Raw genomic sequence first — 115410 nt, forward strand, 5'->3', positions numbered from 1 at the left:
GAGAGAGAGAGTGTGTGTGTGTGTGTGTGTGTGTGTGTGTGTGTGTGTGTGTGTGTGTGTGTGTGTGTGTGTTTAGGAACAGAGCAAGAAAATGGAACCTTTTCCTGAAGCTACTTGGTAATTTTCATCCATCTAGAGTGAGTGTGTGTTTGTGTGTGTGTGTGTGTGTGTGTGTGTGTGTGTGTGTGTGTGTGTTTAGGAACAGAGCAAGACAATGGAACCTTTTCCTGAAGCTACTTGGTAATTTTCATCCATCTTGGCCATGGTGGGGGAAAGGTAGTCTTAACAAATGGCCGTCACTCAGCTGGTCCTATCTGTGATCTATTTTACTTAGAAAGGGAGTCCAGCTGATAGCATCTTTGGAGACAGCTAGTGTTCTGTGACTGCTGTTGGGATCTCTTGTAATGTGGCCTGTTAGATCGTCTTCTCTAGTTCTGTGGCAAGAGCTTGAGTGATGCATTAAAGGCTGGACACAGTCAACTTGGCCTTGCCTAGTCTTGAGGCATGAGGCCTAGGATGGCGAGGAGATGTGAGAACCAAGCATTACTTTGCTAAGCTAGTGGCCACTTAAGGTCCTTCTAGCTGACAGTGATGTGGAGGAATCTGCCTGTGTCCCTAGGCTGGAACCTTCACCAGACCAGTGTCTTACCCGGTGACTAGGAGTGTAACGGAGTGTGAAAACTTCACTGATACACACAGGATGGAACCCAGGGCCCCAGACATGTCATGCTCTTACTGCTGAACCACATGCCAGGCCCTGTTGACTCATTTAAGTCACTAGAGGGGAAAAAAGCAGGGGCTGGAGAGATGGCTCAGCAGTTAAAAGCACTTGTTCCTGCAGGTTCAATCCCCAGTCCCAGCATGGTTGCTCACAACTCCCCATGACTCTTCTGTGCCCTCTTCTGACCTCTGAAGGCAGCTAACACTCACATGGTGTACAGACATGCATGCGAGCAAAATACATTACGTAAATCTAAAATAAAACTCCATGGAACCAGTATTAGTTTACTGGTTTGTTTGAATTTTAGATTTTGTTTTGTTGTGGTTTTTTCCGGTTTTTCAAGACATAGTTCTTTGTGTAGCTTTGGCTGTCCTGGACTTGCTTTGTAGACCAGACTGGCCCTCGAACTCACCGTAATCCACCTGCCTCTGCCTCCTGAGAGCTGGGATTAAAAGTATGTGCATAATTCCTGATACTGTTCTGGAACCACCAGGACTTTGCTTTGATGCTTTGAGACAGTCTCACTTTGAAACCCAAGATGCCCCCCGCAGCTGCCTCAACCCTTGGGTGCTGCAAATACATATGTGTGCCATTGAGCCACCATGAACATGTTTTCTTTTCCTTTTTTTTTTTTTTTGGTTAGGTTTGGTTTGGTTTTTGTTTTTGGGTTTTTTGGTTTTTTTGGTTTTGGTTTTTTTGTTTGTTTGTTTGTTTGTTTTTTGAGACAGGGTTTCTCTGTGTAGCCTTGGCTGTCCTGGACTCACTTTGCAGACCAGGCTGGCCTCTAACTCACAGCAATCCGCCTGCCTCTGCCTCCCAAGTGCTGGTTTGAACATGCTTTAAAAAGGAATGTTTTAAAGTCTGATGGGATGTCAGATAACTCAGCAGGTAAAGGCACTTGTCCCAAAACCTAAGAACCTAAGTTTGACCCCTAGAACCTACATGGAAGGATCAGAACCAACTACAAGTTGTCCTCTGACTTCGACATGTGCTATAACACACAATGTCTAAAAATAGCTCTGCTGTTGTGTTCATTATACCCTTAAAATCCCCCGCCACAGGCACACACACTCCCCCATTGCAAATAACTACCTACTCTTCAGCTCTCCGCTCTCCTCCCCACCCTCCCCTATTCTGAGTAAAATATAGTGCTGCATCTGCTCCAGGAGTTGTTAATCCTTTACACAGCCCAAGACCATCTCTGTGAGGAGAGACCTCTGGAGTATCTTTCCTAAGAATTGCACCTAGATCCTAAAGCTGTCCTGTGACCAAAGCCACCTAGGCTGCCTCAAAAAAAAAAAAAAACAAACAAACAAACAAAAACAAAAACCTAACTAAAAATAAGTAAAGTAGTGAGGCCCTTTGGTTTGGCCGTTCTCAGGCTGGCTTCCCCCACCCCACCCCCGCCACTTTGGAGTACCAGCCTGCAAGGTGCATAATGTCCCAGTCTACCTGGAAGTCCTTTCTCTATAGCAAGGACTGAAGTAACCAGTTCTACCTGGGGTCTAGTTTTTCCTGGTTTCCCTTCTCACTGTGGTACCATAGGGAGAAGTTGCATTAATCGTGCTCAAAAACATGTTAACCAGATCCCCCGTTTGTTGATGAGGTTTCACAGTAACCTGGTTTCACGATTCCCAGTTTGACTTGCAGATAAGGATCTTAGGTGAGCTGTATTCTTGCACATGGGTGCCATAACCAGGTTTGATTATGATATTATCATATCTGGTATTGAAGACGCTCAAACTCACTGGTGCCTAGAGGTTAGTTAGAATGTCATAAATGCTGTTTCTTGAATCTTCTACCTTATTCCTAAGAAATTTAGAGTGCAGTTATGATTAACATTAAACATTCCTGCTGGGCGTAGTGGCGCACACCTGTAATCCCAGCACTCCAGGAGGCAAAGGCCGGCAGATTTAAGTGAGTTCCAGGACGGCCCCAGCTATACAGAGAAAGACTGTCTCAAACAAAAAACAAAAACAGGATTTCTGGCCAATTGAATTTGCTAGCTTAAAATTTAAAGAGAAGGAGCCGGGCGTGGTGGCGCACGCCTTTAATCCCAGCACTCGGGAGGCAGAGGCAGGTGGATCGCTGTGAGTTCGAGGCCAGCCTGGTCTACAAAGCGAGTCCAGGACAGCCAGGGCTGCACAAAGAAACCCTGTCTCGAAAAACAAAACAAACACAAAAATTTAAAAAGAAGTCTGGCCTAGTTGGACATGCAACACTATGAGACCCTGTCTCAATACATACATACATACATACATACATACATACATACATACATACATACAAGATAAACACTTTGATGCTCTACTGCAGTGTGGCCATGTTAATTTTATTTAGTCATATTCACTTCTGTATCATAGGAGACTCCTCTGGCTCAGCCCAGATGAATACATCTTCTTTAGGTGATAATACTTATCTTTATCTTTCCCTTTCTCTTTCTCTCTCTCTCTCTCTTCCTGTCTTTCTTTTCTCCTTTTCTTCCTGTCTATGGATTTGTCAGTGCAGAAGATTGTATACAGCTTAAATTCCTTGTAGTTAAGCAGCTTTTATGGAGAGGGAGAAAAATATTACAAGAAGGTTTAGTAAGGTGGTAACCGTGTGTTACTTTGGACTCTTGGGAAGTTAAAGGCGTAGGAGTTAGGGCAGTTACAGGCTGACTGAGGCCTAGTGCCGAGGAACAGTCAGGTCTGTTGCAGACCATGGGAACAGGGTCATTTTGTCATGTTTCCATGTCGGTCACCCACTGGGGTCGTCTGCTTCCCTTTACATAGGCAGAAGTCGCCATCTTCACAGGGATTTTTCAGGATTTTTCTCACTTGGTTCTATCATAGAATTTCTGCTTATCCAAGTCTATAAATGCCATGGTAATCTGCCTCCTTGAAAGCTTTGTGATTGTGTGTCCTTGCCACATGATATGCCACTTAGCTGATCCTTTCTCTGCCAGAGCCTCTTTATCAGTTCCTCTAGTCCCAGCCTGTTGCTGGCCTCCTCCATATCATCCCCACCACTGGTATAGGACATGGCCCTCTGCCCCACAATTCACAAATCTGCACTTACTCGGTCACCTGTGATGTCAAAGTCACGGAAAAGGTCTCGGAGTTCCTGCTTTTTAATATTGAAGAGAAATCTGTACATTTCAAAGTTTTCTGCACCTATTTGCAACTCCCCATCCAAATCTAGCAGGTCAAAAACTGGCCGGGCATGGCGGTACATAAATTGATCTTCCAGATGGTTCTATTTTGAGAGAAATGTGTGAACATATTGGTACTACCCTGTAAGGGGTGTTACACCAAGGTTTGTATAGCCCACAAAACATTCCCTAGAGAGATCAGAGCAAAAGGGAAACTCCCAAACTTGGGGAAAGGGCTAAAGGTTCCGAGGGAACCTTCCATAAGGACCAGTTCCACTTACTCACAAGCTTAACTGCCACCATGCACTGACAATCCTGGGAACCATTGACCTTGGTACTTGAATAAGATCCCTTTGCTCAAGGAGCACAAGCTAATGTGTCATGAAAAGGGTGGAACACAGAAAATTCTCTGAGCCAAAGGACCAAGGACAGGAGTCAGCAGGGTACTTGGGATGGCTGGCGGTGCTTTGAAGCCCGATGGAGGACAGGCAGGCCAAGAAAGGTGGGCAGGGGCAACATTTTCCTTACAGGGAGAGGCAGTGTGGGAGGGCCAAAGGCAGGTGGCAGCTGCAGAGAGAAGTCAGGAAGGCACTGGAATGTCCGGGTTGATGGTCTATTTAGGAACCAAAAATGAATTTCCCCTTTACCTTGTAGCGATGTGTTCCACTGTGCTCACCATCACTGTCAGCTTTAACAAGAAGGAGGCAGCCCAACCCTCGCCCCTGCCCCAGGGCAACCCCGGTACTTGCCTCATGTGACAGCAGTATGCAAACCAACACATAGAACTGGTCAAAACCAATCTCTCCGATAGCCGCCCAGTCCAGCATGTCAAATATAATCTTGATCTGTGTGCCTTTCAGGTTAGTCACGTGTTGGAGGAAATGAAAGAACAGCACATCTAGGGGAGGAAAGGAGGACAAGACGGATTGTTTCAGAGCAGTCCTGATACACTGGATCAGGAGGCACGTAAGGATACAGTGGTGAGCCAGGCATGGTGGCGCACGCCTTTGATACCAGCACTCGGGAGGCAGAGGCAGGCGGATCGATGTAAGTTCGAGGCCAGCCTGGTCTACAAAGTGAGTCCAGGACAGCCAAGGCTACACAGAGAAAGCCTGTCTTGAAGGGGGGAAAATACAGTAGCATTGGAAGATGTACTGGGAAGGAAAATGGCAATACTGTTTCCGGCTTCATGCTTAACCTTTCACAACTCAAGCCTTTAGTTACCCTTGCTGTGGGAAAGCGTTATGGAAGCTGACTGACCCGCTGAGTTGCATGCCTGACTTTATGGTTCTGCTCAGTGCTTGGCTCCTGGCTCCAGGTATGATGACTTTGCACATGTCACCAATGACAGGCAAGGTGCTGATGAGTGACAGAGTGGTCTTTGATACAAGAAGGCAGGCTTTATTCTTTGTTAAAGATGTTAGCATGTGGTTTGGAGCAGTGGCTCTGCCAGGACAGACATTTGTCATGCAAGCCTGGATACCTGGGTTTGATTTCCAGGACACATGTAAAAAAGTGCAAGGAGACAATGGACTACCCAGTGCACACGTGTGCCCCCCCCCAACACGATGCACACACAGACACATAAAATAAAATTTTTAAAAATTTCCCATGATTCCTTTCATCAGAATGGGACATTTAAAAGTCACTGCTCTCATATGAGAAGAGTCCCTCTAGAATGTTCATGCTTATTCATAACAAAGGCTTCTGGCTGTGGGGGGCAGGGAGCCTTCCCTGTGTGCTAAGCACTTTTGGGTGTCAGGTCCCAGCAAACCCTGAGAACCTGACAAGGAAGGTGGTGGCACCCACTGCAAGCACATCAACTGCTTAGGGGGGTCTTGTCAAGCTACAGCTCCCAGCTCTGGTGTGACGTGGCTGATGCTGGACTGTGGGGTCTCAGTGGCAGAGTTGGGGTTCCCATGTGAGTCAACCTGGGAAGGCCATGCACGCATGACAGAGAAGCCACGTCTTTGTGCATTAGTTAACTCATTCAAGCAGACACAGCCAAGGAAAGTACTGCAACTTATAGAGCAGGAAGGTTCTTGTCATTCCACTCACCGGCCTTATAGCTGGGGCAAGATGGGAGCAGCACAGTGATGGGCTGTGACCTGAAACTGTAAGTCAGGCACACCTTTTTCTCTTTCCAGTTCAAAATTGAGTAAGTAAATAGTCTCTTGGCACTAGGAGTGAGTGGCAGACACATATGGGCACACATCTGCAGCCACATTTATTTCCATTTTTGCTATCATAATGCATCTCTGGTCGCTTTTCTGTTACCTTGTTTCAGAAGCAGAATTGAATTTTTTTGTTTTGTTTTTCGAGACAGGGTCTCTCTGTGTATCCTTGGCTGTCCTGGACACAGACACACACAGACATACACACACACACACAGACATACATGTATACACACACACAGACACATACAGACATACACACAGATACACACACACACACAGAGACACAGATGCACAAAGACATACACACACACAGATATACACACACATAGACACACAGACACACACACACACACTGATACAGATATACACAGACACACACACACACACACACACACACACACACCCCTGAGAGATGACTCAGCAGTTAAGAGCACTGGCTGCTCTGATCCAAGTTCAATTCCCAGCACCCACATGACTGCTCGCAGTTGTTTATAGCTTCGAGTCCAGGGGACACAATGCTCCTTTCTACCCTCCAAGGATACAAGGCACAAAAGTGGTATACAGACATGCATGCAGCCAAACATACACATAAAATATTTTTGAAAAAAAATTTTTTGTTTGTTTGTTTGGTTTCTTTTTGGGGGGGGTGCAGGGGTTTGGTTTTTCGAGACAAGAGGTCTCTGTGTCAGCCGTGGCTGTCCTGGACTTGCTTTGTAGACTAAGCTGGCCTCAAATTCACAGAGATCCACCTGCCTCTGCCTCCTGAGTGCTTTAAAGGTGTGTGCCATCATGCCTGGATTTGAAAATGTTTTAAGTGCAGGTGGGGGGGTGCGGGGGGTGGGGGGTGGAGAAGGCCAACCAGAAACTATCTCTGGGCTCCACTGAGTGTATAAAACGGGTCACTTATGTCATTTGGAATATCCCGCTGGAAGCAGGAAGCCAGAGCACAATGAGCCTACAGTCACATGTCAGTTTTGGCCTCATGGCCACTTCCAGTTCCTCCTGTGTACCCCACCAGGTGTGGACCCTCAGAGCATCTTACTGTACACTCGTAGAGATGGTAAGGTGCTCCTGGAGATGTGCCCTGGGGAACCCTGTAGCTATGGAATTGATGCTGTTTTGCAGCAAAATGACTCTGGTCACCCAAGTCCCCAAGGCCTGAAGTTGTTCTCTCAGGAAGCAAATCGTAAAGCTGTGCTGTCCTTCTTTCAGGTCACTGTCTCTACCCTTGGTAATCAGATAGCAGGCTTGGGCCTCCTGGGTATTGTGTCATTGGGGAATTATTTGGTTACTAGGGAGACAAGACTCTATGCCATAAATGTCCCAGGGAGACAGTGTGGCTTAGCTTTCTGAGGGACACCTTGGTGCCAGACACTGTCTTATCTGGGCAGGGGAAGACTGTATCACATGTTCTGCTGATCTGTATGCACACAGGACAGCGAGGCATGACACTGTGAGGAAAAGGTGTCATCAGTTCACTGTTTTGGTTTTATTCTTTGTAGCGCTGGAGCCTGCACCCATGCTAAATATGTTTACTACCGAGCTACAGCCCCTCCCTTGTTACTCTTTGTTTTTTAAGACTGAATGGAATCAAAAATCTTTACCGAAGGCCTGCCTGTGGCGGGGCACACCTTTAACCTCAGCATTCAGGAGGCAGAGACAGATGGATCTCTGTGTTCCAAAACTAAGCAAGGCTACACAGTAAGACCTATCTCAAAAAACAAAAAACAAAAAAATTATTTTTTTTACTCACTTTGTAGACCAGGCTGGCCTCCAACTCACAGTGATCTACCTGCCTCTGCCTCCCAAGCACTGGGATTAAAGGCGTGTACCACCACGCCGGCTTTGTATTTATTTTTTTAATTAAAAAAATTATTTTTGCAGTTGGGAGGCAGAAGCATGTGGATTGATATGAGTTCGAGGCCAGCCTGGTCTACAAAGTGAGTCCAGGACAGCCAAGGCTACACAGAGAAACCCTATCTCAAAAAACAAACAAACAAACAAAAAAACAACAACAACAAAACAAAACTGGTTCACCTATACTCTCGGAGACAGATACAGGCAGATCTCTGTGAGTTCGAGGCCAGCCTGGTCTACAAAGCCGAGTCCAGGACATCTAAGGCTACAAAGAGAGATCCTATCTGCGGGGTGGGGGCTGGGGGGGGGGGGGGGGGGTTGGGGGAGTGGAGGGGTGAGGAAGAAAAAAGAAAAAAAAAAACCCAAAAACCAAAAATAAAAATATTGTCCATCTACTCTGCAACTGAGTCCACCTGCCTCTGCCTCCTGAGCGCTGGGATTAAAGGCGTGCGCCACCACACCCAGCTTGGGCAATATTTTTGGTAACTCACAAGTACCATTAGACACAGACAAACCTGGTTAAAATCAGTGGGTCCCAAAGACCCAAAGACAAAACAAAACAAAATAACATGAAAGTGGGAAAGGACCCTGTTGGGAGGAAGAAGGATGACAGAGGAGGGGACGACATGACTCACAGTGGTGCGAGGTAGTGGGGGCAAGAACAGACACCACCGACGGTAGCCGAAGAAATTGAGTCTCAAGGAGGAGATGGCATGCTCATCGAAGCCCCAAGGAATTGTGGGTAGAGCCCAGCTCGCCCCAAGAGCCTGTACTTTCATCCCCTGCACTGAAGTGCCTTCAGTTTCAGCTCTATTGGCAGTTCCTCTCTAGGTTTCCCTGACAATATGAAGTAAATGTGAAAGAGAGTTTCCGGTTGGAGTTGGAGGCAAGGATGGGGCGGGGATTGGGGGGGCGAGGGCGGGGGAGGAGACAGGGACGATGACATTACGTGGCTGACCGACCATTCAAAGTGTTCCTGTGATGAGCATCCAGAAGGTGAAAGTACTCCATCAAGGCCTTCACGTTTCTCAAAGACAACAAGCAGTAGATTTTGTCCAGGTAAAGGTACCACAGAAAAGACCCGTGCCTCAGTTTCATGTTGGCCGCTTTCAGCCAGCCAGAGACTCTGGCAACCTGACACGAAATGGAGCCTTCTGCTTCAGAACTAGAATGTTGCACGGGGTTCCGTCATGACCTGGCAGACCTGGAGAGGACAATGAGAGCGTGGATGACGTGTCTTTTCACCGTTGACCAGTTTCGCTGTGGGTGCCTCCTGACTTCTCGTAGCTTTTTTTCTCCGCCCCTAAAGCAGCCGTTCTAATCACAGACTGCTTAGGCGAGAAGGGGTCATCTGAGCCGAGTGCCAAAGCGGTTCTGGGAGCCAACCTAGATGGTATATGCTCATTAGGAAGAAAAGTGGAAACACACATACACAAGTACAGAAAGATCCTCCAACAAGTATACTAATAGAAAGCCAAAGAGAAGGAATGTATGTCTATATAAATGTTTAAATTATATATATAAATTATATGTAAATATAACATATAAATTATATATAATTATATAAATATAAATACATATTCATATATATGTATATATATGTACACACACACACACACACACACACACACACACACACACACACACACTATCAACATCCTGGCCCACATGAAACTCTCATGTAGATCAGGCTGACCTTGAACTCACAGAGATATGCCTGCCTCTGTCTCCTTAATGCTGGAATTAAAGGTGTTCACCACCCATGCCCAGGTAAGGCTTTTTTTTTTTTTTTTTTTTTTTTTTTTTAGAGAGGGTTCTGTGTAGTTCTGGTTGTCCTGGAATTCATGTTGTAGACCAGGCTTGTCTCCAGAGATTCGTGTGCCTCTGTCTCCTGAGCCCTGGGACTTAAGGCGTGTGCAACGACACAGCTCAAGAAGGAAGTTTTCTTTTTTTGAGACAGGGTTTCTCTGTGTGGTCTTGGTTGTCCTGGACTCTCTTTGTACACCAGGCTGGTCTTGAATTTACAGAGATCCTCCTGTCTCTGCCCACCCCTAGTTCTGGGATTAAAGGTGTGTGCCACCATGCCAGGCTTCAAGAAGGAATTTATTTATTTATTTATTTTTGGTTTTTTGAGACAGGGTCTCTCTGTGTAGCCCTGCCTGTCCTGGACTCACTTTGTAGACCAGGCTGGCCTCGAACTCACAGCAATCCACCTGCCTCTGCCTCCCAAGTTCTGGGATTAAAGGCGTGCACCATCACCGCCCGGCCAAGAAGAGATTTTTTAAAAGGCCAAAGAACAGTGAGCCAGAAGTCAAAGCAGGAGGCTGGATTAACACAACCACCACTGTTTTCCTTCTGGTTTTTTTTTTTTTTTTTTTTTTTTTCATAATAGACTGTTCCAGGCGTGTCCAGAGGAGAACACGTTAGCAGGCTCAAGCTTGGAGCATCCGTCACTCAGGTCACCAGTGATCAGTTCAGACCAGTCCCTCCTCTTCTGTGTTCGTTCATCACAGTTCCTGGGTTATTTGGAACCAAGTCTCAGACCAAACAGTTATGGGCAAGTATTTGAGATATATTCTAAATAATGGGGGGGGGGGTCCTCAACTTTATCACACCTGTAGATTGTCAGTCCCCTTGAACACCCTAAATAATCAAGTCAGTGTTTCCCTAATGGTTTCTTGGAAGTCTGAAGAGTATGCTGGGCATGGTGGCACACACCCTTAGTCCCAGCACTCCAGAGGTAGAGGCAGACAGATCTCTGTAGGTTCAAGGCTGGACTGGTCTACAAACCAAGTTCCAGGACAGCCAGGGCTGTTTCACAGAGAAACCTTGTCTTTAAAAACAAGATTGGAGGCTGGAGAGATGGCTCAGAGATCAAGAGCACTACTGGCTGTTCTTTCAAAGGTCCTGAGGTCAATTCCCAGCAACCACATGGTGGTTCACAACCATCTATAATGAGATCTGGGCCCTCTTCTGACAGGAAGGCACACATCCAGGTGGGATACTGTATAAATAATAAATATATCTTTTTAAAAAATGTCAGGCATGGTGGTGCACGCCTTTAACCCAATACTCGAGAGGCAGAGGCAAGGGGATCGCTGTGGGTTCGAGGCCAGCCTGGTCTACAAAGCGAGTCTAGGACAGCCAAGGCTACACAGAGAAACCCTGTCTTGAAAAAAAAAAAAAAGAAAGAAAAGAAAAGAAAAGAAAGAAAACCAAAGAGAGGAGAGAGAGAGAGAGATCTGAAGAGCTATTTCAATCAGGATCCACCAGATCTACATTTATCATGTTTCGTAAATCCTTTCATTTTTCAAATTTGTATGCTTCTTTTTCTTACAATTTTGCTTCTGAACTCACAGAGATCTGCCTGCCTCTGCCTCCTGAGAGTGCTGGGATTAAAGGCATGTCCCACCACACCTGGCCCACAATTTGTGTTTTTAAATGTTATTGGTTATGGTGTGAATATGTATATACACAAGTGTGTGTGTGTGTGTGTGTGTGTGTGCCATGGCACTGGACTGCCTTCTCCAGCCCACAACACTCCTTTCATACTTGGTTATTTGTCTATATGCAAATATATATGTGCATGGATGTACATGTATATGTGATGGACACATACATGTGTCCATACACACAGTTCTATCTAATTTATAATTCATGGGAACCTCTGATGTTATGATTGGTTGGTCAAAAACCCAGGTGACACCCTGGACTTATGACTAGGGTGTTGGGGGGTGGCTGTCTTTCAAGACAGATCCCTTCACCTTGGGGTCTATGATAACTCCCAGTGTCAGAATTAAGCTGTCTTGTAGGACACCCCAGCAGTGTCAGCAGAGAGTCATTTGACGTGGAAAATTTTTCACAAAGTTAGTAAAATCAAAGGCAGATCAATAAGAGAACAGCACACATTTGTTTATTGCATTTTATTTGTTGGGCTTGTTTGTTTGTTTATTTTTGAGACTGTGTAGCCCAGAGATCCACCTGCCTCTGCTTCCTGAGTGCTGGGATTAAAGTTGTGTGCCATCCCTGCCCATCTTACTTGACATGTGGTTTTTTATTTTAATTAATTAATTAATTTCGGGTTTTTTGAGACAGGATTTCTCTGTGTAGCCTTGGCTGTCCTGGACTCACTTTGTAGACCAGCCTGGCCTCAAACTCACAGCAATCCACCTGCCTCTGCCTCCCAAGTGCTGGGATTAAAGACATGCGCTACCACTGCCCGGCTTGTTTTTTTATTGTTTATTTTAATTTTTTGAGACAGGGCCTTGCTGTGTCTCAGGATGCCTGGAGCTCACTGTGTAGCCCAGGCTTTGCTTTCTGGATGCTGGGATTACAAGCAGGGAAGCACCGTCATGACGGCTAGTTAGGTTGTATGTGAACGGGAGGGAGTACTCACAAGGGACTGTAGACACAAAGAAAGAGATGCATTTTTGCAACGTTTAGGCTTGGTGAAGAATGGAAACTCACTTGTAGGGAAGTGTGACTGCAGGTCAGAAAGGATTACCTGATGGCTTTAAGGGGCCAGTTCAGCTAATGCTCAGCATCTCTGTACCTCCATGTCCCTTCCATCAGGGACAGAGTGGGGACCCATTGGATGAAGCTGGACAAAGTAAGTGTTTTGCAGCCATATGTCCTGAACGTCCTGAGCGCCATCATTTCCATGAAAAGACTCTGACGCGAGCCGGGCGTGGTGGCGCACACCTTTGATCCCAGCACTCGGGAGGCAGACGCAGGCAGATAGCTGTGAGTTCGAGGCCAGCCTGGTCTACAAAGCAAGCCCCAGGCTAGTCAAGGCTACACAGAGAAACCCTGTTTCGAAAACCAAAACCAAAACAAACAAACAAAGACTCTGATGCACGTTTGCATCAACTTTATTCATAACAACGAAATGGATGGAGCCCCACAGCAACTGTCCCTCAGCACCGATGGACAATGTATTAATGGCTATAGGAGAATGCTAATAATGAAGATGAACGAGCCACGGACACAGGCAACATGACGAACCTCAGAAACAGGCTTCGTTAAAAGAGGCTAACCACAGGCCACTGCAGCTCCTGCCTGCCTGAGCACCTGCCTCACAGAGGCGAGGGTCTGGCTTTCATCTCCAGCACTGGAGAAGTCACATCTGAAAGGCATGGGAATGGAATTGCCTGAAGAGGCATCGCAAACATCCTCTACCCTGACTGTGCTGACTGTCAAACTCGTGAACTGTGACCCTCAATGAGCTCAATTGTTGTTCTTTTGAGACAGGCTGGTGTGGACGTTGATAGGCCAGGCTGTCCTTGAACTCAGAGATCCACCTGCCTCTGCCTCCCGAGTGCTAGGATCAAGGGCATGTGCCACCTTGCCTGGCCTAAGATGCTTTTCTTTGAATGTGCATGAGTGTTTTTCCCTGCATGTATGTCTATGCACTGCCTGCATGCAGTGCCTGGGAAGGTCAGAAGATTGTGTCATATTACATGGAAGTTGAGTAACATGACTGGGCACTGCCGTGTGTGTTAGGACTCAAGTCTGCCTCTTTTTTTTATTTTTTATTTTTAGAGACAGGTTTTCTCTTGTAATCCTGGCTGTCCTGGACTCACTTTGTAGACCAGGCTGGCCTCAAACTCACAGGGATCTGCCTGCCTCTGCCTCCCGAGTGCTGGGATTACAGATGTGCGTCACCATGCCCGGCCCTGAATCTCCTCTTAACCATTGAGGAGCCATCTCTCCAGCACCTTAAGTTGATTTCTTTGTTTGTTTTTGTTTTTTTGAGACAGGGTTTCTCTGTGTAGCCCTACCTGTCCTGAAACTCACCTTGTAGACCAGGCTGGCTTGAGCTCAGAGATTCGCCCGCTGGGATTAAAGGCATGCGCTGCCACCACCTGGCAAGTTGAATTGTTTTTTAATAAAAAAAAATTTAGCTCACCTGGGGGTGTAGTTCCCTCACAGAGCATGTTTCTTATGTACAAAGTCCTGTGTTCTATCCTCAGTGGCAGAGAAATTTGACACTCATGTGAGATAAAAGCAGTGGATCACATCAATCTTTTTTTTTTTTTTTTTTTTTTTGTTTTTTTTTTTTTTTTTGGTTTTTTGAGACAGAGTCTTTCTGTGTGGCCTTGGCTGTCCTGGACTCGCTTTGTAGACCAGGCTGGCCTCAAACTCACAGCGATCCACCTGCCTCTGCCTCCCGAGTGCTGAGATTATAGGTGTGCGTCACCACGCCTGGCTTTTTAAAAAAGATTTTATTTATTATGTATACAGTGTTTGAAAGCCAGAAGAGGGCATTGGATTACATTATAGATGGTTGTGAGCCACCTTGTGGTTGCTGGGAATTGAACTCAGGACCTTTGGAAGAACAGCAGAACAGTCAGTGCTCTTAACCTCTGAGCCATCTCTCCAGCCCTGATCACATCAATCTTATACATACTTGCTCAACAGGAGCCATCACGAGCAAAGTTAAGATATGGATGGAAGGTTGAGAGAAGGCATTTTTAATATCTAAGCCCAACAGGATAGTATTTTTAAAAATTCAGGTCTAGTGAGATGGCTCAGTAGGGCTTGGAGGCTTGGAGGCCCGAGTTAATCCCCAGGACCCCCTTGTGGGAGGAGAGAACCAGCCTCTGAAAGTTGTCCTCTGATTTCCAAAACACACACACACACGGATGCACACACAAAGCAGGAGGATTTCTGTGATTTTTGAGGCTAACCTCAAGTTATGAGACATCCAGGCCTACACAGAGACCCTGACTGAAACAGCACAACCCCCAAAACCCAACAACACAAAAATGGTAAAGGACAAATATTGGTGGATTTTTAAAATCTATTTTATTGGGCTATTTTTTGTTTGTTTTTTCTTTTAAAAAATCTTTTTATTTGTGTATTGTTATGTATACAGTGCTCTGCCTGCATGTACACCCACAGGCCAGAAGAGAGCACCAGATCACATTATAGATGGTTGTGAGCCACCATGTGGTTGCTGGTAATTGAACTCAGGACCTCTGGAAGAGCAGTTAGTACTCTTAACCTCTGAGCCATCTCTGCAGCCCTGTTCTTTCTTTTTCAAGACAAGGTTTCTCTGTATAATAGTCCTGGCTGTCTTGGACTCACTTTGTAGACAAGGCTTGCCTGAGCTCAAGAAGATCCACCTGCCCCTGCCTCCTGAGTGCTGGGATTGAAGGTGTGTGTCACCACGCCTGGCCTTTAGTGGGTTCTTATAGCTCAACCCCTCAACACTAGATAGGAGAGAAAGCAGGTTAGAGGGAAAAGGGGGGAGGGTTAGGCCACTGAAGGCTATTTCCTGCTGATTAGGGATATAGAGTTCCTTGAAGCAAGTCCAGTCTTTGTTGTCAGACTATCCAGCAAAACAGGACTAGCAAAGATGGCAGGATGACCCAGCAGCCACAGGGGGAGCAGCAACCACCACAGGCTCTCTTGGGGGGGTGGGGGGAAGTTCTCCCATTTATACCCTCTCCTGAGTCCCCAGAATTAAACTATTTGCAGCTGGCAAAGATCACACCCCTGCGAGTGCACAAGGCAAATCATAATCACCTGCTATGAAGCAGCCTTTTCTCCAACACCTGGTATTAAAACTAAAACATTAGGGCTGGAGAGATGGCTCAGAGGTTAAGAGCACTGCCTGCTCTTCCAAAGGTCCTGAGTTCAATTCCCAACACCCATATGGTGGCTCACAACAATTTATAATAAGATCTGATGCCCTCTTCTGGTGTGCAGGTGCATATGCAAACAGAACACTGTATACATAATAAATAAATAAATAAATCTTTAAAACTAAAACATTAAAAAAACTAAAAGCCGGGTATGGTGGCACACACCTTTGATCCCAGCACTCCAGAGGCAGAGGCAGGTAGATCACTGTGAGTTCGAGGCCAGCCTGGTCTACAAAGCGAGTCCAGGACAGCCAAGGCTACACAGAGAAACTCTGTCTCATAAAACAAACAAACAAAAAGCAAAAAAAAAATCTAAAACATACATAACTGGGTTTTTGTTGTTGTTGTTTGGGGTTTTTTGGGGGGTGGTTTGAGACAGGGCTTCTCTGTCTAGGCTTGGCTATCCTGCATTCACTTTGCAGACCAAGCTGGCTTCAAACTCACGGAGCTCTGCCTGCTTCTGCCTCCCTGAGAGCTGAGATTAAAGGCGTGCACCACCAAGCCTGGCCTCATAACTGGGGTTTTAGATAAACCAAAACTCTCACTACTGACAGGTTCTGATTCAAAGAAACAGAAAGGCTTTTAATAAAACAATCAAAACAGACTCTTTAATTGAAATACACACAGCTGGGCGTGGTGGCGCACACCTTTAATCCCAGCACTGGGGAGGCAGAGGCAGGTGGGTTGCTGTGAGTTCAAGGCCAGCCTGGTCTACAGAGTGAGTCCAGGACAGCCAAGGCTACACAGAGAGACCCTGTCTCGAAACACGCCCCCCCAAACTGATATGTATACATCAAAAGCACGATTTCTCAAACGTACTAATTTGTATTTTAAGTTGTTCCAGAGAGTGTGGTGGGGGAAGGGCACAACCCAGCAGCTGTCATCACTAGGCCAGTGTGAGGCCCTGTAGCTAGACAGATGAAGAAGGGAAGCTCACCTAACCTAAGTGTCGAAGTAGCTTTGGTTCTGTCGCACTCCTTTTATTGCAGTCTTTTGCTATATAATTTACACCTCCCCCCATCCCCCATCCCCGACACCTTAACAAAAACAAAAGTCACTCGTGATTTGGGACAAGTTTCCCAAATCACTTGTAGTACTGTCACTGTAGTTCTTTTTCCGGGCATTTTCATCACCCCAGTGAGATTCCTCTCGCTCCTTCCAGTTTCTCCCCGGGTCTGGAAGCAGGAGCCAACCCTTAACCGGCTCTCCACAGCGTTGCCTTTTCTGGACCGGTCAGATAAATGAAGTCATATTTCATGCGGTCTTTGGGTCTGGCTTCCTTCACGTACCGTGACATTTTTTTTTTTTAACGGACTTTTCTATTCTTACTTTGTTTTCTTCTGGGTCTCCCGGGAGTGGTCAGGGCATTCTGACCCTCTGTCCACCCAGTGTAGCTGCACAGACTTCCGCGGGACCCACTGAACCGAATGCCAGACTTATACTTTGGTTCGCTCACTGGCTGACTCAACGAGAACAGTTTTGCATTACATTTCCTTCTTTTAATTATAAAATTCCCTCCCACTCATTCAGTGGCGGGGACAGTCTTAACTGGGACAACCTTTGTTTGGGGAGTCCTTTGCACGGATCCCCGGGGGCATCACATTCACTCTACAGCTCGCTTTCCAAGTGGGAAACCGCACTTGACGCTTGCGTGGCTCCAGAAGTATTTTCGAAGAGTCTGGAGGAAAGGGAGCAACGATCTAAAGGCTTTCTCGAGACTCACTTGTTCAGGAGGGGAAGGTCATCCTCACAGGCCCTGCAGCTACATTTTGCACTGGAACCCAGGTTCTGATACCAAGGAAAGGCGTTTTGCAATCTGCAGGACGCCCGCAGCTAAGGTAGTGCAATGAAGGTCCCTCCGCCAGGATGGAGGAGACTGGTCCCCGAGACGCCTCCGCATTTATCTCTAACGGAGCGCGCGCGCTCTCCGCCCCCCCTCCGCCCATCAGCAAAAGAACTAGAAAGTTTAACTTAATAAAGAATATATCGGCTAACCTACAAGGAAGCCTAATAGGTCCTAAAGGGGCTCTTGTTTCTTGTTCAGTCTCGGCAGTTTGTGGCTGGCGGGAGCAGGTAAAGCCTGGATTGGGGGACGCGCAGCCGCGGGGCTCTGCCTTCTGCGTGCTGGGAGGCAGGTAGCAAGAGCCTGAGACCCCCATAGGAAGCGTGGGACCTCGTGAACCTTGGGGTGAGGAGCACAGAGAACCGGAGTGAGCCCCCGGGCGAGGGGCGCGGGCGTCCCACGCCGTAAACTGGCAAGCGAGGCCGCTGCGGGCGCATTCTGAGCGCTGATGTACCAGCTTGGCACCGATGACCGTTGCGAAGAGGGCAGCCGAACCCGGGAGGTTCGGGGTTCCGGGAGGCGCAGCGGGCCCACGGGCCGGTCACCCAAAGGACTACAGTCTCCAGAGTGCCCCGCGGCGCGGGCGGAGCCGCGAGCTCCCGCAGCCAATTGAGGGGTCTCCGGGCGCCGCGGAGCAGGTGGAGCCGGGACGGGCGCGCGCGCGGGTGCCGGGCGTCCTGCGGGCGGGTCCAGGAGGGGGCGGGGCGGGGCGGGCGGGTCGCGGTTCCGGCAGCTCCCGGCGGCCGCGGCAGCACTCGGCCGGCGCTGCGCTGCGGGGAGGGCGGCTCTGCGAAGCCGCGAGTCCTCCCGCCGGGCTCCGGACCCAGCATGGCTTTCGCCAATTTCCGCCGCATCTTGCGCTTATCAACCTTCGAAAAGAGAAAATCTCGTGAATATGAACACGTCCGTCGGGACCTGGATCCCAACGAGGTGTGGGAGATCGTGGGCGAGCTGGGGGACGGCGCTTTCGGCAAAGTGTACAAGGTGAGGGTATCGGTTGCTGCTTCTGCCGGGTCCTGGGAGTCCCTGACCCCCACATAGCTGCTTCTGAGAACTTCCTGTGTGCCCCGTACAGGACACAAAGGGACGTTTGTAGGACCTCGGCGTCCCAGGGGGCTACCAGAGGCACCCACGGGAACATGGTGATAGGGACACATCTTTTAAAGCGGGGCTACACCAGTGTTGTGGGAATATTTAGGCTCTGGGCTGTGCCTGGGAGAGTTGATGAGAGTTTGGGAGACCCCTGAAGATGAGCCTACGACAGGGACTCGGGGAAGGCAGAGGGAGTGAGCGAGGACAAGCTTGAGACAAGAGGGCTCAACGGAAGGCGAGCAAGGGTCCTGTGACTGCAGCTGCAGGGCACAGATTTGGCTTCTGGACGCCTGAGTCACCGGAGGCTCGCTGTCTGCAGTTACCTCTCCCCTGGAGGAAGACAGGGCAGAAGCTGTGCGGAGGAGTGGGTGGGGCAGAGATGATTCCTTATAGACACGTGTGCAGACGGACAGCTCCTGGGGTTTGGTCCTCAGAGCCAGTTCTGAGTGCCTGGGTTGTTGTTCAAGATACCTAACCTATACATCTTGACTCCACTCTTTCTCATTTCCTCTAGGAAAAAGTCTCCCCCCCCCCACACTCCATTATGGAGTCTTGTTGCTCAGGCTGGTCTCCCAACTTGGGATCCGTTTGCTCCCGTCTCTGGCATAGCTGACCGCTGCAACCTGGCATCCCCTACTTTTATTCGGAAATTCCTATAGTTTAGCTGCCATTAGCTGCCCTCCTAAGCTTTACGTCACTGTCCGTGGGGCTACAGCCTCATCCCAGAAGTGGGCTCCCTCAGAGAGGTGCTTTAGCACCACTGGGAAGCTTGCTAGAAACTGAGATGCTCGGCCGGGCTGGTGGAGCACACCTTCAATCCCAGTAGAGGCGGGCAGATCTCTGAGTTCAAAGCTAGCCTGGTCTACAGAGTGAGTTCCAGGACAGCCAGGGCTACACAGAGAAACTCTGTCTGGAGAAAACCAAACCAAACCAAACCGAAAGAAGCTAAGAGTCAGGCCCGACTTCAGATTACAATGCTCCTGAGACTTCCAGCAGGGGCAGTTTGGGCGTGAGTCAGACTGGTGGAGACCTTCTCTTTGGCTTGTACTTCCTGTTAGAGGGCCGAGGAACCCCCACTGGAGCAGAGTTCCCCGGTGAGAGAGTCAGGCAGAGGTCACCTGACATTCCACCTGAATGGATTTGCTGCCCTTTGGCTGAGGGGTTTGCCTGTATTTGAGGGCTACCAGGCCAGTCCACTCTTTCCTCTGTCCTCACGTCCTTGCTTGCCTGCTGCTTTCTCCTAGCGATGGTCCCCAGGCTCTCAGCTCTCTCTGATGCTGCACAGGTGTCCTGACCACTGTGAGGGCCACTAGTTTAGGTCAGCTCCCCGCCTGATGACCCATCTCTAATGCCCAGCTGTTTTTGTTGTTGTTGTTGTTGTTGTTGTTGTTGTTGTTGTTGTTGTTTTGGTGCATACCCTTGACTTGCTGTTTTGTTGCTTCTCCAAAGCATATAGAACCCCTTTGAAGAATGCCCCTAGTTCCCAAAGCTGGGAGATGGCTCCATGGCAAGACAAGGGAGTGGGAGACCAAGAGGGTCATGTGACATCTGGTGCTCCTGGACAGTTTGTCAGGGCTGGTGATGGATTGCAGAGACAAAGATGGTCCCGAGAGACTGTAAAGGAGCTGTAACACTCCTGTTGAGCAGTGCCGTGCCATGCCTTGCATGCAACGCGGGCGCTACTCACGCGTTTGTGGTGATGCTGACAGAGGCAGACCTGTGGTTCACATGTATAGGAATATAGCATGTAGGGTGACTTACAGCGCAGGATGCTCGATGAGGATAACAAGTGACTGTCACAGTTGCGGACCTAGTGTGTGATGTTATTTTAGAACACAATTGAGCGTGCTTTTTTTTTTTTAATTAAAATTTATTTACTGATTGATATGTATACAGCTCCCTACCCGCAGGCCAGAAGAGGGCATCAGATCACATTATAGATGGTTGTGAGCCACCATATGGTTGCTGGGAGTTGAACTCAGGACCTCTGGAGAAGTAGTCTGTGCTCTTAACCTCTGAGCAACCACTCCAGCCCACAATTGAGCGTTTTAAAGTTTTGTGTAAAGTGTCCAGCAAGGCTGGTAGGACCTCATCTGTCTCTAGTTTGCCCTGCCTCGTTTCATTTTGTGTTTAAGTATTTTCTGGGTTTTTTTTTGTTTGTGTTTGTTTGTTTTGTTTTTGTTTTTGAGGCAAGGTTTTTCTGTGTAGTCCTGGCTGTCTTAGAACTCACTTTTAGACCCGGCTGGCCTCAAACTCAGAGATTCACCTGCCTCTGTCTCCAAGTACTGGGATTAAAGGGGTGTGTACTACGTCTGGCAAGTTTATAGTGTTCGTTTTGTTTTGTGTGTGTGTGTATGTGTGTGTGTGTGTCCACAAGTGTGCAGGTACCCAGGCACATGGGTAGGAGAAAGATTGACACTGGGTTTCTTCCTGAATCACCCTCCACTGTATCTTTTGAGCCAGGGTCTCTGCTCAGCCTGGAGTTCACAGACTAAGCTGGCCAGCAAGCCCCAGGAAGTGTTTCTGCCTTTGTCTCCCCAGCCCTGGGATTACAGGCTTTGTACTGCCACACCTAGTCTCTTTATGTGAGGGTTGGGATCTGAACTCAGGCTCCTTTTTGTGAGGCAAGCCCTTATCAATGGGATCATCTTCTCAGTCCTTAATTTTGTGATGTTTTGTTCAACACAGGCCTAAAACTGTGGGTTATACCATGCGTATGTGGTGTATGCACAGACACACTGTGGAGCCCGGTGAAGGAAGCCATCTAGGATTGTGTAAATGCATGCTGTACCTCCCACAGTGACAAAATCACCTGCTGATGCCTTTGTCAGGATGTGTCCCCATTATTGAGTGACAGATCTGTGTTGCCACCATGGCCTTAGCATATGTCATGCCGTTCTAACTACAGTTCATGTATGTGGGACTATGCTAGTCCATAGGGTGAAAGGGACTAGAATCCACAATGCCAGGCTTTAGTTGAATACCTTTTCCTTCCTATCCAGCTCAGGAAGATATTCCCCATTCACAGTGCCCTGTCACTAGCCTGCCTGTCCTGAAGTCTGTGGCCCCTCCCAGAGAACTTACATAGTCCTCCTTTTTTTCCCCCTCTCTCTTAAACCTGAAATTAAGAGCCATGACCCCTCTTCACTTCCTGGATCTTTGACCTGGTCACTGAGGCAGAATGAGACAGAAATTCCCTCTTGGTTAAATGACTGGGCCCAGCTGTTGTCATTTGGCCATGGGTGGGGAAAGATGCCTGTTCCCACCCCTGCCCTCTGAAGAGCGGGGCTTCTTTCCACAGCCTCTGTGGTAGGGACCTTCTTGGGGCTCCCGTAGCCTGTGAAGTCTTGGAAGGCTCTTGTCCTCATGATGGTAGAGAGGGCTCGCATTGACCCATGGGAGTGGGTGTATCCACAGGCTCTGAGATGGGGGGGTGGGGTGGCGTGCTTTTCCCTCTGTTTGCTTGCTTTTGTTTTTGTTTTTGTTTTTTTTCCAAGACAGGGTTTCTTTGTGTAGCCCTGGCTGTCCTGGAATTCACTCTGCAGATCAGGTTGGCCTTGAACTCAGAGATCCGCCTGCCTCTGCCTGTGATTAAAGGCTCCCCTCCACTTTCTGATAAAGCTTTGTCCCCTTGAGAGAAGAGGGTTGATTTAGTCCAGCGTGAAGGCCATTCTCACCCCCTCCCTGTGTGATGCAAAGTCGCGGTTCTGAAAGAAATCATTTCTAGTTCATTACTCAAGGCTGATGGGTGACACGTTTTCAGAGTTCTTATCGAGAACAGTCATCTTCTCTAGGGTGATGTAGAGAGGAGAGGAAGTATTTAGTCTGTGTAGTGGAAAGCGCTGCCCTCAGCAGAACCTGCTGCAGAGGCGCTATGAGAAGCCATGGAGACTGGAACTGAAAAGGCCAGGCTAGTGTGAGCTAGTGTCGTCCTTCTGCAGATTGCTTTGGTTCTTTAAGTTTGTTTTGTTTTGTTTTCCTTTCTTTCTTTCTTTCTTTCTTTCTTTCTTTCTTTCTTTCTTTCTTTCTTTCTTTCTTTCTTGTTTGTTTTTTGAGACGGGGTCTCTCTGTGTAGCCTTGGCTGTCCTGGACTTGCTTTTTAGACCAGGCTAGCCTCGAACTCACAGCAATCCTCCTGCCTCTGCCTCCCCAGTGCTGATATTAAAGGCGTGCCCCACCATGCCTGGCTTGTTTTGTTTTTCAATACAGGGCCCCTCTGTGTTAACCCTGCCTGTCCTGGACTCATTGTGTAGACCAGGCTGCCCTGGAACTCACAGAGATCTGCCTGCTTCTGCCTCCCTGAGTGCTGGGATTACAGGCGTGCACTACCACGCCTGGCTGGTCTTTAAGTTTTTAAAGGTTAATTTGTATAAACCAAAATGGTAGGAGTAGGGGAAGTAAAAGAAAGAAACACAAAGTCACCCTGAGTCCCATGGATTCTTCAGTGCTGAGTCCAGAGCCTTGGACACACTAGACAAATATCCCACCACAGAAATTCAGTCTTGAAAAACCAAACCTGAGCTGGGCGTGGTGGCGCACACCTGTAATCCCAGCACTCAGGAGGCAGAGGCAGACGGATCACTGTGAGTTCGAGGCCAGCCTGGTCTACATAGTGAGCCCAGTATAGCCAAGGCTACACACAGAACCCCTGTCTGGGAAAAAAGAAGGAAGAAAAACTAAACCAACTAACAAACCAAATAATAAATAATCACAATGGACTAGTTCTTGTCCTGTCAGGGACTGGATGCTTTACATATTCTGTAATGTAAGACACACATCCTCAGAAGCACAGGCTGTGCGGGCTATCCTGGTGTGGGTAGGATCCCATAATGTGACAGTAAGCAGGGGATGTAGGATATGCCCCACACTGTGTTTGGGGGTGTCCTCATGCATTTTGCACTCCTTGGGCTTTTTTTTTTTTTTTCCTGGCACATAAGCTGAGTCAACTTTAGCATTGGGATAAATTTGCTCCCTGGCATGTCAATGGCCTTACAACAAAAATGGCACTTTGAAAGTTAGCATTTAGCTGGGTGTGGTGGCGCACTCCTTTAATCCCGGCACTCGGGAGGCAGAGGCAGGAGGATCTCTGAGTTCGAGGCCAGCCTGGTCTACAAAGCAAGTCAAGGACAGCCAGAGCTGTTACACAGAGAAACCCTGTCTCGGGGATTAAAAAAAGAATAAAAGTTAGCATCGCAGCAGAGCTGGTTAGGCCGATGAACAGCTTGTTTGGAGAATTCTTTCTATGTTTTAAGTGCAATTTTAGGCCAGACTCCCAGATAGGAATGCCTGAGTTACAGGCTTGAGGGTGATTTGAAAACACAATGAGATAAATTGATGGATGGTCCTTTGCTGCTTTCTCTTGCCAACAGCCAACCCCAGAGTCCTTGTGCATCCCCCAGAGAGTAAGGGGACTTTGGCAGCTGTGCCCAGACCTCAGGTGCCCTCAGCTCTGCAGGCTTTGGGAGCCAGGCCAACACTGCTGAAGGCCTGCACCCCTCCAGGCCACGCCTCCACCCCTCCAGGCCACGCTTCCACCTCTCTAGGCCAGGCCTTCCTTTCTTTCACCTCCCTGCTGCTTCTCAGAGTTGGAAAGCTGGGTTTCCGCATGGCTCCCCCGGGGCTGCCCAAGACCTCCTGTATCTTCCTCCTCCTCTTCCTCCTCCGCCCCTACTGGCCCCTTCTGCTCCTACTCCCGGAAAGAGATCTGCCCCTAGGCAGTAACCTTATTTCCTCTCAGCCTAGTATTTTTAAACTCAAGTCCAAGCTTTTGTGAGCCATTCCTCACACGTCATAAAGGCGCCCTGTGTCCCTAGAGGGCACCTGGCAAGGGTCTACTGCTTACAGACCTGCATTGCAGCTGGCTTTGGTCAGCCCCACCACACTGGATGTTTTCCAGCAGTCTCAGAGTAGGCCATGGTGGGTGTGGCTAGATGAGAGAAGGGTTAATGCTCAGCCAGCCCCCCATCTCTTGCGGTTACCCAGATGAGGAACAAATCCCCAGGACCATTTTCTGGGGCTACTCTAGGGCAGCTGCTACAGAGGCCAGTAGGATTTATGTTCCATAGTGACCTGCTTTGTTCCCCAAGCCCCTGTGGCTTCCTCTGAGCCTCAGCTGTGTCTGTGAGGAGACGTCCACAGTGCAATGGAGGCGTCATCCGCAGGGAGGACTAGCTTTACTCCTGGCCCCCTCCCAGGCAGTGCCAGGATAGGTTATGGTTGTTGACACTCTGGGTGCTGCTTATGAGAAAGTGTTGGCCTGCCACTACCACTTAGCTGAGGACAAGGCAGAAAGAATATGGCTCTTGTAGCTCAGCTGTGTCACCTGGGCTTCCTGCCTGAGCACTGTTGACATTGGTATCAGGGGTAGTCTTCCTTGTATCAACACAAAAACACAGTTCTCACCTCAGAGGGAATAAGTAATCCCTGGGACCAGACATGAATGCTGTGCCCAGAACACAGATCCTGGTCTCCCGCCCCCCCCCCCCATTCTCTGCTGCACTGTGGGAGTGGTCACATGAAATTTCACATTAGTCACAGAACAAAAGTCATTATCAGTGTATTGGTGGAGCCACAGGTTGGTGGGTCACAACAAAGCAGGGGACAGGGGGACTCTGCTCCAGGCTTCAGATGGTTTCTGGGGACATTCTTGGCTTTGGGGTTGATGAAATCTGGCAATCAGCTAGGGATACGTTTTAGGCCGGGCGTAGTATGGCACACCTTTAATCCCAGCACTCAGGAGGCAGAGGCAGGTGGATCTCTGTGAGTTCCAGGCCAGCCTGGTCTACAAGAGTCCAGGACAGATAGGGCTACATAAGAGAAACCCTGTCTCAAAAAAGAATACATTTTAAGGTTTTTGGTAGTTGCAGGCATGTAGGTTAGACACTGGGATGGCAGTGAACAGTTCTCAAAGGGACTGAAAATAGTCCAAGATTATTTGTCTGTCGTCTGCAACGTTTTAATTCTCCCCAACTCTCAAGTTTAGTCCTTTGGCCTTGCAGAACCTTGAGTGCCCCTCCCTTGTACTTCCCCACCCACTTCTTCCCTGGGAACTTCAGTTCGCATTTGTAGGCCTGCCTATGCCTTGTAGATGGCAGCACCCCCAGCTTGTGTCCACTCTCCTCTACATGTCAGTAAGCCCCCACCAAATTGTGTCCACCGAGACTATCCTGACCACTGCCCTGCGCTCCCTGGAAGGAAGTGGGAGGCCGAGCCCTCCAGTTAAATAGATGATGTGTACGGTTCAGCTGGCAGTAAAGTCTCCGACACCTGTACCTAAACAAGCTCAATTTTGTCATATAAAGCGGGACTAGTATTGACACAGCCTCCTGTCCACTCTCTCTCTCCAACATCTCTGGAAAACTTCTACTGCCTATGACACTGATGGTTGCTGTGTGAGTGGCCACAGTGCATCACTGGGGACACAAGACCAGAAAAAAAAGTCTGTACATGAAAAAAAAAAAAAAAAAAAAAAGGTTTTAGCCCAAGGTTGGATGGAAGCCACAAAAGTGAGGAGCTAGTTGCATCTGCCACCTCTGTGTATTCTAGAAGAAAAGATTTGAACCTTGACACCAGAGAGATAAGAATAAGAGTTCAAATCTTGGCTGCCTCACTTGGCAAAGGTATAATGGGAGAAATGAGTGGCTTGCCTCTTAGCCTCAGTTTCCCCGTGTGTCCGTGGATTTGATCAGATAGCTACCCTCAGAGCCATCATGAGGGCTAGCCTGCACCAATGGGCAGCAGGCGGGCAGCCTCCAGCAGTCACTGTGAGATGGGGGCTGCCTGTCAAGAGAGCTTCAACAGGGACCACAGAGCTGGAGCAAGCGGGAAGCTGCCAGAAGGAAGCTGGACAGAGGAGTGGTAGGCATGGAGACCCAGGTTGGTCACTGCCAGCTTTGGAGCTTGGTGGCCTGAGGGTGGGTTTGTGTGGTCTCCCTCAGGCTAAGCCTGATGCCACTTGACTTCAGCATTTGAAACCTGGAAACTGCTCATAGAAGACCAGTGTGTGGGAGTGGGATGGGGTGGGGGTGGGGTGTCTCCTCTGGGAGAATCTCATTGGCTGATAGCTTCTGGTTTGTGTTCCTGCTGGGCCACATCTGTAGGAGCAGGGGAGCCTGGCTGCTGTCCCCGGAAATGTCCCACAGACCACAGGAGCCGCACAGGGCTACTAGAAAGAGTGACTGTGTAACACAGTGGTCATTTTAGCCCCTGACAGACATCAGCAGAGAGATGTTTACATTTCTTCTGAAGTTTTTGGTCTGAAGCGTGTATCTGTGCAGACACACTTGATTTCTAGTACTCAGCACCATGGAGCTGGCCTAGCCCTGGGTCCTTACATCTCTGGTTCACTGTGCCTCTCTCTTCCTGACGGTCCGTGAGTTTGAGCATTTGAGTTGGGCATGGCTGGCTGCTGTCAGGGCAAGGTTGTGTCTGCTAGTCCCTTGGTCTACATAGCTATATGCTGCAGCTGTATAAATTGTAGACAAGTATGGCCGCAGTGTTGGAGGTTGGGAAGGCCAGGATCGAGGTTCTGATAACCTGGTTTCTCACTGTGTGTTTACATGGTAGAGCGGTGGGTGAGCCAGGGCCTTGAGTCTACTTTTCTTTTTTTTTCTTTTCTATCTTTTTTTTTTCTTTTCTTTTTTGAGACAGGGTTTCTCGTGTAGCCTTGGCTATCCTGGACTCACTTTGTAAACCAGGCTGGCCTCACTGGCAAGTCTACCTTTCTATCAAGACTCTGATGCCATTTACAAAGGCCTGTCCTTATAACCTAATTACTGAGTCAAAGGTCCCATCTTCTAATGCTGCCATCTTGGAGTTAGGATTTTCATATATGGATTTCTGGGGGAACACAGACATTCAGGTTACAGTAGGGACTGAGTCAAGGGAGCCTTGAGTGACAATCTAGGGAAGTTAAACATGGCAGTTTTGATCTCAGATAATGTTTTTTCTGTCACTAACCTCCAAATCAGCCTATATAATGTCAGAAAAGACCCCTCTGTGTGTGGGAGAAAGGGGACAAGGCCATGACCAGAGAGGGCAATGGCTTGCCTGAGGATGCAGCCAGGTCCCCTGTGCCCCAACTGTGTTAGCCCAGGAAGAGTGAAGATTGGGTCAGCCTGGTCACTGCGTGGAGACTGGAGCAGCCTCGTGGGGTGGCGGAATTCCCCCTAAAGTGTGGTTGGGGCATTAGGTCAGAGCCTAGGACTGGTAAATGGCTAGTGCAGGGACAGCAGTCTGCAAAGGAGATGATCTCGCTGAGGGAGAGGAGGAGAAAGGAGAGGAGAGACAGGCTGAGATGAGGATTTGGGGGGAGTACCTGGCTCCGCTCGACCTGGGCTGTGCGAGGCTGAGAAAATGGTTTTCCTCTGCCTGCTTTTCAGTCACTGCAAAGGCAGCGGTAATGCTGTCACTAGACAGGGTCCTTGAAGGATGAAATGCGACAGCCTGTGGTCACTCACCAGAGTCCAGGTCACTGAGAACACAAGCAAGTTTAACTCAGAGACTAGTTTCCTGACCACCTTTGTGTCTCAAGCCTTGCGGGTCTCCACCACTTTGTCTTCTCTTACTCTTCAGAAAGGCAGAGGATAGTCCCTCACTCCGTTCATGATAGGGGAGACGCCCAGACATGTCCAGTGACTTTTTCAGTGTCACACCGCCTTCCCGTAGCAGGACTGGGACTTAACCCCAGGTCTTTCTGGCCGGCCAGGGCCTTGCACCTTTCCCCTACAGAGAGCAGGAGGAAAGCCAGAGGTCATGCTAAGCCGAGAAGGTTGCTTCCCTGTGGTGTTTTCTCATGGCCTCGTGGGTTCTGTGTCTAGAGGCGTAACCATCTTTCTGCGCCTGCGTCAAGTCAAGTGGATGTTCACGGTGGCCTCCCCTACAAAGGAAGTGGTCATGGGCAGGACTGCAGAGGAAGTGGCTGGGGCCTCCGAGGGCAGAAGATGCAGAAGGTTCTTGTTACCCTCCTGGGCCCCAGTGGGTGGGTGGGGTGGCTGGGAGGCAGGACCTGTCATGGGGAGATACACCCCAGGGGCCTCCTGCCCTCCCTCCACAGGCACCTCCCACTTCTCTCTTTCTTCCCTTTTCGCTTCTGCTCCCCCCCTGTTGCGTTTTTTCTCCTTCCTTCCTCCATAGCTTAGTGATTCTTTTGTTTAAACTGTCATGGTTCATTTATCTGTTTGTTTGTTTGTTTCTCTGTTACACAGAGCCCTGGCTGTCCTGGACTCTCTTTGTAGACCAGGCTGGCCTCAAAGTCACAGAGATCTATCTGCCTGCCTCTGCCTCTGCCTCTGCCTCTGCCTGCCGAGTGCTGGGATTAAAGGCGTGCACCACCAACCATCTTGGTTCCTACCAGAGCACAAATAAAGGGGAGGTGGAGAGATGGGGGCAGCCCAGCACAGTGAAAACAACTGTTGTTGCTGTGGTGCTGAGCCTGGGCCTAGATTTGAGATGATTGTGGAGTCCTGGGGAGGAAACGGGTAAACTCCCTGAAGGTCCCTCGTTGCCTGCCCTCCTTTGTGCTGTGGCTGCTCTGGCTAGATGTCAGTGAAGGTTCCTAGGGTCAGCCAGTGTTTACTGAACTCTGTGGTATGAAGGTAAACACGATTTGCCCGAGATAAAGAAGGCCACCCTGGGGCTGGAGTGGGTGTGCATGAGGCCTAAGCCTCCATCCCCGGCCCAGCAAACAACCCAAACTAGAAGGCCACCAGAGCTTCTGTGGCTGCCCTACGGTGGGGAAGTCTAGGGTGGCTGAGGGCACCTGGATATCAGAGAGGTAGCTAGACTCTTCTGGAAGGAGGGGCCAGTGTCAGAGCTTGCTTGTTTCTATTTTCCTTTCTTGACTGGGGGGAGCCCAGGCCTACTCTTGGCCTTCTAAAGCGGATGCCACTGTCCAGGCTGATGTGTTTATGACACGGTGGCTCCTTTGCACCGGCATGTTGCCCTGTTTGTTCTTAGGAGTCTACCTACCTTTGCTCTGAGTCTTGAGTTTTTCTGAGGCGTTTCTCCTCCAGGGGACCCCCTTACCTTCTGAGACAACAGGAAATCCAAGGGGGCGGAGGCCATGGCTGGGTGTCGCTGTTAATGAGGTGCTTAGGGCCCTATGTGCAAGTATTGGCCTAGTCCACAGAGTCTGGTGGAGGTAGAGATGATGGTGGGAGGGTTTTGTGCTTCGAGGCCATTGGTGACGTGCATATGTGAACACTAGAGGACTTAACCTTAGAACGAGAGGGAAGGATGGTGGTTGCTTGTGCCTGGGAGCCAGGGTGTTCTCCTCAGGTAGAGAGAGGATGGCTAATGGGTCTAGAGAGAGGCTGGATAGGAGAACCGGCTGGTAATGCTTTGTGCGTGGGTGGGTCCGTGCATGCTGCGTGCACACATCACAATCTTGCTGCATTTGCTTGCCTGGTGCCGGGGAGTACAGGCAGCACCACAGTTGGCTATACATTTTAAAGTAGTCATAGGGGGTGTGTGTGGTTTTGTTTGTTTGTTTTTGTTTTTCTTTGGCAGGGTCTAACTTTATGATACTTGGCTGGCTTGGAACTCTCTATGTTTATCTGGCTGGCTTTGAACTCCCAGAGAGCCACCTGCTTCTGCCTCCTGGGTGTTGACTGTAAAGGTGTGTGCCTAGCTGGGCATGGTGATGCTTGCCTCTTAATCTCAGCACTTGGGGAGGCAGAGTCAGGCGGATCTTTGTGAGTTTGAGGCCAGCCTGGTCTACAAAGCAAATCCAGGACACCCAAGGCCACACAGAGAAACCTTGTCTCAAAAAACTAAAATACATACATACATACATACATACATACATACATACAAGCAAACTGTGTGCCACTACACCTAGCTCCATAGAGGACACTTGAATGTTGCTAACACACAGCCATGGTAAGTGGCTGAGGTGACTGACTTGCAGACTGCCGGATTGTCATATACTTCCCATGCAATGAGAAGTCTCACAGAACCCTATGAATACGTAAAATTATTGTGCCATAATTAAATGTAAAGAAATTAAAATGTAGAGAAATTAGAGTGCACCTTTTAATCCTTTTTTATTACCTGGGCTGGGCCTGTTCTAAGCACTATTCCCAGGGGCCTCAGTGGATGCTCTTGGACAAGAGCCGTCATGTCCTCAGTGTAGAATGGGAGAGAGTGAGGAACACAGGGGTCACTCCAATCTGCTGCAGTCACACAGCTGAGAGTGTCGGCATGGGACGGCTGTGCCGTGGAGGGATAAGAGAAGCAACTGTACAGGGTACAGATAACAGTGTCTCTGAGACTCTGTCATTTTTTTTTTAATTTTCTTTTTTGTGCCATTCTATTTTTAAGATTCTTTTTCATATACTTATGTTATTTTTAGAATAATAAAAACGACATGGAAAGTATTGTTGAGTAAACAAACAAACCCAGCAGTAGCCGGGTGATGGTGCACGCCTTTAATCCCAGCACTCAGGAGGCAGAGACAAGCGGATAGCTGTGAATTCGAGGCCAGCTTGGTCTACAAAGTAAGTCTAGGTCAGCCATGACTATACAGAGAAACCCTGTCTCAAAAACCCAAACCAAGCCAAACCAAAACACATCAGCATCATGCTGACTATAACTCTTAAGGGTCTGAGATAGGAAAATAAGGTGGCTCAAAGGACCCATGAGGTGAAGGGATTAGATGAGATGTTATTATAAAATACAGCACACTTCCCCCCCCCCCCCCCAAGTCCTTTCTTCAGGCAGGAGGCAACCTGGTAAAGATGGGAGCTTTGCTTCCCAGGAGGCAGAGCCCATGGCCACTTTCCCCTCCATTATCAGTTGATAACTCGGGGCTGGATTCCTCACTGTGTTTGAAACGCTGGGATCCAAAGGTTCCCACATGCCGGGCCAAGTTGGACCGGTTGGCTGGCTCCTCGGCCAAGGCCACGGCTTGGTATCTTTGAGGCCGATCCTGTTTGGGTTTGGTCCCGAGCCAAAAGGTCTTGGAGGCTTAGCATTTCCTGGCCATGCCAGGATGGCCCACCAGGCATCTCCCCCTGGGCGTGTAGAATGTACATCTGTGGGATTGTCACTCCTTTGCTTTTTGTGCCGCATAATCTCCGCTGTCCTCAAGTGTCACTTCTGAAACTTGGCTGGCCTGTTTGCCATCGAGTTAAAGCTTGGCAGGGCACTTGTGGATGGGGAAGTGGTTCTCTCTACTTGGCAGGTCTTGTTAACTGTGTATATCCTGGCCCGGCCAGAGGTTTTGGCTCCTCTCAGGCAAACAGGTGGCATCTTCCAAATCTAGACCAGGATGACTGGAGGGCCAGGAGGAGATGGAAAGTCTTGTTACTTCCCAGGTTTCTCGTAAGTGGACTATCTCATTGCTCTCTAGTGAGCACAGACACAGCCTTCCTCCCCCCCCCCCCTTCTATGTACTCATCACCTGTCTGCTTAACCATCCTCCTACCCACCTGTCTTAGTTCTAGACTATTAGAGTCTGTGGCCATCGTGGTGGGGAGCATGGCAGCAGGCAGGCAGGTAGGCACGATGCTGGAGCAATAGCTACGGCTTCCATCTGACCCACAAGCAGGAGGCAGAGATAGAGGGAGCTCAGTGGGAGTGATGTAGGCTTCTGAAACCTCGAAGCCCACCCCCAGTGACCCACCTCCTCCAATAAGGCCACGCCTCCTAAGCCTTCCCAAACAATTCTACCAACTCAGGGCCAGGCACTGAAACATACGAGCCTATGGGGTCCATTCCCACTTAAGCTCCCACACCCACTCGTTTATAGCCACCCTTCCACCTTCTCATCCACCCACCCATCCATCCTCTCTCACGTCTGTCTTCAAGGCTCCCTCCCTGTTCTCCCCACCCCATTCCTTGGCTGTTCTGTGCCAGGCTCTGTGGGGTGTAGGCTGAGAGGAATCAGACATGGGCTTGGCCTTCATAACTCACAGCCAACTCCGACCTGAGTTGCACATGACCGTAACACCAGCTGCCTACAGTGCAAATGCTAACAGAGGTTCAGGGACCAGAGTGCTGGCCGGAGAGCTCAGGCTGTACGTGGTCATCTTCAGGAAGCCACTCCAAGTGTTCGTGCCTGTAGGCAGTGGAGCAAGTGGGGGAAGGCTGGGGCCTAGTGCTGTTGGTCTGGAGACCCTGGAGATGGTTGGCTACTAAGGCAAAGACCTGGGCAGAGAGCCAGACCTGCTTGAGTTCAAGTCCTGACAGCTGCTTTCCAGCTCTGTGAGCCGGGACAGGTCTCTTTCTCTCTCTCTCTCTCTCTCTCTCTCTCTCTCTCTCTCTCTCTCTCTCTCTCTTTCTCTCTGGGTCTTCTTTTTATCTTCCATTTCTATTCTTGGGACTATGCTGGTCAAGGCCAGTGCTCAGCGCCCTGCTCCCAAGGTCCTGCTATAAGACTTATTATCCCGAGGCCACAAGGCTGCTACTCCCATTTGGTCTTTCTCCTGCCTCTTCCTGCCTGCTGGGCTTGCCAACCTTTGATCCCAACTCCTGCTACACACTAGCCTCTAGGTCTGCTGCCCCTGGTCCCCTTCCTGTGGGTATTAGTGTCTTTTCCTTGCATATACCCAGTTCTTCTGCGACCTGGTTCTCTCCATACTCCCTGAACCAAAACCCTCTTTTTTTCTTTTCTTTTCTTTTTTTTTTTTTTTTTCTTTTGGTTTTTGAGACAGGGTTTCTCTGTGTAGTCTTGGCTGTCCTGGACTCACTTTGTAGACCAGGCTAGCCTCAAACTCACAATGATCCGCCTGCCTCTGCCTCCCGAGTGCTGGGATTAAAGGCATCGTGTGCTACCACCGCCCAGCACTTATCACCATTCTGTACATCCTGTGTGTGACCCAGACCAAGACCCGCAGGTCCTAGGGGCCTGAACCCATGGCCAGCCTAACCATCAGCGTGCACAGACAGGAAAGTAGAAACCTTCAGCCTTGCCTGCCCCAGACTTCAGCCTTTACCCACACACGGACTTTCATGGACAGGTCAGCTGGAACCCTTTCCTCACGCCTGACCCTAGCCAGGTTGCCAGGAGACCTCAGCAACAGCTGTGTGTCTAGGGACTGCCTCTCAGGGTTTCTCTGTGTGTCCTGGAACTTGCTCATAAACCAGGCTAACCTCCAACTCACAGAGATCTTCCTGCCTCTGCCTTCTAAGTGCTGGGATTAAAGTTGTGCACCACCACCCACCACCCAGCCCCTTTTTCTATTTCTGGGGGAACAAAAGCTTTTCCAGAGTCTGGGGCATTGAAGATATTCTCTCACCTCTGAAAGGATCTTTTCCTCTCTCTCTCTCTCTCTCTCTCTCTCTCTCTCTCTCTCTCTCTCTCTCTCTCTCTCTCTCTCTCTCGGTTTTTTTTGAGACAAGGTCTCTCTGTGTAGCCTTGGCTGTCCTGGACTTGCTTTGTAGACCAGGCTGGCCTTGAACTCACAGCGATCCTCCTGCCTCTGCCTCCCGAGTGCTGGGATTAAAGGCGTGGGCCACCATGCCCAGCTCCAGAGGATGTTTTCTACTACAGAGGTTGGGAGTTAAAGCCTGAGTGTAGTCTCCACTGGAACGCTCCACCGCGGACACAAGGCTGCTTTGGATGTCTGCTGTGTTCAGCGCAGCAGCCACCTCTTGTTGGTCAGGAAGCATTTGCCACATGGCAGACGTCACCGAGGAACTCAGGTTTCACTTCATTTTGTGCCGATTCATCTATACCTCCCTAGGTAGCTTAGCAGCAGCCATCTGGGCAGCACAGCTCGGGCTGCCTGCCTCTGCCAGGTATAAGACCCTAGAAGGCCAGACCTGGGAACGATGTGCTTGCCTTCTGTCTGGGGGGACTCCTTTCCACTCCCTGCCTCTCACGGGACTCCTGTGCATAAGTGCCAGCTGGCATGGCATGGAAACCGCCCGTTCTCCGTGGCCTGTCCCCCGCTCATCTCAGTCTGTAGGCATGCACTCTTCCTAAGGACAGTTTCATTATCTTGCCTCATTAATATTGCGGCTTAGCTGGTTTCCCTCCTTGCTGGGTCGCTCACTTACGGTGTTAAAGGGTTGCTCATGCCCCATTAAAGCAATTTAATAGTTGTCTCACCACCAAGTATTTAGGCCGCTCCTGCCTCATTTCCGTTGTTATGGGCTACAAGTGTGACCCTGTACATTTCTTTTGTTGATTTTCTTGAATTATATCTTGGCTCTAAATTCCTAAAAAAAAGGAGGGACAATAGGCTTAAGAGGTATTTCAAACCTGTCTCATACAAAACAAAACAAAACAGAGCATTCTGGCCGGTGGTTACTTTTGGGAGACTGAAGCTGTTGGTTTTGTCTGTAAGGAGGACTTCTATTTTAGTAGATGGTCACTGGCCTCTGTCATTATTGCTTGGTTTGCTAATTTAATGAGTGTATAGCATTCTGTTTCAATTTTTTAGAGGGTTCTTTTGGCAAGATGGCCCTGTGGTTTCGGTTTGCCTGTGGTCGTACTCTCCACGACGGTCCCCGGGTCTCAGCTTATCTCCCCCGGTCATCTTGTCAGCGTCCCTCTGTGGTCCGGGTGGGAGTGGAAATGGCCCTCGTTACACATGTGACTGGTGCTAAAACTCTTCCATACATGCCCGCTGTCTGTGGGAACATCCCCCCAGATGAGAGACTCATTTCCTTTTAGGTAGCAAATGACGTGAGTCCCCCATGGGGAGTTTATTGTCTCCCATAACCCAGAAACGTAAGGGCAGCGCCACTGAGGGCAGCCGGCTCCAGTGCTGTGCAGTCCTCAGCGCTCCCTCTGTGGGCTCTTTTTCCCTGTTGTCTTCACTCTCAAGTGGACTCTAAAGAGGACACAAGATGGGCTATCCTGTATGAGAATACAGCTTACCTACCATGCATAAGACCTCCGTTTCAGTCTACAGCCCCACCAGACAGTAACAGCAGGTGCTGCAGGGCCAGGAATGTGACGTGGCTTGGTATACGCACTTGCTGTGCAGCCTTGAGGGCCAGAGTCAGGACCCACATCACATGCTGCTTATGTAAAAGTAGTCGCAGCCTGTGGAGTTGGAGCCAGGCGGACCCCTGGCACATACTGGCTAGATTGACTAGCCAAAACCATGAGCTCTGAGTGATGTAGCAAGGCTCCCAATGTCAACCTCAGACCTTCACATGCACGGAAACATGTGTCTGCACACATGGAAACACAGGCGCACACACCATACATGCTGCCCCCTAAAACAAGCTACCTTAGACACAATGCAAAACTAGGCATGTACTTCAGTGACAGAGCCCTTGCCCAGCGTGCATGAGCCTTAGGTCCGAGTCCCAGCATAGGAGAGGAAAGGTATGGGCTGTTTCCACAGCGCCCCACCCTCCCACTGCCAATTTAGCCAAAGCTGCTTTTCTGGTAAACTTTTAAAAATGTGCACACAAACACACACAAATCCCAGACAGACAAGAGACCATTCAGGGACAGTCTGCCCATCTTGGCTCACATGCCCATCCCTGACCCAGTAGCTGTGACAAGGCTTGGCTCTGACTGGTTGCTCCTGGATGTGCAACTGACCAGGGTGGGGGTCAGCCCTCTGGATCGTTGGACTGAGAGCGAGGCAGTTTCAAAGACAGTAGTTTTTCAGGAACAGTGGGAACAGGGTGCCCAGGACTCACTTTCAGGCGGCTGCAGAGGCTCCAGGGCCCTTGTCTTCTGCACCCCGCTCTCCTTTGTTCACTGTGCTCGGGCTTGGGTCTCTGCAGTCTTTGTCATGGACTCAGTTTCCCCCTCTGGAGAATGGGGATGAGGACTTAGAGTTCAGGAGCTGTGGCTGAAGGCCTGGCTGCATTCTGGGATGTTAGCCATTTCCTGGAAAGGGAGGGGACCAAGTGGTCAGCTGGCTGCCAAAGAAGGGGGAGGGTCTGGGGCCTGCCCTCTGATGGCTTTCATGCTACCAGGTCTCAGTAAAACCCCCCCCCCCAGCTCCTGAACTGGCTTGCTGCACCCCTAGGGTAGGGTAGGGCAGGGCCCGAGGCTGGGCTGAGAGGGTTGGCCCCACCTCCTGTAGGCTGGGCCCCAGGCTGTCACAACGGGAGGATTGTTCCCACAGAGTGTCTGGGCCAGAAAACACAAGTGGCCACTGTGTCTGCTCTCAGTGGGCTGTGCTCCAAGCTTAGAGACCGCCAGTGAGCGGCAGGGCAGGGGATCCCCCTCATCTCTGGCCTCACCTCAGAACTGGTGGGCATGGCTTTTAAAGCCTCGATGCTGTGTTTTATGAGACTCTGCCTGCTCACTTCTGGATGCACCTCATTTGCTCAGACCCTCACTTCTCTCTCCAGGCTCTCCCTATAGCACGGAGAGAGCTTGGGCATCGTGCCTCACCCTCCAGCTGTATAGAGGGAACCAGAGGCCCAGACAGGACTGATTGTGAAAGCATTTGGGTTCAAGGACTTTGAAACGCTAGGGACCTGCGTCCTGTTAGTTACAGCCATATGGCCCTGAGCCATGATTTCAACCCTTTGAACGTATGGCTTCTCTTTTGATGGAGCCGAGTCTCACTCTGTTGGCTAGGCTTAGCTTGAGCTCCAGGGCTCAAGTGATCCTACTGCCTCTGCCTCCCAAGCAGTTGGTACCACAGCCACCCCACCTGACCATCCAGTTTCTTATAGGTAAGACGGGCGGGTGGACGGGCGGACGGACGGACGGACGGGCGGACGGACGGACGGATGGGCGGACAGACAGACACAAGCAGCCCCTAGAATGCACAGCCTTCTCTTTGAACCCAAGATCCAAGCCAAGATCACGGTTCCGTCCTCCATCCTGCTGTCTGGGAACTACGTAGGCAGGTGGCCGGTGGCCGCGTCCCTGTCTGTGTGATACTCCTTGCCTGCACATGCCAAGGCCCCTTGCTGTGAGTGGTTGGTACTGGCTGTGCCTTTCATTCGTCTTTAGCACGTGGCTACTGAACGTTGGAAGTGATTTGATGCTCAGAGCACTCAGGCTTGTGACAGACCTGGCCTTCACACGCCTATCTGAATCCCAGCCTCCTCTGTTGACTGAGAGTGACATTTGCCTTCCAGGTCTGGGTGGCACTGGTGTACCGGCTAGTTTGTTTGTTTGTTTGTTTGTTTTTCCATCCTCTGTTGTGACATCCTCTGTTGCCTTTTGGGAACGGGTTGTTGCCTCAGCCAGGCTCTTAAGGAATTTGATTTTGGCACGGTCACTGCATGGCCCCTCCCTAATGGGTTCTGGCTTCTGAAATCTGAGTAAGGCAGTGGGCACCAAGTGAGCTGTCTCGGTGTTGACACTGGCTTCTTGCTGGAGGCCCAACCCTTCGGTCAGTGCTGCTTTTACAATGTAGGGCAAAGCAGGGTCTGTGCGCTCCCGGAAAACTGTCTTCGTTCCTCCACATTTACAGGAAAACATCTTTTTTTTTCTGGGGAACTCAGGAAAAGATGACATACAACCTTCTTCACCAGACCCTCAGCGCTGAAAGGTGGTGATGAGTAAGTGGCTTTTGCCTAGCTTACTGTGGCTAAGGAGGGGCCGTGGTCACCTGACCCTCGATCTGCCACCCCCAAAGGCCTCACCCTTCCTCTTGGCCGAGGTGGGGAGAGAGAGAGAGAGAGAGAGAGAGAGAGAGAGAGAGAGAGAGACAGACAGACAGACAGACAGACAGACAGACAGACACTGACTGACTGACTGACTGACTAGCTGTGTGTCTCATCATGGATTCTTTTGGCGGGGAGGGGTATTCCAGACAGGGTTTCTCTGTGTAGTCCTGGCTGTTCTAGAACTCACTTAGTGAGTCAGGCTGATCTCTCAACTCAGAAATCCTCCTGCCTCTGCCTCCCTAAGTGCTGGAATTACAGGCGTGTGCTACTGTGCCTGGCTTTTAAAGGATTTTTAAGGTATTCTGAACAAACATTCAAAATTGAGTTGAAAAGGACCCCCACCAACACACACACACACACACACACACCCTTCTGATTCTGGGCTCCTCATCTGAGTGCTGGAGGTCTCATGATCTCTAGTCTGAAAAGGACTTTGGTGGAAGGAGACTGGTCATCAGGAGTATGCAGCAGGCTTGGAAGCAAGCTTCCAGAGGTCCAGTCGCTCCCTGCTTTTTTTCTCTTGGGCCTTTCCCTGAGTCTCCTCCTCTGCATGTGGACTGATAACTGCCCTGCCCTGGAAGCTGGTTGAGATGGGAATTGAGTTAACACACCTAACAAGAAGCACAAGCCAAGGATGAACAAACTGTCCCCCCATAAACGTGGAGCTGTTGTAATTGCTACAGGGGACCCGGGGCTCTTAGCAGCGTAGACAGGGAGACCTGAGCTGACAACAGACAGGAACAGGCTGTTTGCATGCCCCACACCACTTCCTTCTCAAAGGCCCCCTCTCCGGCTGGTGCTTTCCTGGGCCACACCCATCCTAAGCTGCCACCTTCTCCCTCTCAGGAGGATAGGTGCCGCCTTTCCATCCAGACCTTGAATCGTGAGGCCAGGGAGAGCGGAGCTGTCTGAGTGTGTGGTCACCCTATGTGGGCCTTGGCCCGAGGCATAGCAAAAGCCATCTGGTTCTAGAGGCTTCTCGGTGCTTGGGAACTGTATGAACTTGTATAGTCTAGAACGGGGGTTCTCGAGACCCCTTTGGTGGTCAGCGACCCTCTCACAGGCGTTCGCCCAAGACTGTTGGGAAACATAACTATTTACACTGCTGTTTATACCACTAGCAAAATTACAGTTACGAAGTAGCCGCGGAACAGTTTTGTGATTGGAGGGGTCACCACACCATGAGGGGCTGTATTCAAGTGTCGCAGCGTTAGGGAGTTTGGAGGTGACTGATCTAGACAATGTAGAGAATCTGAGGAGGGGGGTGGCCCAGGTGCAAATCCAGGCCCGTCTCCTCTCTGGGGACACCACGCTGCTGCCGTCTGGGCTCTGGTTGTTAGTGACTGTGTGCTATCACCCAGGGGCTGAAGATGGTCAGAGTGGTTACGAGGCTTGGCACCCTCAGGGAGGCATAGGTGGGGTACGGGTGCTCACGGCCCTGGAGCATCCACTGACCCTGCGCTTGGTGACAAGCAGCTGCTGGCTTCTAGGGCCATGTCACTACAAGGTGTGTCCTCTGTCAGCACCGTGACCTCGCTTCTCATGAGTCCCAGGTCCCAGAAGCTGAAGCCTGTAGCAGCATCCTTAGCAGCTTGGGGGAGGTACCGAGGGAGTTGTGGGTCTTGTGTCCTGTTTCTGGGGCACCTTGTGAGGTGGAGTGGTGCCACCGCCTTCATCACTCACATGTTCATCTCTCTCTCTCTTTTTAGAATTTTGGCAAAATAGAGTTAATATCCCGTTTATCACACTAGCTTCTCCAAGGCCTTCAGTCCTTAAGTCCTCAAGCCACGGAGTCCTCACAGCTGTCCGTGTGCCAAGGTTTTGTTTTCTTATTTTATCTTCTTTTTGAGACACTGTCTCACTATGTAGTTGTGGCTGGCCTGAAGTCACCACATAGCCCGGGCCATTACTGGGAAGTGTCTGTGCCAGTGTCACTGTCCCTTTGCACATCTTCTTCTGTCTTCACACTTGTATGGGGCCTGGGGAGCCGCCTTCTGCTCAGCCTGCCTTGTAACCTTCTGTGTCTCCACTTTGCAGGCCAAAAACAAGGAGACCGGCGCCCTAGCAGCAGCCAAAGTCATCGAGACCAAGAGCGAGGAGGAGCTGGAAGATTACATCGTGGAGATTGAGATCCTGGCCACCTGCGACCACCCGTACATCGTGAAGCTCCTGGGGGCCTACTACTATGACGGGAAGCTATGGGTAAGAGCATAGCAGCATGCCCCCCCCCCCCCCGAGGCCCGCCAAGCTTGCTCAGCATCTGCTGTGTGGGTCAGGCCACAGCAAGGAGGTAAAGTCGGCTGCTCTGAGCCCTTGGCCTCCGCGTCCCACACTCGTGCCACTTCTCACACTCAGACGGAGACCACAGAAAAGTGTTTAGTATATGACCAAAGAAAGCTGGGCCTGTCCGTAACCATCTGTGAGCGGAGGGATGAGCTTCCCTTACTGAGAAATCTGAAGGAGTCCAGAGGGTGTTGATGCACAGAAAGTTTCCGATTTCTTACTGTCTCAGCAGGGGGACTTGGGGAGTCTCCCCTGGCGAGGCCTTTGGGTGTGGTAGGTCTGACATCCTCTCGAGCCTGAACACGGAACCCCATAAGGAATTCTTTCACCTTGAGGTGACTTGGACATGGAACACTCCAAGACTGATTAAATTTTGGATGAGCGCCCAGAAGCCTGGCCTGGACAGGGCAGGGCACCTGAGTGCGGATCTTGGTGTCATTTGCGAGACTCACAGATCTCCTACTTCTATGTCCTCGGCTCCCGCCAAGGGTCAGGGGACTTCATGGGCTTCATAGGATGAGGCTGCCCTGCAGAGCTGCCCCTGCCATCCACCTGCACTGTGTTTATACCTCTCAGTTGGCAAAACCAAGATGCCCTCGAATCTGCATCTTGCTAAACTTGTCTTCTGCCGAGTCCCTCTCTGTCTCTTGTGTGTGTGTGTGTGTGTGTGTGTGTGTGTTATGTTTCCAGTGGTGACGACTGAATTCAGGCCTTGTGTATAATGCTAGTGCAAGTGCTCTACCACTGAGCTGCATCCTCAACCCAATAATGCGCGCACACACACACACACACACACACACACACCTCAAAGTGACATGTATGCAAGAAATATCTCAGCCAGATGTAATGGTGCACACCTTGAAGGCAGAGGCAGGTGGATCTCTGTGAGTTCTTGGCTAGCCTGGTCTACAAAGTGAGTCCAGGACAGCCAAGGCTACCCAGAGAAACCCTGTCTTGAAAAACAAAACAAAACTAACTAACTAACTAAAATAAATAAATAAATGTCTCAAGTAGCTGGGCATGGTGGTGCACACCTTTAATCCTAGCACTCGGGGGGCAGAGGCAGGTGGATTACTGTGAGTTCGAGGCCAGCCTGGTCTACAAAGTGAGTCTAGGACAGCCAAGGCTACACAGAGAAACCCTGTCTCTAAAAATCAAAAAAACAAAACAAAACAAACCCCCCCCCCAAAAAAAAAAATCACAAGTAAATTTTGGGTGCATCTGGCAGTGTCAGAATCTTGCAGACATTTGGAGACATGGCTGAGGGACCTGAGGTGCCAAGCACTTCTGCCATTACGGGGGCTGTGTGAGCCCGTCTTGCCACCGCAGGTGGGAGGGGTGGTGTACATTCACCAGAAGGATGCTTTAGGCGTGGTACCCACTGCTGCGGTGGTTTGGTGTGTTTGGAGAATTTCCCATGTCTAGTTAAATCTCAGGACACCACCGAGCTTGCTACTGGCCAGTGATGGTTTGTCATTTTTCGTGCCCAGTGGGAAGTAGAGTCTTGGCTTTTAATGAGGGAACGCCTGACTTCCTGGTTCGAAATGAGGAAACCTGGTTCATTGGAGACAGAGATCCTGCTGTTTAGGAAAAGGGAAAGTTTACAAGGCTGTGACCTTTCACCTCACAGGCAAGAATGGAAGCCAGCAGGAGGAAAACAGTGGCCATGGGACAGGGGCTTGGCCCTTGCAGCACCCATTGCTATGAGATGCCTGAGGAGGGACTTCGTGACACAAGGCATTTGGTTGGCACAGATCTGGAGGTTTAGGGCCGTGGCGTGGTGTCAGGCTTGGCCGGGCTCTCTGGATGGGTTCAGGTCAGTTGGAATTGCAGAGGGTTTGGTTGCAGAAAATCACATGGTGGTGATTTTCTACGAGCCAGTGAGTGCCTCAGGTCCCAGAAAGGATGCTATTACTCATTGGTCCCTTCTGTAAGCATGGCTCTGCTGACTTCATGACCAGTCTCTACTCTTAAAGGTTCTATCTCTTGCTAACATCACTATAGTGGGGGCCAAGTTTCCAGTGCTTAACGTCTTGGGGTACACACATACAGGCCATGGCATAGCTCCTCCCCCTACCCAGGGCTCTGTGCCCTTTCACTTGCGGCTCTGTCCCATGTCACATCCCCCACCCCCCCCCCCCTAGTCATTTGTATCTTTTTGTTTTGTTTTGTTTTGTTTTGAGTCTTTCTTGGAGCAGCCACTTGGGCAGCAGTAGCAAAATAAAGCCCGCACAGTCAACTTCAGATTTTAGAGCCCTGTTCTGTCCCTTGTCACCTGGGACCCTGGAGGTGGGGCAGGATAAGGGAGAGTCACCAGGTGGCCTCCCTTTTCCAGAGGAGAGCCAGGCCTCTTGCTCAGAGCCCAAGGGTCAAGGCAGATGAAGCCAGACTGCATGCTTTCTCTGTCTTGGTTCATGGAGCCACTCTTTTTTTTTTTTTTTTTTTTTTTTTTTTTTCGAGGCAAGGTTTCTCTGTGTAGCTCTGGATGTCCTGGAACTAGCTCAATAGTCCAGGCTGGCCTCGAACTCACAGCCGTCCGCCTGCCTCTACCTCCCGAGTGCTGGGATTAAAGGCCTGTGCCACCACGCCTGGCTCCACGCAGCCACTTTTTGTGGTTGTGTTTCAGGGCATCATGGCTCTTCACACATTCAACAGACGATGCGGCAGCTGAGCCACAGGAGTCTCTTAATGTCCTGGAGCCGCTTTGAAACTGGCTTTCCAGGGCTGGCTGGTGCTTGCTGTGCACGCCTGATGACCCGAGTCCAGAACTTGCGGATGGATAGGAGAGAGTCACTCTCAAACTGTCCCCTGACCTCCATGCGTGCATTGTGGCACCTGCGCTCAGCTTGCACATGCGCGAGTGTGCGCGTGCACACACACACACACATACACACATTGTTATCATCATTGGAATGCTTGTTTTTAAGCAGTTAGAGAAAGAAGAAACAAGACTGATGTCACTGGGATAGTTATTGAAGAAAAATGGAAAAATGGGGAAAGCAAAAAATAAAAACTACTTGATTCTTTTTTTTTTTTTTTTTTGGCCAGAGAACTCACTGGTGATATTCAAAATGTATTTCCTAGATATTTTCATACATAGAGGTTTAAAATAAGTTAGAGTGCCATGCCTGCCTCTGTGTCTGTTCGCTTTTAGCTGCAACACTGTGGTGGTGTTGTCCTGTGTAAGGAGAGCCATGGCTTGCTCTGTGTCCAGAGAGGCCGCAACCTCCAGTGCAGGGGGCCGCCACCATGCAGCTCTGTGAAGGCCTCTTAGTGGTTTGGTTCTTGTTTGGGAGTTTCTTTGTGAGAATTTTTTACACTTTTCAATGTTTGTTTCCAAACTGGCATCACAGAGCAGCTTCTGATGTGCTCTGAATGTCCACTGGCTCATTCATCTGTCCACCATCTTCCTACCCACCTATCCACCATCACTACATCCGTCCCTCCCACACGTCACTGCACCTACCCCTCCCCACACCATCACTGCACCTGCCCCTCCCCCACACCATCACTGCACCTGCCCCCCCCACACCATCACTGCACCTGCCCCTCCCCCCACACCATCACTGCACCTGCCCCTCCCCTACACCATCACTGCATCCATCCATCACTCCCTTACCCATCCCTCCCCTATCCATTATCTCCAGGTTGGTGGGAACAGCAGGGCGGCAATTTTAGCAAACTGAGGAAATCTTTCCTACAGGCCTCAGATGCTGTCTGACAACATTCTTAGCTTTGGGTTCATGAAAACTGGGGACCTGTTATACATTCCAAAAGGATTTGTGCAGTAGTCACAGGATATTAGATCTCACACAACAGACACACGCACACACTCTCTCTCTCTCACACGGGTGGGGGAGGGATGACAATAAATGACTTTTTAAGAGGGTCAAGATAACCTAAGAGAATTTGACTCTGGAGCTGCGACATTCAACCCCTTCCCCACTCACCAGTGTTCCAGTCAGTCAGTTAGTCAGCTTTATAGAATGTTCAGTGTAGGTGAGAACTTCTTTTGAGAAGGTCAGTGCCTAGGGGCATTGCTGCTTTTGGTTTTTTGTTTTTGTTTTGTTTTTTGAGACAATGTCTCTCTGTGTAGCCTTGGTAGCCCTGGATTCACTTTGTAGGCCAGACTGGCCCCGAACTCACAAAGATCCACCTGCCTCTGCTTCCCTGAGTGCTGGGATTAAAGGCATGTGCCACCGTGCCCGGCTCATTGCTGCTTTTGGGCTGGGGCAGCCCCTGGGGAAAGATGCAACTGGTACAATAATTGGAGGCCATCTTGTGCAAGGCCTGGATGCCAAGGTGAAGATTTGGTACCTGATCTATAGAGGTCGGCAGCCTCAGCACTTGCTGGGACCCACGGTCATGAGTGATGGGGCCCCACCTGGCGCTCCCTGACTGTAGCTGGGGTGCTGCCAGCAGCCTGTAGTTTGAGAGCCTACTAGGTGAGTCATGGTGGTTTAAGTTTGAAAACATCTATTTTAGGCCTTGGCAGCCCAGTTGCAGTTTTGCTCAGGGGAAGTACATTGTGAGTTGTAGAACAAGGTCAAGCTTGAGGGCAAGAGGTAAGGCACTGGGTCGCCTCAAGAGCAGCTCAGAGTAGGACCAGCCAGAGGCCTGTGGGTGTGATGTGGAGCATGGACCAGCTTCAGGGGAAGGGGCATTTGAACTGTGTCTTGCAGGATGCATAGGAGTTGGAGCGAAGCAAGGTGGGAGAAGTGCAGGGACCTGCGTGTGTGGTTCTGAGATTGAAGGTTGGAGGCCACACTGGCTGTGGTGTCACTTCTGTGGGGTGGCTTGAGGCCCAGGCTTCCTGTGCGGTCTCAGGAGCCAGCTCTCCCATGTAGGTGTGTAACAGAACCAGTCAGGGCTGCTCCAGGATGGGCGTTGAGGAGCTGGCCTTTAGCCAAGCTCTTACATCCCGCACAGGCTGGAAGGACCTCTCTTCCAGGGCTGAGGCCTCTTCCTGCCATCCTACAAAGGGAGCAGTTTCTTCCAGAATTTACAGTCCTAGCAAAATCCCCCTGGAGGACCCTCATTTCCACTTCTGCTTTCAAATATTAGATGGTACAAGTGGTGGGGAAATCCCCCAGCTCCACCTGCCTTGGAGCGGAGGGCCACAGACCTCTGAGAGCTGTGGCTACTCTGTTCCCTGTGCCTTCGCCCGTTCTGATAGCTGTTGTGTGTGCTGGAGGTGGGACGGGGGAGTGTTTAGCCTAGTATAAGAGGTCATTTTGACATATGACCAATATTGAAGTTATTGCTGGGCTCAGTGGTGCACATCTTTGATCCCAGCACTCTGGAGGCAGAAGGCAGGTGGTTCTCTCTGAGTTCGAGACCAGCCTGGTCTACAGAGTGAATTCCAGGACAGACAGGGCTACACAGAGAAACCCTGTCTCAAACAAGCAAGCAAACAAAAAGCCATACATACATACATACATACACACACAGACATATATGTATATATGTGTGTGTATATGTTATTAGCAAGACATTTCTCTTTTTTTATTGTCTTCAAATTCTGTCCTTACAGCACATTTTTTTGGGTCATACGTCTGCCTTTATTGTAAACAGTAGGTGGGACACATGTAGCAATGGTAAAAAATTAATTTACAAAAGCAGGGACTTGGTGAGCTTCCTGGTGGGTACCCTTGGGGACTCACACATAGATGCCAACCCAGAGCAGAAGGAACAGGACTGCAAAGCCCATGAAGAGCAAGGCCACCAAGGAGACGAGCTCTTTGTAGATAACAAGTGTGTATGTGGTGGAAGTGACCTTGTAAACAAAGAACTAGGCAGTAAGGAACATGCGGATGGCCAGTAGCACCACAGGCAGGGCTGAGAAGACAGCTGGCTTCACCGGCCTGGTACACGGCCTCGAGCTCCATTTTGCTCCGCACAGGATAACCCACGGGGCCGCCACCGCCTTACAGCACATTTTTAAAAATTAAAAAAGTTTAACCCTTCATTGGAAACCCTCTATCTAGTCAGATATTACAAAATTCCCATAAGAGTCACATCCCCAAGTGCCCTTGCAAATCTTCCACATGTCCAGTAGCTGTGCTGAGTGGATTTGAACATTTAACTTCGCTGGAGTGGGTACAATGGCTGGTGGTCACTTTCCTCCCTGAGTGGCTACTGTATTGACAGACCCCTGGCTTCCCAGTTCATCTACCCTGGGCTGACCCCATGTAGCCTTGGCCTCATAATCATCCCCGCCCACCCCACCCCTAAATCAGATGGCAGTCTCTGCAGGACCAGGCCTGTCTTCCTACGTGCACCTGGGGGGTGGGGGCTGTGCTCTGGGATGCTTACCACACAGAGCCCCTGAGGAGGGAACAGTCTGGCTTCTAGCTAATCCCTATTCTGTTGTGTAAAAGTTCCCTCCACAGGTCAGCATTAGGAGCCACGCAGTGTCACTAACACAGGCTGGCAGGTCCCCAGTCTGTGAGTGGAAACACACTCTAAACACAGACTGTGTGGGAGGACTCACGCAATGGTCAGTGAGGGAGAGCAAATCTAGCAGGAAGTGCTGCTGATTGAGGTCTCTGCTGATGGGCTCAGGAGGGGCGGGAGAGGCTCTGACATTTAAACTGATACCAGAAGGCCAGGTGGAGGCAGACCTCTGCAGATTTAGTGGCAAAACTCAAGTAGCAGCAATAGGAAGTTCAAAGGCCCTGAGGCAGGAGCTGTGGAGGACCAGACAGAAGCTGCCTCAGCTGGAGTCTAGCAGACGGTGAAATGAGAGCTTGTTCTAGGGCCTGTGAATTCAGCAGTGATCCAGGTAGCCCTGTGGCAGGGAGAGCAGTGAGGATGTGTGTGTGTGTGTGTGTGTGTGTGTGTGTGTGTGTAGTGTAGTGTAGTGTAGTGTAGACCAGACCAGAGGTCAATAATGTGTATCTTCCTCAATCACTTTCAACCTTAATCTTGAGGTGACATTTTTCACCCCCACCAAACCTGGATTTCATTGTTTCCTCTGAGCTTCAGGAATCCACCCTCCTGCGCTGGAGTTACAGGCACTGCCTCCAGCTTTTTATTAGCTCTAAGATGGCCTCATGCTTGCAATTAGCCGTCTTCCCAATGTGAATACTTGGAACTTTAGAAAAAAAGATATCACACATTTTAGTGGGGTTTTTTGTTGTTTGTTGTTGGTTTTGGTTTTTGGTTTTTCGAGACAGAGTTATAGGCTGGCCTTGAACTCACAGAGATCTGCCTGCTTCTACCTCCCAAGTGCTGGGATTAAAGTGCGCCACCACTCCTGGCTGATATCTCACATTTTAGACATTAAATAAATACACTCATTTAGCTGGGCGTGGTGGCGCACACTTTTAATCTCAGTAGAAGCAAGGGGATCGCTGTGAGTTCCAGGCTAGCTTGGTCTACAAAGCTAGTCTAGGACAGCCAAGGCTACACAGAGAAACCCTGTCTCTAAAAAACAAAACAAAACAAAACCCAAAAAACAAACAAACAAACAAACAAACAAAAAAAGAAAGAAAGAAAGGAAAGAAAAGCAAGTGGATCTCTTGAGTTCAAGGACAGCCTGGTCTATAGAGAAACCCTGTTTTGAAAAACCAAAAAAAAAAAAAAAAAAAGCTTTCATGTCACCACCATAAGTGGAAAAACTGGGTTCATTGCCATAGAAATAAAACAAAAATGCTTGCTGTGGCCAATCCCTTTGCCCTTATGAAGCCTTGGTCTGGGTCCTGCCTCAACAGAGGTCCCCCGAGAGGGCAAGCAGACACTGAGGAAAGACAAAGTGAAGCCTCAGTGCAAGGTGACACTTCCGCTCTCCTGCCCGTGGGGCGGGGGGGGGGGGGGGGGGGGGGGGGGGGGGAGCAAGCCACACCAGGTCTGCAGGGCTTCTCTTGTTGGATGGGATGGTGAAGGATGAGAGTGACCTGCCCGTGTCGTTGCAGGCTGGACAGAGGGAGCCTGGGCATGCTATTTTCCCTCCCGCCTGGAGCCCACTTCTCATTGCTCACGGACCCTTTGTTTTCAGCTGTGGTATCTTCTCCTGATGAAGCTTCCTCAGACATGCACGTGGGAAGAGGACACTGGTTGTTGGAAGCCACCTACCCACTTCTTCCCCTTGTGGCCCCAGAGTGGGACCTAAGTGAAGCTGGGTAGTCTGCCCCATGGTTTCTTGCTCTCAGCTGTGGGACAATTGGAGGCAGTTTGGAGCAGACGAGCCTTGCTGGGCTGTCCTGACTATGGGAGGAGGTTGGCTCCTTCCGCCTGAGACACAGCATCCCAAGTTGTTACTAGATGTTGCCAAGGGTCCATGGATGGATGACCATGGGTGAGAGCCAACAGTCCCTCCACACAGCCTTTTGCTGCTGTGGTGGAAGGACACACCCTTTATGGAGCAAGGGTACATGCTGATAACCTCAGGCCACGAGGGCCACAGATACACTTTGCGTGGCGTCTGCCATCAGTTAGTGTGCTCCAATTCTGAGTGCAGGCCTGCACCAATTCTCTTAGGGTGGAACTGGGAGGAAACAAAACATTTTTCATCTTACGTTTTTCACCAAAGCTGAGGTGAATAAAGATGACCAAGGGGACACATTTCCAGAAGAGAGTGCCAGGAGCCATTTCCTCCCACGGGGCTTGTTCCTCAGGCCTGGATGCACTGGAAGCCTGGAGGCCTGCCTCAGGGAATCCCAAGTAGGCTGTGGCCAGCTCACGGGCTTTCTGGGCGATTTGGGGATGCGTATATGCATCTGCACACAGTGCCGAATCACAGTACAGGACTTTGAATGTTCTAAGCACAGAGTGATAGCTGTCTGAGCTGACTGAATACTGAATACACCCCCACCACAGTTCACAGCGCAGTCCAGTATGAATGAAAGAGCAGCTCCATGTGTCCCAAGGCATGCTGCGTTGGAGTCAAGAGGTCCAGAGGCTTCCTAGGTCCCCTACTCCCCACCCCGACCCTTAAGGGTTCTCCTTCCTTCTCGGTGACCTGGCAAGGAGTGACCTACCCCCAATCCCATCCCCTAACTCCTGGGCACCTGGGACTGCCCCTTTGAATCCACCCCGTCTACTGTTGAATGAGCCTGCCTCTTTTATTATTGTATTGTGTTTTTATTTGTTTTGTTTTCTGAGACAGGGTTTCTCTGTGTAGCCTTGGCTGTCCTGGACTCACTCTGTAGACCAGGCTGGCCTCGAACTCACAGCGATCTACCTGCCTCTGCTTCCTGAGTGCTAGGATTTAAGGCATGCGCCATCATACCTGGCACCCAGCTTTATTATTGTAATTCTTAGTTCTGGATCCCTGACCATCTGAATGGCCAGAGCAATCCTTCTTAGGAGTGTATTGTTCCTGGTGTGGGCTCTGAGGGCCTGCCCTTTCTGGGCTCCCTGACAATCACTAACTTCTATTCACCATTTGGGTCTCATTCTCCCTCGCTCCCTTCTTCCCTCCATCCCTCCCTCCCTCCTTCCTTCCTTCCCTCCCTCCTTCCCTGTCCCTCTCCTGAATGTGTTGTGCTCACACAGGCACCTCTGCTTTCTGAGGCAGGTGTATCTCCTTCTGCCAGCCCCATTTTACACCATGAGCCCCCCAGAAGTTCAGATGCGGTTTTGTGCCCCGAGGACTCAAATGCTAGGACTTGGACCCAAGGGTGACACCGTAAAAGATGAGAGAAGCTGAAGGGGCGGGGCCTAACAAAAGGCCCGTGGGTCCTTGTGAGCCTTGCCCTCACCCTTGCTCTCTAGAAGGACTATGCTGGCCTGGGGGTGTGTCGCTTCCTACGGAAAGGGAAAGGGTGAGCCTAGCTGTCCCACCTCCCTAAATTAGCATGCACTTTCCCAAGGCAGCACCTTATGCGAGAGCACCCAGATGTTTGTCTTGGCGCAAGGACTGTGGTTCTAACCCCAAGGGTCCCCCCATCTGGGCCTATCTACCTTCACTCCCCCTCCCCCAGGGCTCCTGCTGGCCCTGACAGGGACCCATAATTACAACCCCAGCCAGGAAGCCAGACTGGGGATACTGTGTCTGCTCTCCTGTGTTTTGGGGCTTCCTCTTTTGGCCGGCCATTCCCCTGCTGCCCTCTCTGGAGGACTCAGCAGAGTTGTCGCTAAGAGAACCTTTACCCTGTGGCCCTTGTGACCTCTGCCCCATTGTAAAACTTCCTATGTGGGTACGGCATTCTGGCATTCCATAGGCTAGTCTCCTGGCATTGACACCCCACCCCCAGCAGGCTGAGCCATGATTCATTCAGTGGCCATTCGTTCATACAGAGTCAGCTGCAGCATGCCCGGAAGTTTTAGGAGCTGGGAACACAGGCTCATAGCTGGGCCGGTCGCTGGGGGATGCCGCTGGAGTGTTACTAACTGCATCTGTATTTGGTACACTTACCAAACACCAGGCATCCAGACATAGGTGTCCTCTGTGTCACCCATTTGACTGTGACCTGGAGGTGGGGTTCCACAGTTACCCAAACTCGATGAGTGGCGTTGCAGTTTCTGAGAGGAGCTAGTGGCTGACTAGAATGTTCCACGTGAAGGCCCAGGGCATACCCTGGCCACGTAGGCGCTTTGGCTCCGGAAGACTGTGTGCTCCAGGAAGGACGGTAGCCCTGGGGATGTGGAAAGACTGCCCAACCCCTTGTTCACATAGTGCTCAGTCCCTGCATACCCCTCTCTGTCTCCCTGAGCTGGCAAGTGTGATCCGTTTGTACCCACTACCCCCATGTTCCCACCCCTCTCTGGTTCTAACCCAGCCTACCTCTCAGGGATCCGGGGCTAGGAAGCCTTCAGTCAATTACAGAGCTGAGAACGCCAGCTCTAAATGGTGGCCAGACAGACAGACTAAATCCTCACTGCAGAAAGGGGACTCCTTTGACCCTTCCTAGAGAGCCTGAGCCGAGCTCTGACATTTCCTGCACAGTGGCCAGGACTGCAGCTCAGGGGACTCTGAGCCTGAACCCCACCACCACCACCACCACTTCTGGGCTAGCCAGTCTGGGAGTGAGGCGTGCCTGCAGTTGAATCACCTCAGTTCCATCTGACCTTGGGGCCTCAGCAACATGGAGTAGGGGTGGCTGAGGTCAGCGTGACATCACAGAACTGCCACCCCCACCCCTGCGTGTATTCAGGAACCCAGGTTACTGCCTCTGACTCAGGCTCATTCCAAGGCTGCCAGGCCTGGGGGAAAGCTGCATTCCTAAGCCTGGCTTGCTGCAAGATGGTGGGTGGACCTGGCACGGAGGAACAAGGCTGGTCCTAGGAGGCCTAGTGGGTGTGGGCGCCCTACTCAATGGCCACATTGTTTGCCTGATACTCAGAGGTGGGGAGGTACAAGGACTCCACCTACAGGGACAGGCAGCTGACAACTATGCTGGGTTTATGTTGATCTTGCTTTTTTTTTTTTTTTTTTAAGGCTGCCTTTATGACTTCCTCCTTCATGCTTTGGTTTACTAACCAGGAGTTTCTGTCTTCTGTACTGTGTCAGAGAGCCTGGAGTCCCCCCAGCCCTTGACAGGGGACCAGCTGCAGCCACCAGCCTTGCTTCCTCAGGGAGAAAGGAATCTAAAGAGGAAAGGTGGCTTGTCCGTGGATGGTCGCAGGGTTCAGCTGTCCCTATGTCTTAGAGTCACCACCAGCTTGAGTTTATGCCTCACTCTTCATACCTTTGGGGTAGTCCGTTATCCTGCCGGACCTCTAGCGGTAAAGATGGCTGTTTGTGGCTTAAGGAATGCTAATAAAATGCTTAGCATAGCCCCAGGTCAGTGAGTCTGCCCTAATTTCTGGACATCTTAAAGCCATTCAACAAACACTTGTTAATTATGTACTACTAGTCCTCTGTGCCTATGGTTTCAATGCCATCTGTACTGAACACACAGAGACATCTTTCCTTGTCAGTGTTGCCTAAACTGAGACCGACCACTCACCCAGCATTCCCATTGAATCCCTGCGGCCACTCACCTAGAGTGTTGCAGCTGCGTGGGCAGATGTGTGGGCTCTGTGTAGACATGGTGCCATTCAGTAAAGGCTTCTAGCATCAGTAGATTTCTATCCGCTGGGACCTGGCCAGATCCCCACAGGCTGATAGGCAAGGCCCGGGCTCTGCAAATGGACGATACCAACCTTTCGCAAACACAGACTCTTGTTCTGTGAAAAACTGACTACAGTCACCCTGAGACCTAAAATGTTGATGCTACAAAGGTCATACAGATTTTGAGAACCTCGTTTTCCAGATGGGGAAACTGAGACCCAGGCAGGGAAAGGGCTAGGGTAGTCTGTAGTGGGACAGTGGCCTTTTGTAGGGCCACATTCAGACCCCCCCCCTTGCTGTGTTCAGGAGTTTTACATGTATTGGTCAGCTGAGCTCCTATTCCTGGCTGGTATATGGTAGTGGACTCAGGAAAGGCCAGGAGTAGAGTATTGAGGCCCATAGCTCTGCAGGTCAGCGGGGTGGTGGTGCACCTCTGGACTGTGTGTGACTCAGTTGTCTCTGGGGTATGGTTAGAGCTGTGGCAGTGCCTAGCAGGGCTCTCTGGGTGCTATAAAAGTTAATGTCTAAGCCCTGGGATGGCCAGGCCATTCTTATCTGGGCTGGGACATCCTGGCCCCTTATCTCTGAATGAGCAGCCTCCTTAGTCTGTGTGTGCAATGGAAGGGCCCAAGGGTTAGAGCCAAGAGGCCTAGGGTTCTGTTCCTCACTGACCCAGGGCCTGTGACTTGAACTTCCTGTGACTTCCTCCTTGAGGCCGAGGAAGGGGATGAACACTCACCAGATCTCTCACAGAAGCCACCTCACCCCATCCTGGTTCTGCCTCTGTCACTATTATTTGCATGACCTGCCTCTGAGATTCATCTAACCCTAGTCATACAGATGGCAGTCATCAGCACCTACCTACTGTGTGTCAGGTGTGTGTCCTGGCTCCCTGCTACAGTGAACACCACCCCCCAGCTGAGATGCCAGCGTCTGTCGCGGCATCTGATGAAGAGCGAGTGTGATGATCTACGCAGAGCATTTGCTTAGGGTATGTCATCAGAGAAGGACTCCAGCTGTGTTAGGTGTCATGGAAGGGGAAACTGAGGCTGGCCAGCTTAGCCAGCCTGGGACCTGGGATGGAGTGACACAGCATATGTGGAAGGCCTGTACACTTGGAACTTGCTGTGATTTAGTTGGCCAACTGCTTGGGGTGAGCATTGAGTTAGGGAAGGGAGTAACACAGAGATGTGGGAGCTTTCATTTCTGGCTCCCTCAGTCCTGCACAGTTACTGGGCATTTGTCACCTGCACAGCTCAGGAGAAGTTTGGCTCCTGGGCAGCAGAGAGGATGCTGTCTGGGAAGGCAGGCTCTTTTAGAGTGGCCTGTGGATGCTAAGATGTTCTTCCAGTGATGAGAGACTACCCAAGAATGTTCAGGATGGCCCCTCACGGCTGTTTCTGTTCTATCTTGTGCCTGAAACGGTGCCTGGTATAGGGCCCAAACCCCATGAATCTCCATTCACAAATGACAAAAGCAGTGGAGCCCAGAGGCCCCAGAGCCTGGCCCCTGGACAGCTGCTTAGCCTAACTAAGGGCAGCATGATCTGCCGTGGTCTCCACTTTCCTTGGCCTTCAGCCCGACAAGCAAGCCAGTGACACCAGGCTGCCGTCACAGCCTCCCATTAGGTGCCCTCAAGCAAGGTTGCCAAGGAAACTGGGATCACCCAGATACTGAAGATGGTGACCAGCCGTGCAGGGGACAAGCATCCAGCAAGGGCTTCCCTTGGTGGAACTGCCACCTGCATCCCTGCGTGGGGAGGCCGGCTTTTGTTTGGTTTGGTTGTTTTACTCTCTGGGCTTATGCATGTGTATTTGTGTTCTTGTGCACATGCTCATGAAGGTCAGAGGTCAACTACCCCACACCTGACTCACCCACCTTATTTATTTATTTGTTTGTATTTATTTATTTTTTGAGACAAGGTCTTTCCTGAACATGGAACTCACTGATTCTTCTAGACGGGCTAAACAGAAAGCCCCAGAGATCCTCCTGTCTCCATCTCCCCAGTGCTTGGCTTATAGACGATTGTCACAGCATCCCACTTTTTTTATGTGAGTGCTATGGATCTGAATGTTACACCTCATGCTTGCACAGTACGCACTTTCCTGATGGAGCCGTCTCTCCAGCCCTCCTTATTTTTTAAACTTTCCTTCCTTTCTTCCTTTTTTCCTTCCTTCCTCTTTTCCTTCCTTCCTTCCTTCCTTCCTTCCTTCCTTCCTTCCTTCCTTCCTTTGTTGGAGGGAGAGACATCAGAGACCTGCCCTCCTGACAAGATTGTAAGTGTAGAATACACTATTGTTGATTATGGCTACAGGATAGACAACAGGCTCCAGAGCTGACTGCAGCTTGGAGCCCATTGATTGGCAGCTGGATCCTCTCCTGGATCTGTGTTGTCAGTACTGGGTCCCTGGGTATACAGTATCTATCTTTCTGCTTCTGGCTTCTCTCCCTCAAGTGTCACATCCTCAGGGCTCATATTTGCCCTCTGCCACACTGCAGACTTTTTTCCTTTGGAAGCCAACAGTTCTGGTATCTGACATACTCCATATGTCATCTGTCACGGACATATAACTTGTGTCCACACTTTGCCTTTTATGAATTGGAATTCAGTGAGCTTGGGAGTGCTAACAGCTCTTTGGAACCCTGGTTCCAATCCTTTTGGATAAATGCCCAGATGTTGGATAAGTGAATTCTTTTTTTTTTCTCTCCAGACAGGGTTTCTCTGTGTAGCCTTCTCTTTATAGACCAGGCTGGCCTCGAACTCACGGTGATCCACTTGCCTCTGCCTCCCAAGTACTGAGATTAAAGGCGTACGCCACCACGCCCAGCTGGATAAGTGGATTCTGTGTTCCATTTTGTATTTCTTGAGAAGCCCCAGGATGGCCTTGAACACACAATCCTCCTGCCTCTGTCCACTGAATTCTGGCCACCATGCGATTCCATGCTGTGTTTTGTAGCAGCCTCGGCACTTCGTGTCCCCACTTGCAGTGGACCAAGGCGCCCTTTCTGTCCCCTCACAGCACCTGATGGCCTTGTCTTTGATAACTGCAGTCTGACAGGCCGGCTCTCCTGGTATTTATGACACACTTGCTTTTACACTTGTTTGTCTTCGGAGGCATGTCCATTCCTCCCCTGGCCAGTCTTGGTTGGGATGTTCGAGTTTCTTTTGCTGCTGGATTCTGGGAACTCAGTGTGTTGTGTGGGGAACGAGCCTATTAGGAAGTGCCGGTAATTGGCAGGTGTGTCCCTGGGCTACAGGCCACTCTGTGGCCTCTGCTCGACAGAAGCGTCTGCATTGAACAGGCCCATCTGCTGGTTTCTAGTCACAGTCAGTGCCTCTATAGCTGGTTGTCACGTCTATGAAGTCACTGCCAAGACCAGCTGGTTTCTCTCAGGCCCTTTACAGTTTCCGCTTATGTCCAACCATTCATCCAGTTTCCATTAATCTTTGTGTAAAGTGAGAGTCGGGCTTCTTTCTCTTCCCATGATTCTTCAGCATCCAAACCCCATTTGTTGAGAAGACTGGGCACCCCAACTCTGACGCCCTCGCTGAAGGACACTGAGCATCTGTGTGAAGGATCATTTCTGGGCTCTCGTTATTTTGTTCATCTTTCTGCTTTTTTTTTTTTTTTTTTTTTTTTTTTGGTGCCATTACCATACCGTAGCAATTTGTGTAGCTTTGTACTATGTTTTAAAGGTGTAAGACTTCCGGGTTCTCAACCTTTTAGCTGAGGCCGAGTTCAGTAAGTGCGAGACCTCTCTAGGTGTGGTCTCCATTTTCAAGGTCGTTTCGGCTGCTGAGGGCTCCTTGACAATCCCTGTGAACGTGATTGAGGCTGAGTTTTTTCTGTTTCTATAAAAGATATTATTAGGACTTGGTAAAGATTTATGAGCCTGTGATGGCAGTGAGTAGACAGTACTGGGTGGTGCTACGTTTTAACAAGGTTAGATTACAATCAGTGTGCTTGGGTGCCTTTCCATTTCTCTTGTGTCATCTTTCCTTTCTAGCAGCATTTCTATGGTTTTCACATGATTTTTATACCCCGCAACTTTGATTTTTTTTTTCAGCTGTGAGTTTTGCTAGCCTAAGGTAGTGTTCCCCTCCTGCTTGCTTCAGCCTTTGGCCTGCAGCACAGAGTGACTCTGGGTTGACATCTGTGATGAAGACGTGTTCTGCACTGCGCACATTGAATGTCTCTTAGAGTTGCCTAGCCTTACCAGAGCCTTTAGCACCTCAAGGAGTCACCCATGAGCTAGTGCCCTCTGCAGCATGTTGAGCCGATGCAGTACATGAGCACATTAGTGAGTGTTGGTTCCTCCTTGCACTCCTACAGTGACTCCTGCTTGGCTGAGGTCTGAGCCCACTAGATAATTCATAAGCCCTGACCCTGTGCAAATGCTGGGTAGATAGCTGTTACGATGTATTGAACCGTGATAAGAAAAATGACCGTCACAGACATGTTTATTCCTTATATTTTTCTTTTTCTTTCTTTTTTTTTTTTTTTTTAATTCCTTATATTTTTCAACCCAAAGGTTGGCCAGCTCCATGAATGCCAGCCAGTAGGTTAGAGGGCAAACTTTATTTGTTACTTTTAAAATTTTTTTATTTTAGGGGAGAGAGAGGGGAGGGGACTTTTATTTATTTATTTATTTATTTATTTATTTATTTAAACTAACTGAACCTCATGTAGTTGTGTGAAAGCCCAGAGGAACTGATAGTCTGTGCTCTTACATCCCTGAACTGACAAGCTGAAGGATAAATCCCTAAATTCCCAAAGGCCAGAAACCCAAGGGAGGCATGAGAACTCAGGCTAGAGCTAAGGAGACCAGCCCGGCTCTGAGCTTCGCAGCAGATAAACGAGAAGCACAGGAGTTGAGAGCTCCAAATTACAAAAGAGGAAGAAAACCAGGTTCCCAGCATGCACTAGCCCTCCCAGCGCTGGCCTCCGAAGGCTGAGTGTGTGTGGGACCTTGTGTCTGAGTGTTGCGCAATGGGTGTCACAGTTAAGGACGTGGGCCCTGCCTGGGCCTGGCCACTTCTCATCTGCCTCGTGATAACCCTGAGGGTGTGCCAATAGCTTGTGGTTCTGAGAAAACCCATGTTTATGGGCAGCCACGGTCCCGAGGTGCCACAGAAGTGTGGAGGGCAGTGTGACTTCCCTGCAGGGTCCTCCAGCCAGGGATTGCTGTGTTCCTGCTGATGTTGGAGGCAGAGCTCAGGGCCCTTCTGCAGGCAAGAAAGCAGACTGGGGAAGAGTACCAGTATCACAGTCTCTTACGTGGAATGTCAAAAGGAACTGATGATGCCTGTCAGAGAAGAGGGGCGAATGGCCCTGTTACTGTGCACAGCATGGCAGACCCCTTCAATCCTTGCAGTAAATCTACAAGTCGATAGTCGTCTGTGTTACAGAGACTGGCAGGTGGCTCTGGAATATTCTACCCATGGGTGGTGAGGAAGCCCCACAGAAGCTTCTGGGGGCGTTGGGAGTCAGCCTGACTGCTGGCAGACATGGCCCTGTTACTCATTTTTCTGGGTAAGAAGAAAGGACAGTGTCCGGGTTTTGCTTCCTATTGCTGCTATAAAAACACCCTGACGTAGCCACTTAGAGGAGAAAGGCTTACCTCAGCTCACAGTTCCAAGTTAGCCGTTGTTGTTGTGTGGAAGTTAAAGCAGCAGGGACTTGAAGCAGCTGGTCACGTGCACTCTTGGGCTCAGCTCGCCTTCTCCACTCCTCTATAGTGCAGGCAAGCCAACGGGATGGTGCTGCCTGAGGTGAGCTGGCTCTTTCAGCTCAGTTAACGCAGTCAAGACAGTCCTCCGAGAGCCACCTGATCGTCCCTCATGAGACCCTCTTCCCTTGTGATTCTCATGTGATTGTGTCAAGTGATAACTAAAACCAACCATCACATATAGCTTTCATGGAGTCTCAAAAACAAACAGCTAGGCTTGATGCCACCCGCCTTTAATCCCAGCACTCGGGAGGCAGAGACAGGCAGATCTTTGTAGGTGCACAGCCAGCCTGGTCTATGTAGTGAGTTCCAGGTCAGGCAGAGGTACGTGATGAGACCTTGTCTGAAAACAAATGGAGTAAGCTAGATCCCAGGTTCCATAGAGGAGTCTGGCAGCAGCTTATACTGGCTGATCCCCAGCCAGGGGCATCAACTCGGCCTTCCTGAGAGGGGTGGGGTGTGCCTTCCACCTGGCTCACTACGGTCCTTCATGATGACTAGGATTTGTTCTTTCTCACCCCTGTGCTCCATGGTTCGTGTCTTCCCAGTGATTGACAGGACCCTCCCCCCCCCCCCCCCCCCCCGGCCTCTTGTGGGCCTGGCAAGGATTACAGGCAGGTGCTGTGAGGTCCAACCTGCAGTTTTCTGATGCTTAGGAGGAGAGCGAGTGGGTGAGTGAGTGGGTGAGTGAGTAAATGGGTGAGTGAGTGGGTGGGCGAATAAGTGTGTGGGTGAGTGAGTGGGTGGGTGAGTGAGTATGTGGGTGGGTGTGTGAGTGGGTGAGTGAGTGTGTGGGTGGGTGAGGGAGGGAGTAAGCAGGTGAGTGAGTGAGTGGGTGGGTGAATAAGTATGTGGGTGGGTGAGTGGGTGGGTGGGTGAGTGAGTGGGTGGGTGAGTGAGTGGGTGGGTGGGTGGGTGAGTGAGTGTGTGGGTGAGTGAGTGAGTGTGTGGGTGGGTGAGTGAGTGGGTGGGTGAGAGAGTGTGTGGGTGGGTGAGTGAGTGGGTGGGTGAGTGAGTGGGTGGGTGAGTGAGTGAGTGGGTAGGTGGGTGAGTGAGTGGGTGGGTGGGTGAGAGAGTGTGTGGGTGGGTGAGTGGGTGGGTGAGTGAGTGGGTGGGTGAGTGAGTGAGTGGGTGGGTGGGTGAGAGTGTGTGGGTGGGTGAGTGTGTGGGTGGGTGGGTGGGTGAGGGAGTGTGTGGGTGAGTGAGTGGGTGGGTGGGTGAGTGAGTGTGTGGGTGGGTGAGGGAGTGAGTAAGCAGGTGGGTAAGTGAGTGAGTGAGTGAGTGAGTGCGTGGGTGAGTGAGAGAGAGATGGGTAAGTGATGGTGGTTTTTCTTCTCTGTATACTGGTTCTACAGATGACTACTTCCGGGTGGGGGCGGTTATTGTCAGATTAGAGAGAAGCCCTGGGGAAGCTGAGGACAGTTTGCTGTTGATAGAAGGGCAGGGTGACCTAGCTGTCTCAGAGCCACATCCTCCCTTCCTGTGGGCAGTGGTTTGCAAGCAGACAAGTACCCTTTTTCCATGGCAGCTTTCTTGTGGCATGTGGTGGGGCTGATGGGTCAAGACTGTCTGCTGCTCCTAACCTGGTACCTCTCATGTTGCCAGCCCAGATCACAGCCCACCTGGCAGCCTAGGACTGCAGTCTAGCCTTATTGGACCTTCTGTGGCCCCCTGCATCCCAACACGGTTCATCCCTCAGTACAGCCCAGTGATCGACCACGGCTGGGGTCAAGAACCTCAGTAGTCCCTTTTAGAGCTGAGCTGAGTCCAGATGGTTGAAGGGGCCATATGGAGATGCGGGCCTGGGTGTGGACCCGTTGTGGCTGTCTCCAGAGCCTTTTCTCATTCCATCCTTATCTTTACATTATCCAAAAGCTTCTAGAACAGTAGTTTTACAACCTGTGACTCATGACCTTTCGGGGGGTCAAATGGCCCTTCCATGAGAGTCACCTAAGACTGCTGGAAAACACGGTATTTACATTGCAGCTCATGGTAATAGCAAAATTACAGCTATGAAGTTGCAATGATTTTGTGGTTGGGAGGCACCACAACATGAGGAACAGAATTAAAAGGTTGCAGCATTAGGAAGGTTGAGAACCACTGCTCTAGAAGGTCAGACGGGGGACCCATCCTACAGTGCCTTCTACCCCTATGTGGTAGAGCTGGTGGGGCCACCTGGGTCATGGCTGGATGCGTCTTTCCTGTTGAAAGAGACCCAGCTTCTTTGTTACCCATGGTCTGTCTCTGTGCTAGGTTCCATCACAGGTACTGAAGCGGGAGCTGGAAGGTGACAAAGATGTGCTTAGAGTGCTCCCGGAGGATCAAGGATGAGAGTACTCCAGGAGGAGCAGGATGAGTGTTCCAGGAGGAGCAAATGAGAGTGCTCCACGAGGGAAAAGGATGAGTGCTCCAGGAGGATCAAGGATGAGAGTGCTCCAGGAGGAGCAAATGAGAGTGCTCCAGGAGGGAAAGGGATGAGAATGCTCCAGGAGGAGCTGGATGAGAGTGCTCCAGGACGAGCAGGATGAGAGTGGGCCAGGAAGAGATCGTCTGTGCATTGTTCTTTGGTCCCTTGTACTAGCTACTGCTGGTTTTCCTCAGGCCTACCACCTGTTAGGTGTGAGGTTAGGTCTGTGGGGTGGATGGATGCATGCATGGATGGGTGGGTGGATGGATGGACGGATGGACGGACGGACGGACGGACGGACGGACAGATGGACAGATGCCTAAGGGTTAAAAAGCCTGCTCTCCAGTCTAGGATCTGCCACCAATCTATATGGCCTTGCTGGGACACACTTCATTCTGGGCTTCTGCTATTCATTTTAATTGAGCCCTGCCCCCAGGCCCTGGTGTTCTGATGGCCTGAGTCAGCTGGGGCAGGGCTCTGGCAGGTGGCCTTGGCATAGGGTTCTGAGAGGCTGCAGCCACCTTGGCTTTGGTAAGGAGGTTCCCTGAGGCTCTTGGACTTAGAGCCTAGGGAGTTGAATGGGCATAGGAAGCAGGGTTGGCTCTGGGCTGGCTGGAGGGCCATGTGGGCCGTTAGACCTGGCTGTAGAAGCCATTGCTGAAGCTGCACGTTTGGTGGCAACTTGCTTTTTCTTTTCTTTCTTTCTTTTTTTTTTTTAATATTTAATTATTTATTATTATGTATAGAGTGTTCTTTCTGCATGTATACCTGTAGGCCAGAAGAGGGCATCAGATCACATTACAGATGTTTGTGAACCACTATGTGGTTGCTGGGAATTGAACTCAGGACCTTTGGAAGAGCAGGTGGCGCTCTTAACCACTGAGCCATCTCTCCAGCCCAACTTGCTTTTTCTTGGAAAGATAAAGTACCATGGCATTCTCCCTGGGTACCAGAGGCTCCTGTGAATGTGGGGAGCGGAGGACAGGTGGACATGTCCCCGCAGGAGGGGCAAGTGGGACAGACACTGGGGTGCATGGCTTGGCCAGGCTCATGGTGCTGCTTTCTTTCCTACAGATCATGATCGAGTTCTGCCCCGGGGGAGCTGTTGATGCCATCATGCTGGGTAAGTCTGTCTTAAGTCTCTGGGGACTCGGGACTTGCCCTGAGTCCTGCATCGTACTCCTTGCCAGCTCTGACTAGTCCCTCCCTCCCCCTCTGGCTTTCTTCCTCTCTCCTGGTATAGAGAGAAAGCTGACCCTGCCCATGACAAGCACTCACTGTGCTGTGGCTTGAGCGTGTCCCCCTAAGCCCATGTGTTCAACCCTCAGATTCACCCACAAAGTTTGGAGGTAGGGCTCTGGGAGGAAATTAGGGTAATATGAGTTGTCAGGCAGCCCCTATGGTGGCATTAGTGGCATGCTAGCACACTTGCTGTCTCACCATGTGGCGCAGCATGAGGACCTCAAAGGTGATGCCATGCTGTTGGGACTTCCAACCTACAAAACCACGTACCCTTTCTGTACCAGTTACCACAACAAAAGGCACCAAGATGCTCTGAGTCCTGCCACAGACGTCCTGTATCTCAGTGGGCTAAGCTGAATTCTAACACCTTGGATCTCTAAAGTGACCTTCAGCAAGTAGCCCCTTTGAGCCTTGGTGACCACATCTGTGCACTAGGGAGGACAGCTGTGTCAGCCCCAGGGTTGCATCGTGGGGCCAGGATTGGTCTCTATGCCAACGGGCTCCTGGCAGTGCTCCCACTGCTGTGCTAGAGACAGTGTAGTGCAGATCTGGCAAGAGCCTGGTGCTGGTGCTGTGGTAGAGTCAGGGTATCAACCAGGAAAGGGCCTGGTGCTGGCCCAGCGAGTGCTGCGCAGTTGACAAGAGTGCTTCTCTTTTCCAGAGCTGGATCGAGGCCTCACCGAGCCCCAGATTCAGGTTGTGTGCCGCCAGATGCTGGAGGCTCTTAACTTTCTGCACAGCAAGAGGATCATCCACCGCGACCTGAAAGCCGGCAATGTGCTTATGACCCTGGAGGGGGACATCCGGTTGGGTAAGAAGGGCTTGCGGGGTAAGCTGTATCTGACTGAAGGTGTCCTGGCTATGCCTCCTGGCTTTTGCAGCAGAAGGGGGTGGGGCCTAGGCCTGGTAGTGAGTATGGGGTCCTCACTCACACAGCTACCCCTGCACAAGGTACCATCAGTGTTTCTTCTGGCCTTGGACCACATGCCATTCTAGAGCCAGGACCAGGGGACATTTGGCAGCACAGAGACACGGGGTGAAGGCGTTGCTTGAACCTTGAGTGGAGGCCAGGGATGCTGGCCAGCATCGAGTGGAATACACATAGCTCATGATGCCAGACCCTGGCCCTAGCGTCCAGGTTGACAAACTCAAATGGGAGAGACCCCATATGTACACACCTTACCTGCTGAGCCATCTTGCTGCTTTCCCCCTGAATGGTTTCAATACACTGTTGGTTGAATCCACAGATACAACCGTGAGTGTGATAGAAGGTAAACCAAGTATCAGAATTATTATTATAATTTTTTTGCTTTTGCTTTTGTTTTTGTTTTTCAAGACAGGGTTTCCCTGTGTAGCCTTGGCTGTCCAGGACTCACTTTTGTGGACCAGGCTGGCCTTGAACTCACAGAGGTCCACCTGCCTCTGCCTCCCTGAGTGATGAGATTAAAGGCATGTGTCACTATACCCAGCTCAGAATTGATTTTTTTGGGGGGGTGGGGTTCAAGACAGGGTTTCTCTGGCTGTCCTGCTCTGTAGACCAGGCTGGCCTTGAACTCACAAAGATCTACCTGCCTCTGCCTCCCAAGTGCTGTAATTAAAGGTGCGCACCACATTTTCTTCCTTTTCTTTGTAAGATTGTAGCTAAATGCCACATGTGTGCCTGCTGCTTCCACTGTTGCCCATTGTCATTCTCCAGAGGTGTGGCTCTGAGCACCCCTGGCCCTTCATCTTCCCTTCTGCACCGTTAACTAATATGCCTGTAATTCCGCCATGTGATGGGTAGCACACGCTTACCATACAGTCGCCAGCACAGGAGGGGTCAGGGGAGAGAGCCTGGAGGTACCTCCGACTTCTTCTTTTGTTTTTTCGAGACAGGGTCTCTCTGTAGACCAGGCTGGCCTCGAACTCACAGTGATCCACCAGCCTCTGCCTCCCGAGTGCTGGGATTAAACGCGTGCACCACCACGCCCGGCACCTCCGACTTTATGTGGACATATCTACCATGTTGGTCCAGGGTGCCTGGCAACGCTTCTGTGTGCATCCTGGTGGCTGCTGGGTGCAGGTGGGTGGAGAGAGCTCATGCAGTAGGGAGTGGCACCCTGGTTCTGACTCATTTGATAGCATTCGGCTCCACTGCCCAGGAGTGTCCGATACTAGTTCCTTGCTCCATTCCCTACTCTCAGCCTTGTCCTTCCAGGATAGACGTGTCAGCCTTTTTACTTTCTCTAGTGGGGGTCTTGGTGTTTCAGGGATACATAAGCTGTGCCATAGAGCCCCCATGAGAACTGTGGGTGAGGGCAGAAAGGGCGCAGTCAGCGGAGGTGTGCTCTGCAGCATTTGGCAGAGGGCTCAGAGAGAACCCACAGCTATCAAGAATAGAGCCAGGGGCTCCCCCTGACTTGGGATTGTTTGAGGCTTCTCTCATTACCCCCATATCTTTGTACAACTCAGAGCTTCCTGGAAGAATTGCTTGTCTATTCTTTCTCCCTGGCAAGGGTGTGGGAGATGACATCTGCACACATACTGTGTGAGAGAATAGGTGAGCTGCAAAGTATGGCAGCCAGACTCCACAAGCCTGGTTCAAGTCCTGCCTCTGCCAGTTCCATTGTGTGGTCCAAAGATGAGTGTTAGTGGTTCAGACCCCAGCTCTTATCAGCAGCGAGGGTATAACAGTGGATCCTTCTGGAAGAGTTATGATGACTGAAGGGGTAAAATGACAGCAGTGTCATATTGGGCAGATGCTGGGCACCTGTTCCTGCCTTGTGATGAGTATTTGCCGCTGTCTCGGGTTTCCTGCCTCTGAGATTCCTCTGTTGTCAAGTCTGGCTTGGCTCCAGCTGCGCCATTCTGCACTGACAGTTGGATTGTGTTTGTTCAGAAAGAGAATCTGCAGCCTTAGGACGTTGGGATATTGTCAGGGTGTGGCCTCTGGAACGAAAGGATCTCTCTACGTTGTCCCATCAGAGTTGGGTCACCTACCCCTTTTGAGCCTGGCTTTCCACACTCAAAGTGCTGCCTCATGGACTGGGAGTGGGGGTGGGGGTCGCTTCATGCAGCATTTCGCCCTGTCGGCCCGCACAGCTGAGAGGGCCAGCAAACATGGTGGACTGCTATGAGATGAGTGGCCAGCAGGCTAAACCAGATCGGTACAGGAGCCAGGGGAGAGACGGCAAGAATTGTGTAGGGACCAGGCAAGGGGAGGGAAGCCAAAGCTTAGCCCCTGGGAGAGAGAGGTTTAGCATACCCCCAAGGTGAGAAGTCCTGGGAGGATCTGCGGCTACCACGTGAGACTTGTCCCTTGTTTGAGACCTGACATCCAGGCGCTCCTTGTGGGACATGAGGCAAATGCCACAACTTCCGTGGTCTTTCAAGGGCTGAGGTGCCAGTCAGCGGTCCAGCAGCTCAGACACCCAGCGCGAGCAAGTCCGCAGCAGTCATGTCTGCCGTTGCCATTGCTTAGTCGGTCCAGATACCTAGGGATCCTGACTCAAAGGCCCTTTGCCGTGCTGGAGGCCTGGCTAGTAGCTCAGCAGGGAGCCAGTCACCTGCTTCTCACCCCCATCTTCACTTCAACCTGGCACCCCTGACTGCTGCTCTAGCAGAATAGGTCTAGGGCATTATCCAAGACCCTCAGGAGATATCTGGAACCCCAGGTAGCAGCAAACCTTCTGAGGAGTAGGTTCCTTCCTATACACACACCCTACAGCAAAGTGTCATTTATGAATTAGGCAGTGGACGTCGGCAACAGTGAGGAATGACAACAGGGGTTATCTCAGGGTCATTGTACTAAAGGGTACATGAATGCAATCTGTCTTAGTTATGGTTGTCATTGCTCTGATGAAACACCAGGACCCAGGCAAACGGGGAAGGAAAGGGTTTATTTGGCTTAAACTTCCACGTCACTGTTCATCACAGAAGGAAGTCAGGACAGAAACTCAAACAGGGTAGGAACCTGGAGGCAGGAGCTGACGCAGAGGCCATGGAGGAGTGCTGCTGACTGGCTTGTTCCTCATGGCTTGATCAGCCCGCTTTATTATAGAACCCAGGACACCTGTGCAAGAATGGCCCCACCCACAATGGGCTGGGCCTGCCCCATTAATCACTAATTAGAAAATGCCCTACAAGCCAAGCATGGTGGCATACTCAGGATGGCAGAGACAGGCAGATTTCTGTGAGTTCGAGGCTAGCCTGGTCTATAAAGTGAGTCCAGCATACCCAAGGCTACACAGAGAAACTCTGTCTCCAAACAAACAAACAAAAAACAAAACAAAACAAAAAAAAAGAAGTTGCCCTACACTGAGGTCTTTTTTCCTCCCCCATAACTTTTTATTGATTCTTTGTGTCACATCAAGCACCTCAGTCCCACTCATCTCCTGTATCCGCCCTCCACCCCTGCAGCCTCCCCGCCCCCTGCACAAACAGGAATAAAGAAGACAAAACGCATGATAGAAAACATCGTGGAAACCAGTGCTTCCCACAGTACATCCCTCTGTCCACACGACTTCACCTGCAAATGTTCGTTGCAATGAGTCATGGTCTGGCTGGAGATCGCTGGCTTCTGTGACAGCATCAGTGTTGGGTCCTCACGGGGACTACTCCTGGTTATCCTGTTGTTGTCCTGTGTCATGGAGATCCTGCAGCTCTAGGACAGCAGGACCAGCCCTTCCACATTTCCCACCCCTTCACAGACAATGTAGATTCTGGGCTGAGCCAACCCAAAGCCGTGGGTCTGGGCTTGGTTGGTAGCTGAGCTGGTCAGCCCACGGGCTGTCTTTATTTGCACCACCAGGGCGAGCTCTCCAGCACTGCGCTTGCTAGGCCACCCAGTGCTGCCATCACCATCAGCAGAAGGCAGGGTCAGCTCTCCCTCTCTCATGCCCTTGGGGGCAGGCTCTCCTGACTGCTGAAGGGGGCAAGAGGCGAGCAGAGGGAAGGCATCCTCACTCTTGCACCCACTCCATCTGAGGGCAGATGTGGGGGGGCAGCTTTCCCTAGCTCACGCCCACTAGGCCTACTTACTTGGGCCTGCTCGCCTACACCACCACCCCATCCCCCGCCCCACTAGGGGTGGCTCTTCTGTGCTGTCCAGCTGAGGCGCAGGGCCAGCTCTCCTGAAGGCCACAGGTGGCGAGGGCAAGCGGGTGGAGGACATCACTCCCACACCCAGGCCCAGTGAGGTTTTACGGTGGCGTTTTTCTCAATGGAGGTTCCCTCCTTTCAGATAGCTCTAGCTTGTGTCAAGTTGCCATAAAACCAGCCAGCCTGACTCTTTCTCTATTTGTTTTTGTTTGTTTTTCAAGACAGGGTCTCTCTGTGTAGCCCTTGCTGTCCTGTACTCGCTTTGTAGACTAGGCTGGTCTTGAACTCACAGTGGTCCACCTGCCTCTATCTCCAGAGTGCTGGGATTAAAGATGTGCGCCACCATGCCTGGCCTCTCTTTCTTGACTCTTAAAGAGCTAGGTTGATAATGTTTTGCTGACAAACTAAAACCACAAAAAGCTGAGCTGCACTTAAGTGGGTACGGTGGCAGCTGCACTGTCGTGCCGCTGTTGAATACCTGGTAGCTTCTTCATCCTCCAAAGCCACTGGCTGCATTTTACAGAGGGGGATTTTGTGGCCTCTTTGGGGAACACATAAGCCCATCTCCTGTGTGTGAAGTCAGTGAGCGCTTATCTCCTGGAGCCAAAAAGAGAAAAAGAGGCAGCCAGGGGTATGCGGTTGGTCAGAGCCACACAGAGCCCTGCTAGGCCTTCCTGGCCTCCCTGCCTTTCTACATTTCCCACCAGCACCTACACAATAAACTAGACACTGTTGGAGGCCGTGGTGTCAGTAATGCTAGTGAAAGGCTCTGATTGGCCCAGCCTGGCACTCTGCCCCGCCTCCCCAAGGAGTGAGTGCTGTGATTGGCCCTGCTTGTAGTCAGTCTCTGGCATGGAGGGAGGGGCAGGGGGGCGCAATATGGAAGCCCTTCCTTTTAGTGTTCGTGTGGTGGGCAAGATGGCCTTTCCAGAAGAAGAGAGGACCCTGCCTGCCCCAGAAACAAATCATTGTTCTCAGCCAGTAAGACAATGTGGGAATGAGGGGGTGGAGAAGGAAGCAAGCTCAGGAGACTGCTTCTGTAATTGAGATTTGGGGTGATGTGGGGAGAAGAGAGGCCCAAAAAAAAAAAAAAAAAAAAAAAAGTCAGTAATGAGCTGATGCTGATAGGGAGCGTGTGAGCAAACAGGCTTGGTTAGGAGGCCATATATAGTTGCTCCCAAACAGACAGACATTACATAGAAAGCTTTGCCGTGGTGGAATAGTCCTGCTGGTTTCTTGTCTGGATAAAACGGGTGTGTAACAGGTGAGGAAACTGAGGCCTAGAGAAACAAAGCAGTGTGTCTGTGATCACATTAGCATCCTGTTACCTCCCTTCCTGGTACTGTCGCTGCAGTGACACCTCCCCGCCTCAGAGGGCAAATTCATCCTATAATTAGGAAAAGTGTCCTGCTAATGCATCTAGCTGGACCACTGACTGCTGCAACCTTATCCAGGATCCTGAGGAAGGGGATGTGGGAGCCCTGGGCCGACAGGAGCTTCCAATCTCCTTTTCCCACCTCTGATCCAGCAGGGCACAGCCTTTTCTGGGCCTGCTTCCCTGTGGTCCCATGAGGAGCCTGACTACTGCCATAGGGTTTTTGGATGGGACAGTTTTCACCATGCCCTGTGTCAGGAGCCCTCGGGCTATAGGTGACTGTGCCAGGTTGTTATGGGACCACCCCCACCCCCACCCCACACCTAATCCTCTCTGTACTTCCTGGCTTCTGAGGGGAAAGTGTTGGGTCTTGTGCCCGGGTTGATCACCTGGGGTCAAAGGAACAGAGCTTCTTGTGAATCTTCAAACATTTCAAGTTAACTGTTTTCCTGTGCACACATGAAATGGTTTTGTCCTCAAGAGAAGATATTTATACATGTATAAAAAAGTACTTCAAGTCTTTGGGACTAGTGGCTCTTGCCTTTAATCCCGATTAGAGTTAAAAGCTAGCCTGGTCTACATAGCAAATTACAGGCCAGCCGGGACCGTATAGTGAGGTCTCTAAGAAAGAGATGGGGACTGAGCTGGGGAGGTGGGGCACACTCATGGGGAGGTGGGGCACACTCATGGGGGCGGTGGGGCACACTCATGGGGAGGTGGGGTACACTCATGGGGGAGGTGGGGCACACTCGGGGAGGTGGGGCACACCTATGAGGGAGGTGGGGCACACTCGTGGGGGAGGTGGGGTACACTCGTGGGGGAGGTGGGGCACACTCATGGGGAGGTGGGGCGCACTCATGGGGAGGTAGGGCACACTCATGAGGAGGTGGGGCACACTCATGGGGAGGTGGGGCGCACTCATGGGGAGGTAGGGCACACTCATGAGGAGGTGGGGCACACTCATGGGGAGGTGGAGCACACTCATGGGAAGGTAGGGCACACTCATGATCCTCAAGGTATTCATCATGACACCTTCAGTAGTGAAGTCAGAAGTGACCCAAGTGTGAGTCAGGAAGTTAATACCTACGTATTTTTGTTCAGTTTATATTGGTGTGGATCTGGGACTCAAGCCCAGGGCATGCTAAGCTTAGCATGCTGGGCAGAGGGAAGCACTTTCGCTAACATCTCTTGCCCCTAGACTGTCTTTTTAAATATTTTTAACTGAAACACAAGAACTACACACACTTAGGGAGTGCCGGGTAACAGTGATCAGTGTGACTGTTGTGGCCATCACCTCGGCTGCCCACTGTTTCTTAAAGAACATTTAAAAGTGGTTTGATTTCTTCCTCCCCCCATCACCCCCCAGACAGGGTTTCTCTGTGTACCTTGACTGTCCTGGACTCACTCTGTAGAGCAGGCTGGCCTCGAACTCACAGAGATCTGCCTGCCTCTGCCTTCCGAGTGCTAGGATTACAGGCGTGCGCCACCAGCCCTGCTAATTGATTTGAGTCAGTTATTGTCAACTGTAATCCTTAAAACATTATCAGCTCCACTGTGTACCCATCTTCACACTTCCTCCCTCTGGCTTACCCCACCCCACCCTGCTTCCCTCTACGCACTATCCTCTCTCCCAGCTCCTCTTCACATACCCTCCTACTGGGAGATCCTCAGATAAGTGGGACCACGGTGACTTCATCTTTCTGTGCTTGACAGAATGCTGACATCTGCTTTTAAAAATCCAACAGTATCCGCCATTTCCCCATATCCTCAAGTGTTGCCCACAGGCATCGTTACTTCATGCACATGCAAGGCGGGTTACCGGTGACAACTCTGGACTGGATATTAAGTATGTCGCATCATGTTTCCAGCCAGCCATTTCAGGAGGAGCGTGCCGGCTCCAGGAGCCTCCTGTGGGGAGTTCCTGGGCCGTGGGGTCTCGAATAGCTCACACTACGTTGGCTCCTTTTTTCCTGCTCCCAGCATGTGCACCCCCAGCAGATTTTGAAGTCCCCCTTCACCACATCCTGTGTTTTACATAAGAGGAAACAGTAACACTGCTATTTTCTAAAGCGTGAAAACAGTGCACTCCGTCAAAAATGTCTTCAAGGATAAAACTGTGAAAAGAACAAGACTAAATAGGTGAAGGACCTCTGTGCTCTGCCCCCACCCAAACCCCTCATTTGTGAGTTTAGGCTCCGCTGAGTACACGTAGTATACAGATGCCATTCTTTAAATGCTTCTGGAATCATGCTCTGTGTGTTCTGTGTCTCAGAGCGTTACAGGTTAACTTCTGGTCGGGTATACCCAGACGCAGCCGCGTGTCTCCTTTAGGGCTACGTGCTATTACGTAGCCGAGGAGCCACATGACTTAACCAAGCTCCAGCCGTGAGTTCATTTGCTTTCAGTTTGTCAGTCTCCCGAATGATGCCTCCAGAAGCATCTGTCTGTTTTCTAAGTGTCTGTGGACAGCTATAGCCAGAACCAGGGTTGCTGCCCACAGCATACAGCGAGGCCGGGAAGGCGGCCTGCTGGCCCAGGCACCTGTTGCCTAGCCTGGTGACGTCAGATCTATCCACCTTACATGGTGGAAGGAGAGAATGGACTCCAGCAAGTTTGTCCTCTGACCTCTACATGCACACCATGACACCTGCCCTTCCCCATATAGAGGTCAAAATAATAAAATGTAATAAAGAATTGGGGCAGGAGAGAAGGCTCGGTGGCTAAGAACAAACACTGCTTTTCCGGAGGACCTAGTTCACACGGTGCCTCACAAACACCTGTAACTCCACTTCCGGGGGACCCTCTTCTCACTCCACAGGCACCAGGCATGCAGGGGTGCACATACATACGTGCAAGAAAACATACATGTGAAATAAAATTAGAAAGCCACACATCTAGTAGTCCCTGCTTATACATATGTGACACAATGCAAGGCCCACATGGGGGCTTGACCGTATGGGTGGCTCAGAATCCTCCACATAATATGTTTTTTCTATCCATACATGCCAGCGGCAAAGTTTAATTTATAAGGTAGACGTGTAAGAAATTAACAATAATATTTAGTGGCTAAATAGAACTATAATTATGTACTATAATGGATGCTATTTATAATATCTTACTTCTAAAAGTCCCATGTAATGGTCCCAGCCTGGGGTGGACAGCAGGTAACCAAAACCATGGAGAGCCAGGCCGTGGAGTGGGGGACAATGCTGCATGAGTAAAGACTTTTCAACAAAGTCTGTGTGCTCCCTTAGTTGTGACTATGTTCCCTTAGCAGTGACTGTGTTCCCTTAGCTGTGGCTGTGCTCCATTAGCTGAGAATGTGCTCCCTTAGTAGCTGAGGCTGTGCTCCCTTAGCTGAGGCTGTGCTCCTTTAGATGTGACTGTGCTCCCTTAGCTGTGACTGTGCTTCCTTAGCTGTGACTGTGCTTTCTTAGCTGTGACTGTGCTCCCTTAGCTGTGACTGCGCTCCCTTAGCAGTGACTGTGCTCCCTTAGCTGTGACTGTGCTCCCTTAGCAGTGACTGTGCTCCTTTAGCTGTGACTGTGCTCCCTTAGCAGTAACTGTCCTCCCTTAGCTGTGACTGCTCCTTTAGCTGTGACTGTGCTCCCTTAGCAGTGACTGTCCTCCCTTAGCAGTGACTGTCCTCCCTTAGCAGTGACTGTCCTCCCTTAGGTGTGACTGTGCTCCCTTAGGCGTGAGTGTGCTCCCTTAGCTGTGACTATGAGAATGTTCCCTCAACAAACTTGTTGGGTGTCTTGCTGCAGGAGTGTTGTCAGGGCTAGAGCTGTGCACCGGGCAAAATGCATCTCTATAGAAGTTCCAGTCTAGCATAGGGAGTCTCTTGCCCCTGCCGCCCTGTTTCTAACGTATTCTAAAATGGAGAAAGAGAATCATGCTTTTATGAAAGGAGGCTGCTCAAAATGCCTTTTGACTTAACTCAAGACAGCTGTCCACCTGCTCAGGGGACTCCCTCACGTACTCCAGCACAGGTCATATACACCCCAAACCATGGGTGCCCAGGGCTGAGGTCCTGGGCTGCTGGGAGGAGCCACCCCACCCTCCACACTGGGTCCCTTTTTGTGAAGAGGAAGGAATAACCTACCCTAAAAGTTGACGTGGTGCCTGCTTCCGGATGGCCCTGGGGCCAGCTTGTCGTTGTGGAGGTTGGTGGTTTCCCATTTCCCCTTCCCTCTTGAAGAAGGCGTGGCAAGGCCCAGCCAGGGACCTGGCATGGGAGTGGAATGGCCAACTTCTGGAAGCTTCACCGCAGGGTCTCAACCAGCGTCTCCCCAGGAGACAGGAATAGTGATTGATTGTGGGGAAACAGGATCACGGGTACCCAGGCTGACCCAGAGGGAAGGAAAGCCCAATCCCCATTCATACCAGGAACTCTTGAGGGACCACATTCCAAGCAGGCTGAAGGCTCCCCTATGTCTGAACCTCACCCTTAGCAGCTCTGGTCCTGCCCTGGGAAGTGACAGCCTACTGCAGAGGGTTGACTCTTGGGAACACACACCACACACACACGCACACACCCACACCCTGCTGTCTAGTCTGCACTACCTAGGACTACAGAGCTGCCTCATGGCCACACCCAGGAGAGCTTCGGATGATTCTCAGGGGAGACCTGCCCTCGGCAGTAACTGGGGGCTCCTCTATGGAGAACTCATGATGACCTGGCCTGGGAGTAGAGTCATTTTGTGAATGGGCCAGTTCAATCCTCAGGACAGCCCCTAGATGAGCCATTAGGAGTCGAGGGTTGGCATCCTAGTACCATGGGGGACGCAATACCTGGATATCACAGTACACAGAAAAACCCTGGCTTGGAAAACCGTGTGGGGGGTTAGAAAGAGAGAGTTTTGCTATGTGGACCAGCTAGCTGCGCACTCACAGAGCCCCGCCTGCCTCTGCTTCCCCAGTGGTGGGATTATAGGGGTGGGCCACTAACCCCTCCTGTGTCTGGCTTTTAAAAAAGGCTATTGTGATAGGGGCTAGCCAGTTCATACTCCCAGCTGGTGGCAAGGTGCCTGCCGCAGGAGTATGCTCACTTTAGTTTAGTTTAATTAATTAATTTATTTATTTATTTTTGGTTTTTCGAGACACAGGGTTTCTCTGTGTAGCCTTGACTGTCCTGCACTCGCTTTGTAGACCAGGCTGGCCTCGAACTCACAGCGATCCACCTGTCTCTGCCTCCCGAGTGCTGGGATTAAAGGCGTGCGCCACCACTGCCCACCTTAATTTTTAAAACTCTTGTTTGTTGGGTAGAAAAACACACGCCGCTGCATCCCTGGGCCCTCGCCTAGGGTGAGGGTGGCGAAGAATCTCTCAGCGATTTTATCTGGGGTTCCTGTCTTGCAGCTGATTTCGGTGTGTCTGCCAAGAATCTGAAAACTCTGCAGAAGCGAGATTCCTTCATAGGAACGCCTTACTGGTGAGTTGGAGTGGGTTGGCAGGCCCAGCACGCCACGGTTACCTCCGGGTGGATTGTGTGTGGGAGCCCCTGAGCCAGCCCTCTGGGTGTGGGTCCAGCAGTCAACTTCTGGGGACCCCTGTGCCTAGCAGAGTGGCTTCACTTCCTCATGCCTCATCCATAAACCGGGGTTACCATGGAAAGCACCCCATTAATAAACTGAAAAGGTACTTCAGTTCCTGGTTTGTTCGCACATGTACTGTGTTCTGGGTGCTGGGCTACGGGTCAGGGCAGGAAAACAATGTGTACTATTCACTCCCTGGCCTCGCAAGAAACCATCCTGGGCCTCTCTTGCCTGTTGTGTCTCATCCTTTTTCAAAAACTATAACTTAAAAACACCTATAAAAAGAAAGCTCTCTGGTAGAGGTGGGCACCTGAAGTCTTGCCTCTGGCCTCAGCGGGCACATGTGTGGAGCTGAGCACCCACCCACTCTCCCACATGTGCAGCCCCAAGCCCATAGCTCTCTTACTCAATTCCCCCTGATCGCTTTGTGTTCTGTTATTACAACTCGCCACGGTGTTCAGCCCCTTCCTTGCTGGCTTATTACTCTTAACTCTTTCTCTCCCACCCCACCCGTTATTCCTTTTTCTCCCCCTCCCATCCCCCTTTCTCTCTGTGCTGCCCTACTCTGTCTACCCCAACATCCCACCTCGTTTGTTTTTGCTGGAACCTTCCTCCTCTGCCCTCACCCACCTGCCCCTTCCCCAGGACTCTGTTCTGGATTGCTGCTGCCACCTTGTGGTAGGCTCCAGGAACTGCAGCGGGCCGTGGCAGGGGCTGTTGAAGACCCTTGAGGAAGACAATGGGATGCCAGTAATTCAAAGCACGGCTTCAAATGCCGCCAACCTCCAATGAGGTGCTGGTGGTGTTCCAGACCCTGAGGCTACAAGCAGCACTCACAGGGGCCCAATTCTTAGCCCTTATTGTTCCTTGGTTGGCTCAGGATGGCTCCTGAGGTGGTGCTCTGTGAGACCATGAAGGACGCCCCCTATGACTACAAAGCTGACATCTGGTCCCTGGGGATCACGCTGATCGAGATGGCGCAGATCGAGCCCCCACACCACGAGCTCAACCCCATGCGGGTCCTGCTCAAGATTGCCAAATCAGACCCTCCCACGCTGCTCACACCCTCCAAGTGGTAAGGAGAGAGAACTGCTGGGGAGCTGTAGAGGGTCTCAAGTCCAAGGACATGTGAGGGCGTGAGGCAGGCGCCCCTGGGGTATCCAGGGGAAGTGTCTGACTTTGGCACCGCAGACTCTAGAGTGGGGTACGGGGTGGAGCATCTCCGGGCCGTTCTGAACTGCCCGCCCCGACTTTGTATACTAGATATGAGAGCAAGGCCAGTTAGCCAGGATGAGATCCCATTGTGTCCCGGGACACAGAAACAGAGCCCCAACAGCCACATGGCTGTGGGCTGGGGCTGGGGACTTGGGTTCAGGATTCTGACACCTCCGTGTTCATTCCCTAGCCGGTCTGGGTTCCTCTTAGACTTCTGGGTCCGGATCGGGACAGTGATATACATGCTACAAAGGGTGTCTCCAAACACCCGATACGACCCACCCCTCACCCCTGCCCTCCCAGGTCTGCCGAGTTCCGAGACTTTCTGAAGGCAGCATTGGATAAGAACCCAGAAACCCGGCCCACGGCTACACAGCTGCTGGAGGTAAGTGGGGATTGTGGGGATCAAACGACACACAGTCAGGTGCTAAGCCCAGCTGTGTAGTACTGTGCTGGGGGGGAGTCTTGATGTGTCCAATGAATTATTAAACATGAAGGAGAGGCTAGGTGTGTGTGGTGGGCCACGCCTGTCAGTCAAGCACCGGGGAGGCAGAGGCAGGAGGATCATTGCAAGTTTAAGGCTTGGTCTACATAGCAAGTTCCAGGCTTACATAGAGAGACTTTGTCTCAAAGACAAACAAAGCAAAACAGAAGTGGGCCTACGTGCTAGGAGATTCAGACTTTCCTTTCTGTTTCCTTAATGTTTGAAACTTCTGTAAGTGCAGCCTTCCTCAAGGCCCACCTCCAGTGAGTTGTGTTTGTTTTGGGGGGATGGGGCTGCTGTCAGTGTCAGACCCAAAGGCTCCAAAGCCACTTGGGGCCAGTTGCTTCCTGCAAACAGCACCTCCTGTGCTTGGGCATCCGGCCCTCCTGACACTGTTGGGGCAGAGACCAGCTGTCCCATCCCACATGGCAGCCCGGATCCTTGGCCGGAGCCAGGAATTTCCACTTCCTAGCTGAAGCGGTGTCTGCCAGGAGATGCTCAGTATGCAGTGGGAGAGAGAGTGCAGGGCCTAGAGGAGAGCGACAGAGGGGAGGAGCCCTGCCTCAGTTTGCCCAGGCGCCCTCAGACCTGCTGTGCCTCCTCCAACACCTGTTTAGATGGAAGCAACACAGGGCGGCTCTTCCAGACCTGAGCACACTGGGCTCCAAGGAGAGTCCCTGACTGGAATGCCAGCAATGGTGCAGGTCTTGACTGTGGGCACCTCGGCCCTGTGTCTATTGCTTCTGGGGTGCTGTTGCTCTCCGTCATTTTGTATCTCTTGTGGCTAAGCCACTCCTGGGGACTGGTGGTGCAGTCCGCATTCATCTGCCCAGATGTACCTGGGCCAGTGTCCCGCAGCAGGTGCTAACCTAACCAGGGGTTGTGAGCAGTTGTCTCTGTGCCTCAGTTTCTCTCTTGGTCAGATGAATAGCCAGTAAGAGTGTGTACGTAACGCTCTTCATGTGAAAAACATTCTCGGCATGACCTGTTCCGCTTTCTCTTAACGGTTCCACAGCAGTTTTCCTAGGTGGGGAGGTAGCAGTGAGCTCAGGCCTTGTCACTCCTGTCACCCCACCCTGGCTGGCATCTGCCTTTGCTGCCCCTTCTCTCCCCACTGCTCACTCCCTGTCTTGTTTCCTTCACTCACTCCACCTCGTACAACCGATGAATGTGGTTAGTGCTGGGGCTCTCTGTGATGGCCAAAGCCAGCCTGTGGGGCCCCCTGGCTTCTAATCTCCAGCTCAATCCACCTCTGACCCTTGTCTCTGCAGCTCCTTGGATGCCCAGAGCCACTTCAGCCTTGCCACAGCCACGCAGAGCACTCAGACCCCTCCTCAGGCACACTCTGTAGTGGCTGCTCATCTCATCCCTTCTCTCTCTCTCTCTCTCTCTCTCTCCCTCTCCACCTGTCATGAGTACTAGTCCCTTTGCCTTCAGAACAGGTCCAAGGTGGACCATCTTCATGGGACCACTTTCTTTTCTTTCTTTCTTTCGTTTTTAAATATTTTTATTTAGTTTTAATTTGTGTGCATTGGTGTGGGGGTGTCAGATCTTGGAGTTACAGACAGTTGTGAGCTGCCATGTGAGTGCTGGGAATTGAACCCGGGTCCTTTGGAAGAGCAGGTAGTGCTCTTAACCACTGAGCCATCTCTCCAGCCCAATGGGACCACTTTCAAAGCTGCTGTGCCCTAGGTTTAGATGATGGCTTGTTTACTGGTTATTGTGCCAAACTTGAGTCTGTTCGCAGAGGAATTGTGTAAACAGCAGAGCCCCTCAATTAGCATGGCTGGTACTTGCCCTTCTTATCAGGTAAAGGCATCATAGAGGACGTGTTTATTTCATGTCATAGCCTCGGAAAGTCTTAGTCCATTACGATGGGCAAAGCCTGGCAGCTGGAGGGGGCTCTGGTTTTGTCTTGGGGTGTTATGGTGAAAGTTGTGGGACCTTTAGGGGTACAGTGTGGCCAGGATACTAGAGGTATCCCTTGCAAGGTCACACACACTCATTTATGGTGTCACTCTCTGACTCCTACTGCCATGCAAACAAGCTTCCTGTGTGCTGCCATGGCCCAGACCAGAGCCTCCTCCAGCACAAGGTCACACAGCTGCAAGTGACAGCTAGGGTCCTCATTCTAGTGACTTGGGTCTGAAATCTGTGTTCTTGACCGCTTCTGGGAAGCTGCTTCTAATGAGTGGAGGGAAGAAAAAAGGCCCAAAGGAGGGCTGGGAAGATGGCTCAGTGCTTAAAAGCTTGTCCAGAGGGCCCAAGGTCAATGACCAGCATCCACATGGCAGCTCGCAGCTGTCTGTAACTTGGGTTCCAGGGCATCTATTGCCCTCTCCTGGCCTCTACAGTCACTGTATATGCATAGAGCACAGACATGCAGGCAGGCGGAACACCTGTTACACATACATAAAAATAAAGGTTAAAAAAAAAAAAAGAAAGAAAGAAACAAGAGCCAGGCGTGGTAGTGTAAGTCTTTAATCCCAGCGATCGAGAGGCAGAGGTTGGCCTAATTGATGTGAGTTCGAGGCCAGCCTAGTCTACAAAGTGAGTCCAGGACAGCCAAGGCTACTCAGAGAAGCCTTGTCTCGAAAAACCAAAAATATAAATAAATAAATAAATAATAAATAATAAAAATAAAAGAAAGAAAAGAAAAGAAAAGGAAAAGAAGAAAGGAAGACAGAAACAAAGAGAAAGGGTGCAGCTTGGGGTAGGGGCAGGGTATACTTTTTATCTGAGCACGCCCCCTAGTGGTTTCTCAGTGCATAGAGAGAAAATAGGCTCACTTGGAAAGGGCATCTGTTTCAGTGGCAGCAAAAATCCTGGCCAAAGAGGGGTGCCAGTTGGCAAGCTCTGTGCTGCCTCCTCCGTGCTGGCAGCTGAGCTGGCTCTGAGCAGCCATCCCTCTTCCTGGAGGGCTAGACAGCGAGGCCAGCTCTGATGTGCCCTTCTGTAGGGTCATGAATGCCTGGTGCAGCATATGGAGTGTTTGCCCACCCTGCCAAGTTCCCGGGTCCAGGCCTCTGAGGGTCCCAGCATTTGAGTTAGAAAACCTTCTCTGTACCCCCACCTAGAGGCGGTGGACTGATGTAGCACAGGCCATATTGCCTGTTCCTTGTCTCTCAGAGCTTTGACACACATCAAGGCCTGGTCCTCCTGGCTGGGCTGCCCACATACCAGCCACCTGCCCAGGGCCCCTTGCAGGGAGCTGCCCTGCTTAACTGGCTCTCCGTGAAAGGCTGTCCCTCCCTCCCCTCCTCCTCCTAGGGGCCTTGAGCTCCAGGCAGGCTGAGCAGATGGTTCTCCTCAAGAGCTGCTAATTTGGTCAATATGTGGGGTGCCCAATGAAAGCCTCTACTCTGAGAAGCCCGGCCCGCACTGCTGGTTTCTGCCACTTCCTCGTTAGTTGTTGCAGAGCAGTGCCCTGGGGTGTCCTGCTCGGGTCATGTGTTGCTGAGCTCAGAGGCTCTGGCGACCTTGGCTCTTCTCATTCCTCAGAGAACTGTGCTCTGGCAGAAGAATGGCTAGGAGTGTGAAACGGCTGCACAGACTGTTCTGCTCCAGCTGTGGGGCTGGTGATGGCGGCTATGGTGGTTGTGATGGCAGGGATGATGGTGGCGGTGAAGATGATGCTGCTGATGGCACTGATGATGGTGATAATGGTGGTGATGGTGGTGATGATGACAATGGTGGCAGTAGTGGTGGTGATGGTGGTGATGGCAGTGATAGTGGTTATGATAATGGATTATAGTGGTGGCAGTGGCGGTAGTAATGGTAATAGTGGTAGTGGTGCTATTGGGAATGATGCCGTTTTGAACACTCACTATAACACCTAGAACAGCCAACCTGTTGTCCCCATTCCACAGATGAACAAACTAAGGCACAGAGAGGGTCTCTTGACTTGCCCAGGTTGGCAGTGGGAGCCGGGTTTTATCCCAGGTGACTTGGCTGTGTCCCTAGTCTGCACACTTAACCCTGCCCATCCCGGTGACGTGTTGGCTAGCTCTGTGCCTGCTCGGGACCTCTGGAAACATTCAGCAGCCAGAGTCACATGCTACTGAGTAAGAGCTTCTGAGCATGAACAGGGAATGGCTCCCCACTGCCCAGGGCTGTGCATGCTGCCCCGGCTCCCCGCAAGCCTCCTCTGCCTGACTACGAGACACAGCCTCTGATCTCCAGCACTTCCTCCACCTTCCAAGCCCAGGCCCAGCTCAGGGGCTCTGAAGGCTGTGCCTATGCCTAACACTCTGTGCCTGGCGTTTCCCCTAACTTTCCCCCACCACATCTCCTGGGTCCCAGCTGGAATGTAATTCCTCCCCTCTTAGAAAGGTCCCCCAAGGGCCCGGCATGGTGGCGCATGCCTCTAATCCCAGCACTCAGGAGGCAGAGGCAGGCAGATCGCTGTGAGTTTGAGGCCAGCCTGGTCTACAAAGTAAGTCCAGGACAGCCAAGGCTACACAGAGAAACCTTGTCTCAAAAAACTGAAGGAAAAAAAAAAAAAGGAACAGAACTGGATGGAACAAAGCAACTGAGGGCTAGCAGAGTAGAAGCATGGGTCAAAAAGAACATGAACAAACACAAATGGCACCGCCTCCAGCCCAAGGAAAAACATGGGCTGGACCCCGACTTTACAAGGCTCTTTCATGTGAATTGTCTCCTTCCATCTTCGTGGTTCCCCGTGGATTCCACATGACCATCTGTCTGTCTGTCCTTTGGAACTGGAGAGGCTGTGGTTCAGAGAGGAGGAGTGGCATGCTGAGGGTCACTCAGCCTGAGTCTTGGAGTTGGGGGCCACTCTCTTCCCTCTACCTGCAGGACTTTCTGACCTGCTGCAGGCTTTCTGAGTTCCGCTTCCAGCTTCAGGTTCACGTGTTGCCTTGGGACCCCCGCTGGTCCTCTCGGCTTGAAGATCAGATCCCGCTGCCACTCCCGTCCCACAACTGGCCCCAAACGGCTCTAACACGAGCGTGTCTTCTCCTCAGCATCCCTTTGTCAGTGGCGTCACCAGTAACAAGGCTCTTCGGGAATTGGTGGCCGAGGCAAAGGCCGAGGTGATGGAGGAGATCGAAGATGCCAGGGAGGATGCCAGGGAGGACGGAGAAGAGGAGGAGGCTGTGGATGCTGCTGCGGTAAGTCTGGGGGCTGAGGAGGGTGGGCCACAGCCGCCCTGGGAGAGAGTCTGGGCAAGGATTCGTTTCTGCTTCCTGGGGCCAACTGGCTGGGGGTCCCGAACACCGGCACCCAGGTGAGGCTAAGCAAATGCTGGTCAGATCCAGGTTCTCCAGGATGCAGGGACCTAGAGCTGTCCTAGGGCCCCTGGCCTGGCAGTTCAATCCAGGAGCTTCTGCTAGGGGATTGTTCACCCTAGAGGGACCCCGGTGCGTCAGGTCTGAGTTTTCATGGAGCGGAACCCCAGCTCCTTTTTTTTTTTTTTTTTTGAGACAAAGTATATGTCCTTGGCTGGCCTGGAACTCACTAGGTAGACTAGGCTGGCTTTGAACTCAGAGACCTGCCTACCTCTGCCTCCTGAGTGCTGGGATTACAGGTGTGCACCGCTGTACCTGGCTCTATTTATTTGTTTGGTTGGTTGGTTGGTTTGGTTTTTCAAGGCAGAGTTTCTCTGTGTAGCCTTGGCTGTCCTAGACTCACTTTGTAGACCAGGCTGGCCTTGAACTCACAGAGATCCACCTGCCTCTGCCTCCCAAGTGCCGGGATTAAAGGCGTGCACCCCCACACCCAGTGGCTCTGTTTATTTTTAATTTAAATTTTTAATTAGAATTAGGCTTCATTGTAAAAATTTAAAACAAAAATAAAAGCAAATCTGTTTTTGGTTCTCACTCAGATGGAGGAGGTCCCATAGCCTTCTTTCCACCTTCATGTAGGCGTTTATTTTCTATTCACAAGAAATGAGTGTTTGGGTTCATTATAGCAGTACTCCAGTGCTCTCTCCCCTTGACAAAAAACTAAAATACAAGGTGCGGCTGGCTGAATCCAGCCCCTGGGTGGGATTGCTTGGCACTTTATGTAATTTCTTAATGTGAGTAAGTTGCCATCTAGAACTCATCAGATACCATGTGAAAATTCAAATTACTGAGACGGGCATGTGGCTCAGTCAGTAGAGTGCTGGCCTGACATGCCTGCGGTCTTTCTCAGCACCACATAAAACTGGTATGTGGTGCACACCTGTGGGAAGATCAGAAGGTCATGGCCGTCCTCGGCTACACCGCAGGTTCGAGGCCAGCCTGAGTTACATGAGACCCTGTCTCAAAACAAACAAGCAAACAAACAAAAAATCAGAAAAATCAGATTGCCAGTGTGTGTTGAGAAATTAGGGGGCATGACCTGGCCTCAGGTGAGAAAGGAGGATTTCCCCATGCTGTGACAATTGGCTGGGCCTCTCTACAGCTGGCCGCAGCCTGTTTGCCTCACAGGATAGGAGCAGTGATTAGGTGAAATTGCAACTATGAGAGTCCTCACCCTGCCAGTAGCTTGTTTAAGAGAGGCTGTGGGGGAGTGGTGGAGACTAGGCTCTGTGACCCCTGTCCCGCTCTGCTGACCTGTCACCAGTGCGCCCTAACTACTGCCTTGGAACCCCAGCAGCTCAGCCTTGACTCTCTCCTAGCCCCTGGTCGACCACACTCAGGAATCTGCCGACGCATCTCAGCCAAGCCTCAACTCCAACAAGCTTCTCCAGGCTCCCTCTGCCCCGCTGCCTCCCAGCCAGCCTCAGGAGCCTGTGAATGGGCCTTGTAGCCAACCCTCAGAGGATGGAGCCCTCCAAACCACCAGCCCCACAGACGTGGTGCCCACGAGTGACAATGACTTAAAGGTGCCTGTTCCTCTCCGGAAGTCCCGGCCACTGTCCATGGATGCCAGAATTCAGGTGGCCGAAGAGAAACAAGTCACCGACGAAGCTGAGAGCCCTGGTCCTGCAGCTAGTAAGTCCCCAAAGGCAAACCACAGCCGGCCTAACAGCAGCGCCCTGGAGACCTTGGGTGGGGAGAAGATGGCCAACGGTGGCCTGGAGCTCCCCAGCTCTGTAGCTCCGTGCCATTCTAAGAGGGCTTCGGACTGCAGCAACCTGTCTACCTCGGAAAGCGGGGACTATGGCACCTCCCTGTCTGCTGACCTGTCACTGAACAAAGAAACGGGCTCACTGTCTCTCAAGGTAAGGTCACCTGTCACCCTGAGGGTTAGAGCACGCATGTTGGCCAGTGTGCCATGCTCCTGTTTCCATTCTCAGAAGCTGCTTAACATTGTGTTGATTTGTGTATTTATTTGTGAGAGGTGTTAGGGGTGAACACAGATCCTGGTGAATGGTAAGCACTATATAGACACACACACACACACACACACACACACACACACACACACACACACACAGATAGATGTACACACATTCCACACACACAACATCACCCTCACACCCCTCACACACACCCCAGTCTCTTACTTCTTATTTTTAATGGCTCATGAGTTTGGCTCTTTAAGATTTTTTTGTTAGCTGAGCATGGTGGCGCATGCCTTTAATCCCAGCCCTCAAGAGGTAGAGGCAAGCAGATTGCTGTGAGTCCTTTAGGCTTCTCGTCCTCTGCCAGCTAGGAGGGGTGACCCCCTTCCTTGTCTGCCCCCAGCAGTTCTGCGATACTGCTTAACTTACTGTTGGCCACCTGAACCCCCCAAACAGGTCGATTTAGGAGATCAGACGGAGGGGGTGACTGCATTTCTCTGTTGTCTTCCAAGATTTACTCAGTGTAAAACACACAGTAGAAACTCACATATCTGCTAAGAGCAGGGTGGTGAAGGTGGAAGCTGCCAAGAGCCCCACAGTAGCTGCTGGAGGAGAAAGCAACTTGGCCTAGGGCGGGGCGTGGTGGCGCACGGCTTTAATCCCAGCACTCGGGAGGCAGAGGCAGCCCGGCCAGGCAGTAGTGTCCATGGCAGCTTCTCATTTCCTCAGAACTGACACAAAGTCTCATCGACTGTGGCAGGGGCTTTTATGTAGAAGCACCATCTTATTTAGAACAGGGTCTTCTACTTCTTCCTAAAAAAGCACAAAGTGAGGCCAGAGACGTTCAATGGTACAGTGCTTGCCTTACGTGCACATGGCCCTGGACTCAGTCCCCAGCACCATTAAAGGAGAAAAAAAAAAAAAAAAGCACCAAGTGCCCAGAGCCCAATCGAGGCATGCCAGGCAGAAGCATGCAGAGCCAGGAACCACCTCTTAGCCACCCTGGCATGCCCACTCTCTTGAAGGGGCTGGAAGACCTTCAAGTCACGTTGGAGAATGAGGTTCTAGTAGGAAGGGCCTTTGGAGCGTGTAGAAAGTTCAGAGGAAGTGAGCAGAACAGAGGCCGTCAGAAAACCACTGCAGGCCCTTCCCTAAGACCTCATGTGAGTCAGAACCAAGCACTTCCCAGGACCTCTATATGCCATTGCCATCACCTTAGGCCGAGATGGTACCCCCCCCCCCCTAAGCAGCCCATGTAGACTGTGCAACTATTCAGAGAGAGGTGAGCGAGAGGAGTGGTCCCACGCAGCTCCAGACAAGCACAGCTGCCTAAGGACTTCAGCTATGTCAGCAGAGGCCACCAAATGCCGTAGGGATTGCGGTCTGCAATCATGACTGGCAGACGTAAGTCCCATGCCACAAGCTGGTGCTGCCGCGTGCCTCATCCAGCCGTCATGGCTATCTGGGAGGCAAGGTGGTTTAATACCCCCTGGGCAGTGGAGAAAGCTGAGCTTCAGGCAAGACAAGGGTCTTTCCCAGGGTCGCAAAGCCAGCAGTAGCCAGTGAGGATGACCACACGGCTCCTTTTGATGTCCAGCCTGTGTTTTGCAAGAAGGCCCGGGGGGGGGGGGGGTCAAGAGCCTTGAGTGGTGGCTGCAGTCTGAGCCAGCAGAAGGAAGGTGGTCGAAGTCCAGACGTTTAGGCTTCCTTTGAGAAGCCTGAGGGAGGGGACAGCGGCTGGCCACGTCCTTCGTGAGCTCAGGCTGTGGGCCTCACCCTGTCTCTCCACTGTGGGGTTCTAGCTGAGTTTGGGGCACATGTCTCCTTGCCAGGGCTCCAAACTACACAACAAGACCCTGAAGCGCACGCGCCGCTTTGTGGTGGACGGCGTGGAGGTGAGCATCACCACCTCCAAGATCATCAGCGAAGACGAGAAGAAAGACGAGGAGATGCGGTTTCTCAGGCAAGTCCAGGGGCGCACCAGTGTGGGGCTGGGTGGGTGCCCCGCGGGCGCTAGACACTGACCCTGCGGGTGGGCGGGCTGTCTGAGACCCCTTCTCCTGCATTCACCTACTCACATGTCCGTCTGTGCACGTTTGTCTGTCACCTGTTTCCTTCTGTCCATCTTCCCGCTCGTCCGCATGCCCAGTGACCCACCGACAGTCCCACGTCTCCACGCCTCTGCCTCTGCCTAGCCACCTAATCCCTAGCCGTGCACTCACTGGCCTACCCATCGACCTGCCCATCCACAGACCGCCTAACTGTTGACCTATTTTCTTCCTTCCACGTATCAATGCGTTCATCCATCCATCCACCCATATATTTACCTGCCCTTCTGCCTGTCCACCCAGTTAGCCATCTGTCCATCCACTGTTTGTAACAAAATCTCAATGGTTCAATTTTTACTAACAGTCTACCTACCCATCTATCTATCTATCTATCTATCTATCTATCTATCTATCTCGTCCCATCCATCCACCTGCCTCTTCACTTACCACTTATCCTCATTCCGCCCAATTATCCACTCATGCGTCATCTTCCAGGTGGGAATAGAAATCCAGATACATGAAGCTGTCCCCCAGGTTGAACTTATACCTATGGCTCCCAAACACAACACTCAGGCTAATTCTCTGTTGTGCTGCACGCTGTGAGGGAAGGAGGGGGTGACGCAGTAGTGAGTGCCTGAGCTGAGCGAAGACTGTTGTTAGGGACCTCACCATCCCCACCCCGAGGTGGATGGGTGACCTCTTAGTTTGTATCAGGGTCTTAGAAAACTTTAGTTTGGAATGCCGGGCCAGAAGGAGGGTGGGACTGTGGTCTGTGGTTGGGGGCGGGGGGAAGGCTGGCGGGATGACCACACAGGATCCAGGCTATGGAGGTGTGTTAGCTGCAAGGGAAGAGTGGAAGATTCTAGGCACAGCAGAAAAGGAAATGGCACATACTGACGGGCCCTGATGTCCCGTCAGGGCAGTTTCTCTGGTCATGGTGTACGTCTTAGCTATAGAAAGGAAACGCTGGCTTGGAGGTGAGAGGACAGTCCGAGACCACCAGGCTCAGGCTCGGGCTGGGGCCCTCCCTCCAGCAGGGAGCAGGGATGGGATTCCCATGAGAAGGAGAGGTAGTGGATAGAGAGGGAAGGTATAAGGCAAGGCCGTTTGCCCGGAGCAGCTTCACACACTCTAGTGTCTCAAACAGCCCCCGCTGGGCCACCCTAGTCTTCATGTGCATGGGAGGAAATAGTGTTTCTTGGCAGATGAGCTGCAAGTGCTGAGTCTACAGTTGGCAAGGAACACAGCAGAGAGTCAGTGTGCACTGTGGCTCCCTGGGACCACTGGTTGCCGGGCACTGAGGAGGCTCAGAGCACCTGAGGCCAGGGCTGTGCAGACGTCATCACTGCTTTAGAGGAAGCGGCTAGCCCTCCATAATAGAAATAATTTGGGATGTCCTAAGGACATTTCCTTCATCTTGAGGCAGTGGAATGAAATTAACCATAAATGACATTGTTAAAAACATCCTCATTAAGGGGGGCTGGAGAGATGGCTCAGAGGTTAAGGGTACTGACTGCTCTTCCAGAGGTCTTGAGTTCAGTTCCCAGCAACCACATGATGGTGCACAACCATCTATACTGGGATCTGATGTCCTCTTCTGGCCTGAAGGGATACATGTAGATAGAGCACTGTATACAAAATAAATAAATAAATATTTTTAAAGCCCCATTAAGTCCAGAAGTGAAACTAGGGTGCCAAAAGGCATAAAGGGGTTGCCAGCATTTTCCAACGTGTTCTACTAATTAATATGAGTAGCACATTCCCCTATATGCATGTCCATTTAATGAAATATTTTTCTTTTATATTTTCTTTTCATATCATAGATAATTGTAAAGTTTCTTCTTGTTTTTGCACTTGTTTGCTCTATGTCTGTTCATGGTATGTACTACTTTTGAGGGTGGTGGTTAGTTCCTTCCTCCTTATTGATCTGCAAATGCTCTTTATATATGAAGGATGCTGTCAGTGAATCCTGATCATGTCTCTGCTTGAGTCAGTGGGATCCTGCTCCACAATCCATCCTTCCACGGCCCAGACTGTGAATATTGCGGTCTCAGAGGCTCCCTTCTCACTGGGAAATGTTTGTGCCTGTTAATCCTCAGGCGCCAGGAACTCCGGGAGCTTCGGCTTCTGCAGAAAGAAGAACATCGGAACCAGACGCAGCTGAGCAGCAAGCACGAGCTGCAGCTGGAGCAAATGCACAAACGCTTTGAACAAGAAATCAACGTGAGTGAGAGGAGACCAGAGGCTTCTGGTCTCTGTGTTTTGTGTGGGTGGAAGAGTGTTGTAGGAGGCTGGGTAAGTCACAGTGAACCTGAGTACCATAGGATCACCTCTAGAGAAAATCCCCTCTGTGGAGTGCCACACCATAGCCCTGCAAAGTCAGACGAGGAAACAGACTCAGAGAGGTTAAGTAACTTGCCCTGGGTCACACAGCAAAGGGTGGCAGGGCAAGGGACTCAGGCCTGAGTCTGTGCGCCTTCCAGGCCAAGAAGAAATTCTATGACATGGAGCTGGAGAACCTGGAGCGGCAGCAGAAGCAGCAGGTGGAGAAGATGGAGCAGGACCACAGCGTGCGCCGCAGAGAGGAAGCCAAGCGGATCCGCCTGGAGCAGGAGCGGGACTACACCAAGTTCCAAGAGCAGCTCAAGCAGATGAAGAAGGAGGTGGCGCAGGGCTGGGGGCGGGGCAGGACTGGGGGCGGGGCGGGGCCTGGCTGCTCTAAGGATTGGCCCCTTAAGTTACGGTTCTGCTGCTGTGGCAAAGCACAGTGACCAGAGACAGTTTCGGAAGGAGAGGAGAGAGGGTTATCTCGGCCTTCGGTTCGTGTGTGTGTGTGTGTGTGTGTGTGTGTGTTGGGGCAGGGAGAGGGGGGTTATCTCGGCCTTCGGTTCGTGTGTGTGTGTGTGTGTGTGTGTGTGTGTGTGTGTGTGTGTGTGTGTGTGTTGGGGCAGGGAGTCGTGGATGACTAACAGGGCTAGATCTGGAGGCAGGAGTGGATGCAGAGGCTGTGGAGGAGTGCTGCTTACTGGTTGGTTCATCGTCGTGGCTTGCCAAGCCTGTTTGCTCATAGAGCCCGGGATCGCAGACCCAGGGGTAGAACCAGGCACGGTGAGCTGGGCCCTCCCTCCCACATCAGTCATCAATCAAGAAAGCGTCCCGCCTGCTATCCCGCCCGCCGGTCTGGTGGGGCAGGCGGTTTCCTCATCTAAGGTCCCTGCTTCCCAAAGAACTCCCGCTGTGTCAAAGACACAAAACTAGCCCTCACCGCCCCCCTTCCTAAGAGAGGGGCTGCATAAAGCTCTTGACCCCAAGTCCTAGGGGCAGCCACACTGCAGGCCTAATGCCCCAGGCACCAAGCCATGACAGTTTTCCTTTCTCTGTTTTTTTTGGGGGGGGGAGGGGTGCCACTTTCCTGTGTTAGCTTCCCCCCACCCCCACCCCCACTGGGTCCTTTGTAAGTGGTTTCTGTTAGCTTCTTTTTTTGTTTGTTCGTTTTCATCAAGACAGGGTTTCTCTGTGTAGCCTTGGATATCCCGCCCTGGAACTCATTCTGTAGACCAGGTTGGCCTCAACCCAGAGATCTGTCTGTGTCTGCCTCCCGAGTGCTGGGATTAAAGGCGTGTACCACCACTGCCCGGCCTGACTGTTGCTTTTTACATCTTCTTAGCTGAAAGAGAGCATGGGTGCTGCATGTGGTGGTGCACGCCTTTAATCCCAGCACTGGGGAGGCGGAGGCAGGCCAGTCACTGTGAGTTCGAGGCCAGCCTGGTCTACAAAGCAAGTCCAGAACAGCCAAGGCTACACAAGAGAGACCCTGTGTTAGAGAGAGTGCGCATGGAAAAATGAAAGAGATAGTGGCCCCTGAAATTGGAGGTGGGGAGCCCAGTACACTCTGTCCCCTGTGCTCTGCCCTCTTTGGGGTGTCTTCTTCCCCTCAGTTGTAAGGCGGAGGAGGTACCCAGATGCCTGACCCTAAGATGACAGGACCTGGGTTCCCAGACTCTTTGCCCTGGCAGGCTGCTCTCTGCTGGAGACCTGGTGCTGCCAGCTGCTTACCCGCCTCCCCCCCCCCCCCTCCTGGGGGCTCTACAGAAGGGTGTCCCAGCCCTTAGCTTCCTCAGCATCAGGAGCTGTGGGCCGCTCTTGAGACCCTGTGTCCTGTGCAAAGGCAGGCTGAGCTGTGACTCCCTGCCTTGCTGCGGAGGAAACCCCTTGTGCATGCTGTACAGGTTCTGAGTTACACTGAAGTTCCTGGTTTCATTGTACATGTGTTCTGTTTTGTTTTCCTTGGCTGGTTTATCTGGAAGCTTTCCTGGGAAGGAGAAGCAGCAGCAGCAGCCTGACTGCTACGTGGTTTTAGCTTCTCAGGAGGCCACTGCCCTTTAGTAAGCTCGTGTCCCTGGCACTGTTCTTCCGGGTCAGAGACTTGACTGCCATGGCCTGGGGAGTGTGGACTCACATTTACTCTCTCTTTCCAGAGTTCCATGGGGTTCCAGCAGTGAGTTTAGCGAGTCACATAGACATCCCCCTCACTCGGGGGCTCCCACAGGTCCAGGGCTTCCATATGGCGGTGTGCTCTGCGTTTAACCCGCACACACCTTGCCGAGCACCCTCAGCTCCCCTCTGGGGCATTGATAATTTCCAGTGCAATGCACCTGCTGTGCCAGTGCTGGCCCAGGGAGCTGTGGCGAAGGAAAAGCCGCTTCCTTAGGTTTTCCCTGAAGGTTTTTACTCGGTCTGCATGTTAATGAAACTGTACAATGGCTTGTTTCTTAGAAAGTGTCCCTGTCATGAAGCTCGGCTTATTAAATGGTTCAGAGTTCCCTAGCCCTGCACAAGCCCTGGGGACTTCTTAGGTGAAAACGAGATTGTTTTTCTGGTTGGGAAAATGAGATGCCAGCACAGTCGGTAACTTCACTGCCCTGGAATGTAGCTTATCTGCCACCTGGTGGAACTCCTTCTTCTGCTCTGCCGTGCCTGCCAGAGAGCGGGGCTGGTGCGTAAATGGTCCCTCTGGCATGTAAATGGTCCCGCTGGTGTGTAAATGGTCCTGTGAGTCCTTGGGCCTGCCTCTTTGCCAAGTGGTCCCACAGGGCTCTGCTTTTTTTCTTTTGCCTCTTCCCTCTATCCTCAGATGTAAGACTGTCTCTAATGTCTTCCATGCCTCTGACAGAAAACTCAGAGCCTGTGCTCAATTGCCACTTTTAACCTTCCGGCCCCACAAAGCAATCAGTCTGTAAAAGCACAGTTTTGGGTCTAGCTGTTAGGTTGCGCGGTGGCATTCACGGCCACTGAGCTGGGACTGGAAGCCATACCTGATACAGAGGTGCACAGATGAACTATTCCTTTAGGAATTTTATGTAACCCTGTGATTCTGAGCCAGCAGTCTACTGTCCCCAGCTCTCTGGGACATCGGCAGGGTCTACACACATTTTAGGGGGTGTCTCAGCTGGGGGATGGAGTAGGGCAGTTTGTTGCTCACACAGCTGTGACACTATTGACATCCTGTAAATGCACAGGACAGTACCTCGTCTCTCTCAAGTCCCCAGAGTCAGTAACACTGCAGATAGGAATTCCACCTAAAGCAAAGAGGCCAGAAAACATGGGACCGGACTCAGCCTGCAACACCCAAGACCATTGTGCAGAGACTTAGCAAACGGAAGAGAGTGTGAGACACAGTAAGCACTCAACAGATGCTCTGGATCCTATCTGTCTCCACAATGACACATGAGCAGTCCAGTTGCTCACTTCTCCCAGAACTTGGTCTTGTCAACTTCACTGTTTTATTTCAGGCACCCTGATGGGTATGAGGTGGCGTCTTCTCACTGTTTCTTTGGGTTTGCGTGTCACTAATAGCTACTGACACACATCTCTTCCTTTGCCTCCTTGTTCAAAAAAAAAAATTTTTTTTTTTTTTTGCTCCTTTATTTAGCTGGGAAATTGGTTTGCTTTTTTGTTTGTTTGTTTGTTTGTTTTTCTGAATTCTGACAGTTCTTTTTCTATTTAGACTGGAAGTACTTAGTGAGTTATTGTTTTGCAAATATTTGTTCTCTGCCGGAGGCTTATCCTGCAAGCCTAATAGTTTTTTAGGGGTGATTCCCCCCCCCCCCCACACACACACAGGGTTTCTCTGTGTAGCCTTGGCTGTCCTGGACTTGCTTTGTAGACCAGGCTGACCTCAAACTCACAGCGATCCGACTCTCTGGGCCTACTCCCCCTGCCCCCCCAGTGCTGGGATTAAAGGCGTGCGCCTTTTAAGAAGCCAAGAAATCCTCCCACAGCCCTATGGGATGCAGTGTCTTAGCAGTTTACCGTGTTGGGCTTTGTACATCCCCATGAGAGCATTTTGAGTTGCATTTCTGTAAGGGATAAGGTATGGATGGGCTCAGCGCTTGCTTTGAGATGTCTGTCCCGGCATTGTGTGTTGGAAATACCCACCTTCCTCTGCTAAGTTGTCTTTGTAGAAAAGGAGTCGACCATATAGAAACAGATCTGGTCTGGTGCTCTTTGGCTCCGTACAGCGTACGGGTTCATCTGTCTGTCCCTCACCAGGACTTCAGTGTCTGTGAAGCTAGGCTCTAGTAAACCTTGACATCCATGGTGTGTGCCCTGAAGCTGCTGCCAGAGCCACCTCTCTGCTTTCCACACACAGTGTGGCATCACCCTGTGCTTCCCACACACAGTGTGGCCTCACCCTGTGCTTCCCACACACAGTGTGGCCTCACCTCGCCGATTCTGTAAAGAAGCCTTACCAGGATTTTGGGTCAGTTTGGGTAGCATGGCCATTTGAACAACGCTGAAACCTTCTACCCACAGGCATTTTATATACACATATATTCTTTGATAGCTTCTGTTAGTGACTTTTGTTTTTGTTTTTGTTTGTTTTTTGCTTTTTGAGACAGGGTTTCTCTTGCAGTCCTGGCTGTCCTGGCCTCACCATGTAGACCAGGCTGTCTTCGAATTCCCAGTGACCTGCTTGCCTCTGCCTCCCGAGTGCTGGGATTAAAGGCGTGCACCACCACGCCCAGCCTGACTTAGAGAACTCTTTTTTTTTTTTTTTTTTTTTAATATTTTTTTTTTATCTGCATGTACTCCTGTATGCCAGAAGAGGGCACCAGATCTCATAGATGGTTGTGAGCCACCATGTGGTTGCTGGGAATTGAACTCAGGGCCTTTGGAAAGAGCAGACAGTGCCCTTAACCTCTGAGCCATCTCTCCAGGCCCAAGTTAGAGAACTCTTAAAACAACTTCCTGGGTCAAAACTACATTTGGTTCTCACTGGAAATAAGCCATTAATAGCTACCTAAAAGCCTTTGTAAATGACTTTTAATTTTTAGTATACATGTCCATTCTTGTTTTGTTAGAATTATACTTATATCTTTTGGGGGTGCTTTCATAAGATACTTTAAAATTATCAATTTAGGAGGTTGGAGAGATGGTTCACCGTTAAGAGCAATTGCTGTACTTCCAGAGGACCTGGGTTCAGTCCCCAGCATCCACATGGTGGCTCACAACTGTCTGTAACTCTAGTTCTGGGGGGATCCCAATTCTCTCTTCTGGCCTTTGTTGGTACCAGGCACATAAATGGTGCACAGATATGCATGCAAGCAAAATAACAATAATAAAAAGTTAAAAGTATCAATTTAGCTAATTATTCAGGGGGTAGAGATATATCGTTGTTTGTGCAGTGGTCTTGTGTCTAGCCTTATTGTCTTATAATAGGATTTTTTCTTTTTTTTTTTGGTAGATTCTTTGTGGTTTTCTGTATGGACAGAAACAGTTTCATTTCTTCTATTCAGTTGATGTGCCTCTTATTGCCCTGTTATGCTGGCTCCTGTTCCAGCAGGAAGTTGGCTAGAAATAGCAGAAATAGCTCCTCCTTGTTCCTAGTCTCAAGAGGAACATGTTCGCTGGGCGTGGTGGTGCACGCCTTTAATCTCAGCACTTGGGAGGCAGAAGCAGGTGGATCATTGTGAGTTCAAGGCCAGCCAGGGCTACAAAGTGAGTCCAGAACAGCCAAGGCTATACAGAGAGACCCCATCTCAAAAAATTAAAAAAAAAAAAAAAAGAGGAACATGTTCAGTGTTTCCTCACTAAGCCTGATATTGGCACAAGAGCATTGATTTGGCGCTGATTTTTTTGGTTTTTCGAGACAAGGTTTCTCTGTGTAGCCTTGGCTGTCCTAGACTCACTTTGTAGACCAGGCTAGCCTTGAACTCACAGTGATCCACCTGCCTCTGCCTCCCAAGTGCTGAGATTAAAGGCGTGCGCCACCACGCCCGGCTGGCACTGATTTTTTTGTTGTTGCTAGTTTGTTTTGTTTTTTGAGACAAGGTTTCTTCTGTAACAGAGCCCTGGCTGTTATGGGCTTGCTTTGTAGACCAGGCTAGACTCAAACTCACAGAGATCCATCTGCCTCTGCCTCCCAAGAGCTGGGATTAAAGGCGTGCGCCACCACTGCCTAGTCTCTGCTTTCTCTTAACTAGGGTTTCCGTAGAATAGATTTTGTGGGGCTGGAGAAATGATGCAACTGTTGAAAACACTGCTGTTGTAGAGGACCCCAGAACTCATATCTGGCCTTCCCGGACAGAGAAGTAGTACAGGAAAGTACTGTGTAGACAGGTGTGTAAGAGCACGCCCCCACACAGACCATACACAAGTACACACCATTTGTAAACATTAAGTAAGCCTTTAAAGACATCGTTTACCCTTCTAACTTGTTGAGTAGCACTGGTCTCTTGCTGACTGTATGTAGTTGGACTGTTTTCCAAAATGCAGCCTGCAGGTCTCTGTTCCTGTACACGGGCCGTTTCTGCTGTTTACATGTGAGGAATTGTGTTCTGCTTCTTCCTCTTGTTTTTGTTCCTCTGTTTTCCCTTTTCTTGCCTAATTTCTTTGGGGGTGCTTGGATATTTTTAGCACTCCACGTTAATTCATAGTTGGTTTAAATATTTGCCTGTTTGTGTAATCTGTGTAGCGGTTTCTCCCAGCATGTAATGGGATGTGCATCCCTTACCATTCAGTAGTCCCTTTGGAATGGATATGGTAACCCCGCTTAAGATACACAGGACCTGCAACCCTGTACGTTTCTTTTTGTTTCAGTCGGTACACAGGCCTCTTAGGTTCACTTAAGACCCGCCCTACCTTTCTCACGTGCTCTGGCTTTGTCCCGGTGCTGATCAACGCAGGACTGACCTGAGGCTTTTGGGACGCTCATTCCTATAAATAAGGATTTCCATTTTCCTCCTGTTCTCCTTGTGATATTGGCCCCCAGCCTCGGGCTTGCCTGCCATCCATTTCCTGATTCTCCGGCCAGAAACCCGAGGTCCCTGGGGGAGTTATCGATACCTTTTCTATTACTCCACTGTGCGGGTCTGGGGCTAGTGCGATGCTAGGAAGAGGTTAAAAGCGCAGCTCCTTCCCTGTGTTGCTGTCCTCTCTGGCAGACCCCACTCTGGAGAGATTTACATCCTCCCCCAGGGAAGAGACCAGCTTCCCCCAGCAATTCAGCAATGGCCCCTGCAAAGGGTCACGTGCTCCCCTGAGCCAATCCCTGTTGGCCAGGTACGTGTAGAATGCGCTGCGTCCCGCTCCAGGCTAGAGCCCCGCATCAGGGCAGGGGGAGAGGAGTGGCTTGAAGGAGTGCACCCACCCACACCTTAGGGACTACAGCATCGTAGAAGGCGGGCGGGGCTCCCACAGAAGCAGAAACATCTCAGAAATTGAAATTGATACTGACAGTGGAGAGCTTAGATACTGACAGCGTATCTGTGCGGTTGGTGCTTACCGTGCGCGTGGGAAGGGCTGCGGTGCGAGCTGCCCTCTGCCATGTCTGCTGCAGGTGAGGAGCGAGGTGGAGAAACTGCCCCGGCAGCAGCGGAAGGAGAGCATGAAGCACAAGATGGAAGAACACTCACAGAAGAAGCAGCTGCTCGTGAGTCCCCAGCCTCGCTCACTGAGCCTCGGGAACCCCCAACGGCGCCTGGCCCCCTCTTACCGCCCGCCCGCTCCTGTCCAGCCCATCATTGTCTGGTCCTGCCACTGTCCTTCCTGTTTGCGTGCCGGTGCTCTCTCTGGGTGAACCCTGTCATCTCTGGCCACTGCAGCCTGCACTTTAGTCCTGCCTGCCTTACAGCAAGGTTGATCGGATGTCACATCCCCTGTCAACTCAGTGATGTCACCTGCTTGCCTTGGTGTCTAAAAGACATCAAGGCCTTGAACTCCCAGACGTGGCTCTGCTCTTATGTCCTGAGGAGGAACTTGCCTCTGCCCTGTTGAGAGGCCAGAACCTTTGTCATTCTTTTTGTTTGTTTGTTTGTTTGGTTATACAGTACTTTGCCTGCATGTGAGCCAGCAGGCCAGAAGAGGGCACCAGATCTCGTTATAGATGATTGTGAGCCACTATGTGGTTGCTGGGAATTGAACTCAGGACCTTTGGAAGACCGGGCAGTGCTCTTGACCTCTGAGCCATCTCCCCCCCCCCACCCCCTTTGTCATTCTTGTTTCTCTCCACTCCTTCATATCTTCCTGAAGCATGGTGCACACACATGCACACACACACACACACACACACACACACACACACACACGGCAGACATACACATAACACACACATCCCCCAATAGCACACTAAACACACACAACACCCACACACCAACACATAGCATACAATATACATACATGCACCCTAAACACACACTACAGATAGACATATACACACAGTGCACATTTCCATCCATCTAGGCACCCATATTTCTCCAGCCTTTGGACCTGTGAATCTTTCAGTGTTGCTGGATCCCACCATTGTTGTAGCGCTCCTCCCAGCTTCACAGCTGCTCCCCCTGCTCCTCCCAGCTTCACAGCTGCTCCCCCTGCTTCTCCCAGCTTCACAGCTGCTCTCCCCACTTCTCCCTGCACTTCTTTATTTTGGAGCCAGCGGGTATTGTGGATATGAAATCCAAATCTGGCTGTCACCCTTTCTTCCCTCAGATCATTTCCCCTTCATGCATACGCTGAGGCCACCTCCTCACTCTGCCTGCTGCTGCCCAGCCCTTTCGGCCCCTCCCAGCCTGACCGTAACCTGTGGTCCAGCCTCTCCCCCTCACTGGAATGTTCTCATTTTCTTCACTGTGGGGTCTTTGCGCAGTCTGCCTCCTCAGCCCTGGGTGCAGACAGTTGTAGCCCAGGTTTACAGGTGCTTGACATGGTATGATCAAGTGTTTGGGGTGCCTTGGGGTAGGAGTTCTTTGCTTTTCCATTTTCAGAAGAAATCAAAGCTTGGAAAGGGCACGCTGCAGAGTTGCTGACGGGGGGGGGGGGGGGCAGGCAGGACTTCCTGTTCTTGTTAGTGAACCTCATAACCTGTCTCTTCCCTCCGGGTGGGGAGGGAAGAAACAGGTTTTGTGTTCAGTAGCACAGAAGGGTGACACAACAAGAAGAAGAGGGTCTTCAATGTTTTTTTTTCTTTTTTGGGGGGGGGTCTTCAATGTTTTACCATCAACAAAACTGATAACTACCTGAGGTGATGGGCGTATGAGTCCCCCAAACACAGTACACCAGGCACACATGTACAGAATGGCACACTGTGCCTGTGCACACATGCAATTAGTATGAGCAGATAACTTTTTAAAACACAGGGCTTGGGGCTGGGGAGATGGCTCAGCAGCTCAGAGCATTTTCTGCTCTCGCAGGAGGCCTGGGTTTGGTTCCCAGCAACCATGCCGTGCAGCCCACAGCCACCGATAACGCCAGTCCCAGGAGATCCTCCACAGGCACATGCGATGCATATACACCCACGCCAGACAATACTCACACACATAAACAATGTAATCAAACCAACCAAGGCTAGTGAGGAGAGGCGGACAGGCCCTCATCTTCCCAGAGAGAGGAAGAGAGCTGAGTCACCCAAGCATGTCTGTGTAAGGCCTCACTGTCCCTTTGCTGTAGGACCGGGACTTTGTAGCCAAGCAGAAGAATGACCTGGAGCTGGCCATGAAGAAGCTCACCACAGAAAACAGGCGGGAGATCTGTGACAAGGAACGAGAGTGCCTCAGCAAGAAGCAAGAGCTCCTCCGAGGTGGGGTCCAGAGTCACCCTGAATGATGGGACTAGAGGCAGCCCTCCCAGCCCTTCCCCAGGGAAGTCAGCAATGAGGAAGGGTACCAGTTACCACAGCAGGCGTGGCAGGCAGACACAACAGCTTGTGTGGCCACCGCTTGCCCCACTGCGTGCTGGCTGCCACACCTGACGTCCTCACCTTCTCCCTGCGAGACAGCTCCTCCTATGATCCTAGTGCATAGAATAGGCAACCGAGACGGGTACTGAGCTTCTTGGTCTCTTGATGCTGCTTAAGTGGCTCCCACAGCCCAAATGACTTAGAGGCAACAGAAAGGCAATGGCGCCCAAGGCCATGGCTCCTCCAGCCTCGGTGTCTGTGAGGACCTGCCTCCTCATGGGATTTCTCACCCAGTCATCTCCACACAGGCTCTCCATCAGAACCCCTCTCCTCTGCCCCTCCAAAAAGAAGGGGTGTTATATCGATTTTCCTTAGCGATGTCTCCCAAGAACATTCTCTCTTTGGGGTGTGCCCATGCCATTGGTGGAGGAAGAAGCTGGGGGGGTGGGGGTCAGTCCAACCGCAGCTCACTCGTTCCCAGGCTGCTGGGGCTTGCCCTCTCTTTAAGTCTTTGGCTCTCAGTTTCTATGGCTCACCTCAGACCAGCCAATATGGCCTAGCGAGGTAGCCCAGGTGCTCTGAGCCCAGCAGGCTGGTTCTCAGTCCCAGCAGGAATCCAGGCGGGGTGGGGTGGGGGTGGGAGACTTGTGCCGTCTCCCGGCTCTCCTCACCATGTGGGTGTCGTGTCCTCTGCAGACCGGGAGGCAGCCCTGTGGGAGATGGAGGAGCACCAGCTGCAGGAGCGGCATCAGCTGGTAAAGCAGCAGCTTAAGGACCAGTACTTCCTGCAGCGGCACGAACTGTTGCGCAAGCACGAGAAGGTGAGGCGGGATGGGAGCCGGGGCAACTTGATGTCAACACCCAACAGGGCAGCCACGGTGAGGGTCCAGGCTGGGGTCGGGGTGAGGCAGGCAGCTCCCTCGCTCACACCAACACCCTCAGTTCAAAGATGCTGCTTCTTGACTTGTTGGGGACTTCCATCCCCAGCAGCAATCCTTAATTGAAAAATAACATATTACAAATGCTCCTCTGCCACATGCCCTGCGGGCCTCCTAGCTTAATAGCACAGGTCTAAAGTAGCCCACTGTAGGGTATTTCCTCCCAGGAGCATGTGGCCAACCAGAGCTGTGGCTCAGCTGGCGGTGGTGGTGCACGCCTTGAATCCCAGCACTTGGGAGGCAGAGGCAGGCAGATCACTGTGAGTTGAAGGCCAGCCTGGTCTACAAAGCGAGTCCAGGACAGCCGGGGCTACACAGAGAAACCCTGTCTCAAACAAACAGAGCTGTGGCTCACTGCCACTGCTCAGGGTTCAGAACAGTGTGGTAGATTTTGTTCACTCAGGAAACAATCCAAGTTCCAAGTTTGGGTCCAGCTGCATGGCAACGTTTTCACACCACTGCAAAGTCAGACAGCTGTGACTCAAGCATCAGAAGTCAGAGACATTAATGTCAAAAGATCAAAAAACCAGTGCTGGTGAAATGACTCAGTGGATAAGAGAGCTTGCCACCAAGCCTGATGACCTGAGTTCGATTCCCAGAACCCTCATAGTGGAAGAAGAGTGCGAATTCCCTCGATTTGTCTCCTGAGTGTCATGCTCATGTTTGGCCCTCCCACGCCCAATAAAACAAATACATGTAAAAAGAAAAAAGGGGGGGGGGGGCTGGAGAGATGGCTCAGAGGCTAAGAGCACTGTCTGTTCTTCCAAGGGCCCTCCCTGAGTTCAATTCCCAGGAACCACATGGTGGCTCACAACCATCTCTAAAGAGATCTGGTGCCCTCTTCTGGCCTGCAGGGGCACAAGCAGGTAGAGCACTGTATACATAATAAATAAATAAATCTTTAAAAATAAAAAAAGAACGGATGTCATTGATTGAACTGTAGAAGTGAACTACAGCTCTTCCGTGCTGGCACCCTGGGCTCCTGTGTCGAGCATGGTGGCCTTTGGCTCCCGAGCGCCCTCCATGCCTCGAGCTCCCCCAACCTCTGCCCGTTGTCCCTCCAGGAGCGGGAACAGATGCAGCGCTACAACCAGCGAATGGTGGAGCAGCTGAAGATCAGACAGCAGCAGGAGAAGGCGCGGTTACCCAAGATCCAGAGGAGTGATGGCAAGACGCGCATGGCCATGTACAAGAAGAGCCTGCACATCAGCGGCGCAGGCAGTGCCTCCGAGCAGCGCGAGAAGATCAAGCAGGTGGGGCCGCGTCTGGTGCGCCGTGGGCAGTGGGCGTGGGAGAACTTGGTAAGGACCGCCCTCATACAGCACGGAAGGGGGTAAACATATTAGACACGACCCAGTGTGGAAGTCACTCGTGTCCTGGAAGCTTCGGTAGCCCGGGAGAATCCTCCCCTGGTAGACGGAGCCTTCCTTGATCAAGTTGGTTTAGCACCGGCCCCTTCCATGATCCCACGCGCAGCGTCTCCGTGTCCCATCCACGTCTCCTGCGTGGCATAGGCCCCTGTGGTTTCTGTATGTACTGCCCTCACACATGTCACATCATGTCAGGTCCCTACCAGTGTGAGGACAGAGGCTGGGTCTCCTCCACTCAGGACAAGAGTTTCAATAGTGAGATCATAGCCTGAGGCGGCCTGGGCTTCCCCTGGGTTGGGCCTCTGCGGCTGAGGCTGAGGGAGGCCAACCCCCCTCCCCCTCCCCCACTCCCGCCCCGCCCAGCCATGCAGGTGAGCACCCACAGTAGCGTCCCCTCTCTGCAGTTCTCCCAGCAGGAGGAGAAGAGGCAGAAGGCGGAGAGGCTCCAGCAGCAGCAGAAACACGAGAACCAGATGCGAGACATGATGGCGCAGTGCGAGAGCAACATGAGCGAGCTGCAGCAGCTGCAGGTACGCAGCCCCGTGCCTCAGTTTCCCCCAAGGCAGGCAGTGCTCAGAGGCCATGGGCTCCACGGCAGGGCGACATTCTGGTGGGTCAAGCCCAGGTGAGCTGATGACAGCCTGCCGATGCTACTCTCAGGCTGTTTACACTGGATCCTCCTAGCCCTACTTTTCAGCTCTCTAAAATAGCTGTAGTGTGGAGGTGATGGCTCCTGTTTGGCAGGATTGGTTTGTAGATTTGTGAAGCGGATAATGGAACTTAGGGCCTGGCAGCTGCCATGCTTCAGGGTTCCTTTGCTTGTGTGGGAATCCTGGCTTTGTGTGTCCCTGTTTGAGTGTCCTAGTTTGGCCCCAAGCATCTGGGATATCAACAAGTTAGGAGGTGTTTTTCCATCAGAACCCGAAAGCGCTAGCACCGGCCTGGACTTCAAGTTACAGAACCCTTGAGGGCCCAGTTCCAGCAACTGGTACCTGGCGCCCCCTTGTGGTGGAGTGAGGCATTGTACTTGACAGCCGGTGCTGGACTCCAGTCTGTCAACTTCAGGAAACTGCTCAGGCCTTTGGGCACACATGGCAGTTTTGTGGAGATTCAGAGAGGCTGCTGAGAAATGGCCAGCATTGGAGGCTTCCAGGCAGGGACTCTTTCATGTGGGTTTTGGTCAGACACATTCCTCTTCGTGGCATTATGTGAGTATTGACAGAGACCCACAGAGAGGGACACCATGGTCACAGGAACACAGCGCTGCCCTAAGTATTCCTGACGAGACCAATCTATAAACTCCCAGAAGCTTTCAGCTTGAGGCCCCAAATAAAACCCCTCTGAGGGGGTTCTCCTTCCCCGCCTGCAGGCCTGTAGTAGCCAGATAAAAAAGGCCTTAGAAGTTCCTGTAACAGGACTGAGTCCTTGCAGGAAGTCAACAGGGACCTACTACATAGATTTCAGGTAAAATATATATAAAGCAGATGACTTTGAGCCTATAACAGAGGTGGGGAGAGCCTCCGCCATGTTCCCCACCAGTGATGACCCCTGAGGAAATGGCACAAGGCAAGAGATGCCACATGTAAGTTGCACATATCATATGATGTGATTAGACACGGTGCACGGTTATACATATAATTTCTGTAGGTCAGTGATTATATACTCAGATTTAGTCTGCTTGGGCTGCCTTAAAAAAAGAAAAACCCCACTGTAGCTAGATACGGTGCCACACACCTACAGTCTTGCTACTTGAAAACTGTCAGTGAGAGGATGGCTTGGGACCAGCAGTTGCAGGCTGTAGTTTTATCTGTTTAGTTATGATATGTTTGTGTGCGTGTGTGAGTTTGGGCAAGTTCATGCCCGGCGCACACGTGCTGCTTTGGGGGCCAGTTCTGCCGTCCTTCCACAGCGGGTTCTGGGGACTGGGCTTGGCTTGTCAGGCTTTGCCCATGGAGCCATCTTACCAGCCCAGAACTTTTCTACAAGCCCAGACAACTTAGGTGATGTCAAAAGCCCACAGAAGCTCACTGACCAGAGTGCTTGCTCAGGCCTAACAGTCTGAGTTTGATCCCCAGAACCCGTGCAAAGGTGAAAAGAGAAAACCGACTCCACACAGTTGTCCTTTGGCCTCCACCATGGCATGTGTGCCCACCCATGGACGCTGCTCCCAGTAGTTTTCTGGAATAGTCCTCCAGGCATTGCTTGGTGCAGGTGTCTTACCACCTGCAGGCCTGTGGATAATGACAAAGGCGAAACAAGCCTGTGGTAGCAGCACCCGCAAAGGGGCGGTGGGTCTGGCTACCCAGGCTTTGTGCCGCCTCCTCACTTTCACCTCTATTCTGCCTGTTCTAGAACGAAAAGTGTCACCTGTTGGTGGAACATGAAACCCAGAAGCTGAAGACCCTGGATGGGAGCCATAACCAGAGCCTGAAGGAATGGCGGGACAAGCTTCGGCCCCGCAAAAAGGTACTGCATTGGGCTGCCGGGTGACACACCACGGGAACCTGCCTAGGACATCTGAAGCCTCCTGCCTCTGCACCCATGCTTCGTGGCACCCCTAAAGTTGGTCTGTGCCTGAGAGACGGGGAACCCAGCTACCTGCTGTGCCGGACACTGGCAGCCCTCTGCACTGGTCCCTATGCACCTGAGGCGGAGGACCCTGCCCTGTGGAAGCAGAGGGCATGCCATGAGCATCGGTCAGTCACGGCACCAGGCTTTGGGGAGTTTCTCTCAAGAAGTCACTCCGTGAGGTCCAAGGCCAGCGCCAGTCAGCTAGTTTACTTTCTGAATTGGTTTCCTAATGTGTAAATCACTGTGCTGGGGCTGGGGTGGAGCTCTGGGGGGGATGGGAGGAGAGGTGGGGGGAGCACCTGCCTAGCATGCGTGATGCTCTGGGTTATGTCCCCAGCACCAAAGCCATACTCATAGCAGTTTAAACTGCATTCTTTATCAAATGCTATAGGAATAGGATTCAAAAGTTGGGGGTCTCTCCAGGGTCTCACAAGGCCTGAGTCAGGCTGGGCTGGGCTCTGTTAAGCTGTGGCTCTGAGGAAGGGAGCCTTCCTGGGTCATTGAGGTCTATACAGAGCCCTCACTGGAGACGCAGGATAACCAGGTGCCTGGTGCTCCTACCAACCTGCCTTCTCATGATGGCTATACCCTCCAACTGAGCCAAAAGGAAACTCCTCTTCTTTAGTTGCCCTCATCAGTTACTCTGTTGCAGCAATGAGAAAGTAACTAACACAGCTAGCTAATCATCACAGGCCTCAGTGTGGTCACAGCAGCGCTAAGATTGTAGAGTCATCAGCCCACAGCACATGTCAAAGGCAGAGTCACATTACTCATTCAATCATTCGTTCAGTCTGTCTGTCTGTCTTTCTCTCTCTCTTTAGACAAGATGTGTCTGTGTAGTCCTGTAGACCAGGCTGGTCTACCAGGCCAGGCGTGGTGGCGCACGCCTTTAATCCCAGCACTTGGGAGGCAGAGGCAGGTGGATCCCTGTGAATTCGAAGCCAGCCTGGTCTACAAAGTGAGTCCAGGACAGCCATGTCTACACAGAGAAACCCTGTCTTGAAAAACAAAACAAACAAACAAACCGGGGAGGGGAACCCAGAAAGGCATGTGCCACCACTTCCTGGCCCAGCATAGTCATCCTTAAACTCTGATGAGAGAGATGCCCTTGTGCCCCATGTGGCCTGGCATCCTGAGGGTTTTTGTATCTAGACAGGAGGCAAGCTGTGGCCTGCTGGAACTTCTGACTCTAAACCCGTAGGGAGTGAACACGCACCTGCCTGAACAGCCTCTGGGCGACTGTTTCCTGTCTACATCCTAAGGGTCTGAAGTGAGCAGTCATCTCTCCTAGCCGCTGCCTGTGACCTTAGGTGATCTCTCAGGCGTGTTCTTAGAGAGCTGGCTCTACACTCTGCCTGGGGGACTGCCTTGGGGCAGGATTCCATCACAGCTGCCTGACTTGCTGCTGGCGTGGTGGCCCAGAGGTGATAGTCCTTTGTGCTCTTGCGCTAAGTTCAGCAGCCTTGGGCTCTGTCTCCCACTTTATATCATGCCCTATGGAGTATTTTTAGCAGAATTCAGACGGCTTCCTTTTAAGTGAGTGCAGACTTCCTGATTTGCTAGGGTCAGTGTGAGGGCAGAGCAAGGCCTCAGGGCCTGTCTGCCCTCCCTCCTCAACTTGCCCCTCTAGACTATAAAATCGCACCTGCATCTTAAAGTGTGTCTGTAGAAGCTAGCAGGTTGCTGCCTGTGGGCTACGTCTGCCCCATTACCCATTTGTAAGTAAGTGTGACTAGAGAGCACCCATTCTTTACCCTAGGGCCCATCTTGCCCTAGGATAGCAGTTGTGGATTGCAGTAGGAACTCCGCTCCGCCCCCCCCCCAAGACTTGGCACCAGTTGACATTCCAGCATGGGGGTGTGGGGGGGGGAGTTCTCACAGGGCCTCAGTCTAGACGAAGAGATAGAGGTAACTAACTGGCTGCTGAGAGAAGAATCAGTCTTCTCCAGGGACGAGCCCCCCTGAGAAGCTGTCTAACCTCAGGCAGTCGTCTCTACTATGTTTACATATGGGCAACGATAAGTGGGTTCAACAGGCAGTATTTACAGACATGCATGTACATATGTAACAGTGATAACTAAAGAGGCCATGGTGTGAGAGGAAGTAGAGGGGAGCACGTGGGGGACATGGAAGAAATGAGGTGAATATAGTACTCATGTTTAAATGCTTATTATCTGGCACACAGCAGGAGACAGGCTGCTGCCGGTGGCTTTCGAAGGCTTTGGAGGAAGAATGCTTGTGGTGGGCAGGGGACAGACAGCAGGGCTTGAGACGCAGCCTTCGGTCCCTGCTCAGCGCCACAAGCTGCGCACCCCTTCAGCAGGGAGCCAGGGTGTTTTGGGGTTTCAGATGTTTCTTCCAAGTTTGGGATATTTGCATATGTATAACGAGACGTCTCACAAGGCCCGTTAGTTACTTGGCTTGACTCCTGTGGTAGAACACCGGACAGAAGGGTTGTTTTGGCTACACTGGAGTTTGAGGTGCTGGTCGCATTATAGAGGCAGATGACAGGAATGACCCCAGCTTTACCAGCCACGCCTTCACCCCACCAGCTTCAGGGGACTAAATGTTCAGGCACACAAGCCTCTGCTAACATTTCATACACACGCCATAGCAAGACCCAAGTCTAGACAAACTCGGCTGTGTCCCCAAGTCCTGCACAGTAGAAGGTATTTTTTCATACCCCTACCCTTTGATGGAGACCCATTCTGTGAGGTCAGAAGTGGTGTTTTTCACTATGACATCAAACTGGCACTTCAGAGTTTTCAGGTTTTGGAACATCTTGCAGTTTTGGGGTGCAGCTGCTCAGCTATTCCTAGCTTTGAAATTGGGGTGTGCACTGAACCACCCCGTACATAAAGAGCAGCAGAACCCTGGGTGCTGCCTCCAGCAGGCTCACATGCTGCACCCCTGGGAGGCTCAGGCGCTGTACCCCTGGAAGGCTCATGTGCTGCACCCCTGGGGGCTCACATGCTACTGGGCTCTGTGGCTTACAAGTGCAACACTGAGCCAATACAGTGATATTTTTCAGGAGGTTTTGTTTTTGCTTTTTGTTTTTCGAGACCATGTTTTTCTGTGTAGCCGTGGCTGTCTTGGAACTCACTCTGTAGACCAGACTGGGCTCGAACTCAGAAATATGCCTGTCTTCCTAGTGCTGGGACTAAAGCATGCACCTTCATTGCCCATTTTGTTTTGTTTTATTCTTTCTTTCTTTTTTTTTTCTTTTTTCTTTTTCCAAGACAGAATTTCTCTGTGTAGCCTTGGTTGTCCAGGACTCACTTTATAGACCAGGCTGGCCTTGAACTCACAGCGATCCACCTGCCTCTGCCTCCCGAGTGGTGGGATTAAAGGCATGTGCCACCACCACCCGGCTATTCTTTCTTTTTTAAAAGGAGATTTTGTTTCTTTTATAAATATATACTCTGCCTGCATATATACAGGCCAGAAGAGGGCATCAGATCCCTGTATAGATGGTTGTGAACCACCACGTGGTTGCTGGGAATTGAACTCAGTACCTCTGGAAGAACAGACAGCACTCTTACCCACTGAGCCATCTCTCCTGTTTAGTTTTGTCCTAATTGCCAGCCTTAAGTGAAGATTTTACATAAATCCTGTTTCCCCTCCGACAAGTTGCCTGATGGTCCATGTTCTCCGGGCCTCTCCCTTTTTGTGCTGGTGCGCCCGTGTGAGCACCCTTGGGAAGTCTTTCTGGTAGGTTTTTGTTTATCTGGATAAATAAGCATGTGCCCAAGGGGAGCTCCTGTGCTGCCTGCCAGCTGGAAAGCATCCCCTGTTACCTAAGGAGCTTAGCCATGCGTCCCCCCCCCCCCCAATATCCTAGGGTCAAATGCTCAGAGGGGCAGAGGCACACCAGCAGGCAATGTCCTGGTACGGGGAGCATGTTGTCCTCCTGCCATCTCTTTCCTGCTTTTAGATCTTTTCCCCTGGCTTCTCTTTATTCACCTGGCTCTTTTCCCACCAGGAAAGTCTCTGCCCAGACCCCTTAACAAGCCTTTCCTCAGGGTTTGCCCTCGGCCTGGGAACACTTCAGAAGGCGCCTGGCAGGCAGAGGGGGTGCCTGCCTCAGAGTGAGGAAGGAGAGACCTTCCACCCAATCCCTGAAGCCTGCGTGGGAGCTGTCCAGAGGAGGCCTTGTTGCTCTGTGACTGAATGACTGACGTTCCACTGACCACCATCTGCCCTCTCTTCCACAGGCCCTGGAAGAGGATTTGAACCAAAAGAAGCGAGAACAGGAAATGTTTTTCAAACTAAGTGAGGAAGCAGAGCCCAGACCCACCACACCCAACAGAGCCAGCAAGTTCTTCCCTTACAGCACCGGGGACGCTTCCTAACACCCCGCATCCCTGGGCTGTGGTGGCGGCATGGCCACTAGGGCCTCCGAGCCTCTATGAACAAGTGACTCAGGACCTCTTCCTCTTGTTTCTGTGCCAGCTTGAACCACCTCCCAGCCTGCAGTGCTCCCCCCACCCCACCTCCATTGTCCACAGCGGCACCCCAGTGCCTCTGATGGATGACCTCATCAAGACTCAGATTTCCATCACCTGGAAGTGATTTGGGCTGTTGGGGTCAGGGGTCAGGCGGGATGAGTGTGCCCCTCTTGTTTGCCAAAATACCAGCTCTACTCTACTGTCTGTGGGCACAAGTCCTATACCGATGACGTCACTGAGAGCGCATCGTTATTGCAATCCTCGTGGGGCTTTTGTTTCGCTTCGTTCCCACCAATTCCCCCCCTTGCCCCCCCCCCTGTTGGGAAACATCCCTAGCAGCCACCTCAGTTCTCAGCAGCTGACTCTCAGGGGCGCCCTCCCTCCTCTGCTTTACCAAGCTTGCTTTGTGCTTGATGACAGACGCCATGTATGTGGGGGTAGGGAATGGGAAAAGGGGGCCCAGAACTGTTCAGTCTGCTGTTTTCTGGCATTTTATCCTGTCTCATTTCCCTTTCTCTCTCTGCGTGTGTATGCATGTACAAACACACACACACACACACAGAGAACTTGGCCCCCTTGACACCGCCCAGGCTGCCTCTGCCGCCCTGGCCTCCTATAACCAGGGGGCCTGGAACCTGCTTGCTGCCTCCTGAGCCTGATCCTGGGCCACTGAGCATGTCAGGCGGAGCAGCTGGTGGCAGCATGCTGCGCGTTGGCACCACAGCCCTGGGGACGCACAGGGTGTACTTGTCAGCCTGCAAATCATATGGCTGCACACAAGGTCCTGCGTTGCAAGGTAAACTGCCCCCCCCACCACACATACACTTGACTTCTGCTGCCTAACAGGTGCCAATGTCATCCTCGCCCACTTGTTTGCAGGCACCCTTGGGAAGGCCCTTGACCTTTGCCCTCGTCCTGTCCTAGAGTCCACACTGTACTTTCCAGCTAAGCCTGGTGGTCCATTGGACTGCTCTCTTCAGGAAGAAATGCTTCCTGCCCTCAGGAACAAATGCTGAGCCTCCCTGGCTCTGGGCCTTTGGGTTGCTTAGGTGGCCACCCAAGATGCTGAGCGCCCCCCCCCCCCAAGGCTACCATACACAAAAGTAGCTATTCCACCCAGCCTGTGTTCACTGATAAAGCAAATCTTTTTCGACTCTGGTGCCTAAGTGCTCCGTTAAAGTAGATGCTTCATGAAGACGCCATCTTCCCTGCGATGATGGGGGCAGGGAGCGCATGGGGGAGGGGGAGGGGGGTACTCAGGCAGTTGAGTCTCATGAGACCTCAGCATGGCCTCTACATCACTGCCCAATGCTGAGGCAATTCCCTGGAAATTTTCCCCAGATGATAACGGGTGTTTAGGAGGGAGAGGCCTAAAAAGTTGGGAAAACAGGTCTTGTGTGCAGTAAAGAAACTCACAGAGCCCCCAGAAGATGATCGTTTCTCAGGGTAGCGAGCATCAGCTTGCCTTCGGGTCTCACACCAAGCAGTCTCCAGGAACAGTTGACTTCTTTTCTCCGGTGCATGGGGGCTGGGAAACAGAAACTGGCAGAGTGCACCTGTAGGACCCACAGATGGCAAGGGGGCAAGGGCACACCTGCAAGTGGCCGGGCAGCCCTGCTTCTGCCATTGTTTACAATCTCTGCTTTTTTTTTTTTTAAATCCAGGGAACTTGACGGTGGCTATTAGGCAAAATGCCTGTTTTGTGGTTCAGGTGAAAATCTTGGACCATTCCTGACATCCCATCATTCATATTGTCCTGGTCCTTTGTGTGACTGTCGCTTCTATGTCGCATGCCATCTGAGCCGTAGTAGCTCTGCTGTGCCTTGTTAGGTGGGGGTCTAGCCTAGTCTCCCAGGCTCATAATTTAGCACATGTGCAATGCCTGCCGCTGACGAGGCCCACACAGTATTCCTCATGCTCTGTGCTAACATTTTCTGTATAGGGACAGGCAGGAATGTTTTTAGCAGAGTAAATATAACTAACTTATATTTCCCTTCATGAAGGATAGAAGTAATGTGTATGTCATTTCCAACTGTCATATATAATTTTTGTAAACTGTTCTCTGCAAACAAAAAAAAATGTAAATATGCTTCTAATAAAAATAACAAGATAATTTGTGTACATTGTTCTTTCTGGCTGGAGGGGGAAAACAGACGCGCTTCGCACGTCTGCCCAGCAATGGTTTATCCTCTGAGTATGGAGCCGGCTCCTCCATCAGGTCGGCCTTTGGGGTTCCTGTTTTAAGTTAAGAGAGGAAGGAGGCCATATTCTCTCTGGGCATTCAATATCATTCTAATTTAAAGCCAAACAGTGATTGACAAACACCCCCGGTTCCCATTTAATGCACTGAATTCTTTCCATAACTAAGATGAGGAAGGGAATTTGGGGCAGAGCCAGCTTCATGCTAATCTCAGGAATGCTGCTGAGTGACACCTGTAGACTCCCGCCACTGGCTCTGCCACACCTCTTTCCGACTGGCCCTGACTGCTTGCCCTGTCTGTGGTACTTTAAAAGAATTTATCAGGAAAGATGTAGCTTGGTGACACGTGCAAGGCTCTGGGACCCATCTCTAATTCTAGGAGGACAAATAGAAATCTAGTTTATATTTGTCTGCCTGTGCCTCTTAAAGCATCACTTGTATTCTTACTCTGGGACCCATAGGTAGACTTCTCGGCAGCTCTGCTTTTGGTTGTCAAAAGATGTGGTCTGTAGTTTTCCTGTCTGAAATTATTTCCCTTCTTTGTGGAGGTGGGCAACGACCCAGAGTTGCCAGCGGGGCTTGTGACTGTCACCAGCGGAGGCCACAGACACTCCACATTCACTGCACCATTTTCCTCATTTTAAAATTTTATTTTATTATATTTATTTATTGGTTTTTTGAGGCATGGTTTCTCTATTCAACCTTGGTTGGTCTGGGCTCTCTTTGTAGACCTGGCTGGCCTCGATCTCACAGAGATCCGCCTGCCTCTGCCTCCTGAGTGCTGGGATTACATCATTGTACATTTTAAAATATTACTTTGAGAAGGACTTTCTATTTGTGGTGGAATACCAAAGGATTTCACAGTACCAGAGACAAGCAAACAAAGCAACAACAACATCTGAGCGCAAGGAGAGGAACCCCGGGCCTGTCGAGCGCATCCGAGTGTGCACGAGTATTTTGCCTGCACGCTTGCAAGTGTATCACGTGTGTGCGTGCGTGATGGCCACCAAGGTCGGAAGAGGGCGTCCGATGCCCTGGAGCTGGAGTCACTGAAAACTGTGAGCCATCATGCGGTGCCGGGAAATGAACCCAGGTCCCCTTGCAAGAGCAAGAAGTGCTCTTAAGCACTGAGCCATCTCTTCAGCTCTGTGAAGCCATTTCTTGAACTCAAACAGCTGGAGTTTGGTGGTGGAAGTCCATCCAAGCACGGGAAAGGAAGAGAATAGGGGGAGGGGGAGGGACTAGCGGAGAGGGGCGGGGAAAATACAGGCCAATAGGAGCTCTCGATACTGGACTAGCCTGCCTCCCACCACAGTGCCGTGCTCCTCACTGTGTTCCAGGAGACAGGAGATGACTTGAAATTTTCAGCAGAAAGCTGAAACCAAAAGATTTTTAACAGCCGGGCGTGGTGGCGCATGCCTTTAATCCCAGCACTCGGGAGGCAGAGGCAGGCGGATCGCTGTGAGTTCGAGGCCAGCCTGGTCTACAAAGTGAGTCCAGGATGGCCAAGGCTACACAGAGAAACCCTGTCTCAAAAAAACCAAAAAAAAAAAAAAAAAAAAAAAAAAAAAAAAGATTTTTAAAAGAACCAAGTGTCGTAAACTATGATGGTGATAATAGTCAAATCCAGTTTCCAGATTTTACCTTTGTATTTGAAACTTTTCTATACCCAGTTCAAACTTGAATTACAACGGGAAGCTTGTAGTATGAAAGGAAAGCATGGGCCAGGATGGAATGCTGTCCTATTATGCGCGAGGGAGCTCAATGGTAGGATGCTGTCCTAGCATGTGTGCAGCCCTGAGTTCTATCCCTGTACTGATTTTTTTTTCCCTTAAAGAAAAGCATAGCTCAAGTCTAGTGTTGGTGGCGCACACCTTTAATCTCAGCACTTCGGAGGCATAGGCAGGCAGATCGCTGTGAGTTCGAGGCCAGCCTGGTTTACAAAACAAGTCCAGGACAGCCAAGGCTATACAGAGAAACCCTGTCTCTGGGAGAAAAAAAAAAAAAAGTAAAAGAAAAGCATGGCCCAGCGATATTCAACTAAACGTATCGTTTGGACCCCCTCTAGTCACTGGGCAGAACAGGCTGCCGATCCGCCTGATGGCATTTGACTATTCCACCTGTGTGGAAGCACACAACAGAGCGAACATATGGTCCTCCCTTTCTTTTTTCGTTCTTTCTTTCTTTCTTTCTTTTCTTTTTTTTTTTTTTTTTTTGTTTTTCGAGACAGGGTTTCTCTGTGTAGCCTTGGCTATCCTGAACTCACTTTGTAGACCAGGCTGACCTCGAACTCACAGCGATCCACCTGCCTCTGCCTCCCAAGTGCTGGGATTAACGGCATGCGCCACCATGCCCGGCTGGTCCTCCTTTTCTAACGAGCAACCTCGGAGGAGGCCGCGTTCCAAGACAGTAGATCTTCCAGCGAGTTCTCTTCCTCCTCCTGACTTCAGAGGGCACAGCCCCCTGAGACTTACCCAGAACATGAGGCCGGAGCTTCCAGCTGTGGAGGTCTCGGGGCTGCTGGTTACCACAGGGTGCCCAGCCCAGCAGGATAACAGTCCTTCTTCCCAACCCCCCTCACTGGGTTGCACCTGGGGCTCCCCTGTGACTGCAGATGAGAGAGGCAGTTAAGGAGGGAAGGAAAGAAAGGAGCACGTGGTAGCTGCTGTGTGTGCGTCCCCACTCGTGGTGCAGGACAGAGAACCCAGAGCCTCACACACAGATCCTGTTACTGAGCCCCACCCACCCCCTCCTCCACTGCAGCCCAGATTCCCTTTCTGTGGCTTTTGTCTTAGCAGTCCCCAGCAGACTCTCTTCAAAGGGCTGCTTTGCGGCTACCAAGGCCACTTTGCCCACAGGCACCAAGAGGTAAAAGTGCCTGGGAACTGCCATCCACCCACCGTGAGATGGGGCTCAGGCAGGGACCCAGTGGCGTGGGAGTTATGAAAGACAACAAGTCAGGACAAACCCCAAGGCATGGTCCGCACTCTACAGCTCCCTGTGGGATCAGGCTGCGGCTGCCCCCACTCCGTGCTCTGCCTTCTCCCTTCCTCCCTGGCTCCAGTTCAGTTTCCAGTCTCTCTTGGGAGGGTTTCCTCAGCAGGTCACCTGCACCCAGCTCTCCGAGGACTACTTAAGACACGTGGAGCTGGTACCTCTAAGGGATGGACTCTGGGTGGGTGGGGTTTTAGAATGGGAGCACGCTGGCCAGGTGGCAGGAGGATCAGTCACTGATGGTCAGAGGGGCGTGGTCAGAGGGGCGTGGTCAGAGGGGCATCATCACACCTGGGTGCTGTGGCAAGAGTATAGATGCCTTATGGTAAGGTAGACTTTGCTGTGGCTGGAAGGTGGTTGCTCTGGCTTGTGCACAGGAAGCAGCGAATTAAAGGACTACAGAGTTAATTCGCTGTTGGGGGATATTATTGGTTTTTATTTTTCTTTGGAAGAGAGAAAACAAAACAAAACAGGCTCAGGTGAGACAAGCACCAATTTAAGGCAAGATGTAAAACTGAAAAGGCCTCCTCAGCAGTTTTAAAAAGACTGCTGTGAATATTTTGGTATTGACCCAAAAGAGTTGACATCAGTTTGTCAAACCGATGTCCACACTCTTAAACTTATCACATTTCTTCCACAATAGTGATGGAGCCAACATACACGCCCGTCAATAGATGGATGGGGAGAGAAAAGGCGGTCTGGATACACAATGGAATACTATTCAGCCCTGAAAAGGGAGAGAGTCCCTCAACATAGATGGGATTGCTGAGATAGGCATCCAAAAACAAATCCTGCATATTCTTTTGTGGGTGGGATCTACAACATACCTGGGGAAGAGGACACTGGAGAGATGATGGCCAAAGAGTACAAATCCATTAGGAGGAAGAGACACTGCCTCTTTATCTTCTCTCTCCTCTCTGTCCTTTTGCACAGCCTGCTGAGCAGGGTCACAGCTAGAGGACCAGCCATGGCTGGAGCATGTGGTCAGCTAGCAGCAGCTGTTTGAGGTAACCTGAATCTGTGTTCCCAGAGCATGATCACTCATGTTTAGTTCCAGAATAACCTGTTTCTTATTCCCTTTGAAATGAGAGCTGGGGGCTGGGGATTTAGCTCAGCTCTGAGGGCGGGGGGGGGGGGGGGGGAGTGAAAAGGAAGAGGAGAGAGACAGAGAGAGAGAGACATGAGAAATGCCAGTTTTGGGTCGAATGTATTTTATTTGTTACTATCGTAAATGGGACACCTCCTACCATTTATGTCTCAACAAGCTTGTTACTGATGTATGTCATTTTGATATGTTAGGCTTTTTGTTTTGTTTTGTTTGTTTTACTTTGTGGTTTTTGTTCTTTCGGGACAGGGTTTCTTTTGCAGCCTTGGTTATCTTGGAACTGGCTCTGCAGACCAGGCTGGCCTCGAACTCACATAGATCTGCCTCCCTTGCCTCCTGTGTGCTGAGGTTAAGGGTGTGCCACTACCACCTGGCTATATGTTGCTTTGATTCCTGGTACTTTGATGTCTGTGTTTACTAGTCTAAGAAGTTTTTGATAGAAGTTTTTTTTTGTTTTGTTTGAGACGGGGTCTCACTGTATAGCTTTGGCTGGCATGGAACTCACTATATAGACCAGGCTAGCCTCAAAGTCAGGCCTGTCTGTATGTACCACCATACACTGCTAGATTTTATTTTTATAAAAAATAATGACTGGAAAAAAAAAAAAAAAAAGAATGACTGATGCCTTTTACTGATGAGCCATTTTCCTGGCTCTTGGAGTCTTTATTGTCGTTTAAGTTAAGATCGTGTTTGAAAATCGGGCCTGGAGAGCTGGCTCAGCAGTTAAAGGCTGACCCAAGAAGAAACCTGGGGTCATTAGATTTTCCTCCTCTCCTGTATTAATAAGAGTTGAGAGAATGGATGCTCATGGCTCACTTCCGGTTTTAGAGGGACCACTCCCAGTCTTCCTCCATTAGGCATGATGTTGGGTTAGGTTTTCTGCCTATAGCCTTGCTTATGTTGAGGAATGTTCCTTCTGCTCCTGCTTTCTGTAGAGATTTTCTCACAAACAGGTGGTGGGCTTTGTTGAAGGTCTTTTCTGCAACTGCTGAGATGCTATGACTTGTGTCCCATGAGTCATATCATGGGACATAATGCTGGATTACGTTTATCAATTTATGTGTGTTAAACCACCCTTATGTCCCTGGAATGAAACCAACACAATTATGGTAAATGATCTTTTTAATGTGTCATGAAATTCAGCTGGAGAGTATTTTGAAAAGTTATTTTCTATTGTGTGATGGTTATTTTGGCTGCATGTATGTCTGTGGACCATGTGGATGCCTGGTGCCGATGGATGCCAGAAAATACATTATGTCCCCCAAACTGGAGTCACAAATGGCAAGAGTCCACATAGGTCCTGAGAGTCAAAGCTGGGTCCTCGGAACCATCTCTCCAGCCCCCTATACTTGCAGGTATTTTATTGACAACTTTTGCGGTAATGTTCACCACAGACATTTGTCTTAGGTTTGTGTTGTATATGTGCCTACATTTAGTTTGGTTTATTTTGGGTTTGTTTGTTCGTTTGTTTTGTTTGTTTGTTTTGAGACAGGATTTCTCTGTGTAGTCTTGGCTGTCCTGGGCTCACTTTGTAGACCAGGCTGGCCTGGTTCCGCTTGCCTCTGCCTCTGAGTGTTGGGATTAAAGGTGTGAGCCACCACGCCTGGCGGTGCCTGCATTGAGAACATTCTTTCTTATGTTTGTATTTTTAAGTGTTTCCCCCACACACCCCCTTTTTTTTTTCTTCAAACACTTTCAGAGTTTCAGGCCATCCACTGACTAGGGAAAGAGCTTGAATCAGAAAAACAAACCCCTTTTCAAAACGGAGAGGAAAAACAAACTAACAAACTTGGAATAAACTTAACCAAGGAAGTGAAAGACCTCTATGATAAAACTTCGGCTAGCGGAAAAAACAAACAAACAAAAAAAACCTGGAGGGAAAAAAAATTCAAAAACACATTGAAAGACAGACCTCCTGTTCCATGCACACTGATAAGAATTATTAATATTTTGAAACCAGGAGTGGTGGCACACACCTGTAATCCAGGCACTCTGGGAGGCAGAGGTAGAGGCAGAGGCAGAGGCAGAGGCAGAGGCAGGCGCAGGTGGATCTCTGTGAGTTTGGGGCTGGCCTGGTCTACAAAGTGAGTCCTGGACAGCCAGGGCTACACAGAGAAACCCTGTCTTGCAAAACAAACAAACAAAACCAAAAAAGTGTTTCCCATTGTGCTTTGTGATCTTTGTATTTTACTTTGCTATTTAAGTATAGATTCTTGTTGGTATGTACCTCCCCCCCCCCCCCGACCACCCCAGACATGGTTTCTCCAGAGTGCTGGGATCACAGACGTGTGCCACAACACCCGGCTCTTCTGAGAGCTCTTACTCTCAAGTTTACTCCCTGCAGAGTCCAGCATACTGTGTCTGCCATCTTCCATTCCTCTGTGAGATAATCTCTCCTTTATTTCTTCTACTTTTGGCCTAGAGGCTACATTATCAGACACAACCATAGCCACCCCTGCTTGCTTTTGTCTTCTATATGTATGTGAATTTCAAAATTACATTTATTTATTTGTGTGTGTGTTCCAGTGTGCGTTTCTCTTGTGATAAAGCATTTGGACCTGAATCAACTTGATGAGGAAAGTGTTTATTCCACTTACAGATTACAGTCCGTCATCAAAGAAGGCCCAGGTGGGAACTCAAAGCAGGAACCTGCAGGCAGGAACTGAAGGAGAAGCCATGGAAGAACACTGCTTACTGGCTTGCTCTTCGTGGCATGTTTCGCCCACTTTGTTTTTTAAAAATATTTATTTATGGGCCAGGCGTGGTGGCGCACACCTTTAATCCCAGCACTCAGGAGGCAGAGACTGGTGCATCGCTGTGAGTTCAAGGCCAGCCTGGTCTACAAATTGAGTCTAGGACAGCCAAGACTACACAGAGAGACCCTGTCTCAAAAAACAATTATTTATTTATTATGTATACAGTGCTCTGCCTTTATGGCAGAAGAGGGCATTGGATCTCAT

General features: G+C 51.0%; 2 protein-coding genes across 2 annotated transcripts; one reads left to right on the forward strand and one right to left on the reverse strand.

The window, feature by feature from the left end:
* Positions 1–3078: 3078 nt before the first annotated feature.
* On the reverse strand, positions 3079–8986 carry Efcab9 (EF-hand calcium binding domain 9). The gene is made up of 4 exons (XM_051168444.1): positions 8851–8986; positions 4604–4752; positions 3782–3958; positions 3079–3267 (listed from the first exon to the last, which is right to left on the reverse strand). The coding sequence occupies exons 1-4, from the start codon at positions 8984–8986 to the stop codon at positions 3079–3081; spliced, it is 651 nt and encodes a 216-aa protein (XP_051024401.1).
* A 9128-nt stretch (positions 8987–18114) lies between these two features.
* Stk10 (serine/threonine kinase 10) lies at positions 18115–106184 on the forward strand. The gene is made up of 19 exons (XM_051167314.1): positions 18115–18364; positions 40055–40219; positions 61510–61558; positions 62339–62488; positions 73493–73565; positions 74549–74743; positions 75187–75268; positions 80353–80499; positions 81993–82538; positions 84434–84564; positions 86749–86872; positions 87133–87312; positions 94491–94583; positions 96596–96725; positions 97521–97645; positions 98827–99015; positions 99537–99662; positions 101485–101598; positions 105918–106184. Exons 1-19 carry the CDS (start codon positions 18209–18211, stop codon positions 106053–106055), a joined length of 2913 nt encoding a protein of 970 aa, XP_051023271.1. The 5' UTR covers positions 18115–18208; the 3' UTR covers positions 106056–106184.
* Positions 106185–115410: the final 9226 nt, after the last annotated feature.

This window comes from Acomys russatus, chromosome 25, assembly GCF_903995435.1.
Source record: "Acomys russatus chromosome 25, mAcoRus1.1, whole genome shotgun sequence".
Lineage (NCBI taxonomy): Eukaryota > Metazoa > Chordata > Mammalia > Rodentia > Muridae > Acomys > Acomys russatus.

Coding starts and splice junctions, on each gene's coding strand:
- Efcab9 (XM_051168444.1), bottom strand. CDS start 8,986: ATGAAACTGAGGCACGGGTCTTTTCTGTGGTACCTTTACCTGGACAAA. Junction 3,959..4,603: donor GCATACTGCTGTCACATGAG/GCAAGTACCGGG, acceptor CTCTCAAAATAG/AACCATCTGGAAGATCAATT. Junction 3,268..3,781: donor TTGACATCACAGGTGACCGA/GTAAGTGCAGAT, acceptor TCTCCATAAAAG/CTGCTTAACTACAAGGAATT.
- Stk10 (XM_051167314.1), top strand. CDS start 18,209: ATGGCTTTCGCCAATTTCCGCCGCATCTTGCGCTTATCAACCTTCGAA. Junction 73,566..74,548: donor TTCATAGGAACGCCTTACTG/GTGAGTTGGAGT, acceptor TGGTTGGCTCAG/GATGGCTCCTGAGGTGGTGC. Junction 99,016..99,536: donor AGCGCGAGAAGATCAAGCAG/GTGGGGCCGCGT, acceptor CCCTCTCTGCAG/TTCTCCCAGCAGGAGGAGAA.